At 39.0% G+C, this 144,179-nt stretch overlaps 5 protein-coding genes and 1 long non-coding RNA gene across 9 annotated transcripts in view; 4 read left to right on the top strand and 2 right to left on the bottom strand.

The window, feature by feature from the left end:
* The first annotated feature begins 47,437 nt into the window (after nucleotides 1-47,437).
* On the top strand, nucleotides 47,438-54,595 carry LOC104047981 (radial spoke head protein 6 homolog A). Of its 2 annotated transcripts, none has more exons than XM_064450844.1 (6): nucleotides 47,438-48,256; nucleotides 48,763-48,991; nucleotides 50,624-51,379; nucleotides 52,523-52,664; nucleotides 53,508-53,625; nucleotides 54,112-54,595. In XM_064450844.1, the coding sequence occupies exons 1-6, from the start codon at nucleotides 47,529-47,531 to the stop codon at nucleotides 54,353-54,355; spliced, it is 2,217 nt and encodes a 738-aa protein (XP_064306914.1). In that variant the 5' UTR covers nucleotides 47,438-47,528; the 3' UTR covers nucleotides 54,356-54,595. The 2 variants fall into 2 exon arrangements, with proteins under 2 accessions (XP_064306914.1, XP_009506668.2); XM_009508373.2 differs by having other exon boundaries at nucleotides 48,763-48,994.
* A 360-nt stretch (nucleotides 54,596-54,955) lies between these two features.
* Nucleotides 54,956-92,966, top strand: CENPE (centromere protein E). Its single transcript, XM_064450041.1, has 44 exons — nucleotides 54,956-55,119; nucleotides 55,424-55,515; nucleotides 56,378-56,467; nucleotides 56,546-56,664; nucleotides 57,604-57,723; nucleotides 58,746-58,827; nucleotides 59,019-59,086; nucleotides 59,165-59,236; nucleotides 60,897-60,948; nucleotides 61,759-61,846; nucleotides 62,043-62,169; nucleotides 62,845-62,964; nucleotides 64,270-64,428; nucleotides 64,802-64,946; nucleotides 66,242-66,336; nucleotides 66,635-66,691; nucleotides 66,772-66,939; nucleotides 69,119-69,193; nucleotides 69,444-69,566; nucleotides 69,865-69,999; nucleotides 70,594-70,771; nucleotides 71,241-71,395; nucleotides 72,379-72,693; nucleotides 73,530-73,841; nucleotides 74,048-74,206; nucleotides 75,091-75,297; nucleotides 76,206-76,478; nucleotides 76,591-76,749; nucleotides 77,486-77,707; nucleotides 79,006-79,173; nucleotides 79,371-79,583; nucleotides 80,605-80,742; nucleotides 81,591-81,791; nucleotides 81,874-82,020; nucleotides 83,491-83,703; nucleotides 84,922-85,131; nucleotides 85,654-85,863; nucleotides 87,376-87,597; nucleotides 88,199-88,402; nucleotides 88,990-89,102; nucleotides 89,670-89,767; nucleotides 90,312-90,474; nucleotides 90,922-91,184; nucleotides 92,049-92,966. Exons 1-44 carry the CDS (start codon nucleotides 55,064-55,066, stop codon nucleotides 92,144-92,146), a joined length of 6,684 nt encoding a protein of 2,227 aa, XP_064306111.1. The 5' UTR covers nucleotides 54,956-55,063; the 3' UTR covers nucleotides 92,147-92,966.
* A 1,845-nt stretch (nucleotides 92,967-94,811) lies between these two features.
* BDH2 (3-hydroxybutyrate dehydrogenase 2) lies at nucleotides 94,812-110,087 on the top strand. Of its 2 annotated transcripts, none has more exons than XM_009504792.2 (10): nucleotides 94,812-94,882; nucleotides 96,908-96,988; nucleotides 99,643-99,721; nucleotides 102,062-102,158; nucleotides 102,681-102,789; nucleotides 103,958-104,018; nucleotides 104,655-104,768; nucleotides 105,897-105,955; nucleotides 106,554-106,646; nucleotides 107,896-110,087. In XM_009504792.2, exons 2-10 carry the CDS (start codon nucleotides 96,917-96,919, stop codon nucleotides 107,947-107,949), a joined length of 738 nt encoding a protein of 245 aa, XP_009503087.1. In that variant the 5' UTR covers nucleotides 94,812-94,882; nucleotides 96,908-96,916; the 3' UTR covers nucleotides 107,950-110,087. The 2 variants fall into 2 exon arrangements, with proteins under 2 accessions (XP_009503087.1, XP_064306107.1); XM_064450037.1 differs by lacking the exon at nucleotides 94,812-94,882 and adding an exon at nucleotides 96,765-96,798.
* Nucleotides 107,909-134,040, top strand: LOC104052928 (sodium/hydrogen exchanger 9B2). 2 transcript variants are annotated; one of them, XM_064450032.1, is made up of 12 exons: nucleotides 107,909-107,994; nucleotides 114,224-114,326; nucleotides 115,914-116,097; nucleotides 117,606-117,776; nucleotides 120,477-120,619; nucleotides 122,520-122,647; nucleotides 123,544-123,719; nucleotides 124,219-124,325; nucleotides 125,430-125,579; nucleotides 127,882-127,990; nucleotides 128,191-128,327; nucleotides 129,915-134,040. In XM_064450032.1, the coding sequence occupies exons 1-12, from the start codon at nucleotides 107,966-107,968 to the stop codon at nucleotides 130,152-130,154; spliced, it is 1,677 nt and encodes a 558-aa protein (XP_064306102.1). In that variant the 5' UTR covers nucleotides 107,909-107,965; the 3' UTR covers nucleotides 130,155-134,040. The 2 variants fall into 2 exon arrangements, with proteins under 2 accessions (XP_064306102.1, XP_064306103.1); XM_064450033.1 differs by lacking the exon at nucleotides 128,191-128,327 and having other exon boundaries at nucleotides 129,915-130,113.
* On the bottom strand, nucleotides 111,759-114,230 carry LOC135313117 (uncharacterized). The gene is made up of 3 exons (XR_010372712.1): nucleotides 113,554-114,230; nucleotides 112,623-112,743; nucleotides 111,759-111,891 (listed from the first exon to the last, which is right to left on the bottom strand). It is a non-coding gene; the product is annotated as an uncharacterized LOC135313117 (long non-coding RNA).
* A 2,388-nt stretch (nucleotides 134,041-136,428) lies between the features above and the next one.
* Nucleotides 136,429-144,179, bottom strand: part of CISD2 (CDGSH iron sulfur domain 2) — an 8,548-nt gene continuing 797 nt past the window's right edge. The window contains exons 2-3 of the mRNA XM_064450040.1: nucleotides 137,825-138,036; nucleotides 136,429-136,786 (exon numbers count right to left, since the gene is read on the bottom strand). Of these exons, the coding sequence (XP_064306110.1) occupies nucleotides 136,697-136,786; nucleotides 137,825-138,036 (302 nt within the window). The 3' untranslated portion in view covers nucleotides 136,429-136,696. The remainder of the gene's footprint in view (nucleotides 136,787-137,824; nucleotides 138,037-144,179) is intronic.

The raw sequence follows: 144,179 nt of genomic DNA, 5'->3' as shown, positions 1-144,179 counted from the left end.
GTGCTTGCTGGTCTTACAGCATCTCCATAAGGAGAAAAGCATTCTCAACACTGACTGATTTCAGTAGAAACTGAAGATGGAACGGAAGTATTTTAAAAAGTGTTTATTTGGAATTTCATAGCTGTCACAGCTACAGACTTGTATGAGCTTTGATATTGCTTCAGTGTTCATTCGTCTACAGTGAAAGACTGAACTGGTGACAGGCAAATCTCAGACTTGCCATAGCACTTACAAGACACTGAAGATCAAGAGAACCACAAGCTTAACAAAGTAAGTAAGGCAGGTTTAGGATAGATATCTCCTACATCTGGGAAATGCATAACATTGTAGTAGTATTCTTACACAGGTATTGACAAAACAGGAAATTATGAAGATTTGGATTCAGCTTCTGCTCTTGTGCCCTCAAAACCTTTTAATAACTATGTGATAAAACAGAGCTGCAAGGCAAACATCTGATCTCTGTTAGGTCCTCACTCCATTTACACTTCTAAACCGTGAAAATATATCACTCCTATTCATCATTGTATATAATACCTGAAAAGTAGCATACTGCCTAAAGATACCGCGTTGCAAGGACTACTTGCTTCCCTCAAAAGCAGTCCCTGGCAGGAGGCTCATCTTTGTCTCTGTTCAGTTGGAAATACACCCTCCTCCACAGTCAGGTGATGTCCAAAAGCTTCCAACTAAATGCCCATTGTTACAAAACCGTACTTCAGCCTCATTAAAATAGGGACCATCTTCAATTAACACAATCACATCTTGTTACTATAAAAACATTGTTACATCACCCTCAGAAATACAGAAGATGCAGCTCTGTAGACACACCTTTTTTAGGATTCTGAGAGTGTGCAATCTGGCCACAAAGCAAATGTATCTGTCTAAAGTTTGCAAAACGTTTGGTACAATAACATAAGCATAGTGCAACCCCTTATTTGTGGTGCAGTAAATCTCCAGCAAATTTCCACTTAAGTATAACAAAACCAATATAATGATAATCCTCTTCCACACACAGTATCGATTTTTAATCAAAAAAACCCCATTGTTACACTGCATTATCAGTAATTATCTTATGGCCACAAAGTAGAAGTACTCATATGTCCTATGAAGTCCCTCTGTCCACATTAAGACTGCATCTCTCCAACAGTTTCCCCCACATTCCCAAACGTTATGGCTATGCTTAACAATATATATCTCTTGAATATTTGTGAGAACATCACTATCAGCCTCTCTACCAGCAGTAAACCGTTGCTTATGACAAGCAACCATATGGTAGTTAGCTTCCAGGAAATAATTGCTTTAAAATGTTTTCTCTTCATGCAATTTAGCCTTTTGGAAACACAGAAAGACAGTTTCATAACCAGGCAACCTTCAGATTAGAATAATATTTTCTGAAGATTACATCTATCATTTTCTCTTCTTTGTGATAATCTCATAAATTATGCTTATACTTTAAATATCTCACTAAGACTGTATATTCTTTGAAATTTGAAATTATTTAGTTTTGAGATTTCATGGAGCACACAATGCAAGAGTTATCCTAGCCTTTCTCATCAGCATCTTTACACAAATTCTTTCAGTGACTTTTAGTTTTGTCCATCTCAAGGCAATGGAAGACTGCACCCACACGTACAAAAGTGGAGTAAAGAATAGTGGCAAGTGCTGTATTTAAGCATAAAAGGTGATCAAATAACTTCAAATATTTAATCGTACAGGCAGATGTAAGAGATAGAGTCATCTTAATGCTGATACTGGGTTCACAAAGAAAATTCTTTAAGTAGTTGCAATTTGATTAATTAACCAAACATTTAGTCCTGGAAGGATTTAAGCTCATCTAATCTACTGATGTTTTAGTATGCACCATATTTGTGTTAATGAAACACAGAGGACTGAGAGTAGTTTGTTTGGAGGTTTTCCATCTAGTCAGACAGACTCTAATGACATGAGTTTGTGTTTTTGTTTTTATTAATACATCACACTACATTATTCCCATAATTTACATCCAATTTACATCCATCCATATTACTAGATTATGCAGGTTGTTACAACTTGTCATTGAAAATGCAGTATCTGTTTCAAATTAAATAAATTTCTCCCAAGAATTAAGTTTGATGCTGACAGTGTGTTGTGATTAAACCCTGGTAGGCAGCTAAGCACCAGACAGCTGCTTGCTCACTCCCCCCAGGGAGGGATGGGGGAGAGAATCAGAAGAGTAAAAAGAAGTAAAAAATCATGGAATGAGATAAAAACAGTTCAGAAGTAAAGCAAAAGCTGTGCACGCAAGCAACGGAAAACAAGGAATTCACTCACTACTTCCCATGGGCAGGCAGGTGCTCAGCCGTCTCCAGCAAAGCAGGGCTCCATCACATGTAACGGTTACTTGGGAAGACAAACACCATCACTCCAAATGTCTGCCCCCTTCCTTCTTCTTCCCCAGCTTTATATGCTGAGCATGACACCATATGGTGTGGGATGTCCCTTTGGTCAGTTGGGGTCAGCTGTCCTGGCTGTGTCCCTTCCCAACTTCTCAAGCAGCCCCCGCCTGCTCACTGGCGTAGTGGGGTGAGAGGCAGAAAAGGCCTTGCCTTTGTGTAAGCCCTGCTCAGCAATAACAAAAATATCCCTATATTATCAGCACAAATCCAAACTATAGCTCCATGCTAGCTACTATGAAGAAAATTAACTCTATCCCAGCCAAAAACAGCACAGAGCGCCAGTCTAACTGGCAGAGAGCTAAAAATTTTTGGGTTTCAAATCTAGAGTTGTTTTTTTCTTTTTTAACCATAAAAAGCTTTAGGCAGTCACTAAATGGCACTGGTTCTACAGTGACATGCTGGTCAGTATCTGGTCAATGAACTCCTGTGGGAATTCTGTCTTGTCTTAATATTATCTCATACTCAAGGTGCAAGGGCTAACTCCTTTTGTTTTCTGGTGTATCCCAATTTGATTGTATAAGACTTGTCCTTGTACCAGTCATCATCTGGACCATGAAGAGATTAAACTGAAATCAGACTATTGTTATTTCTATTCCCTTGATTCTAATTAAAAATATTAAAAGGATTTTATTTTACTATTCCCCACAGAATTATATAATATAGTCTACAATCAATAGGTGCTTTCAAAAGAGACTATCACCTCACTCTTCTCCCTGGAAGCCAGTTCTGTGTAGATGCAGTTTTATGTTAGCATGAAAAGGGCAAGGAAAACTTGACTTAAACGTGTCATTGCTAAATAAAAACAGAAAAGTATTCTGTCTTTTGGAATATGAGCTCCTGTCCTTCTCAGGGGAGTTTTTTAGACTCACACTATATTAGATCGGTAGGTAACTGAGTTACTTTAATTAAGATATTATCATTCTGCATTCTTTCTGATTAATTCTGATAAGATTTGAATTACTTTGTTTGAACATCCATAACTTTTCCTGCATAAATTGCCTTTGAAAAACATTCAGCACAGTTGTCTATGAACAATTTAGTTGTAACCTGTGGCCTATTATTTTAAATTTTATAATTTAAAAATCTTCACTTTAATCCTTATGATTCATCTATTGTCACGTTGAGTTTTATTATTAAAAATATATTCTAGCGTTGATGAATTAGTGTCTAAAAGGTACACTGAAACATTTGTGTTCAAAGGCTGTTCAGAAAAAATTCCTTATCCAACAACTATGAAACTGTTGCTATTACACTACCCAAAACCTGTAAGTTGCCTCTTAGCTTTATGAGGTTCTATATTCCCCCTTTCCTACTTGCTCAATCTTTTTCATAAACACCATATTTGAAAAGTCACACTTGTTAAATTCCCAGATTGGGAGTTCTTCCATTCACATTGAATTCAACTCTGCAAAATAAAACCACCTTGTCTATAGGGAGGGAAGGTGGGTATAAGCAAAGCAATAACTCAGGAGGGATCCTGGAGAGAATGCATCATGCTATTATGCACTAAAACCATTGCTTCCTCTACCTAAGCTTCTTTACATGTCTCATAGCTGTCAGAAGACCTAGTGCATTTCATCCTCCACTGTTATGGAAGATGGTCTCATCTTTATTTCCATCCTGAAGAAAAATACCAGGAGTCCAAATTTAGAGTTTCAAAAGTATTCTGAGAACAGATTACGTGCATGTAAGGACCAGGTATGAGCTGGACATTTATTTTGTTCATATTTTCAAAGGTCTCCACCCTCCTTTCTGCAGAGATTCAAATACTGATTAACTGACTATCTTGAAGAGAAGTCTACATGTACCTAGTAAGCAAAGCACTTTTCATATAATGTTTGACTTTCAGTGTCAGTCTAAAAATGCTAAGAGAGTAGAGCCATGGGAGCAGCAGTCAAAGCAAGGAATATTTCTACTGCATTTTTATATTAACAGATTCCTTTTTATGTGATATTTCTATCTGCAGCAGACAAGTTGTTTTTCCTGCTTTAATTTTAAAATTAAAATTTGCTGTATAATAAAATCATATCCAGAAAAGAGGTTAAAACAATTGAACAAAGCAGATCACATAAAAGGGCATAGCTTTAAAAAGTATGCTTCAATTATGGAAATTCAACCTGATACTCCAACTCGTGCTCCCTGAAGAAACTCTAAGGAAAGCAGCAGTTTAATTTTCCCTCTTGCCTATTATACCCTGCAACTTCTGCAGAGCTGCTCCTGGATGCAGGGTGAATAAGTATTGAGGTAGACTCTATTGGGAGAGCTTGCATGGGTTTTAATCGATTTGCAAGATTCTGGGAATATTTTTTACCTGTTTATTCCACTGTCCTCAGTGCCCATTTCTAGAACTTCTAAGGGGAGAGGATTCCCATGGAATTCTGAACCTGTTTATTGAACATCAAGTCCCATGGAATTTCATGCAGCATTTCCTGCAGTGAGTGAAGTATCCTTCCTAATAATATAAACAATCTTTTAAATTTATACTCTACTGTTTTTTGAAGAATGGAGTTTTAGTCTTAAAAAAACCTATGAATATTGAAAGTCAGGCCATGGATAAGTAATTTATTCGGTTAACAAAACAAATTTTCTCTTTTCTTACCTTTCAGCACTCTCATATGCAAAAGTCTCTGGAAGTCACCTGAAGGAGGAGACCTGGCCACCGTTGCAGCATTGGTCAGTTTTCAATACGCTTGACTCTGAGGGAATAAAATCAGTAGACTGTTTCTAGAAAAGATATCAGGGACCTAATTAGAAAAGAGACTTAAGCTATCTAATTACATAAAATTCAATATTTGGCAGTACATTGGTCTTTTACTAGCTTATGCATTGATTTGAAACTATTGCTGACACATACTGATGTAAATCCTCAGAGTTTCTTCAGTAGTATCAACTGAGACCATTCAAGTTATTAGTTTATATGACCACATGTATTTCTGATACAATCACTATCCCGTATGGCCATCCTTCAGGTTTATACAGTATACAGGTATAAAAGATGAGAAGTTCTTACGAGTTAGTCTGTGTTATGCCCTGAACTGTCTCCAAATAAGATTAGCTCATTCCTCCTGCTAAAGATTATTTCTGTTCACTCTGGCAATAAAGGTTTTAAATAATCATTCTTAGAATTATTTCTGTTGTGTGACTGGCATGTCATCAATATCGAGCGATGAATAGAAAATTATGTTCTATGTTGACTCATTTTTTTCATGACAAATTCACAACAACTTGTCATGAGTGCTAGCAATTACCTAAATATTGGTTTATAAACAATAGCCAATTAAATTCAAGTTTTCAAGTCAACTATAATTCATTAGTTTGGGGATTTTTTTTGTTTTGTTTGGGGGAGATGGGGAGTGTTGGTGTTGTTTGAGGGAGGGAGTTTACACTAATAAGTCAATACATTATCCATATTAATTTTAAGGTTTGAACCTTGTGGACAATTTTGTATATACACCTGTTTGCTTCTGGAGTAGCCAAACAGCCTGGCTAAAGTTATTTTACCCATGCTTCAGGCTTAAGTGGACAGAAATGACTACATATTTGAAAAAGGTAAATCCTCTTTCATTCCCAGGTTGATTTTGCGTCCTAAAAAATAGAATAAGCTTCTAGATACCCCAAATTAATATGAACTAGAACTAAGTTCTACTTTCAGATCCAAAATGGCAGAAAACATTGGTAACTCATTTCACAGGGTCAGTTACTATATTTGAATTTTTAATTTGCATTTTCTAACAGAACTTGTCAAGATATAGGCAAGACTGGTTCTAACCCTTGATCAATTGCTATTTACAGATGCAAAGATAATAGGAAAAAGGCTGAAAATAAAAACGGAACTCACAATTTCTTATGCAGAACTCCTTGCTGACTTTCATGGGAAAAGTCTGTGGAGAAGTTATTGTGTTACCAGTGTAGATCTCAATGGGTAAACCACATTCTCTTCCATGCTGGTGAAGCAACCTGAAAACAAAAATTAAAAGGTGATGGAGGGATTAAAGTCAGTACCACATACATCACATACATACTGCTCCAAGAAAAGGGCGGGGGGGGGGAGAAGAAAGGAATAGAGGCAAGTACTCAGTGAAGGACATATAACTACAAAAATGGTGGCCTTCTGGCATCCATTCAAAATCCTGTTAATGGCAACAAGATCATAGTTAGATCAATGTACTACTCCATAGTGCTGCAGATTTCCCCCTCTCCTCTATTTCTCAGGCATGTGAGATTGCTGAGTGCACTAGTCTATATTAAACTTGGTGTTACAATCAGAGGTAGGAATCTAAGCACTCCCTCCTTGGTCATCTAGGACTCTGGATAATAATTGTCTTGTGTTCCACCCCTCCACCCCCATTCTTTTACCCAAATATACACCTGTAAAAGGACTTCATTCCAGAGGCCCTGTAGAAGCAGCAAGAAACAGCTCAGAATCAGCTCTATTTGGTATGGAAACTATCATTAACAGAATTCATTTTTTGATGATTGCCAAGAGTGACAAGGAGGGGACATTTATCAGACATGGATTTGTTTTAAGCTTGAAAGGCCATATTTGGAGGGAACCGAGATGAGTGACTTTGAACTTATCTGTCTTTCTCTCCGCCTTCTCTTTGTAAATACTGTTTTCCTTCAGTCATAGCAGTAGTCTTTGAAAAATCAATACACTTTTTTTTTTAACCTAGCAACTTTAGACTGACTGTCAGGAGCTTTTAGGCTTTGTGTTGTCTTTCAGCATACTGGCTGAACTTTAATTTAGAAGGAGTTTTTCTGTTAAGCTACCTTTGAATAAAATCTTACTGAATGCCTTTGAGATGTGAGCAGGCTCTTATTAATTTTAAAAGTGTATAGACCACGTGCCTTCTGTTCACATCCACATACAAGCACTAATTCAAACCTCTAGTTATACAGACAGTTTATCTACTAACCTTTCCTTGTATTTACAGAAGCAGTTAGAGGAATTTTTTTACAGATTAAATTTATTGTAAGTGGGAAGCATTCCTGCTTATACTAAGAAAACTCCTGTTGCCCAGTTAGGCAGCAACAAGAAATCACCCTATTCATAATTATTAAGCTTTGTAGGGAAAGCTCATATGCAAGGTAAAAGTTGGGGCTGCTGTGGACTTCAGGTACCACACTGTAGTTTCACAGAATCACAGAATGGTAGGTGTTAGAAGGGGCCTCTGGAGAGCATCTCACGCAACCCCTCTGCTTGAGCAGGTACACAGGTCCAGGCAGGTTTTGAACATTTCCGGGGAAGGAGACTCCACAGCCTCTCTGGGCAGCCTGTGCCACTGCTCTGTCACCCTCACAGTAAAGAAGTTTCTTTTCATATTGAGGTAGAACTTCCGGTGTTCCAACTTGTGCCCATTGCCCCTTGTCCTGTTATTGGGCACCACTGAAAAGAGTCTGGCCTCATCCTCTTGACACACCCACTCTTTAGATATTTATAACATTGATGAGATCCCCCTGCAGTCTTCTCTTCTCCAGGCTAAACTAACCCAAGTCCCTCAGCCTTTCCTCATAAAAGAGACGCTCCAGTCCTCTGATCATCTTCATAGCTCTCCACTGGACTTGCTTGAGCAGTTCCCTGTCCTTCTTAAAGTGGGGGGCCCAGAACTGGACACAGGACTCCAGATTTGGCCTCACTAGGGCAGAGTACAGGGGGAGGATAACTTCCCTTGACCTGCTAGCCACACTGCTTTTAATGCAGCCCAGGATACAGTTGGCCTTCTTGGCCACAAGGGCACGTTGCTGGCTCATGATGAACCTGCTGTCCACCATCACTCCCAGGTCCTTCTCAACAGAGCCACTTTCCAGTAGGTCAGACCCCAGCCTGTACTGGAGCACGGGGTTGTTCCTTCCCAGGTGCAGGACCTTCCACTTGCTTTTGTTGAATTTCGTAAGATTCCCCTTGGCCCAGCTCTCCAGCCTGTCCAGGTCTTGTTGGATGGCAGCACAGCCTTCTGGCATATCAGCCACTCCTCCCAGCTTCATATCATCAGCAAACTTGCTGAAGTTATACTTCATATACTGAATATATTGAACAGGATTGGACCCAGCACAGACCCCTGGGGAACATCGCTAGTAACTGGCTTCCAACCAGACTCTGTCCCATTGATCATAACCCTCTGGGCTTCCATTAGCCTAAGATCTGTCCTTACCTGATGAAAATGCTAGAAGAATAAACAATAGCTCACAGTGAATTTTGTGGGGTGGGATTTGACAGATACCAATAAGTACTCCTTAAGACACAAAGCTCTGTTTTAAAAAAATGCATTCAAATTTCAGTACTAATCACATGTCTCTTGGATTCTTAGGATTTGACTAACAGGGCTGCAAACAATGGAACAATCATCAGCTTTTGTGTTCCAGCACCCGCTCTTTGTAGACCAGGTAACAAACAAAAGGTCTAGCCCTTCACAAGTATTTCAGGCAAGGGTCAATAAAAAGGAGATGAACCCAGATCTCATCACCTGACCTGACAAACTAAGAATTATTGACAATTGCGCATCTGTTATGAGCTCTCAAGAATAGTGGAGTATTCGTAAGCCTCTCTTATTTAAACACTTTAGCTTGAGCTCTTGCTTCATCATGAAAGGCAGAAATAAGAAACAGTATTCCCACCCCTTGACTTTATCTAGAGTGCTGCAAGAGAATGCTCCTTAGGTATTTTTTAAATCTGCAGTGCGATCAATCCTCTACTTCCCTATACATTAACTGCAATTTAATAGTCATACTGATACTAAAGTTTGACATGTCATTGAGGTTATAAGTCAGCATCTGTTATCCTGGAGCTATTATTTCATAGTTTACAGATTCAGACAGAGCACATTACATCAGTGACTCACATTTTTAACATTTATGCATAGTCACAAGGATTATACAGTTATTTAAATAAAGACTACTCACCACAAAATATCTACGTATGTCATAAGATTTAATACTTCATTTAGCAATAATCATTTTGTCTTTTTTTTCTCTCCCTAGAAAAATTGGTATTCAAGCAGTCTGTTACATCTTGAGTTGGAATAGACAGTTGTTCTTAATGCACAGTAGAACTATGCTATATTAAATAAATCGCCATGCTTTCAACCCTCCTTCAGCCTTCAAAAAAAGGCACCTCGATAGACATGCATGAAATTTCTCCTAGACACTATGTCGCACAAGCTGCCTAAAAGAAATAATAATTTATGCCCTCTGTCAACAAGCACAAGAAGGAAAAGAAATTTAACCTTTCTTGAGACAGCAGAAACAAAGAAAAATAATTATTTAGGTATTCTCAAAAATCTTTAAAAAAGAAAAGAATCACAGTCCAGGGTCTTCTAACCCCAACAACAACAAAAAATTAAAGTTAGGTGAAAACATCCACATTGCTTTCTTCAAAATAGTTCAATGGTAATAATCAGAAGTGCATTCTTTCAGGTTTTAATGCTGGGAGAATATATGTGCTAAAGCTTTTTCTTCATGTATAAAGAAGGGAGAATGGACAAATAGATACAGAAAGACAAACCAGCAGAGAAAGAGAGCTTGTTAGAATCAATGTGCTTGTACTTGGTGCCATGCTGGTGCATTTATTTAAAGACTTGGGTTGTTTCCACTTTAAAAAACACACTAACAGTAGTTTAGGATTAGATCAAAGCTAAGCTTTTTTTCAGAGCTCAGGCAAAATCCCTACCACAGAACACTCGGGTATGAGAAATTTTAGTGTTTCTCATTTTAATTTTATATTCTTCCAAGTCACCTATCTTTTATAAATGCTAGCATTACATTACAGCAATTAAAAAAGTGATTTATTGTTGACATGTTATCTCTGAAGTTCCAGATTGACACAGAAGGGCTGAAAAATGGATGTTACTAGATCCAGTCCTCCTCTGTGAGGAGTGTTCAGACTTCTGTGAATTACCAATTCTTCTCTTCCAGCAAACCAATCATCATCTAACTTATCTGTTCATAAATCAGTCATGACTATTTCACATTACCATGCACATATGAGGAAAATATATATTAAAAATTGTGAGCAAAATCATTTAAAATGTGTGTCACACAAGGTATAAAACTGTTTAGCTGAACAAGATAAGCAGAAACTGGGAAAGAACAGAATTTTTTTTTAAAAAAAAGGGAAATTAATCTATATATGCAAAAGGCAAAAAAACAAGTTTCAACTCCAAATCAAAATGGCAAATCTGTGTTAACTCTGTGTTGATATAAACTTTGACTACTGAATCTTAGGTATTCAAATAGGAGCTTAATACAATTCCAACCATACCTGTTGCTGTTAAGCTTGAGCAGTCCCCCCCATGTAGAAAACTCCAGTTTGCAAGTGTTTTATTTGGTGGCTAGTTACAGTTTGTCTGTCTTTTGGACATGTAATTTTTTAATAGGTTACATACAGTGCATTTGAGAAGTTAGGTGCCACAAGTTCACATGGCTTAAAAACCTAAAGTTATAGTAGGAACAGGTATGGACAATTTTAGGGGCTTTTTTAATTTTTTGTTGTTGTTTCAGTTTTTATACATGCATTCATCTGACAAATTTTCCAAATGTTTATTACATGCCCAAAGAAATTCCTCTTGCACTCACTCTCACAAAGGGCTGCAGGGCTTCACTTGTGAAAACCATTACTTTGCCAACTTTGCATATGACAGCAAAGCTCCCTGTATTTACTGGGATTTTAGTTGCCTCATTACCCAGCTGGATCTTTTGGATGGTAGAACATAATAGTTTGCTGAAAGTTTTAATTACTGTGGTACTGCTAATTGAATTACTGAATCCCCAGGCATCCCACAAAACCAGGCTCAGTTTTCACCACTGTATTCCGTTAATCTTCTGATAACCTTTTCTATCTGGATTAGTATTTCCATTTGCCATGGAAATGGCAAATGTTATCTTACTTCACCCTCCCATTCCAGTGATTTTTTCACCCTATCATCAGTACTGGTAGTACTACTATCATTTCTAAACACTACAGAAATAAAAATTACTCCTTGGTCTCCCACTGAGACTGCTGCTTATTCTCCAGCGTTAATTACCAATATGATATTTCAAAGACTTCTTTAGAGGATGACAGTCATAATTAGGTCTTACTATAAAAACAGGTTGTCTAGAAATTTATCACTGCTGAATTTTGTACTGTATGCAAGTATAACCAGTGAAATAGATGATTAGCTCATCATGCACAGAAACACAGCCAGAGTTTAAGAGGAGGAAAAGCCAAAAAAGCAAACCTCAGCTACTGCCATAAACCATGAAATCTAACATTCTACATCATGCTTTTGACTTTTCTAGTCAGCTAAGTGAAGATTCCTTTTCTATACTATTATCCTATTGTTGTATTAATGCATTTCTGTTCTGTCTTTCTTTTGAATGGGCATTGGTATCCTATTACACTAGTGCTTCAAGGCTACCTATTAAACTACTATTTTCAAGTAGCTTCTCCATTCCAAAACATTAATGATTCCAGTCCTTAAGCACCTGGTCAACATTGCAATATCATGTTGTTTGAGTCTCAAACTAAAACTCACACAGAATATAAGCTGCACTGGAGTCTTGTGTCCACTTTCTTCTCCAGAGCAATGTTCACACTGATTTTATGTATAAAACCTGTGTTCTGGCTTTTCTGTTAGAACAAAATTCACAAAAGCTAATACCCTCTCCACTAAGTAACTTGCTATTAGCCCAAATGAAATCAATGTCTCTGCTAAAAGGTTATCACAAAATAGACCAGATACTGCTTCATTGAATTTTATTAGAACATTACTTCCATTGAAATATTTACTTACACTCAACATGCAGAAACAAACATAGACCAAGCTGCTAGAACATATCATTGACAGAATGATTGCTTCAATCAGTTTAGTTTACAGACTTCATAGCTTCTGGCTAAAAGGTCATTTTCACGACATCACTGTGCCCATAATTTAATTCAGTCAACAATTATTGCTGCACTTCCACAGGGGAAATTAGTTTACACTACATCAACAAAATCTGTAGCAAGTAGGTTTATTAACATAGATTGGGACTGGAGTTAAGTAAATTGTCTTGCATCATTTCCCACAAAATAATATTCTGCAATGCAGAAGAGAAGCGTTCTTTACCTTTAAATACTTGTTCATGGGGTTGAATTGCTACCTGCTTTTTCTGTTGGCCTGTACATGAAGCATAAACTACGGACAGAAAAAAAATATACCTTCTTCACTCAAATGAAGTAACGCAACATGCCTGCCAGCATTTACACTGCTGTATAATTAGCATGCAGCAGCAGCCCACCATGCTTCAGAATAATCTCTCATAATTATTTGGGAAGTCTTTAAGGAACATGAACATGTTGGCACCCCAGAAACTGATGCTTTTGAACTTCTCCCTATACAAAGCTTTACATGCATTGACACCAAGCATCCATTCCCTGAAACGCAGGCTGAGATCACTGTAATGGAGATATCATCTGTCAGGTGTTCTTTCACTTTGTCAACCAACTGACAACACTTTGTATAAATTCAGGTTTATTACTTCCAGTGTGTTGGCCAGTGAAGAAGAAAACTGATTACCTGAACTTGGATTTAAAAGTTTCTCCTATACTTTCAGCTGGGCTCTGACTATTTGTCTTCAATTGCTGTTTCATAGCATGGCTGGCTTTCAACTGAGTGTTTTCATCCCAGTAATTTGTGAGGCACATATAAAGAGCTGACAACACTTCAAGTACTGAAGAAGCAGCAAGCCTTCCGCTCTAAAGCCAGAACCATGCTTCATCTGTGAGATGATACACGTGACCTTTAGCAACAGAATTTGTAAAGGGACACTCAGCCTACTCCACAAAGGCAGGGGACAGAAATCGTTTCATTCAAAGGAAGCAGGGCTTGTGGGAACCAGTCTATCCTTTTGTCTTCCCAACAAATAGTCAAGGGGTGAAAGTGAGGTGGAGGAGAAAGATTAATTCTTCTTTTGCTTACTTAATCTCCTGTGGCCTACTGGCCAGCCTCTGTGTACTCTTCATGAAGAACTTGCATCTACTAAAGGTTACAAGAGACTAAAGACATACGAATTGAATAAAAATCAGATTATTACATTCAGATCTGACCAAAGGAAAAGAAAAACCAGAAGCCTGAGAAGATTCTGATCATTATTTAACAAGCACTTACCTTCAGTTTTCAATAATTTAGTGGACTCTATATCAAGACAGGCTGCGATGTACCCAGAAGCTAACAGGACCTTGATTAAGAAAAGCAAATCTTTTGGCTAGGTGGGACCCAAGTCCCAGATTTAAACTTACTCTACTGCTTCAGACTTCCTGTGTTTGATCAAGTCACTTTAGATTTTAACCAGGACTCGCTGCAATATGTAAAAGCTAACATTCAAACATAAAAGTGAAAGTCTTCAGAGGACTAAAGCAAGCTGAGACAAATAGAAATAGTTCCATATGGAACCTGATCTTTGTCACATTGAAATTCATTCTCCCCATGCACACAAGGATGCAAGGTAAGCAGAAAAGCTTATCCTACGAAAGACAGCTTCATGGGATCAGCCTGAATTACATTAAAGAATCCCATCACCTTCCCCTCAGCCTTGTCATACACTTGGAGTCCTGAATGCCTGAATGACCCTTATCCAACAGAATATTTTCCCTCGTCTTTCAGAATCTAGTCCAAAACATGGTTCAAGGTATAGTTTATTAGTGCTGATATAGTTATCCATGGAGAACACACAATAATTTAAAAGCTACCCTCATATATACGCATTCTCAAAATAAGGCAGTAACATCAGCAATTCCTCCTTCTCTTGCAGCTTGCTCCGGTATCAAATTCTCTTGAGCAACTATGGGATTTGCAAACCTCTTAACTGTGCATATTTGTAAGCATCTCTCCTTTCTACCTCTTACAAAGTTTTAAACTAAGGTTAAACTTTTAGGGGCTGCAAAAGTTAATCTCCTTTGAAGAATATCAAGTACTTAGATGGAGCTGGGTTCCTGGCTAGGTTCAGGGAAATGATCAGACTTTAGAGTTCAGAGGAAGTGCAGCACCATAACTGGAGCGGGGCTCTCAAAGGACTGCAGAGGCGCTGCCATGTGCAAGTAAGGGCTGCTTGAAGAATGCTCCTGTAAGGAACACTGAGCCTGTGGCTCGGATCTCCTGGCCTACTGATGAGCCTCTCAGGGTTAGAGTTACACATAAAGAAAAAGAGAAAGCTCTGAGCTAGATTTCGAGGGTTGCTGATAAAGTGCTGTCAAAGGAAAGCAGGGCTGCAAAGTTTTCCTCTGTGGATTACTGGCTCTGTCAATGGAGTGGGGTCCCTAGGCTATGATTCTAGCTAGGGCTCAGTTTAGTGTTGAAAGACGAAGTACGGAATTACCAGCTGAAAGTAACTGAAAGAAGATTAAAAGACACTTCTTTGCCCTTAGTTGACTATTTCATTAGACACTGTTACAGTTTTTATTGCCTTCTGCACCCCTTGTTGGAGAACCAGGATGGTATGGGGACCACAATTCCAGTTTGCTAAAACTCGTGGGCTAGTACAGTTGATACAATATGTTGTGGCAGCATCAGAGACAGCAAGGAAGAAGTACTGGAAGAAGACCGTTATCTTTCACTTCTAAATACAATGGCTGTCAGAGAAAATATATAATTAAAAATATATTAAAAGGGGATTACCATATTACTCTTTGGACCTGTAAATTAACACTTGCCCAGACTCAGTAGCTAGCATCCTTGCTAACCATACTTCTCAGCCAGTGCTGAAACGGCCATGTTGTACCTACCATTTATTAACAGTGAAGCAGAGAATTTCCCTACTGTGTCACTCAAATGTCAGATCTTTTTCTAGCACTACATGGCTTGGTGCAATTTGTTTGGAGCACTCTTAGTTTTGAGTTAGGTATGAGGAATTAACAACTGAGAAGTAAGAGATTAAATTTTATTCTGTGTTCTCTAATTGTACTAAGATTGATCATCATACATCATCGTTATAGGAAGTATATAGCTAAACTCTCTGTACATTATTGTAAAAGAAATAATTTCAAGAAATAGAATAGACTATTTCAGTTGGAAGGGACCTATATTGATCATCTAGTCCAACTGCCAGACCACTTCAGGGCTGACCAAAAGTTAAAGCATGTTATTAAGGGCATTGTCCAAATGCCTCTTAAACACCTACAGGCTTGGGGCATTGACCACCCCCTCTAGGAAGGCTGTTCCAGTGTCTGATTACCCTCACAGTAAAGAAATACTTCCTAATGTCCAGTCTAAGCCTCTTTGCCTTCTGGCCAGTCCATAATCACTTCCAAGATTCCTGGGCGACTGGGGTTTCCTATCTGAGCCTGCTGGGTGATCAGTGCAACCCATTTACTCCATGTAGCATCAGTTGCATGATGTGTAGAGGGGACATTTCCTTTGAACACCCAGCCCAGCACCGGCAGTCAGGGTGCCAGGAGCAACTGTGCTTCAGTACCAACCACTTCTGAAGCAGCTTGAACCCCTTTATATGCTGCCAATATCTCTTTTTCAGTTGGAGTATAGCGGGCTTCGGACCTTCTGTATCCCCGACTCCAAAACCCTGGGGGTTGACCTCGAGACTCCTCTGGCGCTTTCTGCCAGAGGCTCCAGGTAGGGCCATTCTTCCCAACCGTGGTGTAGAGCACATTTGTTACATCTTGTTGTGCCCAGACTGGCCCAAGGGCTACTGCATGGACTATCTCCTGTTTAATTTGTTCAAAGGCCTGTTGTTGCTCAGGGCCCCATTTGAAATAATTCTTTTTCTGGGTCACTTGACAGAGAGGGCTTACAGTCAGACTGTAATGTGGAATATGCATTCTCCAAAAACCCACAGTGCCCAAAAACGCTTGTGTTTCCTTTTTGCTAGTTGGTGGAGACATGGCTGCTATTTTGTTGATCACATCCATTGGGATCTGATGATGTCCATCTTGCCATTTTATTCCTAAGAACTGGATCTCTTCTGCAGGTCCCTTAACTTTACTTTGCTTTATGACAAAACTGGCCTTCAGAAGGATTTGGACTGTTTTCTTCCCTTTCTCAAAAACCTGTTCTACTGTATCACCCCACACGATGATGTCATCACTGTATTGTAGGTGTTCAGGAGCTCCACCTTGTCCCAAAGCATTATGGATCAGTCCATGGCAAATGGTAGGGCTGGGTTTCCACCCCTGGGGCAGTTGATTCCAGGTGTACTGGACCCCCCTCCAAGTAAAAGCAAACTGTGGCCTGCACTCTGCTGCCAAAGGTATGGAGAAAAACACATTAGCGATATCAATTGTGGCATACCACTTGGCTGCCTTGGACTCCAGCTCGTACTGAAGTTCTAGCATGTCTGGCACAGCAGCACTCAGTAGCAGCATGACCTCATTCAGGCCACGATAGTCTACTCTTAGTCTCCACTCTCCATTAGATTTCTGCACCAGCCAGATGGGACTGTTAAAGGGTGAGTGGGTCTTACTGATGACTCCTTGGATCTCCAGTCGACGAAGTAGCTCATGGATGGGAATCAGGGAGTCTCTGTTGGTGCGATATTGCCACCGGTGCACTGTTGTGGTGGCGATCGGCACCTGTTGTTCTTTGACCTTCAGCAACCCCACAACAGAAGGGTCCTTCAAGAGGCCAGGCAAGGTAGACAGTTGTTTCATTCTCTCTGTCTTCAAGGCAGCTACTCCAAAAGCCCACTCGTACTCTTTTGGGTCCTTGAAATACCCTCTCCTGAGGTAGTCTATGCCAAGGATGCATGGAGTCTCTGGGCCAGGCACAATGGGGTGCTTTTGCCACTCATTCCTGGTTAGGCTCACTTCGGCCTCCAATACAGTTAGCTCTTGGGATCCCCCTGTCTCTCCAGCAATGCTGATTGATTCTGCCCCTATATAGTTTGATGGCATTAGGGTACACTGTGCACCAGTGTCCACTAAAGCTTGATACTCCTGTGGGTCGGACGTGCCAGGCCATCAGATTCACACAGTCCAATAAACCCAGTTATCTCTTTCCTCCACCTGGCCGGAGGCAGGGCCCCTCTATTCCTGATCATAGTATTCGTCACTCACTTCCTGTAAATATGAATCACAAGTGTCTCTATTAGGATCAGAAAGAAAATCAGCACTTCTGCTCCTCTGCCTGGGGAATTGCTCACTGGAAACTGGAGCAGCAGCTCGCCTGGAGAAACTCCCCTGAGTGATTGTTTTCCCTTGCAGCTCACGTACCCGTGCCTCTAGGTCGAGGTAGGTTTTCCATCCCACTTCTTCATGTCCTCTCCGTGGTCACTCAGGTAAAACCATAGGGTGCCCCGTCGTATGCATACTTTCTCATGAGCAAAGGGACGCTTACTCCTAATGGCTGAGATACTGGTCTGTACTGGTGAAGAGTAGGACATATCTTCTTTGAATTGCTGGAACTCCTGGCACAGTTTCTCAACAGCAGAGATGAGCGAGGAAGAGAGATTTGCTTCATACTACCAGAGTTTATCAATCAACTCTGCGACCATTGATGCCTCGTCATCTTTCCAGGACATTATTGCCAATGAGTTCCCATGTGTCAATGGTGCACTCCGTACAAACTTCCACCACATGGATCGTAAGCGCTCGGCTTCATCTGGATCTTTGGATGACTGTTGATTGTCCGGGTCACTATAAATCACCTCAAGCATGGCTAGTTCCCTCAGGTACTGGATACCTTTCTCCATGGTCTTCCATTTTCCAAGGTGAAATGCAATATCTTCTTTGAAGGGGTACCTTTCTCTCACACCTGACAGGAGTCGCCTCCAGAGGCTGAGAGCTTGTGTTCCTTCTCCAATTGCTTTATCAATGCCCCTTTCCCTAGAGAGGGATCCCAGTTGTTTGGCTTCCTTCCCCTATAATTCCAGACTACTAGCCCCATTATCCCAGGATCGGAGCAGCCAGGTGATAACATGCTCACCTGAATGATGGCCGAAATCTTTTCGCATATCCCGCAACTCACTCAAGGATAGGGATCGGGTAGTTTCCGTTTCTTGTACAAAGTTCTTCCTCTTCCTCCTCCTCTTCTTCTGATGGTCCTGATTCTTCATAATCTCTTTCTAAATGAGTTTACTTTCTCTTCCAAGATTTCTTCTTGAGTATAGGGGCGACTGATGCTGGCACAGGCTGGTCCTCTGATTTAGCTGCAACGCTTGTCACCAGGGTTTGAGTAGCTGCAGTGTCTGTCATGGGGGTTTGAGTGGCCACAGTCCTTGTCGCTTTCCTTGTCTTTGTCTTTTTAGATCCAGAGGCCTCCTCTTTCCCTTGGGGGTACTGAATAGTGTTAAATAGGGCTCAATAGGCATGGGACAGGCCCCAGCACATTGCAGTGATTTGTATCTCGCTGTGAGTGCCAGCGTGACAGCATACTTCCTCCAAATATTCTACTAATTTTTCAGGATTCTGCACTTGTTCAGGGGTGAAGTCCCATGACACTGGGGGTGCCCACCATCTTAGACACTTGCCCATACTATCCCACATACCCTGCCACGCATAGCTATCAAGCCTTGGGGCATATCTCTGGATGATATTCTTAAATTGCTTATTAACCTTAGACAGAACTTACACCGTCTGCCAAAGCAATACCACCAGATGTATCTTAACTACCCAAGGATGTTCAAGATACTGAAAAGTTGTTGTAATGAAAGAGAAGGCATTATAGAAGATGGTAGTTAAGGTGCCATTCTGTATTTCCTCCATAAAAAACCTCTCAGAGGAGGAGGTATCATTGCTAATTGTCTCCATGAGGTGGTAGCCGAAGTACAGTAACGGCTTCCATGCAAGACCTAAATAACAGATAATGGTCAAGGCCACTGTTTTAATAACAAATCTCCTAGGAAAAACATATCTAATCACTGCAGAGCACAGCAAACTACAAAAACCAACAGCAATTTTTAACGTGTACTTTACAATCAGCATGGTAGAGACTGGACAAACTAATATTGAGAACAGATGAATCAATGCTGTGACCAGCAATGGTTATTATCTCAAACCCTTTGGGCCCCATGTTGAGCGCTAAAATGGACTGTCATGGTTCAGCCTCAGTTGGCATCTAAACACCACGCAGCCACTCACTCACTCCCCCCACCCCTGTGGGACGGGGGAGAGAATAGAAAGAGCAAAAGAACTTGTGGGTTGAGATAAGCAGTGTTTAATAACTACAATAAAAATAGTAACTATAATAATAATGATAATATAATAAAATGGAAAAAGAAAAAAAAACCAGAAACACAAATTATACAACCGCTCACCACCCACTGACCGACACTGCCCATTCCTGAGCCACCATTGCTACCTCCCTCCCCCAGCCAGCCCCTCCCAGTTAACACACTGGGCATGACGTTACATGATATGGAATATCCCTTTGGTCAGTTTAAATCTGCTATTAGCTGTGCCCCCTCCCCTCACAGCCTCTTGTGCACCCAGCAGAGCATGGGAAGCTAGGAAAGCCCTTGACTAGTACAAGTACTTCCCAGCAACAACCAAAACATCTGTGTGTTATCAACATTGTTTTCATACTAAGTCCAAAGCACAGCACTATGCCAGCTGCAGTGAAGAAAATTAACTCTATCCCAGCTAAAGCCATGACACTGGTTCAGCTTTGAACCGTTCCCACATGGCCTGTCACTGGATACCAAGGAGAAGAGCTCAGCACCTCCCTCTCCACTTCCCCTCCTCAGGAAGCTGTAGAGAGCAATGAGGTCGCCCCTCAGCCTCCTTCTCTCCAAAACAGACAAGCCCAAAGTCCTTAGCCGCTCCTCATAGGACATGCCTTCCAGCCTTGTCACCAGCTTTGCTGTCTTCCTCTTGACACATTCAAGGACATTCACATCCTTTCTAAATTGTGGGGCCCAGAACTGCACACAGCTCTCAAGGTGAGGCCACACCGACGCTGAATACAGTGGGATAATCACCTCTTTTGACTGGCAGGTTCTGCTGTGTTTGATGTACCCCAGGATGCGGTTTGCCCCCCTGGCTGTCAGGGCACGCTGCTGGCTCATGTTGAGCCTGCTGTCAGCCAGCACCCCCAGGTCCCTTTCTGCAGGGCTGCCCTCCAGCTACTCATCTCCCAGTTTATACTTGTGCCTGGCATTACTCCATCCTAGGTGCAGAATCCAGCGTTTGGTCTTGTTAAATTTCATCCCGTTAATCATAGCCCAATGCTCCTGTCTAGATCCCTCTGCAAGGCCTCCTGTCCCTTAAAAGAGTCAACAGCACCTCCCAGTTTGGTATCATCAGTCAACTTGCTAATGGTGCATCAAACTCCTGCATCCAGATTGTTGATAAATATATTGAACAGAACTGGCCCTAGAATTGAACCCCGAGGAACACCACTGATGGCCAGTCACCAGCCAGATGTAGCTCCATTCACTACAACTCTTTGAGCTCTGCCCTTCATCCAGTTCTTCACCCAGTGCACTATAAATCTGTTCATCCCACAGTTGGACAACTTGTCCAGAAGGATGCTGTGAGGGACAGTATCAAAAACCTTACTAAAATTCAGGAAAACTACATCCACTGCCTTCCCTTCATCCACTAAGTGGGTGACCATGTCTTAGAAAAAGGCCATAAAGCAAACATTTTAGGGAGGAAGAGAAGCAATGGGTGCTATATATATAATCATGAAGCAGTTTTCCTTTAATATTTCTAAAATTCTGTATTCATATATGTGCAAGTTTGGAAATTATAGCATTCAACACAACAGGTTATTTTATTTAGGAAATGAACTCTTCAAATAAGTGTTACAGAAATAAGATTGTTGCAGCCATTTTGAAGAAAAACCATCCAAACACTAAAGTGTGCCCTTTGGACTCAGGAGATCTTGGTATGGCTCCCTTTTCAGTCAGAGGCTTTCTGTACCCAGATGCATAAAATTATTCAGGTAATCGAAATTAATGGAAAATAGATATTTAAACAGCAATGAGAACCTGAGCTTCAGTGTAATTTTCTGAACTCCTTGTCTGTCATATAAGCATTCCCCCACATCACCAGTGCTGGGAGAGAATAAGTATCAGGGAGTGAAAGTGTTCCTATCATTGTTAATGTATAAATGGAGAAGATTATTTTATTATTTCATATATAACAATATGCATAATATATAAATATATAGAATTCTGAGTCTTATCCACACCAATGCAAACACAGGAAATAGCAATTAGAGCCTTACTGTGAAAAACTGTGGAGACACAAATAACAATATGGTTCTGTATTAAAGAATTCGGTGCTAGGTGTGGATCCTGCAATTATTTATGCACAGCCATAACTCTAAGAACATAAGTGGCCCACTGGCTGAATTCCAATTCCAACAAGTGTTTCTACAGTCAAAACCAAATTATGTGATGACAGACAACAAGTGGATGTACCACCCAGACAGTGTAGAATAATTTCTGAATCATGTCTGAACTGAAGCACGTTAATAAAATCCCCTTTAAAACACTTTCATGATTATTTCCCAAGGGACTATAAAGTATTTATGCACCCAGAGTTTGATTTAAGAGGATTCTACTAGCTAGCACTCTTCCAAATGTAATCACAGAATTCTCTAGCATGGTAGAAACTAATTATCCAAAATAATGCTAATTGCGACTCTTATTTATGCTACTGCTAGTCAAAAGGAGTTCTGCTTAATTCATATTTCACTGGAACCTGTCTGCACACAAGCAATGAAGGAGCAAAAAATATTTGTTACATCAACAAGTATGAAAGGAGAACCCGAACACCCCCAGTTTTCATCCAAAGACAACAGAAACACACCAGGTCTTCCCCTTGTTATGTTTTCCAGCTCCCCATTTAGTGACTCTAATATACAGACTGCTACAGAACCATATCAATGTGCCAAAGATTGTATACAATCTTTTGTATTGCATTTTTTAAATTATTCTTTGAGCTGCCGACTTCTTTGACCAGGTGTGTATAACAACACTAATTAACTCACTAGCATAAGTTCCTGTCAGGCAACAGAGAACTATTCGCTGTGTGATCTCCCTTGTTTAAACAAACCACCAAAACAGAAAAAGTCTCCTTTTCTGTAGTGATTTCCATTAAGAAATTCCAGCCTCAGCAATGACATAAGATTTGTGTCATAATGTAAAGAGTTTCTGCAGCTGTTGGACTTCAGTGACTTCAGCAAGGAGCTTCATTAATAAGACTATTTACTGATTTTTGATAGTCAATCAAAAAATTATGTAATCACTGACTTACAGAGCAGGCTTTTTTCAGTAAGACCGCTTTAACGCTAACGTATGTTCACATCATATAAAATATGGTCAGTCAATCTTCATCACTTTTTAAATGCATACGTGCTTTAGCACTTGTCATGGGAAATTGTATTAGTGGATTAGTTCTGTGCCTGATGCTTCAGAGAACTCAAGAAATTCTATGCTACGCAGTTATCTGGTAACCTCAACATACAGGAAGCGCATGCGTACTTCTGTCCTGCAGGCTGGTTTACATCATCAGGTACAATGTTTTGAATCTTTTAAGCTAATTCATCTATTCTTCTTCTGGCCTTTTTTCATCACCAACTCCATGGTCCTCACCTTCTCCACCCTTTCAAAATAAAGTTTACACAATGCCCTAACTCAATATAGTACTTCCTTGCTCTCCCTCCTCTCTCTCTTCCAATTCAGCACCCTCAGCTGTGCAAGTCACTTTGCTATGATTTTATCCTAACTCGTTCAAAATTTCTGTCCCAAATAACATGCATCAACAGAACTACCTGAAAAACAAGTCTTCCAGACTTCCATCTTCCAATGTAATACTTCTGAAATAAGCTAATTCAGTTTCTGTTGGAAGATGAAGCTGGTTTGTGTATATGAGTTACCATTTTCTGTTCTATTCTTGATCTGTTAGTAAGGGTCTATTGAAGATTTTTTCCTTTATCACTTTTTATACTGTTGCTGCTTTTCATATACGTAATAGATCATTGGTCTGGTACTTATCAGTATATACTTTCCAAATTACCTCTTTCAATTAAAAAAAAATTTAAAGAAAGTTGAGGAATCGGGAATGGATCATTATCATCCATCTGAAAATACTATTTTAAGTGTATATTTTGGTACAAAAGAAGAGAACAATTAAGTGCAAATAGCTTACTTCAGAGTTCTTAAGTGCCTTGACTATACAAACACACCATGTCTTCCCCTTGCTATGTTTTCCAGCTCCCTCTTTAGCAACTCTAATCTACAGACTGCCACAGAACCACATCGATGTGCAGTGCAGCCACGGTAGTGGCTGTTTAGGTCAGTAAAGAAGACCCCAGAGCCATGACTTGACTCCATGACTCTGAGATGCTTCTGAACTCCAGGGAGCTTCATCCCTTCTCATGGCTTCTCCTGCACCATGATCTACAGCTGAGTGAATCCAGTTCCAGCATTATTAGGAAGCCAATTAAGCACAGTTGTGTTTTTACCCAAACCTTGCTGGGACTGACAGGCTCATTTTCTTATATACCTCAGACCCAGGGCTGACATCTCTGAGTGCCTGTGTCTAACAGCCCCAGGTCTATCAGCAGCATGCCAGCTGCAGTTACACTGAGGAAAATGTTGTCATGTACAGAGCAGGGAATTTTAGGGCACTCAGCCGAGCAGACGAAGTGTAGTTCAGAAGGGACTCTACAGATCTGAATGAAATTTAGAGTGTGGAAAACTCTGCAGCTGACTGTGGATCTGTTGATAGAAGACTAGAAAGTTTTGAAGAGACCATTCTCATACACTTTCCAACCTCAAGTTAAAAAAAAAATTGTGCATTTAAGTAGCAACAATGTCTTCATCTCAAGGTATAAAAACATGCCAAAATACACTGAGGAGAAAGGAAAAAACAGAACATGCACTATGTTAAAATAATTACACCCAAACACATCAAAAGTATAGTCTCTTGATAATACAGCAAGTTTATCACATCAAAAATATTCACAGTAGTTTTTCCAAAGAATATTCTTGAAAGCTTTATGAATTAAATATGTTTACAGATAAGAGGTGTCAGAAAGCAAAACAGAGCAGAAGGGTTATAAAAGACTAGCAAAGTAAAGCTATGTATGTATGCCACCAAGTAGTTTTACCAAGTACAGCTAAAGCAACCTCATTAATTTCCCTTATAATTTTTATCAGATTTCTGAGCGTTTTACAAGGGAAACAGAAACTACCACCAGGTCTGGTTGTATCTACTCCTAGTAATTACTCCATTCAAAAATCTCAGAAAGATGTACATTTTCTGGAAATGTTAAATTCTGAAGATACCTCCCCCTTTTCCAGGCAGACAGAAAAGCAAGAGCTGCAGTAATTAGTTATATTTTATGATCTTACTGCACTTAAAATTAACTCCTTAATACTTACCTTAAAATACCTTACCTGCCAGTAAAAAAAAAAGTCAAGTCCAATTTTTACCTGACTTCTCCTAGTGTAAGCATACAGCAAAATTTAGAATTCTATGAGTTCTCACTTAACCTACTAACATTGTACTAACATTGCTAATTAATCACTGACAAAGACCTACATAAAGCATTCACATTGTTTTGTCCATGGGCAGATCAAATAAATACACCAAGTATATAGCCACATAGCTGCCTGCTTGTACACCAGTCACTAATATACCACTGTGCACAACATTCAACATGTACTCTGGAACAATCAGCACAAATTTCCAACCAAGTATCTGGCATAATCTGATTGCTATGTTGATCAAGTTGAATTGGGGCTTGATAATGTGAAGGAAAAGCCTACCTGCTAGTTTTCAAACACTTCAGTTTCTTTGCATATTTGTTAAATCAAGATGTGTTAGGTAGTCACTCAAACATGGAAATGAAATATTTTAAAAAAACCTAAGCAGCAGAGTAGGTGCACTCTGCTTTGATGTGCCAAGAGTAAAACAGCTGGCTCTGGCTTAGGAGGCATCTTGCCAAGGAACATATTTTGCTTTCATTTAGTTCAAAGCCTGGTAAGTCTGATAAATAGATGGTGCAATTTCCATGTCTAACAAAATAAAACTAGATTGGAAAAATCAGAAGCCAAATTTGTGTATTAACTTTACATTCATGCTTCAAAGCATAATACAATCTGAAGTTGGGAGTATTTATCTGACATACTTTTAATGTGTCGAGGTGAGCACAGAAAGATAAATCAGTATATCTTTCAAAATGTGTCAGATACCTGCCTGCTCCTAATAACTTCGTTTCACATGGCATTTCAGCTGCTGGGAAACAGTATTCTGCTTTCCTATCCCTGTGTATCCCAGAGAACTCCAGAAAGACAGCATGCAGTAAAAGATGACTAACTTTTCATGATCTGAATCAAAGCTGACAAAACTTTCACAATATCTTGGTACAGACTCCACAGAGGCATCTCTAGAAGGCCAATAAACAGCAGTAAACTGTTTTCCTAAGTCCCTGATAGCCAAGCACAGCAATGCTGTAGGAACAGAGAAAGCAGTACATCAGGCCCAGTGGGTGAGGAGAAACACCTCAGCCAGTTTAACACAGCTACTGACATCCCCTACTCTTTGCTTTCAGTGGCATACAACATTTTTAAGAACCAGAGCTGGAGGCGATGGCAAAATGTTGTCATACCAATTGGATTTTAGCATAAGGTGTTCATAACTTTTTTTCCTTACAGACTTAGCCCAAGGTTCTTGAGACCCTTCTCACAGGCTCTTTTATATTGTGCCGTCCAGCTTAGTTACCATTATTTTAAAGACTCATCATAGCTACAAGTTCCACTTGAAGGTCTCATTGAGAGCCATATGGTTAACATTATCACTGGACAAGAATTCATTAACTGGAGGGATGAGAAAGCAGCTAGCATGTAATCACCAGCACTGACTGTATCTCGCAACACTATCATGTTTCTAGGTGACCTGACACCACTTATACGACTTTGTAACACTTTTTACCTTGTGGAGTCCAAAAGTAAAGTAGCAAGCAATGGAATACCGTTTTTCACTCAGCTATAAGTACGAAGTACTAACAAATTAAAAATACTCTAATCTACAGACAAAAAAAAGGCCTGTTGGGTTTGTATGCGCTCTTTTGATAAATTGCATATCTGATTTTGCAGATTTGATCAAACATCCTGCCAGCCTTACACACGGTGACTTGGCAAGTACAGACAACCTGAAAGCTGACAGCAGATAAAAGCACAATAGCATTATTTGGCATTTTACTGCTCTACCGAGAAAACACATGTTGTATCTTCCTTGCCTCTCAGTAACACCCCATTTTATTCTGTGCCTGCAAACTACCAAAACCCATTAGGTCTCTTCAGGAAACTCATCCTGGAAAACAAACATTTCTTCTCAAAGTACTTTTAAGGTGAGGGGAGGAATTGGATGATAGACATGTTACTTACACTCCTGCCTAAGGTCCAGCCAAAACCACATCCCCATTTGCTAGTCATTAGGAAATTGAGGATAACTTTTTCTTCCCTTCTTCCTCCCCAGGACACTATGGGGCTAGTTTTCTTCATGATTCCAATCTCTAACTAAGTAGCTCTTCTACGCTAAGTAGGCTGCACACACACATTGTATGTAACTCAGCAGCAAGGTGATACAGGTTCCCTGCTCTGTAGGAAAACATGAAGTATAATGTATAGTGTATAATGGATAACAAGTACAATTTCCCTACAGCATTTCTATCTCAAACATAAGAAACAACAAAAACAATGATCAATGGCTGAGCGGGATTCCTGGTAACACAGGAATTTACAGGGCTTTATCCGGATTACCTATCCACTTTGGACTAGCAGCCAAATATTGATAAGATTTTTACCTTGCCTGTCCTTTTGACAAATAACCACTTTCTGCAAAAAGGCTGACTGTTTTATTTACAAAAGGGAAGGAAGGAGAGTGTTAAACCCATGCAAACAAAATGAGGTAGTCATTGGAGAATGACCCTGTTGGGTCTGGTGTTCTCTATGACGACTTCAGTGTAACACTCAAAATCTGTATTCGTGGTGGTACATTGTGCATTCACGGCAGTATGCTGCTTCAGTGGAATTATTGTTATGCTTAAATTTAAGTGAGTGAGGGGGTGTCTAACTGACCTCTCACAGGGTGACATTCTACCTGCTCTCTGGGCAGTTCTGCTTGTATGCAGCCAATTGTAATATATGTAGCTGTGTGGGTACAGCTTTTAACCACAGGCAGTATATCCTGAATGAGAGTTATTGGCTCAGGCTCGGAGCCACACTCACTGAAGTATATTGTTTTGGACAGCTTGAAGTGTATGTGGGGTGAGATTATATCTCAAGGCAAATGATGCGATGGACAGAGTATCATGTTAGATTAAGACCAGAGCATTTAGCATCTTGCAGATCTGAACTGTAGCACAGCCATAACTGTACATACATCTAGGCCTTAGAAATGCAAAGCCTTCCTTAAAAGTCTTGGAGAGTTATACATCTGTCACTCCTGAGAGTTCATAATGCTCTTAGCTTTCTTGCTAGAAGCACTAATCATTCATTTGGGTGAAAACTACATTTTAAAAATTACTACCTATCAAGAAATGTTCAATGCTCTTCTGTGCTATTAGAAATTACATGCCGCACTACCCTGTGAGGAGCATTAAAACAGTGTATCTCTCATATTCAAAGAAAACGGCCAGAAGGATGGGAATCTCATTATTAGCTGTTTGACAAAAGAATCACTATGATATACCACCACTAAAAACCTGCTTGTGAGGTTTATGGTAAATTTGAGCTGTAGAAAACGCATTACTACAACAATCTCCCTAAACTAAGGGGACATCACAATGGATACAAAAAAAGATTTTAGCATTAAAAAAATTAAGAGGTTTAAATTTCCAAAACCTTTGAAATCATACAACAAGTAAGCAAAAGAATTAGGAAACTGAAGGATTACATTAGTGAATCTAGGGAAAATTTAAAAATTTGTTTCAGTCAGCATTCTAACAAATCCGTTGTGTTCATGAAGGACGTCAGGATCCACAACACCATAAAAACAGGTCTAAAAGAAAGGGCTCAGAACTCAAGTGTGCATATAAAGAGTTTAAACTATAGGTGAAAAATATCACAGCAAACACCTAACACTGCTAGTGCCATTCCTTGGTTTGACTTTCAGGTTACTGTCCTGTACATGCAGGAAAATCAGCAAAGCAGTTCAGAATGTATCTTATACCAAGCCCAACCAGTAATTGCACTTTTCTCCTCCACTGAAGTCCTCCATGAGGTCTCACGGGGAAAAGTGTGAAAGAAAAAAGAACCTATACAAAATGGATTTTTTTATTACTATTATTATAGGAAGAGGGTGCTTTCTTCTATATTGCTCTTCTGTCAGTGTTCTTGTCTTCTACATCAATTTAGAATCAGAATCTGTTCTTAGCTATGCCAGAGTTCACTATAATGGAGTTATGTTAAACTCATTGTCAAAATTCATAGGCACAGATGGGGCCTGACATTTTAAAAGCAAAACAAAAAGTAAGTCTCTTCAAGTACAAAGGCTCCAGGACAGGCTTAGACTTCAGCCCACACCCCAAACACACATAAAAGATACATAAAAGCTCTGGAGTACTTTTAATCTTAACTTCATGTGACCTGCCGGTTAGAATATGGATATAACTTTGTCATGAATTAACTTGAAGTGTGGCCAGAATCGCCTTTTCTGAATGAAATAAGCCCAGTGTCCTGGTTTCGGCTGGGATAATTTTCTTCCTAGTAGCTGGTATAGTGCTGTGTCTTGGATTTAGTACGAGAATAGTGTTGATAACACACTGATGTTTTAGTTGTTGCAATTAAACAGCTATTTAATTGTGGCACTAAACAGTTGTTTAGTGCTTACACTAGTCAAGGACTTTTTCAGATCCCCATGCTCTGCCAGGTACTCAAGGAGCTAGGAGGGGACACAGCTGGGACATCTGGCCCCAACTGACCAAAGGGACATCCCACACCATATGACATCATGCTCAGCATATAAACCTGGGGAAGAAGAAGGAAGGGGGGATGTTTCGAGTGGTGGCGTTTGTCTTCCCAAGTAACGGTTACACATGATGGAGCCCTGCTTTCCTTGAGATGGCTGAACACCTGCCTGCCTGTGGGAAGTAGGGAATAAATTGCTTGTTTTGCTTCACCTGTTAAACTGTCTTTATCTCATCCCATGAGTTTCCTCACTTTTACTTTTGTGATTCTCTCCCCCATCCCACCAGAGGAGAGTGAACAAGCAGCTGTATGGGGCTTAGTTGCCAGCTGGGGTTAAACAACTTGGTTTAAACAACTTGGGGTTAAACACTTGGAGACTCCTAAGTAAACTTCAAATCCTGTGGCATGAGGAAGAAGAAGAAAAAGAAAAGAAAGGAAAACATGGACAAATCTTCTCTAGAATTTGACAGACGAGGAAAGTTCCTTCAAAGTACCTGGAAAAAGAATTACAGGTTACGTCCCCAGAGAAAGAATCACAGGGTACATCCCCAGCCACGTACACAGGTTAACTTTCCAATGGAAACATACCTTGCATTCCTAGACCACTGTCAGGGTAAGAATCTGCCCTCCTCTGTAAGTACGCTGATGCAAGAGGAAAGATTGTAGGATCTCTAGCATATAGCCAGTTCTCTTCTTTCTTGCACTATTGTCATACTCGCACCACTCCAGTAACTAGACTTTATTCAGCAGAATTACTCCAGATTAATGTCTGGGCAGATGAGTGTAGAATTGGACTTTAATATTTTAGGATCATCATTTGGCTGACAAAAGCTGCTTCCAGCTCATCCTCAGGTACATAAATGTTGAGTTATGAAATTAGGTGGGGGTCTTAGTAATTTCAGAATTACTTTGTTGGCTTACTGGATCCTTTTAGGGGTTTTGTTTTGTGAAATTTCATTATTTTGCCTAACAAACCTTAAAATTTTCTCTATTTCTTCTAACATAAGCAGAGCAGAGAAGCTGAGTTTGCATTAGGATCAAAATGTGAAATATCTGCCTACAGGTTGATCTTTCAACCTCAACAAAATTTCTCTCCTTGTCCCTCTTCTCCCCTCTCTCAGCCTCAGCTCCTATGCAGAGTCAGGGCTCTAAATTATACTGAGAGGGGAAGAACAGGAAATAATCAGATCATTCAAATTCAAAACTCAAATCAATTGCAAATGTTAGAAGGCAGGTATTATCTGGCCTGAGGACAGTAGTTGTGGGCCAAAGAAAGGAAGACTAGGATGGAATCACCAAGGTTTTTGTATGATCATGGTACAAATAAATACCACCTGGCCACCAACACCACTAATTTTTATGAAAGAAAAATATTTTCTTTCCCAATACTCAGAAAGAATAGTGCTCATCTCTTTTAATGCTGAACTGCTTCTTTTATGTTCTTGGACAGTACTCAAGATTTGTACAGACAAACCCAGGATCTTTAATATTGGATTAAGGGATTATGTGCAGTGGGTTTTACAGCCTTTTTCATTTTCTCACTCCTATCACACCAGTATTTACTGAGTTGAAGTGTGCTGGAGGCAAGTTCAATTTCCATCTATGCTCAGGGGAGCGATTAAATTTAGCTGATGCTGAGGAAAAGAAATTCAGTGTGATGAATATAGCAAGACTTGACTGCCAAACCTATGAGAAAGGATTAGTACCACAAGCAAAGCAAAGCTACTGAAACACATGAAAAAAAATCTTACATACAGAAAAAGTAGGAAGGAAATGGAAATTTAATATTTTTCTAAAAGAGCAAAACCAAAACACTATAGGCCCAGGACTGAAGTACATTAAATTCAATTGTATATTTCAATTCCAAAGAGCATTCTAATAGTACAATATTACCTTCACCAGAATAATCCTTAATTTTGAGAAAGTTTGGAACATAATTTGATATTTTGATTTTGTGGTTAACATGCACCTTGACAAAACTGAAATTAAATCCTAAATCTGAGTTTCACTGAAGTTTGGAGTTGATTCAATTTTTGCAGCATTTACTTATTCCTGACAATAAGACATTGAATGGCTGCCTCCATTAGGAAGAGCTATTCGAACATTTGCATCTGGCAGACTGGAGTAACCCTAACTATGACCTGAAGCTTCCCCACAAACTGAAACAGCAGTCAGCTCTTCACTCAAGGAGATCAATGAACACTTCAGAATTCACCGTTGTATGTAAAGGACGACAACTACTCATACAGCAGACTGAACACCTTATTTTGGAGTTCACTTTAGGCCAATTCTTTTTTCTGTAACATAATTAGGTTTAACTGACAGCATAATTAGGTTTAACTGCCTTTCCATGACAGGGAAAGAAATGTGTTGACCTAGCACAACCACATTCCAGAAATTTCTACAGTTTTACCATTTAGAAAGAGCATGGTACCATCCCTCTGCTCAGAGCAGAGGATTAGAATGTGTTCTCCACGACTGAGGCAAACATATGATAAGAAGGGATTTTTTAATTAAAAAAAAAAAAAAATCAAAACACACCACTTTTCCTCATGGAGAAAGAGATACGGGTGTTTTGCGGGGTTGTTTTTGTTTGGCTTTTGATTTTTCTTTTTTTTTTTTTAAGAAAGCAAGCAGATCCTCTAGAAGTGAGGTCTGATAACTTGAGTAAAAACTAAGGAATAAAATTGGCCCAAAATTATCTAATTCCATTTTCATTACATATTGATTTTGGAAACACTTCCTTTTTTTTTTTTTTTGGGGGGGGGGGGGGGGATAATATTCTACTTAAGCTGAATCAACAACAAAAATATGTTCATCACAAATTGCACAGAATAATTTTTATTTAAAAGCAACTCAGTTTGTTAAATTACCAGGCACAATATGTGTGTGCCTTAACGTCTGCTTTAAAGAATGATTGCATACACAATTAATTTACCATTAGCTCCGAGCTCCTAGAAACCTTGGAGCTGATATATAGGTACCTGGGCTTTAGCAAGGCCTTTTGGATACTCCATAATCCCAAGTGTGCCATTCATACCAGCTCCCTTCAGAAGTGGTAAATGGTGAAAGCTACTACCTATCACTGCCATCCCATATGCCTTGAACACTTAACGACAGGGAATCTACCTGTATTCTGTGCCAAGTGGCTCACATCAAGTTTGGGATTGTTTTGTCTAAAGATCATAGCCAAAATTGTAATAATGATGACCAACCATTTACATACCTAACAGCCACAATAATTCATGGCTTGTAGCAGAAAACAAAATATCTCACCATTCCAAGGAAATTGGCAAGCTTCAGGCAACAGCTGTTCCTCACAGGGAAGAGTGCACTGCTACAGGAAACCAGTGCAGCTCTTGCCTGATATTTATGCAAGCTTTTCTATACATATGAAATAATTCTCAGAAATAGTTTTCACTAGTAAAATTGTACTATTGCTTGGCCCATCTGCCTACAGCAGTATCATGGTTTGTCTTTCTATTTGTTCATTTAAGCAAATTCATACATTACGGGAAAGAACAGTTAGCATAGAGGGACCAGTCCAGTTGCCCCTTCCAGATAGTCAATGCTAATATCAGCATACGAATACAAAGATCTACAAGGCCTCCAAATATTATAGCAATTTGTTTTTCCCCATTAATGCCCCACCGCCCCCTTAAGTTAAACTGCGTATACTATAATGGCCCTAAATAGCATTGCCACGTCACTGGTTAAATACATCTAAGCAGCTTTGCATTAGTATAATTGTGCAGGTAATTATTTAATTGCTTACCAAAATAGTTCCCAGTGTTGGAAGTCAATGATTCGGTTTTATGATCTCTTGGATGATTGCCATGAGTAAGATTTCATGTTTACTTCCAGTTTTAAAAAGCAAAAAAGTTTTAAAGCTGGAAAGCAAAGTCTTGATTCTTTACCTTAAAAGAACAAGACTCAGGGGAGATGCTCAGACACTACTGGGGACTGTTGCTATTACCTCCTCAGCAGGAAGACAAAATCCAGGACTTGACAACCAAAAGACACTTCCTTCACCTGTGAAAGCCCAATATGAGATCTATACCCTTTTTACCACGTAAGGAGGGAGGAGCGGCAGTTGTACTCCTCTCCCCTCCTGGGCTGAACCCCTCCTAAAAGGCAATCACTGGAGCAAGTGGAACCGCATTCAGTGCAATACTAGCTTTTGTAATCTTTGGTCCAATTCAGTAGGAATTACAATGAAGTTTGCTTTCATAAAATAAAAAAGAACTTAAATGTTTCTAATGTCAGAAGTTCAGCATGTCCATGAAAGGAAATTTGTGCCTAACACATGGATAACAACCTATTCTTCACATTAGGCCACAGTACCTCTCAGCAGTTAGACTTGAAGACATTTGAAACATTGACCGTCTAACCTATGAGTCAATTCTTGCTACCATGGTGATAATGTTCCACTCCCAAGATTAAAGTCTTTAATTTGAAATACTCAGAAAAGTGACAGAAATTATATATTTCAAATATAAAATCTCTTCTATGACAGCATTTAAGTTTATTGGAATATTTATGCCCCAAGCTATACTAAAACTGTTCCTGCCATAACTACACAACTGTGGTGCAAGAAAACCCCACACACTAACACAGATGCCAGTCACCACAGCAGCTGTTGCAAGGGCGAATTCCTGCCCTCTACCAGTAAGACATGGGCTGGTGTTCCCATTTGCTTACACATTAGCATAAAAAAATAAATATACCTGTAATCACAAGACACAATTACCTAATGACAGAAGGAAAACAGCTCCTTGATTTTGCACACAGAACTATCTGAGATACACTTTGTTCTTGTAGCTCTCGGGGAGCTACAGAGTTTTCCTAACTGCTCTCTCTATAAAGTTCAGAAGTGCATCTTTAAAGAAATGTTACTAACTTCTGCAATTTGGCTTGCTGGAAAACAAAAAATATAGTAATTAAAGACTTCATTATTTAAAACAACCCCACCGCCTTCCCCCAGGTCTTTCTTTGCTCATTTTGTTTCTCACCTGTGTCTTATCAGATGGCATATGGATTATATGCCATAAACATGTAACTGTCAAGTCATTTGAGAAAGTCTTATCTACTCTTTCTAGAAAGACTGAACTGTCCACTTGTGAGGCTTTTATAGCATCACCATTTGTGACATCCCATCAACTAGTGAGCAAATGCTGCCACTGGTGTACATTATTTACAAGTTAGTGAAGGATAGAGCTTACAATATTCAGTTAGGTTTAGATTTGTTTTCAGGTTACAAAACTCATTCAGCCATAGTAAAATCAGCCCATGTTTTTAAATCTAGAACCTGAGTTAATCTTCTACAGTGCTCCACTGTGTTTAGGGATTCAAATCTTCCATGTAAATAAAGCATGAAATTTGCTGCCCTAGATACAATTCTTTCACATAAAGCAAGTGGGCAGTGCCCAGTGTTACAGAAACACAAAATAGTGAATACAATGAAGTCATGGGTGGACAGTAAGGGAAAACATTCTAACTGGCTAAAAATTCAGACTTAATTAAAACAAGACATAAAAGCTAAAATAAAGATGGCTATACAATCCATAACAAGCCGAACATTCTGTCATGTAACTAATACCTGGTGTATCTATTGTTGAGTACATTAACTAAAAATTGAATACTTCAGCGAAGCTGGTTTGTGGCATTTGAATTTTGGGAGTCATATGATTTATTTACGATGCTTTTTTTTTAAAGTATTTTTCATTCTATCCCCCAAAGGTATTGTCAGGAAAATCTTTCAGAAAAGAATTTAAAAGGCCCTTCTAATAGATGAAATGAAAAAGCTCCATCAACAAAAGTATTTAATAAATATAAACTAATGAACCCTTATTTAACTTCATCACAGTTGTCAGAGGTCTAAAACGACAATGCTTAATTAAGATGATGTGTGCCCCAAGTCTTCTCCCAGGAAACTAGTGAATCACAGCAGATTTCCTTCATTGCCAAATACATTCACAGAATTATATGAACGCATCTGTTAAAAATATATGAATGGCATGAAGTCTCCTGCTGTTAATTCAGATTGATTACTTGTTAAAGATAATTAAATGAGGCAGGAGGGAGGTTGTTAGCTGTTGTTTACATTAGGATATGTAAAATAATGGAGAAAACACAGTTGTGACAGTCAAAGAGAAATTGAGGTACTGTTTGAACAGCAAAGTTTATAAATTTCAGATGAAACACATTAAATAACCGTAAGAAAACTAATGTTTCCCTTTTATTCTTCACTCTTGGGTGCAGACTGATTTAACAGATTTCCGTGCCTGAATAATATAAGCCAGGCATGGTGAACCCTTTATTATTTCTGACAACAGATAAATTATATTGTCATCTATAAACAATGACTGCTTCTAAATTCTATTACTTGTTTACTGCCTGTTTACAGAAACAAATGCATTACAAGATGAAACTCACACTCCTGAAAGTATATTGCATGTAATTAGATAAGTGGTTTCTACAAATTTTGCCTCCCATATACATTGCCCTTCCTTTGCATCTCAGAGCCAGGAGGAATCTATCCAACTGAAATTGAAAGAGTGTAAACCTGAAATGACAGGTCAGATCAGGTCTTTGCTTTCAAATTTTTAAACTTACCATGATTTTGCCTGTTAAATGACTGCACACCTTTCTGGGCTACACCTCAGAAGCCTTCCAGGGAAATCTCAGCTTCCTTTCTTGTAATTGTTGTTTATCCAGAAAACTTTGATTCAGGAAATCCATTTTAGGAACACAACTATTGTTACTGCAACTCTACCCTCTTTCAAGAGTGGTCCCTCCACAAGGGAAATGAATACCACCTTTAACTGTTGAACTTCAGGCATGGTGTTTTCCCTCTTCTGTCATATTCTTACCCATATCTGTTTGCCTTTCCTGAGAGTTAATCAACTTGTTGAGGAGTAAAAGGTCCATAAGCTTGACACTTTAGTTGTATCTGCTCATCTCAAAACACTCTTGTTCCTTCAATTTGGAATTAAAATAGGTAGAGGAAGTTGGAAGAGAAGAAGATAGCATCAAGAAGTATCAGAAGACACCACGAGATATTTTCAGCTAGCAAAAGCATGCAGTTTCATGGATTGCAGTAGAACTGTTCTGATTAAACCCAGTTGAGACTAGCCTTACAATTACAATGGTATACATTTAGAAAGCCAGTATTGTGACTATTTCTCTCCCTCTCACCATCTTTGTCCACAATAACAAATAAAAGTTCTTTACAGTTACAAGTAGGGTTCACTTAACCATAATACCTTCAAACAATGACACATTTAAAAGTTTTTTTTGCTAAAAAATGCTCCTCTTTGTCCCATAATTCAGGCAGTAGCTTCTGCAAAATAAACTAGAATGAAAACTGGCAAGCTATTAGAATGACTTTTCTGTTAACACTGGACCAAAACATTAAAAGTCTCAAACCAGGGCAGAAGCTAATTTGTGACCTTATTGCACTTGTTGCAGGAGGGGAAGAGAGCAGATAGACTCAATAACTCAGTAACTGACTTCTCCCTAGCAGGAAATTAATCATCTTTCATTCCTCTCCCAACCCACACCAAGTGAATCTGTTAACTTGGGGTCTATGAGCTCTGAATAAGTTATGAACTCTCAAAGTCACTGAAGGGTAATTTCCACATTCAGGAGGAAGAGCTGGAATGGAAGATAGATGGTAGGTAAATTAATTTATAGCACATATTGTTCATTTCCTCTAAGCATATCAGCTGCATATGCAAGATACACCTATGTCTACAGTGACAGCTTTCAATGAAAACCTACCACCACAAGTGAAAAAGGAACAGATAAGGCTTAGGAAAGAAACACAACTTCTGGAAGAGACACAGAATTTCAGAAACGACACAATTTCCCAAAAGTAACTCAAACATCTACATTTTTGGGGTACATGGCAAGCTTTACCATTACTGTTTTGATGCCTATTATATTTGGATTTCTGCATTTTCATAATACATACTGAAACCCTGTAAGAATTTTAGGATTAAGATATTTAAAACTCAAAGAATTAATACTTCTATTTAGAAACCTTTTTTTTTTTCATTTTTGTTGTATTTTAGTATTAAGCAAATGAAGAGCAAAACAACAAACTACACAATTTAAAACTGGACCTGATTTTTTTTCTTTTGAGACCAATCTCACAATAATCCAGTAGTTTTATTACTGGCTTTAATATTCAAAGTTAACCTTCTGATCACAAAAATTATTGAATAAATATGCAGAGTGAAAGGTTGATTAAGAATATATGGCAAGAACTGTTGAACTAATCATCATACAAAGACCAATACAAGGTCTCTACATCATTTAAATGAAGTTCAAACTCTAGGTTATGTATTAAAAGAAGTTTTGAGTCAGAGCTACTCCAAGATCTCAGGCTGAGGAAGTGTCTCTTTTCTAACAGGTACAGCATTCACAGACCTCGTAATGAAACCAACTGGATGCTGTTTTAATCTCCATAGAAAGAAGAATGTTAACAAGATGTGTCTTCAGGCTCAGGGGAAGCAAATCCAAAGTCAAATGGTACATAATTAAACCTGTTAGTTCAGAATTCCACAACCATGATATTCTTTCGAATACCAATAACAAACTAACTAAACCTATTCACCCAAGATTTTGATGTTTGTTTCAAAGCAGTAGTTAAAGCAGTACAAACAACACTGAGTAGTGTTTATTAAATCTCAGCCTACAGTACCAATTACCATGACCATTACCATTGTCGAGGAGAGTGGAAATGCAACACAGGTAGGCATATTAAGCCTGCTGAATGTTTTCTTGTTATGATTTATTTTCAATCTGTAAATACACCACCTTGTAAATAAAAGGCTTAGGCACTTTTTTTGTTGTTCCTTAAAACTTGAAGCATTATTCTTATTGCTTCACACTTATTTATAGAAGTGTGCATACATATGCACAAAAGTGTGTGTCTATATATATATGCATATATATATATGTTCAAGAAGTAAAAAAAATTTTAATGCATAAACTTAGTATGTCCTTCTGTGGAATATCATTAATGAAAACCCCATACAGCATATTACTGACATACAGGAGTTTGAGCCGTAACTGTCTCACTGAGGTACAGGGAGTTTCACTAGTGAACTCCACAACGGAATTTGGCCTTCTGAATAAAATCATGGTCATTTCAGGAAACAAACCACTACATGGTGTTTGGACCTAGACTCTTTAAAGAAGAGTCTCAAGCTTTATTTTGAATTATATTAGTAACTTGATTTTTTGCTCCCCATGTTTTCTTCTTACAGGTATTACTGTATCCTGGAAAAATACTGTTGGCTATCAAGTATTAGCTCTAATTGTTTTCATCTTTTCATTGACTGTACTGGAATCTCTTTAAAAAAAAAAAAAAAATCACTCACAACTCTGCTCCAAGATAATGGTTTTGCTTGATAAAAGATGAAAACAACTTTGAATATTCAGCTAGGAAAAATATAGAATTTTGTGGCGTACCCAAGTCCCCCCAGACAGACCCACTTCCCTTAGTCAATCTGTAGAAAACATGATTTAACTCCTAGCCTGAAAGGAGTTGAATTCATGTCTCCCTCCCTCCTGAGCTCTACCTAGGCTGGTATTAAGGGTGTATGCTCCTAGCAGCTGTTCTTTAGAAAACAAATCCAACTTTTTTCTTTGGACAGTGAAGGAAAAGGGAGGAAGTTGCTTTCTCCCTCAGTGGAAGATCTATAAATTAGAAGTCCAAAATAGATAATTGTGACCCCCTTCAGTTCTGAGAAGGGTGGCTAAAGCCTGAAGAGATGCATAATTTATAGCATATCCTGAAAGATTTTCCACATCACTCAGTTAATCAATCCTTGTTCAATGCATGGATTGTCATGGTTTTTAAACTCCCAAACATTTTGCCCTATGTATGTTAACTCCAAGCATTAAAGAGTTCTCAATCTCACACCAGACAGCTAAAAGTAAAATATTATAGCCCCTCAGTTTTCATACTTAAAGGCACCTTTTAAGATGCTTATATGGTTTCTTACATGGGCACCGTATTTTTTCATATTTTGTCAAAGGAATAAAAATAAATTTATGGCTTAATATGGATGCTTTGAAGACTTATTAGCATTGACAGCTAAAAAAGCAGTTTTCATCAACAAAAATACAGAAGGAAGAAATTTTCAAATGCAGGTGAGCAAGACATTGTTTAAAATGGTTATACAAATATTTTGCAAGAAAAATACAGACTAATAGAATCTATTCTACTATCTAAATTCATAGTATATTTTCTATTTATATGTAAAATAGGATGGAAACTGTTGCACAAAAAATCTAGTGATATTGCAAAATTCCTAATATAAAATACAAGGAAACATGTCTCAGACACTTCATAGGTACTCCTGTTTCCTTCAGCTAAATATAGTCTTTTGATTACTGATGCAAATTTTTACCTTGTTTTTGTCATGCTTGTCATAAAAAAAAAAAAGAGACATGGAGACTGACTAAGTGAAAATAGAAGCCCTGTCCAAAATAAAAGAGAGGAAAATAAAGAAGAAAAAAAATTAGTTTTCAAATGAACACTTTTGTTTCTAGAATAAGGTTGTTTACAGGAAGTTCTACATCTCTGGAAAAATAAAATAGGACAAGGTTATCTGCAACAATGGAGACTGAACCTAGATATCCAGTTTACAATAGAAGATCATTTGAACTTCTAGAAATTATTTCCAGAGAAAATGGTTGTTATTTCATGAAATACCATTAGGTCAATGATAGAGATAGATTTCTCTTCACTGGAAATCACAAAGTAAACTTCATGGGCTTGCTTCCCCATTATGCTTTGAGTATTATTTCAAATGAAGGATACAATTGCATTATAAACTCAGTAGATACAAATTAAACATACTGTTTCTGAGTGTACTGCCACCCTCAAACAAGGCAATTATTACATATCACACAATCAAAATAGTATAATACAGGACAACTTGCTTGGACATTGTTGAAAAAACATGGCCTGAAAAGTTCTATTTTTGAAAAGTGATATTCAGTAACATGGATTTTCTGACAGGACTGCAATATAAAGATGGATTTTTGAGCATAATTTCATATTTATTGAGACTAACATGTCAAGCTTCTCCTGTAAAGAATTTAAGTGTGAACTTACATGTATGATTAACCCTAGTGAAATCCCAAAACTTCTTCTGTACATCCCTAAGTTCCACAAAACCTCCTAGATATTTCTGAGTCCCTAATGAAAACAATGACATCTACATTTCTGAAAGATTTTTACTTTAGAATATTTCTTTTCTAAGTATTTGACAAATAGCAAAGAATATGTTCAGATAGTCCTTCTAATAATTTGAAAGGGCAAAATGTCAGGCCTGGTTCTCTATTTCCTCATATTTTGTATAGTTTTGTAAAATACTGATGAATCATTATACCCTGCTGCTGCAGACTAGAGGATTTACCACAGCAGGGGAGAAGAAAAAAAAATATTGAATCCTTTCTCTCTACAATGAGAAGTGCTATAACACACACAGCTAGGGAAAAGCAAAATAGGAATTGACTGAAATTTATAATCCTCTTGAAGTGATTGCACTTGCTCAGCTTCACCTAAGAATAAAAGCATTACGTATAATCATTGTAAATTGAATGCAGCATCTAATAAATACAGAAGTTTGTTTTATCACTCAGAAATACAGTGAAGGTTAGATCTGCAAAGCGAAAAAGTGAACCTCCCTTTTATTAACGACAAAAACCATCATTGCTCCATTTTAACTCTCACTTAATCAAATATTAACAAAATCCCCAAGAACTACATTGAACAAAACATCCCCCCCTTTCACCCCCCTATCCCCCAAGAAAGGGGAACTTTAGATGCACAGCAAGGAGAAACAAGCCTGCAACAAGCCAGAGCTGAGAAGGTTGGTTGAAGCTCGTTCCACACACTGCTGCCACCTGGTAACACTGTTGCAGCAAAGATCCTAAACTCCAACAGCCCATTTTTCCTCTGTTGCAACGCCACAATCACCACAGTTTATACTGCGTTGAGGAACAAATATGGGTAACTTCAACCACTGAAACAGGTTCAGTCAATAAGAATAGTACAGAAACACAAAATTATATGTAGTTAGACCTTTTAGAGATGACACTATCCCACACAGATGTTCAGATTTCTCTGCATAAGTCAACAAGAACACATCATAGGGCCAGCTCTGCTTCTATTAAGATCCAAAACAGGCCCACTCGAACTCTGTATCACAGCTGTAACATGCTAACAAGGATCACCACTGCTTGTCCTCTCACCCTAGCAAATATCACACCACACAGCCTCCAAAATCTGCAGCTGTGATCTAAGAGACTTGTAGGAAATGCACAGTTCCGAGCAACAGCCCAAAGTACCTAGGCTGACACTGGTTAAACCCAGCATGTATTTGAAAGATGCACAACTGCCACACCCTCTTGGCCAGAAAACTGAGCTGTGCCCTCATAAATAGAGCCAAAATCCACCATGGTCTGATGGTACTGGCAAGTAAGGAATGGTATACCAACATCGATGAAAATTATGGTAACTCAGAGATACAGCACCCAGAAAGCACTAATCATGCTGTCCACTGCAGTTTTCAGTCAGTCACACAGCACCCAAAACCAGACAAATACCATCACCTTCAGTAACAGAAATCATAATCACAAAGACATTACATACCAGTATCTGAAAAACTATCAACTTCAATTTCCTGCACTTCTCCTAGCAAAAATCCTGTGTTGCTGTAATAACAAAGGTTGTGATCAAACTATGTTTACAACATAGGTTTAGCACTCAGATTATCAGGTGATACAAAGTTCTTTACCGCCTTGAAATTTTGCTGGTTCACAACAACATTGCTGGCACTGCACAGTAATGATTAAATATCTACTGATCCTGTAGACAGCAGACTGATGTACTGTGTACACTGATCCTGTAACTTAGTGATTTTCTGAATTCAGAGGATGTAAAATACAGAATTCACACCTCAGGATGCAAACTCATGCTCAGCCTTAACCACAGCAACTCTCCACTATAAGTTAGGACTAATACCAGTTTGTCTCCCAGCATATAACCTGGTCTATGTCCAAAAATGATAATGAAATGACAAAGGACCTAATCTTGCTTTCACTGAAGTCAGTAGCAAAACTCCCACTGACTTCAGTAAGGGCAAAAGCCAGCACTAGATCTCAAAAAAATTATTTTTGTCTTCAGAGCATCATATGCATTTCCTATCAGACCCCTGCAGAAGGATGATGGTCTCTCAGTTTTCCAGTAATATTGCCTCATAGAAAAGCATCTGAGACTGCCAGTGCCAATCTAATATCTATGATCACCTGAGGAATACAGTTTGACTTCAGCATATAAGCCAAAGAAAAGAATCAAGAATCAAGGCTTATCAGCAGTAACAACTCAACAATAACCTTGTAACTAACAAAAAATGTCACTGCCATATTTTAAGGAGATCTTGTATGAGTATCTATTCCTCTCTCCACAATAAACATCTCAGATTCACAGAATATTCTTTTATATATACAAGCACTTACTTAGATACTTAGCAGGAAATTGTTATTAGAAGTGACATAAAAAGGAGGATTTCAATCAAATGGAAAACTACATTCTGAAAGTGATGCAGAAATACATTTTGAACATCTGGGTTAAAAAAAAGGAGTAAAAGAGAACTCCGATACACAATTAAAACCACTTGCTGTAAATTTAACTAAGCATAAAAATTACATGTGGTTTTTTTGGAACTGCAGGAGAAACAAATGTCCCTGGCTTCTGAACAGAAAAAAAGATTAAAAAGTAGTTATGTAGTTAATAGTCTTCTCATGAGAACTAACAGAGGTAACAAGACAGAGTCTACACTTTTCAAGTACCTTTCCTCTTGAAGCCATCCAGAAGCACTCAGAGCAAGCGTAAGTATTTAATTCAGAAATATAATATAAAGAAGAAGCTAAAGGTCATTTTCATATGCTCAGGTACTTTAGTCTTGACCATGGTATGCAGTTTGAAACCTATGCCATACCATACCAAATCTAATAAGAATCTACTAATTATGCCTTCCTCTTAAGTGAGCTGACAGCACACCTGGCAGTCTCTTGCCAGAACAAGCTTCACACAGAAAGCAATAGCACCTGACTCTTAGTGTACAGGCTGGAATTCAGTTAAAGTTGCCTTGCCTGCTTCACAGTAAAGAGCAGCTTCACCACAGCAGTTACAGGTGCTACTTATTGGTCTGGTGATTAAGGCATTCTTGTACAAAGACACACATGGGACCTGAATGTGGGCTTTCCAATTCAATAGCTGTTTGCGCAGAACTCAACAGAGCACAGAAGGATTACCACTTGAAATGGTAAGCTCTATTCAGATTGCCTGTCATTCCCTTCCCAGTGTAAACATGTTCAAAACTCACCAATGAAACTGTACAGAAATACAACAGATGTACAGTTCTACATGCAATATTTTATACCATCTTTGGATCCCCACTTGGGAATCAACAACAACCAAGAATTCAGCTTAAAGGAAAAAAAAAAATGGGCTACAGAGAAACAGGCTTGAGTCCATAGGACAAGAAACCATTACTACCTGCCCACAGCAGGGACAATACAAACCATTAACTTATCTCTTTTGGAAAGAGAAAACATTAATACTTTAGTTACTGTACAGCTAATTAACTCATGCTACTGACAGCGTTCATCAGAGTAAGATTCTGGAGCTATATTGCATATATCAACAGGAGATTATCACAGCAACTTGCTGGAACCTCCTTCTGCACTGAAGTACTCTTTGCCCTGAGCTATTGTATATTTTACATGTGTCCTACCTTATATAATTGCAAAGGCAGAGAGGAACATTATTACAAATTATAGCTGCCCCTAGTTTTCTCTTTGCTGAACAAGATTGAAAAGATAAAGCAGTTGCTCTTTCTTCAGCAGCTGCTTCACAGAACATCACAGGTAGAAAGGTAATTTCATTCTATACAAGTTTTATAGAAGGAAATTACTAAACAAATCAAGTTTTTCCTCCAAATATGAAATGTGGATATCAAATAAAAAAGAATTCACAAGTAATTTGCAAGTACTGTACCGCCCTCTGCAGTCAATGCAGAAGATCTGCAAATACAACTGCAAAATGAACTTGTGCACATTTCTTGCAAAGGCCAGTAGGTTAATAATAAAACCTCTATAAGTTGAAACCCAGCAGAAGTAACATTTTTATATTGTCTTACTTGCTGGAAACATAAGAATACAGAAGCTTTTTAATTGTTTATATAAATGCTTTGCCTATTAAAGGATGTGGAAACATCTGTTTTGCTGCAGTTTCAGAATGGGTCAGATTCCTCAATGATACTTCCAGCATTTACTGTCTCAGAACTTGACAGAAATTTGCAGTGCCCCATCTGAGAATTTTTTCTGGTTACTGGTAACAAATACCCAAAATAAACTGCATTTTTTAAAAGTTACATTAATTGATCCATCAATGACAGAGAAGTATATTTTACCATTCAGGTATTGCACTACTTTATTTAACACAACTTCTAACTTCAGTAGGGCATTTTGCTGAGATTTGTACAGCACCAACTTCTTCGCATGGATACCTTATGAGAGTATAATTTTCCCCTGTTGAATTGTTAGAGACCATTTGACAGTTACCTTTGGGCCAGCTGTAGATATTTCCTAAAATGCAACTCCTTAAAGGGCTTTTTTGTTTTTTGAAGGCTGACCTGCTCTATATATTTGTTTCATAACCTCCTTGTTGAGTACTAGGTATGTGTTTAACATTACTCATACAATAAAAATTCTTCACTGAATTAATTATGAGCAATTAAGGAGACAATTTATGCGAGCAAATTTTACACACATAACGAAGGCTCTGGATATTAACATAACTTCAAATACCTGTTCAAGTAGATAGCACTGCAGCACATGATACCTGATGAGACTACAAAAGCACATAGCACTGCTCTACTATATTTTTGTAGAACAAACCTTGAGTAACTAAACTAATAGAAGTCGGCAGGTTATTCCTCTGTAACGCGATATTTGTCCTTTGCATTTTAGTGTTTGGATACTGTTACAAACAGAAGTTACATTACAGCCAGCTGCCTCCTTAACATTGAAAGCATCACATGACAAAACTGTTTTCTATCAGAACATCTTCATTCCAACTTAATTTACATCTGCTTTTTTCCTTGGACCTGTGAATACAATTTTTTTGAAGTAATTCTCAGATTTCACACTATGTTTGTCCTCCTAAAAGAAAAAACTTTGTACCTTATGGCAACAGCATGATATATCACCACTAAAATGCATAAGATTAACATGTATTTTCATAAAATCATAGAATCATTAAGGTTGGAAAAAACCTGTAGGATCATCAAGTCCAGCCATCAACCCAACACTCTCATGTCTCCTAAATCATGCCCTGAAGTGCCACATGTACACGTCTTTTAAATACCTCCATGGATGGTGACTCCATCACTTCCCCAGGCAGCCTGTTCCAGTGCCTGACCACTCTCTCAGGAAAGAAATTTTTCCTCATATCAAATCTAAACCTCCCCTGGTGCATCTTGAAGCCATTTCCTCTCATTCTATCACTAGCGACCTGGGACAAGAGACCAACACCCACCTCGCTACAACCTCCTTTCAGGTAGTTGTAGAGAACAATAAGGTCCCCCCTCAGCCTCCTCTTCTCCAGGCTAAACAACCCCAGTTCCCTCAATCTCTCCTCATAAGACTTGTTCTCCAGTCCCTTCACCAGCTTTGTTGCCCTTCTCTGGACGCACTCCAGCAACTTGATGTCTTTCTTGTACTGAGCGTCCCAAAACTGAACACAGTATTTGAGGTGCGGCCTCACCAGTGCTGAGTACAGGGGTACAATCACTGCCCTACTCCTGCTGGCCACACTATTCCTCATACAAAGCCAGGATACTGTTGGCCTTCTTGGCCACCTGGGCACACTGCTGGCTCATATTCTGCTGGCTGTCAAACACCCTGGGTCCTTCTCCACTGGGCAGCTTTCCAGCCGCTCTTCCCCAAGCCTGTAGCATTGCATGGGGTTGTTGTGACCGAAGTGCAGGACCCGGCACTTGGCCTTGTTAAACTTCATATAATTGGCCTCAGCCCATCAATCTGGCCTGTCCAGGTCCTCTGTAGGGCCATCCTACCCTCAAGCAGATCAACACTCCTGCCCAACTTGGTGTCATCTGCAAACTTACTGAGGGTGCACTCAACCCCCTCATCCAGATCATTGAGAAAGATATTAAACAAGACTGGCCCCAACACCGAGCCTTGGGGAACCCTGCTTGTGACTGGCCGCCAACTGGATTTGGCCCCGTTCATAACAACTCTCTGGCCTCAGCCATCCAGCCAGTTTTTTACCCAGCAAAGAGTCCACCTGTCCAAGCCACAAGCAGCCAGCTTCTCTAGGAGGATACTGTGGGAGACAGTGTCAAAGGCTTTGCTAAAGTCCAGGAAGACAACATCCACAGCCTTTCCCTCATCCACTAGGGAGGTCAGCTGGTCATAGAAGGAGATCAGGTTGGTCAGGCAGGACCTGCCTTTCCTGAAGCCATGCTGGCTGGGCCTGATCCCCTGGTTGTCCTGCACTTGCCTGGTGAGCTCACTCAAGATTAACCACTCCATAACCTTCCCCATCACCGAGGTCAGGCTGACAGGCCTGTAGTTCCCCAGATCCTCCTTCCAGCCCTTCTTGTAGATGGGTGTCACATCAGCAAGCCTCCAGTCATCTGGGACCTCCCCTGCTAACCAGGACCACTGCACGAAATGAAAGCGGATGAATGCCACTTTCTTTTTAAAGTTATCTTTTAAAGTTCTTTTTAAAATCAAAATTAAGCTTTTGAAGATCCATTCTTGTGCTCTCAGCAGACACCTGAAAGATTACTGAACCGCTGACGTTCAAAGCAGCAGCGTACCGACAGCACCTCACGGTTTGCACACCATGACGAAAGGAGGCTAGCAGGGTTTGAAAACACCTCTAGAAAAAGAGGCAACAGCTCGGGCAACTCGCTGGGATTTCCCACGCAGGAAACGCACCAAACCTCTCGGGCTGGGGGGAAGCGAGCCCGGCCGGGGCGCCCCCGCCCCCTGAAGGCCTCCCCGGCACCGGCGGCCGGTTACCCCGGCGACGCCCCGCCCCGCGGGCGGCAGCCGTTGCCGCGCGACGAGCGGAGCCCAGGGCGGCTGAGGAGGGGCTGGGGGGCGGCTGCGCGTCCCCGGTCCGGCCGGCACCCCTCGGGCCAGGCCATGGCCGAGCCTCACCGGGACCCCCCGCCCCGGGCTGTTCCGCGGGAAGAGCAGGAGTGGGGCCGCAGGGACCGGCCCGGGCCCGAGCAGGACTCCGGGCAGCCGCCCTTGGCGGACTCTGGGCCTGGACGAGAGCCTTATCAGCCTCGGCAGTCGGAACCGGGACCAGCTTCCTATGTAAGGCAAGGGGCTGATGAGTCGCAAGGGCTGGGAAAGCACATTTATCAGCCACCTGCTCCCGGCCGAGACCCCCACCAAGCACAAGACCAGAGAGGAAGTGCCGGCCAGACCCACGCACCAGGACACGAACTCTATCAGTCGCAGTCACCGAGTCCACACCTCTACCGTCCACCCGGAGCAGAACAAGCCTCTTACAAGCTACAGATACCAGAATTAAACAGCAGCCAGCGATATTTGCTGGGACAAGGCTCTCACCACGCACAGGAGTCAAGGCAAAGCATGTATCAGTCCTACGCGCTAGGATTAGACCCGTACCAAACACAAGAACCGAAAAGTGCCTATCGGACATATGCAGTAGGACAAGATCCCTATCAAGCCTATGACGGTGGGCATGGCCCCTATCAGCCACATGAACCAGGTTATGGTCTCTATCAGCCAGGATACAGCCCATATGATGATCAGATACTCGATCCCAAATCCCGAACACTGGCAATTCAGAACGCAAAAGCCTTTTTACTGAAGAGCAGCACAGCATCTGGCATGAACTTGTAAGTCTGAAAAAGGGACACAACTGAAAGGGGTAGGGAGTATGAGTGGACAGAAAAGTAGTGTTGGTAAACGGGCAAAGGGTTATGTTAAGAAAGGGAGGGATACCAGGCAGGTACATACAGAATGGGAGAGTATATTATAAATGCAATAGTTCATCGCCACGTGATACTTGTGTGTGTCCAAAATCTTTCAGAATCAAAATTCCTAAGTGAATTTATAGAGGTCAAAGGGAAATTGATTTGATTAAGGGCAACTGTAAATTCAGTTTCAGCCCCTGAGGCAGGTGCGTTACATACTAAAAATGGAAGATGGGACTACTCCTAAGTATATTATTATCAGGCTAGTTTCAAGTCTAATTTCCCGTAACGCACCATGATCCCCTTTCACCTAACTATTCCAGCAATTTCTCCAAACTCCAGGTGATGAGCTTCTACTTTTTATATCAAAAACATAGTATTCTAAGACTTTTGAATAGAGGCCAATAATATTTACATTTATATTACAGATATGATCATCTTGCTAATATGCTAACAAAGATCCTGGATGAACAGCCCACAAATGCAGTAGACATAATTGAGAATATCAGCAAGGATGTGAAGTGGGCTCAGTTTCAGAAAAAAATGGACACTCTTCGAGATGAACATGAGATTCTTCCAACATTTGAAGCTGCAGAAAAGCGTAAAGCTTTGTTCCTCAAGGCAAATGGAGAAGGAGATGAAGAACTAGAAGAAGAGGTAGTGAGTTATTACCAGAGAAAAAATATTATGTATACCAGGGGATGGATGGGAGGATGGCAGGAATGGGAAGGAAGAAGGAAGGAATTTGTGGTCTTCCTTGTAGTATTGTCTCTCATGCTAGTATAAATAATTGCAGCCCCTGTACCATGTACCCTTTTCATAGTAGAGCTGGTCCCATGTCTAGTTGTGAAGAAGAAAACCCACCTGGTTACTTAGTTGGGATTTTTTCCTGTAGTAAATTTAGTATCCTGAGCCTTTAAAGTCATAGATGTTCTAGAGATGATGAACAGAAAATAAAGTTTACAGTATCTCCCATATGCCAGTTCAACACGGAATATTACATCCAAAATTTTTTCTTGATCGAAAAGTGACATTTCTTTACCTAAAGTGACCATAATCCTGGTCACCAGTTTGAGAATATTGTGCACAGCTGCTTCTTTAAAGTAGAGAATGGAGAATTTTGTGATCTTCCAGGTCCACCTTTGGTTCCAGTCTGTCCTTCTCCAACTCAAAAAAAAAAATTATAATTAAGAACTACTAGAATTGAAAACCCATTTCTTAAAACAGGATTTTTCAGTATTCAGTTGCTTACATGCAGAAACATTTGTATCCAACGAAAAATTAAGACAATTCTTATAATTACCAAGGGAAACTAATCAACAAGATGTTGATTTTCATGTGAAGTTATCTGTATATATTCAAATGAGTTGCCATTGCAGAATACAAATACGAACAACAGAAGAGACACTCTTTCATCTTTTCCATAGACTATTCTACAGTAGGAGTATACAGTGGTAAAAATGGAAAAAAGTAAGGTATTTCTGAAATGAATTTTGAATTTTTCATACTCCTGTCTGTCTTCCTTTGATATAAGAAAGCTGGAAGGGCCAAAGAAGTTCCATATGAAACTAGCACTGCTTCTTCCAAATTCCCTACCCTGCCATGTACAACTTCTAATATGTCTGTGTATGGTACACCCCTACCCCCATGAAATAAGAGAGGGGTGATAAAGCAAATGGAAATATTTAATGAAATCTTCATTATTGGCCTATTTCTGCTTCCACTGAAGCCAGCTGGAGTCTTATTATGGACTTCAGTAAGAGCAGGGGCCAGAATTTTTAAAAATGCAGGAACCTTTATGCCAACGTGTTCAAAAGAGCAGCATTCACTCCAGAGAAATATTGCTGGTCTGCTGTCTAAACATATAAAATATGTATTATATTTTCCCCAAATGCATCTGCCACAAACACAAGGAAACACAGTTGACAGGATTTGCAGGCATCAAGGCCTCCTACATAGCTGACATGCCCTAGCAGTGAAGTCCTTTTTAGATCCTGTGTAAGAATTCTGACTTTCCTTGTTTTTCAGTCATTAAAAGTGAGTTTGAATTTTGAAATCCCATATTCTAAATGCATCAGTTCATCTGTGTTCTCTTCTTTCCCTTAAAATGGCATTTTTAATTTTTCTAAATGATAGTGGCAGATGTAGTGAATGAATGACTGCAAAGGACTTTGAGACAATGAGTGGCACTGTAGGAAAATGAAGTATAACATTCAGTGGATAACGTTTAATTTTTCAAATAGATAATTATACCATTCTTCAGCTCTAACTCTGGATCCTCTTTCCTAGGGAGAGACCCCTCTACCTAATGTGATGGAAACAGCTTTTTATTTTGAACAGGCTGGAATTGGCTTGAGCAAAGATGAATCCTATCACATATTCCTTGCACTTAAAAAACTAATTAGCGTTCAGCCAGTCCGGACCTGTCGCTTCTGGGGCAAAATTTTGGGCCTGGAGATGAACTACATTATAGCTGAAGTACAGTACCATGAGGGGGAAGAGGAGGAGGAAACAGAAGATGAAGAAGGTATTGAGGAAGGAGGGAAAGGGATGGGTGAGGTTGAAGATGAATATGAGAAGAATGAAAAAGAAGATGAACCACCAAAGTCTACCTATAAGCCCCCACCTGTCATCCCAAAAGAGGAAAATGGGACTGGAGCTAATAAATATGTCTACTTTGTCTGTAATGAGCCAGGAAAACCCTGGGTGAAGTTGCCTCCAGTGACACCAGCCCAGATTGTCTGTGCCAGGAAAATCAAGAAGTTCTTCACCGGTAGGCTGGATGCACCTGTTGTGAGCTTTCCTCCTTTCCCTGGAAATGAGGCCAATTACCTGCGTGCACAGATAGCTCGGATCTCAGCGGGAACCCACATCTCTCCCATTGGATTTTACCAGTTTGCAGAGGAAGAAGGAGATGAAGAGGAGGAGGGAGGAGGAGGAAGAGACACATATGAAGAAAACCCCGATTTTCAACCCCCTTCAGTGGCTGAAATGGTGGATTCTCTCTCCATGTGGGTACACCATGGACAGAGTATTCTAAAGCAGGTATGTTCTGGCATAGCTCACATGGACCTCAGATACCATTCACACTGTGGCACTAATAGGGTTTCAGAATGTAAATGAAACTCCTCACCTGCACATTTGAACTATTCACCAGAAATAGTATTCAACTGAAACATTTTTCTACAGAAAATATATTTGATGTAGTTTATAATATCTAAATATGTTGCATATATTTACATATGGCATATATTTTTATATATTTTATAGAGATATGTTTAGGAACCTTCTAGGTTTAGTACTTTTTTCAATGGTGTGTGCTTGAGATCGAAACCTATCTTTAGATAACAGTAGGGAGTTGGGCCTTGAAAGATAACAATAATTTCTGGTAGTCTTCTATATTAGGTTTTCGTTTGTGAAGTCCTTACTTGACCAAAATATTTTAAATTCTCTTTTCTTGGGTAGAAGGCTAAAATGCAGACAGCTTATGATTGTATGCTAAATGGAACTTACTTGATGTTTTCTTCTTATTTTTCATTTTTTACTTTCTGCTGTGAAACATTCACATGAAAAACCTTGAAAGCTGTGGTATCAGGCTAGTGCTGGAAAGAGGTATTGCTAATTTGATGATGATTGCTGGATGACTTGCTGGCCAGTCACCAGTTCAAGAATGCTAGTGTAAAACAACAGCAAATAGTAGGAAATAAGGTTTAAAAATATTACCAGCAAAGCAAAAGTTATAAGAATAAAATCTATATGCATTAGAATCTTATGAACATTTGTTACATTCCTCTGACTAGTAGGTAAATAACAAGGCAGACTTTAAAAGAAAGGGGCAAAGTCTGTAAGTTAAACCTCTTAGTTTGCAGTAACTGGTAATCTAGCAAGGATATAAAACAAACTGGCAAGGAACTGAAGGCCACAAAACAACAAAAAGCCGATGACAGTGGTATAAGGATATTCTGAAATATTAAGCAGGGATGAGGGAGGAATGAGGGATATAGGGAACACTCTGCCAAGAGAATACAGTGTTCTGCCAACAATATACCAATTACTGAATATATTTTTTTCTTTTCTTCCCCCCCTCCCTTAACTGTGTGTGCATGTGCCTGCGCCAATTATTTTAACTGGATTGCATTCTTTCAGTGATTGTTACATGTATTTATTATTTTTCCATATCAATTATAGGGTCGCTGTGTTTGGTTTAATCCTTTTCAAAAATCAGAGGAAGAAGAAGAAGAAGAGGAAGAGGAGGAGAAAGCAGAGGAGCCAGATGAACTACAGCAAGAAATAGGACCTCCTCTTCTTACTCCACTCTCTGAAGATGAAGGTATTCTTCATGGAATATTAATCTTTTGATAGACAGCCACTAGTAATGTTGGCATTTAGGTAGTAAATACTTGAATTTATAGGTCTCTGATGCTTCATGGAGCAATATAGGTTGCCCCTGTAGGGTAAGCTCATTCTTTTACAGAATTGATCAAAGGCAAAACGGTTAACAGTATTGACAATAAAACTGAAATAATTGGGTTTACTAGTTAACAATCTTGTTGAGAACAAAGGGAAAAAATACTTCAGACTTGTCAGGCTACTGCAAGTTCAAGACAGCTCACTACATGAAATATATTCAGCTATTTTTCCATCACATTTTAGACAAAAAAAACTGTGCGTGCATGTGTAAATAAATAGATATACGTACACCCATGCATAGATATACGGATTTAGATCGTGTAGCATATTACTGCAGCAAATCATGGGAATATGGGAACCTGCATATTAGATTACATCAATAGTAAATTATTTTCCTACTCTCCATTCATTGATCAAGGTAATATGTAACTATATGGTTTATCCATAAGTAATAAACAGTCCTTGACAAAACAAAAAGCAGTGAGTACTATTGAATTTCAGGAGCATGATCTTTTCTGTACATTGCTCTGTTAGCAATCCTGTGCTACCTACCCATACATCCAAACCACCTGTTTTAATACAGCACCTACATTTATTGTTTCTGACTTCTGGATCTTCTAACATGCAACTTATTATAACTATTGCTTGAATTCTGGGAAAGTCTTGTAGCTCAGCCTTAAATACTTTTTTAATATTTTAAAACCTCTTAAATAGAGGCTCTTAAGTCAATTTATTAATGGACTGTGTGTTTCACTGCCTCTAGGAATTCAAAACATCCCTGCTTGGACAGCTCAGTCTTCTACAAACCTGATCCCACAATATGCTGTTGCAGTCCTCCAGTCTAACCGATGGCCCGGAGCGTATGCCTTTGCAGCTGGCAAGTGAGTAGCTAGTTGACATGGTTACAACAACCAACTGTATAGGCTAAACACAGATACCCATCTAATGAAGTCAAAGTTGCTTTATTATTAATTCGTTGGCTGAATTCTAACTATTCCAGAGACTGATGGAGAAGGACACTTAAATGCCCATAGCAACAGTAAATATGTATTTAATACTGAAAATGAATAATCATTGGAAAGGCTAGTATAAAGTTAATGGATATAAATGTCCCATTAGTATTTGGGCACAGTCCTTGACTTATAACCTATGTTCTTGAGTCTGTAGTACTTTTTACATAAATTACTGCATTTTGTAGTTCTAACGTTCATTCATTTCCTCCACACATGGTACTGTCTTTTAAATACTTCTCTTATAATATATCTGTGCCACAGTGGCATTTTACACAGCAGAGTAAGGATGCCTGACATCATCTCCACCATTGTTGTTGGGGGGAGAATACGTGATCTTTCAGTTTTCTTTCTCAGGAAATTTGATAACATCTACATTGGCTGGGGTCACAAATACAGCCCAGAGAACCATGCTCCCGCACTGCCTCCACCAGTGCAAGCAGAATACCCTAGCGGGCCAGAAATCACGGAGACAAGAGACCCCACTCTGGAAGAGGAACTGGCTTTCAGGGCTGCGAAGGAAGAAGCCTTAGCTGCAGCTGAGGAAGAGGAAGATGAGGAAGATGATGTTGAGGACGATGAAGAGGAGGAAGATGATTAAGATGTGGGGGGAAACATTTCTATTTTGAAAGTTTAAACATTAATAATATTTTCATAAATTAGTTGACCTTAAAAGAAATGTAATTGGAGGATGCCTTCCTTTTTGATTTCTGTAGGTTTTTCTTTGCATCCATCTTCCCCTCCTTCCCCTCCTCCCAGGCCCCCCGCGCTAGCCTGAAGACTGCATTGCTTTCACTGCAAGACAACGCAATAAAGTAGCCTTTTCGTAGAAGAGTAGGCAAACGTGGTCCGTTTGTTTCCAATAATAATACTGCTTTGAACTAACTTAACCGCCATCTGCCAAACGTTTGTCTTGTTTTTCTAACCCGCACTTCAACACCTATACAAATTTTACTTAAACCAAAATTTAAAAACAAACATAGTTAGAGAACAACGTCACTTCTGTGTGTGAAAAGATGCCATTTAAAGTCAGTAGATAGCTTATGCAGTCACCGACCGGCCGGCACCACCGCAGGGCCTTCGGCGGGAGGGTGGCGCTCGCCCACCCGGCCCTCACCGCACCGCCCCCTGCCCCCCCCGTCAGCCTTTGGCCAGTGGTACGCTCCGCCGCGGCGTCCGCCCCGCGCGGGCCAATAGGAAGCGGCCTGGGGAGAAGTTCAAACCCCGGTGGCGGTTGGGTGGCTTCGTTGCTGGGCCGGTGGTGGCGGGCGAGGAGGGAGTGAGCTGTGCGCGCCCAGCGGCCGCGGGGATGGCGGAGGAGGGCGCCGTGACGGTCTGCGTGCGCCTGCGGCCCCTCATCGCCAGGTGAGGCGCGGGCCGGGCACGGGGCGGGGAGGCTGCGGTCCTGCCCTGCCCGCGGCCTCGGCCTCTCCCCCCGGTGTCGCCGTGCCCATCCCTCGCCTTCCGCTGGGCCCCCGGGAGTTCCCTCCGAGTAGGGGGAGGCTGGGGCGTAAGGGCGGCGTCCCTGCCTGCTGAGGAAGGAGTGGGGCGGGGCGGAGAGGGCTGGCGGGCCCTTGGGGAAGAGGGGCGCTCGCGGTGGGGGGGCAGGCCCGCGTTGCAGCAGCAGGGTCCTAACCTAATAAAGCTAACAGGATATCTCTTCTTTTAGAGAAAATGCTTTGGAGGATAAAGTGTCATTCCACTGGAAAAGTGAAAATAATACTATTTCCGAAATTAATGGGACAAAAGTCTTCAGTTACGGTAAGAATATGAAAGCGATTGTTTTCTTTTGATGCTTATATGGACCTTCATTACTCCACTGCTTGAATGCATGCTAACATCAAGGGCCTTAGCCTTCTGCGATGTCCCTGAACTTTTTTTCCAGCTTCATAAAGTTGAAGGACTGCCATTGAGGCACACACAATTTCGGTTTTAGGAATGTGCTTTTGAAGTCATCTTCCTGTTGGACCCTGCTTTCTCTGTTCTGGTTCGTGCTGTAGAGTGGTTTTGGAACACTGAGCTGGATTCTTTTCATGTGAATTCCAGTTACAAGTGGACTAGACTAGGGCTAGTCCAGAGCATTTAGGGAGAAGGGGCGGGGGGGGGGAACCAAAACTGAAAAGTGCCTGGTGTGGATGTTAGATCCTCATAACTAACTGCCTCACTCTGAGTCTCTTCCTACTGATCCATTTTATTTGATAACATGAATGTAGCCACTACAAAGATTTTTCTCAAACTATGGTTTTAATAAAACCATGTTCCCAAGCTAGTAGTTTAACAAGTAGCCTGCCTTGTCAGGCTTATGCTCATCATAGATAAACTAGTCATAACGGGTTTTAGGATTAAATGGGATGGCTATTTAACTGTGTCCATCATTCTTAGGTTTTTTTTATTTGGCTTCTCTGTTGTCTGTTGTATCTTTCTTGGTTCTAGGTTTAATATTTCTTTTTAAAACAGAAGACAGCCTGCGTTAGCAGTGTCACAATTAAATTTTATGTTTGAATTATCCTACAAACAATCTGATGTGCATTTATTGGATGTGAAGTCAGTGATACTGAGTAAGGTGACAGCATGGGTTTGACTTGCAATACAGTGGATTTACATCCTTTAATTTTTTTTTAAGATCGTGTCTTCCACTCAAGTGACAACACGCAGCAGTTATATGAAGGAGTAGCTGTTCCAATTATACAGTCAGCTGTGCAAGGTTATAATGGTAAGTTTTAAAACTGTGTTTAAATCCTGTTTGTAATGTAGATCACAAGTAATTAGTAAAATTTAACCATCTTCCTAGGCACAATTTTTGCTTATGGACAGACTGCTTCAGGGAAGACATACACAATGATGGGAAATGAAGATTCTGTGGGCATTATCCCTAAGGCAATTCAACATGTTTTCAAAATTATCTGTGAGGTGAGCAATTCCATTAAATTGAAGTGGCTGAAAGGACTAGTAATATTTGTGATTGTACAGAAATATTAATTTTCATATGAAGGAGCTTGTGAAGTAAATGAATTTATATTGGACAATATGTTACAGTTGCTTTGCTAGCCTTGCAAAGATGTCACTTATTAAAAAAAATGGACTCTATTAGTTGGAATCCAGTCAGAACAAAACTGGGGGGGTGTTGTTAAACTTGCAAATATCCTAAACCTTGATTACAAGTATAAACAGATGCTTACTCATTAATGTGGTAGATAAGGTAATGTGAAGCTTTGTGTTTAAAAAAACCCGTATTAAAGACTTTTCTTAGTGGGAAGAGTATGACACAACTTACTTATTTCAGGCTTTCAAAAGAATCATAGGCTAATTGCTTAACGCTAATAGGAAGTAAGGAGAAGGTGTAGGTTAAAACAGTGATTTCCAAAACATCATCTGCAGAGCACTTGACTCTGCCTTGAGGATATCAGGTACTTATTGTCAGTTATATGAAATGGTCACTGCTCCTTTGGGGAGGGTGAGGGTGTATTAGGGGGTCTGAAAAAGTAACTAAAGCCAAGACAACTTTCCATGGTGCTGTCATCCTTGAGTCCATTGTGCAGCCTCTCCTCATCCCAGTATTCTCTACCAGGCAGGCAGGAGAAGCAGCAGCAGCAGTGGGGTGGCTGTTGTCACGCTTTTGTAGGAAAGTTATCTTATTTTTGTAACCTACGAAAAGTGAAATACCATTAATGCAGCTGCGAAGAGGTGGGATAGAAGAAAAATGATTATTAGTAGATGCTAATGGGGAAAGAAATATGTGGAATGATATCCAAACATATACCTTTTTGTTCAGAGTACTTGTGTTAAAAGGTGTCTATTGATTAGTCTGGTGGTTTGTTTGGATTTTTTTTTTCTTCCTTTGAACATTAGATTCCAGATAGAGAATTCTTGCTAAGGGTTTCTTACATGGAAATCTACAATGAAACCATTACAGACTTGCTTTGTGACATCAGGAAAAAGAAGCCTCTGGGAATTCGTGAGGATGTTAATGTAAGTGGATGTTGTGTAGGCTAAGTATTGTACTTGCCTGGAGTGAAAGAAGTTTAATTTAAAAAAAAAAAAAACCAAAGCAAAAACCAAACCAGCCTTCAGAGGCATCTAGTTCCAAACTTTTCTGTGTCAAATTGTATGATTGTTATCTTCAGAATTACCAGAAGGACACTTGATGTAGTAGAATAACAACGGTGAAGTTGGCCTTGCTGTTGCTGGTTTATCTTTATAAATGTTTGTAATTGTAGGCTTAATCCCTGAAGTTTTCCAGAATAGTATGTGTTATTTAACTTTGGCAGTGAATACTTGCAAGTTGTCTAGCTAATAAGACTTCTACAAGCATCATATTAAGCCTCTAGCTCAATGTGTTAAGTCTTCAGCAGATATGCAGAGTTACTTTAATACTGTCTTCATATCATCTATAACATAGATACTTTTATTCTACTGGTAATCATAGAATAACCATCAGACTAGAACTATTCAGTAAGATGATCAGCAGGGAAAAATAAATCTATATAATGCCATCATCAGTTTCTTTAGGTTTTGTAGCAAATAATAAAAATCAGTGTTTTGGTTTGGGGTGGTTTTTGTTGTTGTTTTGGGGGTGAGGTGGGTTGGTTGGTCTGTTTTCTTTCAATGCCCTAAATGATCAGTGCTTTTGGAACTTGGGAGGAAGGGAAACTTACCAGTTGTACGATTATGGCCTTTTAACGTTTACTGAGAAATACACTTCCGGATTCCCTCAGAAAATGTCCAGAAGGATATTTCCCTTACCAGATTTATTTTTAGGAACTTTCTAGATCTTTGTTTGTTTGATGCCCATGTCTTTAGGCTGCAGTTATGATAAAGGTCTAAACTTTCCCTGTTCCCTGTGTTCAGAGTGAAGACATTCAACTGATGGTACTTCCTTTTAAGAAGGAAGCAAATTAATAAATACCATAATAATTGCTAGTAATGTTAACTTAATGTATTGAACTGAGTTTTAGAGGTCAGTGAAATTAATTTCTGGTTTTGTTCTTAAGAGGAATACATATGTAGAAGATCTGATTGAAGAGGTGGTGGTTGCCCCAGAACAAGTTATGGAATGGATCAGAAAAGGAGAAAGTGAGTTGTTTAGCCAATGCCATCTTAGAAAAGCATTGATGAATCGGATACAGCTAGAATCATGGGGTACCTCTTTGAGATTATATTCAGAAATCAGTATTTTTCATATAGTTTTAAAATGGTACTTTTTGTCTGTTATTTCCAGTTTATCATAATATAAGCAGAAGTATTCTAATATTGCTTTTTGACAGAAAATCGCCATTATGGAGAAACAAAAATGAATGAACACAGCAGCCGTTCTCACACTATCTTCAGAATGGTAAAAAATGTTTCGCTATTAGGAGGGGTTTTACTGTTTTCTAAGTGACAAACACTTTATTGCACCCTCTTCTTCTAGATCATTGAAAGCAGAGAACGAAGTGACCCTGCAAATGCAAACTGTGATGGAGCAGTGATGGTATCCCACTTGGTAAGCTGTATTCCAAGAAGTTATTAAATAGGCATTTAAGTAGAAAATTTACTGTTACCACTTGTTTAAGAGAAGATATAATGACATTACGAGCATGCTTTGCTGTTAACTTCTGCCAGACACTTCTCAAGCAGAAATAATGTTCTGGATCATCTATACAGAGGGAGACTCCTGGGATGTTATCTAGCGGATATCTTCCCACCAAAGGGATTCTGACATGGGAATAGTTCCTAGACAATTCATGCTGTATTGGGGAGTGTTATGGCCTTCCCATGAGCTCAAGGGACTATTGTCGAGTGCTCTGGCATTTTGTTAAACACAGCTTCCCCTGCTGACAAGTTCCTGACCCCTACACGCAGCTCCTGACCACTGACAAACCCACTGAATTGACTTCTAAAGTGGGTAACCTTGAGACTTCTTTTATCCTCACATTTAGTAGTTGTTAAAAGAACATGTGGCCTACAGTTGCAATTGCCAGAGGATTAATTTTTTCAAAAGTAACCCTAGTTAGCATCTCTTCAGATTACTAGTGTATGAAATATTCTAAGCTGGGGGCAAAAAGCTGCTGATCTCCAGGGGAGTGTTTTGGTTTCTGAAGCCTTCTTTATGCTGCCTTTTCTTGATTCTCAGAAAAGAATCCATATCAACTGGAGGAATGAAATCAATATGAAAGCATCTGAGCTTGTTAAAATCCACATCCACACTCTCATTCAGAATTGGGAATAGCATTAAGTCAGTCATGTTCTGGAAAGAGATTTGTGTTCTGGCTTCATATGAAAAAGCTCTGGGATATGAATGTAAACACTGCTTGTGCAGTATCTGAGCAAACTACTGCCTGCTTTATTTTCTCACTGTAGCTTATGGGATCTACTCTTCTTACACCACCTTCCACCCTGTCTCTCTGTTCCAACTGACTTCATAGTAACCTCTAGTATAGGTAGCATGTGTACCAGTGTATATGTATGTACCTATGTATATAGTATAACTAGGTTTTACTGTAATGGGGGAGATAGGGGATTTTTTGGCCTGTTTGGTCTGTTGCGGCTTGGAGTTAGTCCAGGATTTTACCCTTCTGGAATGGAAACTCATTAAAGTGAGGGCTACTTGCTCAGGCAAATCATTATGGGATGCTGTGAAGTTCTAGCTGACTTGGAACCATACTGAGGGAGGCTTTTCCTCTGGTACTTAATTTCTTCCTTTCCTTATCCCCACAATGACAGGCAAGGAGAGACATACAGCTGAATCAGGGCAGGGTGCTAGATAATCTCATCTAGGCTCTCTTCCCCATGAAAGATTTGACCAGATGATCTATGATTCTATGAAGCTTCCTACAGCTTGAATCTGTAGTTAACACTTCCTTACTGAGAAACTATATTTATCTTCTTGTTACTGAGTGTAGGGGAATTGCACTGCAAGACTGAAACACTGTTCAGGGTGGTATTAGGAGTTTGTACAAGCTTATTCTATGTCCTTATGTACCTTGAAATTATTGGTTGGTATGTGTGTAGTAGGTATGGATTACTTCCAATAATGACAGAGCTGTTGCTTTTTTCTAAGTGTAACTTTAGCTTATGAAATTCCTAGCAGAAATTTAGAATTAAGAGGATCTAAAACTAAATGGCCTCAGAACTAACCTGTGAAATATTTAATGAATTTGCAGAACTTGGTAGATCTGGCAGGCAGTGAAAGAGCGAGTCAAACAGGTTCTGAAGGTGAGTGTTAAATGAGGCTCTCCTGATGACCACTTCTGTTAATTAACCCTTGTGAGAGACTGTGATTGAAGGGAAATTATTTATGTGCTATTGTGCTACTTATTGTTTATAAATCTCTCTTCCCATTGGTGGGGCAGGATCTACTCAGGAAAATACTGAAAATGCTGTAAAGTGCAAACAGGTAGTAATACGGCTTTTCTAGAACGGCTGGTCCAGCAACAGTCATGCACTGAACTAATACAATGGAGATAAATCAGTAAAGATTCACCTGTAGTAAAGAAATCATTAGAAACTTGTAGGGACTTTACATGTAAAGGTGAAGAGTGACTAGATGGCTCACTCTTTAGATAAGAGGAAGCTTGATCATTAGCAATGACAGCATGAAGCTGCACACAAAAAAGCCTTTATAATTTAAAAAAAAGTGATCCGAGAGAAACACAAGTTAATATTCTCTTCTTCAAGGAATAACTTACCCCGAAGTTGTATCTAGGGCTGGTTTGGTTTACTTACACATGTAAATATGGGCATATGCACAATTTAGACAGGAAACCAAGTTAAAGTTCTTATAGCCCCTGCTACTTACTATGTAAAGATTATTCATGTTTAGGATAGCTTTTGATACATTTCAGCTATTACAAAGGACTTGATACTGGCTGCTGATGGGTCATAATGCATTGTGGCACTTGAGATTTAACTCTTGGATAATCCCTCTGAGTATAACTTAGCACAAAAGCTTGACAGATTGAAAATGTATCTTAATGTTGTTTTAAATTTAAAAAAAATAACTAAAAATTACTGTGTGATACCCAGGTGTCCGACTGAAAGAAGGCTGCAATATAAACAGGAGCTTGTTCATTCTGGGTCAAGTTATCAAAAAACTTTGTGATGACCCTTCTGGGTAAGCACTTGTGCTTGTATATCAGTTTTAAGAGAAGTCACTAATAAACTAAGAAATTAAACTCTATATATAATCCTATTTTATGTAGGTAACTATTTCAAATAACATTACCTTTAAAAAGATTTACTGTGGTTTTTCTATACAAAAATATTAAATTTTTGTTGTTGTTGTTTTTTCCCTTTCCCTCTTTCATCAGCTTCATAAATTACAGAGACAGCAAGCTGACTCGAATTCTGCAGAACTCCCTTGGAGGAAATGCTAAGACTGTTATTATTTGTACAATTACTCCCGTTTCTTATGATGAAACACTCAGTACTCTTCAGGTAAAACTTTTCATCTGTTTTCAAGCATTATTCTGACTCAAGGCTTCATTGTAGACGAGTTGGAGGAGTGGAAAATGCAATCCACTGGATCTGTAGGCACTTGAATCTTCTAAGGGTCCTTTGTGGACTTGGAACTTGAAATACTTGTTTTGTACACAGCATCTTTTCCCAGTTGTCATCTTGTACTAGGTTGTCTAACTAGAGTTTTCTGGTATTTAGAACAAAGCTCCTTCTCTCACCTTGCTGGCAGTAGATAACCTCTATTTTCTCATTTGCCTTTTCCAAAGACAGTTAGAACAACAAGTTTTTGCTAACACAAGATGTTAGATAGGAAGGGCGGATAACAACTATTTGTGAACTGTATTCTTTAGGTAGGACTGTCTTCCTTTTTTGGTGGTCTCCTGGCTTTTTTGATTAAATAGAAAAATAACTTGGTAAAGTTTAGCTTAAATGTTAGGCTTACTTTTTAGGTATTGATATCGAGCAAAGAAAAGTTAACTTTTCAAAGCTTAGAATGCATGAAAAATAAGCAAATGTAAATATTTGTGTCCTTTATTATATGTTGCTCTTTATCTAATAATCTGTCCCTTTAATTCTGTTGGGAAATGAGAGATGGAATAAATCTTTTGATGTATTTGTTCTCAAACTATTGCCCATGAGAAAATATTCTTCCAGTTTGCTAATACAGCCAAAAGAATGAAGAATACTCCGAAAGTCAATGAGGTACTTGATGATGATGCCCTCCTGAAGAGATACCGCAAAGAAATTCTGGATTTGAAAAAGCAGCTGGAGGAAGTATGTAATAACTTATTAAAATTAGCCTACCCTTAGTACTGATAGCCATTTGCAAATGTTCTGTTTTAAACCAAAACCAGTTAAATTTGGAAGGGTAGGTAAACTGTTTAAAGTGATATCTGTTGTTTCTGTCAATAAGATAGAAATCGAAAAGGTGATGTGAAGTTTAGAACAACTGATGATAGTCAGCATATCTGTGTGAAAGCTAACACTGGATGAGATTGACTAACTGAACTGTTTTCTTCCTGCAGGTTAATTCATTTAAGAAGTAGAAATTTGTCATGCCTTATAGCATGCTCTTATATTGCCACAGATCAAAAGGAATAAGTAACTGACATTCAATAACTTCTTATGAATTAAGCTGGAATCTCTAATCGCAATTTTTTTTTTTTTTCCCCTTCCCCATGTTTAACATCAACTTCAGTTGCAAGAAGCTGCAACTGTCTAAGATCACTGGCAAAAGTTATGTCATGTATGGGCAGAAGATACATTTAGAAAATGAACAATAGTAACTTCCCATCAAACAGTGTAGTCTCTCGTGTTCATCTTTCTCCAAAAGTCTATGGAGTTGAGGAGCAATCTTGCAAGTCTTGTTAGAGCTTAGATCGTAAAAGATAAAACATAGTATGTTCAAAATTGTGATTTTCCTATTCTGGTGGATTAGATGATCAAAAGATGTGTATATTTTTTTTGCAAATAAAAAATAGTCATAGGAAAAGTTTAAGGCAAAATAATGGACCTCTTATTTTTAAAGATAATTTGCAGTATAAACTTGCACCTAGAAATGTGTTTACTAACTTCTGATGTAGTAGGTCATGAAGACAGTACTTATTTAAAAACAGAAGAGTTTGGAAAATGCCGTGTGAACTTTGAATTACTCTATGATAAAGTTGCCCCGAAAACTAGCTACTGTAATGTAATTGCTTTACAATAGCATAATTTTTCAGTACTTCAAATTTGAAGAGACCATGTGCACTAGAGTAGCTTTCTGTAATGCTCTCCTCGAAGAGCTTCTGGCACCATGGGAAGGTCATCTTAAACTATGTTACACTGAAAAGAATGCTTCTTTTTTTTCCTAGAAAAATCTGAGGCTGTATTGGGGAATTTTGACCCCTTTAAATATGAAGTCTACAGGTAAATTGTAGACTGAATTGTTAGTCTTATCTTTAGACAATTGTAGACAGCTCTTCCAGACTTAAAAGAATATATGTGTAGTTGTTTTTAAAAATTAGTAATTGTCTATCTTCTACAGGAGTAGTTTGTGCTCTTAAAATGTCAGTCTGATTAATATTCTTTTTATGGAAGGTGTCTTCGAAGACTCAAATTCATGCAATGGAAAAAGACCAGCTGGCCCAGCTGTTGGAAGAAAAAAATTCTCTTCAAAAAGTACAGGAAGATAGGATACGAAACTTGACTGAGATGCTGGTGACTTCTGCCTCCTTTGCCTCAAAACAGAATTCTAAAGTAAGCATCTTATTTGTTCTAGATCATGTTTGTTAACTCTGAAATACTTTGCACATGGTGATATTAAATATGTAGGGTTATATTGACAATGAAGAATTAGTTTGATTAGGCAGTTTTCACATAATCTTTCTTATTTTTAACAGGGTAACTCTTAAAATAATTTCTCAGGGAGTGTCAACTCAGTGTTGCGTTGCAGTGAAAGTAACTGCAGAGACTTTTGCTTTAACTGTTATGCTGTAGTTCAATTTTGAAGAAACTGAAAACCTTGTTTAATTAGCTGCTGCTACTGTTATAGGAACTAGCCTAATGCAACATCTACTCTCTCCTTAGTGCTTTGGTTGTGTCACTTTTTTATGTAAATACTTTTTTAAAGGCCAAGAGAAGAAGAAGAGTTACTTGGGCTCCTGGTAAAATAAACCAGGCGAATGTGAGCTATTTTGAAGACTTTGAAAAACCAAGGCTGGCTGAAACAAAAAAAATGAAAATGTCTTTGTCTGTACTACCAGACTTGGAGGATTGTAAGTATATTCAGGAAAAAATAAGGAAACTCTGCAAAGCAGCTTTGAAATGATAAATAATCCCTTCTTAATAAATCTAAGTTAAAAAGCAAATTAATTTCTTAATAATACAAAAGCTGCATTTAGTTGACTCTATGCTAAAATTATGTTGCTTGAACCCAGTGTTGAAAGTTACCTGTAGCCCATAAGAAAATTACATTTCTCTGCCAGCAAAGAATGCTGCCTGGAAGGGAAGTGGTTTTAGCACAATGGTGCTTCTTGTGCTGGAAATAAGGTTCATCTTTTTTAAAAAGTGGGAGCATGAATCTTACTATCGCAGGTGAAATGATATGTAGCAAGTTTATGTTGGATGGCTTTGCAAGCATTACTTAATTTTCCAAAGGGAATGAGTTGACTCTTTGATAGCACAAATTTAAAAAAAGACAAAACAAGCAAAAAAAACCCCAACAATACCAAATATCCCTGTACACGCTTTCTGAGGAAATCACATTTTTGGGTTCCCTGTCTCCTCTTCTGGATATTGAGCTTTTGTTAAAACCAAAGGTAAGAGCTGTGAGATAACAGGCAGGGTCTATAAATACTTCTGCCATGCGGTTTACCCCAACCCTCCGTTTTTTGTAAAAGTAGCCAAAGTTATTTAACAGAGACTATTTGTGCAAACTGTGCTCTTCCCCTCAAAAAGGAGTTGGGGGTAAAGGGGGTATGAGTGAATTTCCAAAATCTTCAAAAAGAACAGAGACGTTATTACTCAAAGATCAGGTTGAGATATAGAGAAACTCAAGGACTTCTTGGAAGAGCAAGGGACAAAGAAAGTTGAACTGAAGACAAGAGAATAACTGAACAGTATTGTAACAAGGCTGTAAGATAATACAGTTCAGCAACCTATCCTTCTGACAAGCTTTTTTGCTTGTGTGTGGATTGCTGGGGGTTTTTCTCTATTGGGTTGTGTGTGTGCACGCTTTTTTCTTTAAGTCTTTGGAGGATACTGTTGAGTGGTTCTTTCCTTAACACTTAAGACTTTTCCCAGTATGTAATTAAGTATATACTCTGGATTTGGTTTAGTATTCACTAACTTGTTATAAGGTGCTCAGCGTAAGTGTAGGGACTTGAACTTCGGTGTTGTTCCCTTTCATGAGAGAAATTAATGATGTTCGGAAGTCCTACTCAGTGTGCTACATCTTTGCCATTGAATGATTGTTTCCAGTGTGATAAGATAATTTGATTAAAAAATAATTCTTGATGTCCAGTTTAAAATCTACTGCTACTCTGTTTTCTTAATAAATCTTTCTTGTCAGCTGTGTTAGAGAATTCTGAACATGACAACCAATGTCTGATGCTTCCTGATCAAATTTCAGAAGTGGAATGGACTGCTGGACCTAACATGAATTGGGTAACATCACAGTTTATTTTGGTTGCCAAATACAGTGCATATACATTACATGCTTCTTAGTAAGGTCACTCTTACCCTTCTGTAGAACACCAATATTCTTTTATATGTCCAAGAAACCTACTTTCTAGCCAGTTATAACTACTCTTCAGACATCTCTTTGAAATTGTGGGATGGTTCTATGGAGAATGATCCAGTAAGCTTTGGTGTTTAAATAGGACTAGCTGTGAGAAGACAAGCAACAAGAATATAATATAAACATGCTTGTAGATCAGTTAACAGAGAGCGAATCTTTTTCTAGACTCAAAGAGACTTTGAAGAATCTGTGCAACTCTGTGAAGCATTAGCACTAGAAAAGGTAAGTCTGTTCTGTATTTTCTAGAAGTAATACTGACATTCCAGCAACAACTTCTAAAGCTTCTTGTGCTGTTTCTTCAGGATATTGCTGTAAATGAGGTCAATGTCCTGCAAGCTAATTTTAATAACCTAGTATTGGAAAATGAGCAGTTGAAACTAGAAATAAATGAAATAAAGGAGAAACTGAAGGAAAAAATAGAAATGGATGAATTTGAAGCACTGGAAAAACAAACACAAAAAGATCATGAGGTAAGATGCACTGAAATAAACACTGAGAGATAAGAATTCTCTATGCTTAAATTTTTTTTTCTAGAGTTTACTCAGTGTACATACACTTGGATGTTGATTCACAAACAGATAGTGTTATAAGCTGTGTTCTGCAACAGAATGAATGAACCCAGGATTTAAACTGGATTTACTCAGAGTGTAAAATTCAGACTTAATTTTTTTGAGAGTTTGCATACTGAAGTCTGTGTGTATCTATGTTTCTGTATATTATTTTTATATATGCGTGATCCGAGTTTCACTCTAGATTTTTGCAAGAGGCAGTTTCTTTGCTGTGTAAATACAATTTAGAACTGTTTTGAAGTTAAATTATGGTTGCTAAACCATATTTCACATTTCTTGTACAAAACATCTTGGTTTAAAATCCAAGATAGCTTTGATTTTTGGTAATCCATTGAACTATGTGAGCATTAACTATTAACATATTATTTAACTTAGTAATAAAATATTTAAAAATAATAGTGTGAATAGTAATATCTGTGGAAAATTGAAACATTGCATTTTGTGCCAGGAAATCAGAAAAAGTAAACCTACCTACTAGGTAACTTATGATATAGGAAATGCTGATTTTCAGTTCTCTTCACCTCCTTATGATGTTAGTAGAGATGTGCCTTGTTAGAATCAGAGCATAAAACATCTGGACAATCACCTAAAATATGTGTTACTAGGACTAGACTGAAATAAATCGCAGCGCAAAAAACCAATCAACCAAAAAAACCCCACAAACAAAAATAAAGCCAAACAAACGAAACCCCAAAACCAACAACTTGAGGTCTTGAGACATATATGTATTATTCCATTTATTTTCTGATACCTTTTCTGCGGATTACTTGTCCATGCTACTCTGTTTTAATATCCTCTGACTCTGAAACTAATGTTGAAGCTGAAGTTGCATTGTGGTTTCAGGTTACAATTTAATAAGATCACCTCTCTATAGGGAACCATTGTGTTCCCTACAAAGATTTATGGATCTTAAACAAAATGGATCCATGATAGATTACAATTTTAGCTTGTTTTTAATATTCTTTAGAAGACTCTTTGTAGGCTAGACTAATTGTGGTGTCTTCCTTATCAGCCAACACTTAATAAATCCTCAGTTACAGTTTTCCCTGCAGTGCTTTTGTGTATCTAGTAATAGATGTAATGTTCTTAAGTAGCTTCTATTGCAAGAATTGCTTTTTGAATGATTCATGTTTTCAGATATGCATCTGAAGACAGTCCATAAAATGTAAGCATTTGTTGATACCCATGTAGCAGTTTAGTTACAGTAATACTGAAAGGTCACGTACTTCACTTAAATACATTAGTTGAAATTCATCAATTTAAATCACCATAGACTTATACAGGTAAACTCTATTATTCCAATAATAACATTAAATTACTTCTGACGGTAATATTGTACCGTAATTGCTACAGCCATCCTCTGGCTTTAAGATTACAGATTGGGTTTTCTTCTTGCACTATACTCCTAACTATATAGAAATACTCACAGGAGAGTCCTTGTTTTAAAGGTTTTCACTGATCTTAAAATTACTGGATTTTCCCTTACCTATGCTTGTGACTATACAGAAGTACTTGTAGATGAGTGCTTATTGTAAAGCTTTTCTAACAAAGATGAAAAGTGTTCTTCAATTTTAGAAGTGCTTTTCTATCTAGTCGTCTGCTTGTGCTTCTTTTCAGAGGATGCCATTGAATGTGTTCATGGCTTGCTTTACCTCAATTTTGGCACCTTCTCTTTCTTGTTAATGAATAGATTAAATCATAAATATCTGCACGGTGTCATAAAAAGCTGCTTAACATGACTAGAATTTGAAGTGTCATACCTGTACAATTTCTGCATTAATTGCTTTGATCACGTTGCTCTTGCTTCTCAAGCTGTTGCAGGTTAAGTCGTACTTGAACACGTTTTAATTGCTGGGAAGCTAAAACAGAGCTTTGTCTCATCTATCCATTTGAAAGAATATGTAGCAACTTGCTTTGTAGCTGTTTAAATAGATATGCCTCTGTGTGTGTATGGTTTGCCCACTAATCAAAAAGAAAACACAAGATAGACCTTGCTTATTTTCATGGTGTTGGCAACTAAAACTACTGGTGTGGGTGCTTTCTAACATCCTCTGCAATTTTGCTTCAATTTGCTCCACAGATACAACTAATGCATGAAATTACCAACTTAAAGAATCTAGTTTCAAATGCTGAAGTGTACAATGAGGAACTTGAGGTGAGCCTGTCCATGAGTTTACCTGTATGAAATGTGCTTGGTTTGTTTATTTTGAAATACTGTATGTGCTGAGGACAACCTTAGAGGTCAGTGGGCTTTGGTTGGCCTTACCTAATGTAAGGACGATATGCCTAAAAACCATGAATGCTTACTATGTAGAAAGAAGGATTTTGTTAAATTCTTACCTGAGAACCTAAACTAGTTTTCAGGCACTTGAATCTTCCTTCTTCCTCTTTTCTCCAACTTCTAGGCAGAAATAAACTCCAAATTGGAACAGCTGAAGGAGAAAGAGAACAAAATAAAAATATTACAGAATCGTGTGGAAGAATTACAGAAAGCAGCAACAGAGAAAAAGGACACATCTTTTTTGGGGGTAAATTTGAGTTTCCTGCTGGGTTGAGAGATGATTTTGGTTTTGTTGGAGGCAGGTTAAATTTAGGTAAAACCTTGGTATAATTAAAATCTGCTCCCCAATAGATGTTAGGGATTTTTTTTACAAAGCTTAAAATGCTAATTACAACATTATCATACAGCAGTACTCTGAAGTGAAGCTTAGAGTAAACTTAGCAAGTTTTCTGAGCCTATATTTACATTTTAACCACATGATAAGGAACACATTTGCTTTATTTTGGCTGTATTTTTTTATTTCTTTGTTTATCTGTCTTTATCAGGGAGATTCTGATAAGCTAATGGAGGAAATTCAGCAGCTGAATAAATCCCTCTTAGATAGTGAAACCATAGCCTTGGATGCCAAAAAAGAATCTGCTTTTCTGAGAAGTGAAAATTTGGAGCTGAAGGAAAAGATGGCAAGTACTTGTTAAACTGCATTTCTAGCTGTACAAAATGCTGTTAAGGGCCTATCTGCTCCCAGACTAGTGAAGTGATGTGGTAGAGTATTTGGAGAAGGCTAATTACTCATGCTCCAAGTAATGTTTTTTGTTATGGAATTCATGGAAAATGGGTCTTCTGGAGAAAGATAAAAAGAAAATAGAGGCTTCTTCCATGGGAGTGGGTGGTTTAGTTTTAAGTTTACCTGTAGAGAGAGTGAGCAAATGAACAGTCTTTAGGGAGTTACTAGGACACCAGACTCCAAACCTAATTTTACCAGAGACAAAACAGAATGAGACATGAACTCAGAAGTAGGATGGAGCTTACTTTGAGCTTTGAATTAGTAAAGACAAAATAGTAGAAGCAGTTATGCCCTGACTTCTAAGGTAAGGTATGTTTTGTTGTAGGACTCTGACAGGAAGGTGGCTGTTAAATTGTGGGTTTTCCTGCCATATTTATCAAGGCCAAAGTTTTTCAGAGTCACAACAGGAAATGTGGCAGATGCAATATTTAAATGTTAAGCAAGTAGACTGTTATTTTGTGTGTGAATTGCATCTTTTGTTTTCCTGAAGAATGAACTTTTAAGTAATTACAAGCAAATGGAAAAGGATGTTCAGTTCTATCAAAGCCAAATAGAAGCTGGAAGAGCCAGTTACAAAAAAATGCAAGCTGACTTGCAGAAAGAGTTGCAGTCTGTATTTCAAGAAAACACGAGGCTAACCTCACTGATGGAGGGTAAAGTTCCAAAAGGTACTGTTTCAGGTGGTGCTTTTTTCCCTTCCCCTTCTCAGTTTTCCTCATAATGGTGGGGGGGATAGGGAAGACTTTGGCTCTTGTTTTCTCAAATACTTGGAGCTTCTGTCAATATAATATGTTAGTGTCTGGTACTGCTGGCACATAGTAACTGCTTTAGCGCTTTCTTGAACTATTTGGAAAACTGCAACTTAGGGAATGTTTTGTGTTTTGCGCAAAGGCAGTCAAGTTAAAGAAGGCTGTCGGGGAGAATCTAAAATAAACTGGATGTCAACCTAAAAAGCGATGACTGAATTCAGACCAGTAGTTTTGTCATCTTAATTGTTGGCCATTGTAACATATACTTTTCTAGAAGCACTGATATGACATCCAGGTGCATTATAAATCATCTGCTTCTTTTAAAACATGCTTTGCTTCTCTTACACCCTCTTAACTTGTTATGAGATTAAACTTGTTGATTCTCTAGATCTGCTTTCGCTTGCGGAGCTGGAAAAAAAGGCAGCTGACTTAAAAGGAGAACTAGAAAAAGTGTTGAAAGAGAATGCACTTCTACAAAAACAAATAAATGAGCTATCAGAATTTCAGTCTTTACCACATACTGTTGAGATACAGCAGAAAGAGGTAAACAGAAAAAAATTTTCTTCCTTGGTTCTATATTGTACTTGACTGGTAACGTATTAATGGAGGCCTATTGGATAGGGAGTTTTAAACTCAAAAGTTGTGTTGAATCAAATAACCTGAGATTTTTACAACTAACTTAAATACCTGAGGAGCAATAATTTAATTAATATTTATACCTAAGAATAAATTTAAGATCACATGTTTAGTCAAAGGCTACTATAATTAGGAATTTCTAGTCCAACATTTGCCTGCCTATCTGCCATGGTCACCATTGATAACTCTGTATGTATAATCTTTTGTCTAATTGGAAAAAGAGAAAATGTCAAGACCTCTTGGCAGAAATGCTGCTTGAAGTGAGAGATTTTTAACTTGCAAATTCTGGAAAACTTATAAGGCAACCTCTGTTTCCTGGCAAATCAGGGCTTAGTAGACTAAGTTTGTTATGTGCCTTAAAGAGTGTGTTTGCAAATACTTTTTAGGATTCTTTATCCTTAAATACCTCCTATTAAGTATGTGCAGTGACAATTATCCAGGGCAAGTCATCTCACAAACTCATGAATGCTTTGCAAAAAGTTCCAACCCTTCCAGTGGTCTACTTCCACTAATAAACAAAACTTAATTAGATGTTAATGATTTCATAAACTCTGTATCATGAGGAAAGTATTGATACTTCTAAATACTCAGGTGTTATAGCTAGGAGTATCAGTCCAGTCCTAGCTCAAATATAGGAGACATGAAATATTTAAAGAACATCGAGAGTTAGAGGAGAGGTTTCAAGGTTTTGGAAGGGGCTTGCCTGTCTTGCTTCTCTTTGAAGGATAGTTTGCTAGGCAGCTCCCTCCTGTCAAAGCAAAACCCAATGTACTGTGGTGTGTTTGCCTGCACTTTATTTCCTATATCTGCATATGAACATGCTTTTTATTATGCAGCTATGACAAATACTGGTTTAGAAAACGCTATTAATGTTGCTTTTCTCTTGGCAGATTCTTGAGAAATGTGAAGAGCTACGCTTATTAAAATTGGAAAGAGAAAAGTTGCTTTCTGAAGTAGCTGATAATGAAATTAGACTTAAACATATGACTGAAGAAATTGGAAAATCGAAAGATAATCTAGAAGATGCACAACTTAAATACAGAAAGTCTGATCAGGAATATGTAGCACTTAAACAGCTCCATGAGGATCTAGAGCAGAAGTATGTAGCTGCATCGGAAAACAATGAACAAATGAAGCTCCGAATAGATATTCTAGCTAAAGAAGCGCAAGAGTTTAAAACAGCTTTGGATGAAGTTAAATTAGAGGTCAGTGTCAACTTGCTCCTTTTTACAGATAGGACATGAGGAATTAACTCATGGTATGAAAAAAAAAAAAAACCAAAACTTTTGGAGAAGTAGTCTTAAAGGTATAAATAGCACTATCATGGAAATCACTCTAGCAAGAATGGATATTATTTATTCTGTGCCAGGTGTATGAAGTCTCAGAATTATGCAGCTCAATGGTCTCTTTCTTCATAGGCAAAGAAATCTACATGTTGCTCCAGGTTATGTTGTCCTCCTGTACTTGACCTTTTAATTATTCTTTTCCCATACTTAAGTTATATCTTCATTACAGAAAATTTTCTTAAAATATCCTGCTATGACCTACTCTCTCTAAAGCCATAGAAACAAAGTTTCCTCATCAGGAACTGTAGCCTGTTTAGATCAAATGATCTTTCAAACCAAAGAGAATCACCACATAAATTGGCAATTAGAAAGGAAAAAACCATTTAAGAGAAAAGAGGACTGAAGATGCATATTTTGACAAGACTTAGGGCTGTCATAATCCAGCTATGCATTTGATAACTCCTAATATGATAATTCCTAAGCACTGCTACAGTTTCATGTGTAGTGTTATGTCCTAGTAAGACTTCTGCTGCTAAGGAGAAACCACAGGAAGGTTCTATAAAGAAATGCTTATTTAACGTGGGCAAGAATATAAGCAGTAACCTGAAGTGAAATTATGAACTTCCAGTGCTCTTGTTGAAAGTTAGCATCTCTCACCCTTTCTAAACTAATACAAGATTCTGTGAGAACATGTTCACATTTTGCAGTTTTGCATTACAATGAAAGTGTCTGGCCTTTTCCTTTACAAACTAAAGCTGTCTAGCAAAATGAAAGAACTGGAAGAAAAGACAGCAGAGCACAAACAACTTCTTGAGGTAAGAGAAGATTTTATTCAGACTCAGCAGAAGCTAAAAGAAATGCAGGAATTAAAAGAGCAAGAAAAGATTATGGAGTTGAGACTGGAGGCCAAGGATTCAGAGATGCAGGCAGTTCTTCAGCAGCTTTCTGAGTGTCAGGAAGAAGTGAAAACTCTAACCCAGGAAAGAGATTACCTGAAGCAAAAAGAGGAGTCTCTCCAAGCTGAGACAGACCAACTCAAAGAGGATATAAAGGACACTGTTTCAATGGTAGGAATTCTGTCTTTATAAAATGGACCATACTTGTTAAAGGGAAGAGTGTAAGAATGCTTATAAACTATATTGAAATATACAGGGGAGTGGGGTTTTGTGGTTTTGGTGGGATTTTCTTGGTTTGGGGGTTTTTTAATCAAGGAATACTTACTAATGGTGCAAAACACTTGACTTCTGTGGATTTTTTCTCTTTTATTCTAAAGAACATTTTGGCACATGAAGAATTGAGAAATACACAGAGTTCTCTCAAGGAATCCCAGGACATTGTCAAGAAATTGGAAAAAAATATTTCTGAAAAAGAATCTCAGATTCTGAGTGTTGAAGAGGCACTAGGGAAAACTATTAAAGAACTTGAAACACAGGTAAAACATTATGTAATAATTCAAAATAAAAATGCTTTTAATGTGTTTTCCAACACTATAAAAACAAGCCTAGTCTGCCTATAGTCTCTTCCGCTTATCCTCAGAAAATTTCTAGGCCTTTGGTAGAAAGTAGGCAAGAAAGGAGTACTGCCTGATCCAAGTCTTTACCAGTTGCTGATCAATTTCTGTAGAGCTTCAAGCTGTAATATACAGTGTAACAAACCTTTAACTAATGCGCCCCATGGTTGTCAATTTGAGTGGTGGCATTAGATGGCAAATGGAAGAAGGGAGAAGGGTTACTTAGGGGTAGGAATGAGGCTATTGGTTTATAACGCTCAGTCTCAATGAGAAGGGTAATACCTGGTTGTGAATGGCAGCTCAGCTCCCAACATACAGCAGAAGGCTGATCCACCGGTTTTGGTGCCTCTTTGTTCAAGAACTGACAAAGAAGGGTGTGGAGAATATTGTATGTTACACAGTTGCTTCAGTTACACAGGTTCTCTGGAGGGATAGAATATGTGAGATTTGATTTTTCTTGAAGTATATCGGCTGCCAGACCCAGTAAGTCAATGGCTGTCAATTCAGCATTAGCATGGTATTGAAACAGATGCATAAAAATAATCCAGTAGATATTTCTTTTTTAGCTTCTTCCTCTCAGTCTTTTTCCAGATAAAGTCTGGGCAATATTGCAGAAGAGACTGCTGAAAGGTTAGCATTTAAAACAAAACATGTGACAAAGGCCAAAGACTCAGTTCTGGAGTTTTTCTAATTTCGTTATAGTGGTTTGATGTTAAAAATACCATAGCAGAGTGAATCAAACAAAACTTGATTTTTATTTTGGTTTTGAATTGATGGAAATACTGTCTTTGCACATTCTTTTATAGATATCACAAATGACGGAAGAAATAAAAATCATCACACTGGAGAGAGACCGGCTTGCTGAGGAAAAATCAGAAAATAACTGTAGAGAGTGTGATCAGCTTCAGGTGCTAAAGGAACAAATCATTTTCCTTACGCAAGAGAACAATTCATTGCAAGATAAGCTGGACAGTTTACATTTGAAAAAAGAAGAGTATGGGGAAGGAACCTTGGTAATTATGCTAAGGCTGTAATGGAAAGCATGCTTATTAAAACTTTCACTTGAGTAAAAATAATTTGCAAAACAAATGAGAAAAGGGTCCTGTTTGACTGCAGACCATTAAACACCAGGATAATTTTTTACTTGAAATAGATTACACCCATATGGCTGTATATGGACAACTAAGTAGTAGAATATGATGAACGTTTTCCTGTAAGTAGAATTTTAACGTGATACAGGATAGTGATGTTCTGAGTTGATCTGCACAGAGATGTGGTTCTATAAGTAGTTGAAGCTAAAAATTGCTCATCTGGAAGGGTAGTTATGCTTTTTCAAGCATGGATAGAACTGACCTTTTCCTGGTGGTGAAAGGGATGTTGCAGCCAACATTTTCTGTAACTGGACATGCTGATTGCATGTGTGCTTTGTGTGTATAATATATATACAAAGTGAGTATGTGTATGTATATATACACATGTCAACAACTAAAGTATGTACATGTATTAATATTTGGGGGGGTGGACAACTTTCAAGGAAATTATTTTGACACCATTTACTGTTGAGATGAGAAATATGGATAACTACAGAGGTAGTTGTTGTGTTGGGTTTTGGGTTTTTTTGTGGTGTTATAACTTGGGTTTGGGTTTTTTTCTCCTCAGGCTTAAATATAGCCATGAAATTCTACTTCTGGTATCTTGTTTAAGTAGTACTCCAAATTTTACTTTTACGTGTGTCTTATTTCAAGAAACTTGACTTGCATATTGAGTTTAGTCAAATCTTATTCTGGGAAAAATACAAATAATTCTAAAACATTGCTTCTGTTCGTCTTACATAATTAACCTGTCAAAGATCAGATACGTTTCTCTTAAAGCTACTTCCCCAAATGTGTTGACTTCTGTCTCTATAAAATAAATACCACAGATTCGAGAAGAATCTATTGAGCAAGAATTATCTCACCTGAGAGAAGAGCTGAGCCAGGCACAAAGGAAACTGCATGAAATGCAGGAACTGAAAGCCAATGAATGTCAGAGAGAATCTGAAGAAGTGGGGAGGATGGATTTTATTCCAAAACTGTGTGACTGTCAGGACGTGAGCACTCTGACAGAAACAGATTATAATCTTAAAATGCAACTGGAGAATCTCCAAAATGAGAGAGACCAGCTAAAAGAAACTATGCAGGAGTCAGTTAGCATGGTAAGAAATGTAGTCATATTTCTTTAGGATAATAGCTTTAGTAAATTTCTGTCTCAAATTTTGGAAGTGTTATTCAGGCTTTAATATACTTTTACCTGTGGTGTGTCCAAAGAATTCAGAGATGCAGGAAGAGTTGAGACATGCTCATAATTCGCTCAGACAACATCAGGAGACTATTGTGGAGCTGAAAGGAAGTATTTCGGAGAAAGAAAATCAACTGTTGAAAGCACAGGAGGCATTGACGGAGGCAACTGATGAACTGCAGCAGAAGGTGAGATGCAGCTTTGTCAAGTAAACTAAAAATGCTATGAGGATCGGCAACCCATGACCTCTGCAGACTTCAGTTTGTAAGGGTTCTGTAAATATAGTTATAAAACTTAATTAAAAGTTTTCCCTCTCCTCTGCCCCCCCATCCCGGTACTGCTTCTCAAAAGAATTCCATAGAACAGAGGTAGGGAAAAGATAGTCAAATGCAACCTGACCTGCAAGCTACAACCCTTATAACTAAACATGTCTTAGTGCTGAATGATGGAATATTATTTGGAATCAATACTGCTCAATGCATTTTCCAAGTCTAAAAACTTTTCAAATTCTAATAGGCTCAACTCTAAAGACATATATCTGCTGTGTATACAGTAATGGAGTAATTTTTGTGGAATTATATAATGACCTGTACATTTTTACACATTCACTTTTGTCTGCCGATGAGACAGAAGCACTGAAATTTTACTCTTAAGCAGAATTGTTACATCTCTTTGCTTACTATAGCAATAAACTTAATAGAGGTGTCTTCTGTAAAATAACCAATTATAACAACCATATGTACAAGTAGTGCTTGTGAAATATGATCAATAACACTCTTAAAACAGAATTTGATTACTGAGGCAACAAAATTTGATAAATTAGAATGTTATGGTGTTTTGGTTTGTTTTTTTCGAACTATCAAATTACTTCTACCTATGCTAGAGATTAGAAATATTAATACTGGTTCTTATTTGTTCTTTCAGCTTACTGAAGTAACTGAAAACCTGACTCGTGTCTCTTCTGAATATGACAAGCTACTGGCAGAAAAAGAACAAATTGAAAGAACAATGAATGAGCATATCTGTCAGCAGCTGGAGAAAATAACTTCACTTAATCAGGAGAAAGATGAGCTACAGCAAATAGTAGACACTTGTAAAGCAGAGAAGGATCAGTTAGAGGCTGATTTTCAGGAAAGCAAGGAGAGAGTATGTATTAAATCTCCTAAATGTTTTAAAGGCAGGTTGTACCACTCTGAATTATTTTGGTCATGAAGCCTTCTGCTATTCAGTATCTCTTCTCCCTTCACTTGTTCATCCATGGCGTGAACATACCTACAGCAGTAAACTAAGAATTTACTTCACTAACCCAATCTGGATTTTGGAATCTCTCTTACCTGTTTGTTTTCTTCCCCCTATCCCTTTCCTGCCCTTTTGGTCACTGTGCCGCTCTGGGTTTAGGTGCATTTGTCTGCCACCTGCTGGGCAAACACTCAGCAAGTTTCTCTACAGTGTCTTGTATTTAGCACTGAACAGCAGAGGTAACCCACGCTTACTGATATCTAAGGGCTTAATTCTCCTACCACTTCTGCTCGTTCTGGGTTGATGAAGAGAAAGCTAAACCCAGAAAAGAAAGTAATTAGCTATCCTATTTCTCCTTCTTGATGTCTTATTTCCTGGCAGATTAGTGACTTCAATATTTCAAGTATTTGCATGAAAAGAATACTTATGTTGACACACTTTCAGACAAATTCATCCTGATACATAACAAAAAATCAAGCTGATAATTTCTAAAGTCAAAAGGAAGTCTGGTAAACATATTTTTTTCCCCCGATAGAAGTTCTGCAAGTTATTTAAGAGAACAAGTCTTATGAGGAGTAGCTGAGGGAGCTGGGGTTGTTTAGCCTGGAGAAGAGGAGGCTGAGGGGAGACCCTATTGCTCTCTACAACTACCTGAAAGGAGGCTGTAGCGAGGCAGGGGTCGGTCTCTTCTCCCTAGTAACAAGCGATAGGATGAGAGGAAATGGCTTCAGGCTGCGCCAGGGGAAGTTTAGGTTGGATATTAGGAAAAACTTCTTCACTGAAAGGGTTGTCAGGCATTGGAACAGGCTGCCCAGAGAGGTGGTGGAGTCTCCATCCCTGGAGGTATTTAAAAGAAGGGTAGATGTGGTGCTTGAGGATATGGTTTAGTGGTGGACTTGGCAGTGATAGGTGAGCGGTTGGACTCAATGATCTTAAGGGTCTTTTCCAACCTTAACAATTCTATGATTCTGCCTACTTTTTTTTTTTAAACTGATAAAGACTATTCCTAAATACTGTCTTCCTTTGGAGTTCTTAAGCTAGGTATGGAAGAATGACAACTGAGGGTTTTTTCCTCAAGTAAATGGCTGATTACTCTGATTAGTTCTCTCCTAGAAATTCAAATGCTTTGACTTATTGTTCTTAACTCCTGATAAGTAAGACTTAGTCATACTGAGTGAACATTCATGTAATACCTTGTTCTGCAGTCCTTAAAAGTTCTGACAGAAATGGAAAATCTAAAGGAAGAACTAAGGTATGAGAAAGAGCAAGCTGATATCCAGAAGAACATGCTAGCAAATGGAGAAAAGAAATTGCAAAGCATTGAAGAAAAACTAAATGAAGAAATAAACAAACTAAAAGAAAAGGCAAGTACAGTAATAAGTAACTCTTACAAATAATTTAGAGGAGGTCCCCTCAAGGACTCATTAGAATAACAGATTTACCCATGATAACTTGTGCTGTTTTATTGGTCCCATAGATGATGTCATGGTAATAAAATTTAGCAACAGAAGAGGAGTTTTTGTTAATAACAATGTATTGATTTTATACTCGTTTAAAATAGGTTGTCCAGTTGAATGAGGACTTAAATTTTGTAACTAAGGAAAGGCAGCAGCTGCTGAGAGAACTGAAAGAAAAGACTGAGAGTGAAAACAGTAAACTTCAACAGCTGGAGGAACAGTGTGATTTGTTAGCACAGGAGAGATATCAGCTCCAGGAAATGCTGAAAGGTATTCAAGCAGAGAAGAACGAAGTGGAGATTAACCTACAGCAGAGTGTTGATAAGGTGCTTTATCTTTGATTAAAGTATAGTAACTATAAATGATTGGTAGAGGAAGATGGTTAATTCTTGAAGCTGTCTTGAAAAATATCTTACAAATATTAATGTTATAGCCAGACTGAAGAATATTGGCATGCTTTAACCTCTGTCTTGTGGAATGGTACTTAAAGATGTATGTAAATTCTTTCAAAAATGTTATGTGAGACTGCTTTATTTATGATTAAATGAGGAACTGGAAAATACATGGGTTTCATTACCGAAACACTTAACAGGCACTTTTTAATGGATTTGACGAAATGGTACGTTTTGTAGTTGAGCTCCAAAGTTTTGAAACTAAAGCTTACAAATTCTGACCCTTTTATTTTTCTTCTGGATGAGGCATGTCTTCACAACAGTGAAGACAAGTGAATTGGGTGGTATCCATTGAGTCACAGTCCTTGTTCAGATATTAAGTAATCATTTCAAATATCTATAGTTAATTCAAATCGTGGTGGGAGGAAAATGTTCTTAGTCTTGCTACCAATATCTTCCAATTCACCTGGTTTTGAGTATTGTGAACTTCACTGGAAATCCAGAGGTTTAGTGAAAGGAATGCAAGTTCTAGAATAAATTATCACAAATAATTTAACAGCACTCTAACAGTCCAACTCATAAAATTGTGCTAAGTAATAATTTCTAGATAGTTCTTGATGTGAACCCTACTCAAATAACATCTCTGCTTTGTGTTACTTACCTGTGTAAACAGGGATTGCTGAAAATATGTCCGAACATGTTTGTAGCATACTTTGTCTAATTCTTTACATTTACTAAGGATTTATCAGTATGCTAGTTGGCAGACTTTAGTTAATGAAAGGAGAAACTTTCAAAAACAAAACTTGAACTTTCTTGTACTCAAACCAAAGCAGGTATTTTTTGGTGCTAAGTACTTTGACTCCTCACACACCAGTCCATTCAATATTTCATAGAAGTAGATTCATGTGCTGTTTCAGAGCTTAATTTTATATCTGTTGCTTTATTGTTACTCCAGATTCTTGAAACTGAAAAGGAATTGAAGTGGCAACAAGAACTCCTCAGCAATGAGAAGATCAAAGCCAAAGAAAGGGAAGAACATTTGTTAAAGGTTCAGAGGCGGTCAGAGATTTTGGAGGACAGCCTAACAAACAAGGTGAGGAGTTTTGTTTTTAGTAGCTGTTCTGTCTTCTGATGTTTTATCACTGATGTGCTAAACTTTTGCTTGAGACAAATCCTATTTAATTTTTTTGGGTGCTAAACCATGAACGTTGGCAAAGGACTCTACAAGTTTCTCTTAGTGATGTTTAGAAGTAGCATCCTCAACTTGTTTCGGCCTCATATCCAGTTGGGTTGGGTACTCCATTAGGATGGACACCGATTTATCCAATGTGTGCAGGCTTAACGGTCAGTAATTGTACATGTATTTATTCAGACTTTAAAAGGCGCTGTGTGAACAGTATGAAACTAAGTGGGTTTGGAATCCTTGGTGCTTTGCACACTTTCAACCTATATTTGTTATTCAGAAAGTCTTGCGCTTAGCTCTTGCCAACTCAGTCTTTTTGCAGTTTTCACTTCTTCCCTTGTCAAACACTTCCTTTGTCTGTAGATCAAAGAGTATAATTAAGGATTACTTCATATTAGAAAATGTGTTACTGCTCAATTCATTAGAGCAGATATAAAGACAGTTCCATTGCCCATTTCTTATGCTAATCTTCTTCTGTGGTGTGAACATGTCTTGTCTGTCTTTTTCTTTATTTGCTCTTGCTTTACTGAAGACTGAGGTTGACTAGAGTTCTCTGGCTGTCACGCTATTCCTCTTCCTTTTAATTTCTTTTTCTGAGTGATTAGAAATTATTTTAAAACTTCTGATGTTAGTGTGAATTTGAGAGTTCTTGGAAATTGTTCTTTGTATTTGATACAGCTAACTTGAGTACTTCATAAGGGAATATACAGACCACGACTAAATTGTAATTCTTGCTTTTACTCCACTGTTTATTATAGATTCAACAGTTAACTGAGACACTAAATACCATATCACATGAAAAAGACCAGTTATTGGCTGAAACAACTAGTCACTCTTTGCAACTTAAAGAACAAATCTCATCAATTAATCAAGAAAAAGATGAGCTACAAAAACTTCTCCAGGATGCCAGGTCTGAGCGGGACCAACTCAAGACAGAATTGCAAAAAAATTCTGAGATGGTTGGTGTTGCAAGTTGCGTACCTAAGCTATTCGTAACTCCTCTTCTTGAATGGTACTTAAATATGTATGTTTTTATTTTAGTGTGTTGAAACAAATGCAAAACTGGAATGTGCTCTAGACCAACTGAAGCAGAAAAACCTGAATGATATGGCCATTCAGGTGAACCCACTGGATAACGCAAAACAGATGTTTGATGACAGCCTGAAGCAAAAAACCTTGAAAATTAAGGTAAACTTATTTCTCTATTTTAAGTACACATGTAAAACCTTAATATCACTTGTTCTGGAGCATTATCCTTGCTACTGTGTATAATGTATAAAATTGTTTGCCTGTCTTGCTAAGACGCTGCAAGGCATGGGATCAGCTGATGTGCTGTTGCTGTTCAGTGACCATGCGTCTTGTTCTAAGAATGCTAAATTGAACTTTTCAGTTGAGACCTTTCACTTTATTTCATTACTGTTAAGCCCCGCCAATGAAAATAACGAGTCATGTAGAAGTGCTTCACTGTTTCGTTTTTGCAAAATCCTCCCATATGCTCCCTTCTCTTGTTCCTCATCAAAAATAAATTGGTTTCCAAACAAATGAATTTCATTAAATAGCTTCTCCCTTCAAAATAGGAAGCCCCTGTAATTCTTCAGCGCTGTTGTTAAATAGCTGTTCTGAGTATACTTTCTCACAGATGTGAGAAGTACTACTAACCTACTGAAAGCCAAAATAACCCAGGATTTATGGATATGTAAGAAACACTTTAAAGAGTACCATTGTACTGCAGTCTGTATGTCTGTGCAGCAGATTCAGGCATCATTCTATATGTGCTAGAAAAGCCTTGAGTGCTTCTTCAGTTAACACCAAAAGCAATAAAGGACTGAATTGCAAAAATCAGTTATGGGTAGCTTTCTCCATTCACACTGTCTTTCTGTCCTATATCAGTGGTAGGGAGCTAATAATGAGGGAAGCTAAGATTAGTTGATCCCTTTTAATGGCACTCTCCGCTTCTGAGTTTTGTAATAAGTAAGATCTTGACTGCCTTTCTTGTGCAGTTTTTGCAAGTGTCTTGTACTTGCTCCTGTTGGATGTAGGGCATATATTAGTTTCAGTGGCTTTTAATGTGGGGTGAAGAGTTAAACTGGTAAATCTTGCTTCTTTCAACTAAGAACCAAAGATGGAGGCAGCATGCCTAGGAAGTTCTACACTTACTTTAAAACATATAACCTAGCTTCAGATGTGATACTTAAGCTGCAGTAAAGGAGCTACTACTACAGGGAGTGCCTTGAAGCCTGTTGCATTTCTCAGCCTGCTCGTTGCTTGATCACATCTCCCTTTTTATAGCAGACTACTAGGGACAATTTCATGATCCCATTCAACAAAGGACTAAGTAGATCAACTTGGGAGCCCATCCTGAGAGCAGCCCAGCCAGCAAACTTGTGAACAGGCAACAATTTCATTTCAGGCCTGATCTATAGGTCTCGATGTGGCCCGCAATCTAAATCAAGAAAATACTTTGAGATTTTGAAATAGCCAGGCTTAGCTTTCCAGAAAACTATGTGTTGTAGTCATATTCCTGTGGCAAATTCTCTGTTGTAAAACCAATATATACTGTAGGGGTTAGTCCTGGAGTCTGCTTTATTTTAAGCTTCTGTTTACAGCTAATCATTCTTTCCCTTATTGTCACTGAATGAATTTTTCACTTGTATTTAGGAGCTTCTTGAGAAATTCCCAAATATGGGGAAGAGGTATGAATGTCTCTCTACCATGTCTCTTAATCTAAAGAATGAACTGAATAGTCAGAAAGCACTGATAGCTGTGATACTGACTCAGCTTTCATCGGAACAGAATAAACAAGTCAAAAGACTTCAAACTGAAAACGAGAAAATAAACAGTCATCTCCAGAGTTTGTTGAACAAACTGAAGGTACTACCTTAAACTGAATATCTGGATGCTTCATATTGCTTTGGTTTGGGTTTTTTAATGAGCTCTCAGTATTTACAGCTAGGATTTTATACTAGCTTTGATTTTTGTGAATCCATATCCTGTGGAAAATAAGTTGATACCTGATACCTTTGCAATCCTGGAAAACTGGAACTATTTAAGTTAATCAACCTTAGGTTTTGACTGTAGTTCAGCTGCTTTGCACAGTATTATTGCATGAATATTAATTCATTTTAACTGGGAAAAGAAATTTTCTTTCTATAATCCATAAATCAAATTATAGGCACCTAAGTATGTATCTTAGTGTGGGGGAAAGAGATATGCAAGATACCTTGGAGATGCATGTTCACTCTGCAAAACTACCCCCAAGTGGTTTGATAACTTCTATAGCCTTGCAGACCTTTCCCAATTTGTAGTTCAGTGGAGAAACTGATTCCAATTATCAGGAAAAAGTTAAGGGCAACTGGGATAGAATACTTGTTATCATATGCAGAAGTACAGTAAATGATGAAGGTTTTTTTCCTGTTTATTTACCATGAAATGTTACAGGTTTTTTTGTTTGTGGGGGGTGGAGGGAGCAGGCCTGGTGAGAGGGTGAGGTTGTCCAGTATACAAAATTACTGGGCATGGCCTTGAGAGTCAGTTGTTTAAGTTTTTTAGCTGATGGATATTTACAGAAACAACTACTTCAAAGAGCCTTTTTTTCATAACTTCATATAGGTTTTTTAGGTCTTGATTTTGGTTTTTTTCATAAATCTTAAGCATCCCTAACCATACAAGTTAAAAGGTGTTAAAGTAGTGATCTTAACTAGAATAAAGTTTAAATCAGCACAGTGATATTATTCTTGTAGATAATCTGTACCTTTCACAACTCTAAGATAAATACAACAAAGAATATTTTACTTTGCTTTTCAAAGTCTAGATTCATGGAAGGCTGTCTAGAACCTCTTAGACTTTTTGGTCTTTTTAGGAGTCTACAAAAAAAATAGCATACTTCAGAAGTGCTGACCCAGCGAACAGTCTTATACGCCATTGCTATGTGGCACATGTGAACTTGATTTTCTTAGTCACGTTTTAGTTGTCCTGGACACCTATGGATTAGGAGAGTAACTAGATTGAATTACAAACTATGGAATTTTGGTTGGATGCAGGGTACCATTTTAAAGCATCTCACTGATATATCTTGTGTTTCTACAATAGTTTCTGTTCAGTCGAGTTTGCTCGAAGAAAAGAGAGTATCATACTACTGTTAACAAGTATGAAATGGAATTGCTTGAGGAAAAGAGAAAACAAGATCAGCTACGAGCTCAGATTCAGTGTCTCAAGAAGACTTATTTGAACCAGAATGAAATATCTTCTGAAGAGTTAAACATCAGTGAAGTGATGCAGACTTTGCACTTGAATGCAGAGGTAGTATTTGAAACAATTTTCAGACAGAAAGACTTGCATATTACATGTCATGGGGTAATGTGGTGGTGCTAATCCAATGGCATTGCTTTTATCTGTTAAGACTTCATTTGGCAGGGGGATATAATTCTCTTTTTTTTTTATGCTACTAATTCTACAAAATGAAAATTCTGTTTTATAAAGTGGCTTAAAGTTAAATTATTAGGTTATACAGTAGTAGGAATGTTATTTACTCATTTGCCCTGTAAAATATATACTACCTGATACCAAGATTACCTCTAGAACAATAAGATAAACTTTTACGAACATGCATATATATTTTCCCCTTTCCACCTGCCCTACGAACGTAGATTGTTATCTTATTTTCCCAGTAGGGTATAACTTAAATATAGTGAATTTCCTGTTATACAATAATTGTATGCTAAACCAGATTGCCTGCAAATATTGATAGCTAAGAGGGCAAAATCTATATTTAGACATGTAGTTATCAAAGCACTATTTAAACTTGGATTCCCTTTTTTAAAGAGTATTCTCAAAGATGTATCAGAAATGGAGAGTGAACTTTTCCGCATAGAGGCAGAGTTACAGCAGGAAGAAAGTGCTAGAAAAGAAACAACACAGTTCTGGGAAGCTTGTTCAGGAACTCACTGTGGTGCAGAGGAACTTAAAGAAGAGTTAAAAAAAGATAATGAAAGGCTTTTGCAAGTCATTAACTTCTGGACTCCTAAAGTAAAGGTAAAGTTAGATCTTTAATCAGAGATGTATTTTGTATAAGTGCTCTGTAAATGCCTCTAATCTGATTGAAAGCAAAACACAAAAAGGGCTTACTATATTCATACTTAACTGTAAGATGTAAGAATCCTTACTTTCCTCATGCATCCAAACTTGGAAACTTGCTTTGTAAAAGACCTTCTAGATGATAAAGGGCGGGGGGGGGGGGGTAGGGGGGGTGGAGGGCGGGGGGGGGGGTAGGGGGGGTGGAGGGCGGGGGGTTGCTTGTATTTTTAATAGACTGAATTCTGGAAACTGTAGGTTCAAAACTGTTATATAGCCTTGCTTGCAGAACTTGGCAGCCTGATACAATCGCTTCCTTCAGGCTTTATGCCTGCAAGATTGTCTGTTCTCTTCAACTTTATCAAAACTACTTTAGCCATTTTTAAAACTCAGTTGTCATTTATCTTACACCTTTTCGTATCTTTGTCCTTACCTTTTCTGTGTCTTACACCTTTTCTTATTTCAGAAAGTCAAGTTATTTTAGAGATTGTTCAGCCTTCCTCTTTTTCTTCCTTCGTCCCTACCTCTTGCCCCCTTTGGAAAAAATCCCTGTAAAACACTTGTCTTTAAATCCTGTTCATGATGTACTTAATGAGATATCATCTTTCTGATTAAATGTCTTGAATGTTTATCAAAAAAACAGGTTATAGGAGAGAATCCACTACCTTCTGATTAGCTGTTAGGAACAGTCTTCATAACAAGTGTATACTGGAAGCTCCTGCTCTGCTCATACTATTATTCCTTCTACTAGTACTGATCTGAAATATGAAGAGCTCATCACCCTCCTTCCCCTGATGTGACTCAGTTCTGTCCTCAGTTCTGTTTAGCCTGTTTTAAAAAGTTTATCTTCTGTAGAGTCAACAGTCAGTCTTGACTTCTTCAGGGTTTCCCAATGTTGCTAGACTTGTTGGAATAATTCCAACAGACATATGTGGCTCAAAGCTTTTACCAACCAACCAAACAAACATCTAGTGTAGTGTTGTCATTTCCTGACAAGTGTGAAATTTTTCTTTATCTGGCATGTTAAGTATATGGGTTTCTAGAATAGTCCAATGTGTATGCTTTTTCTCTCAAATGGTTTCACTTACTTTAGTCAATGAATACATTCTAGCAAAAACTTCTGCAAATAATTGTGTTTATTTCTGTTACTGACATTCAAGAAGTCATTCCAACATAGATCCTTGTTTCTCTAATGTTAGTGTGTGTTTGAGTTAGTGCAGGAATACTGGTAAATTGGCAATGTATTATTTCATTCTCTTATGCCCCTTCCTGCCTCCTCCTCTTTTGGAAATGAAACCAGTCTTTTGAGTGTTAGTGATTCCATTTCTGATAGCAAGTATCTTCAAATGGCACACTGAAACAACAATGTGAAATTAATACAGGCCAAGATACTTCCTGTTTCTTCACTTACCTTTACCTCTAGCGCATTCAAAAATTATTTAAATTTATCTGTATGACACGACTTATTTTCAGATAATCCTTCAACTTTCTTCGGAGCTGGATGCCAGAACTGCTAATTATAGTAAAAATGCTGATGTTGAATTGAAACAGACAAAAGAGAAAAGTGAAGAGCTGCTTCAGGAACTAAACACTCTTAAAGAACAGCTGGCCCCTGGTGGCTCTGCCAGTCTTGCATTAGAAGAAGAGAACTATGGGCTTCGTAACAAATTAAAGGCTGCAGAACAAGATATAAAGGTACTGATGTTTGTTTCGAAGAAAACAAAGTTTTCCTAAGTGAGTGCTTCAAACTGAAAAGAAAATAAAGATTGGCAGCTGTAAATCTATGCCACGCCATATATCAGCCCAGAGTGCACTTCATTTTTGTAGCTTTTTTTAATTTCCAAAGTGAAGTTGAGCTCTTGCCTGTAATGTGATTATTTTAATAGCCCATGTCAGTTTAGAAATTGATATTATATGTTCCCATTGTCTTTAAAGTATTGATTTTAGTAGTGTGGTACTTTTGATGCTGCTTTTAAGTGTGTGGTATTCACAATGTCTAACTGGAAGCTGGAGAAGAATTCTGTCTTTAATCCTAGGAATTGAGGACTCATTTTCTCTGTCCTATTTTTTTGTCACAGTTACCCTTGTTCAAAGCACTTTTTTTATTAGACTTGAGTATTCTAGAATACTAAAAGATGACACAAAACAATGAGGTAGATACCAAGAGTTGCCATAGAGCCTCTAGTGTTGGATTTTTTTGTGTGTTGTTTGGGTTTTGTTTAAGAATATGACTGTGTGCTGTTACTGTTATATCTCTTGGCATAACTGCTCATAACTGATTGATATATCCCAATAGGCTATGGAAGTAGAAATTCAGAAGTTGGAAAATGTAGTAAATGAAGTAGGAAAAAATGTCAAAGAGAAAGATGACAGGATAAATAAGTTACAAGAACAGATAAAAATAAAAGCAGCGACAAGTGAGCTCACCCAGCTGCAAGCCATACTGAATGAGACAGAGAAATCTCTCAGAACTGCCTTAACGGAGAATCAGACTCTTCAGGTATGAGCAAAATGCATTACTCTTCTCGTTCTCCTCTGACGTCAGAGAGAGAGAACATGCTTGAGAAAAGCTGTAGATGAAACGTAGCGCGCTCAAATCAATTTTTTGTTCTGTATGGCATTCTTAGAGTAAAACATTCTACTCGCCTGTTCAGCATGCAGTTTCACATTTTACCCATGAAGCCTTCAGAGACAAAATTTAGAACCCGTGTTAAGATATTAGAAGCTAAATTTATCACTTGTACATAATTTATTTCTGAAACACTCTAAAAAATTTACATTTTGAAACTGAAGCGTGTGCTCTTTTTGTGAATATAATTGCATAGTAGTTCAAAATGCTAGACTTGTATCTGCAAACACGTTGGCAAAACTTGCTAAAATATGATTGCGTGTAATACACCAGAGTAAGATACCAACTAATGCTATAGTGCTAGTTGGTAATGTGGGTGTTCTTACTCCAGAATAACTTCCTGCTCCCCATCTTGTCCTGCAAAGTCTAGCAGATCGTAGTGAAGATACAAAGTAAGCAAACCCTAAACTTGTTGCTAAGTAACAAGCCTTTCTTCATACTAAATCTTTTATTTTCAGGCAAAATTAGATAAAGGTGCTGAGTTGTACAAAGAAGAAATTGATCATCTCAAAACACAATTGGTAAAATATGATATGGAAAGAATGAAACAATCCAACTCTTTTGATATGAAGTAAGTTCAAATTTTACCTTGTTAAAATTCTCAACTACTGAATTCTACTTTTCTGTTAATTTGTGCTCTCCAACACCACCTCTAGAATAAGAAGTGAGCATTCAGCTTCAGGTGTCCTAGGATTTTATTGTAGCTAGATTCCAGAGAACGTAAAAACCATACGCATCGCAGACTGATTAGAAAACTCCTTCCCATACACCCACCAAAATTTCTCAACCAACCCATGTTCAGCCATAAATGTTATTTCATTCAGAAATAACATTTCAGAAATTCATTCATTTCATTTCTGTTCAGAGAAAAGAAGGTGCAGGGAAAGCAGTAATTGAAATCCATTCTCTCCAGTGAAGCAGAGAATGCTACACAGAGGATTATTCTAGTCCAACTTTTGGTTTTTTGCACTTCACCTAAAATCTAACTGACAAACAGTTTATGTAGTTTTACCTGTATAACTTGGATACGTTTTGTATTTGATAGCTCATTTAGATATTACACTAGCTCTCCTGCAACTCTAATAATTATTAAACTGAGGATTTCTGTTTTTACTTCCTCCCTTCCTGCCCCATATAGACTTGCTAATTATAGAGCTCTTGTGGAACACCAAGAAGAACAGTTAAGGAAGCTAAAAGAACAACTTAGAAGAGCACAGCAAGAGCAAGATGCTACTGGTAAATTTAAGATAAACTTACAGGATTCCTTCACATTAAACATTCAGGTTTAAGGTTGTATGGTTAAAGTCCAGACTGAGATGCAGGCCTTTTATCTCAGAGGGTATGGGGAGGATTGGGCGCATTGGAAGATAAGGCGGACATACTGCATTAGAATCACAGCAGTTCTCGTATTTATTTCTCAGCCACGTTTGCACTTGTGGTGGGATAACCTGGCACTTGCAGTAGTTCATGTTGCCATTTTTTCTTTGACTGACTTCATATATGAATAGCTAGTTCTAATCATAGTTATACCTGAAACTATAACTGTTTTAACTCTAAATGGCCCAATGAAGAATCTTTTAACTCTCTTAATATCTCCCTGGCAGTGTGAATACCGGGAGGTGTGTTTGTGTCTAAAAAAGGGTAGCTGTTGTAATGGCAGTTGTAACCTAGTGAGGTTTTGCATATAAGGCCGTAGGAAGGAACAGGCTAAAAATATACTGACTTGGTTTTAAGCACTGTCCAAATAACACGCTCACACCTGTATAAAACTGTTTTCTAGTGGTGCTGGAAAAAGAAGCTCCTAAACAATCCCAAATACCCCTTACTTGTGGTGGTGGCAGTGGTATTGTGCAGAGCACACAAATACTTGTTCTAAAATCTGAACAAGCTAAGCTACAGAAAGAGAACTTGCACCTGAAGAAACAAAATGACCTTCTATTAAGGTAAGTAAAAAGCTGATCAGCAACATGTCAAACCATTTGTTGCTATTTAACCCTGCATGTCATTAGTGTTTCCTTCTGGAAGACCTGTAGAAGTGAGTGATTATTATTAATTTTAGATTTCCTAGATTCTTTCACATCATAAACTTTTATTTAAAGCTAGCAATTTATTGCTTATATGTATCTTTATTTTTTGAACTTTAAATAGCTTTCTTTCATAAGAATCTCTTAAATGCTAGAAGATATACTTGTATGTTGGAAGGAATTTTACCTTAAAAATTTTTTTTAAACTGCCTCTCAAAGCAAGATACATAAATGTGGTCTTGCATTGCCATGTCTGTGGTGTGTTGTCTGAAAATATAGGAATGGCCTTTTGTCAGGAATTTTTCTTTCCTTAAAGGAATTACTTTAATTTTTTCTTAATTAAATGCTGGGGTTTTTTCTTTTCAGTAATGAGCTTCAGCTGAAAGAGGAACTTAGAAAATGGAAAGAGCGAGCACTAAAATGGAAAGAAAGATCCTCAAGAGAAACAACTCGAGAGACAGTACCAAGGTCTCCAAGGAAGACAGTGTCAAGTTCCCTTAAAGAACAAATGCCTTCACCCTCCAAGGAACCTGTTTCTCAGGAAATTGTGACTCAGGAAATATCAAAGCCTCTGCCACTGACTTGTCCAACAAATTTCTTTGATAATTCCAACTTGGGTACACTAACAGGTACGTTACATGGTGGTGTTGTCTTATAAAGACTTGAAGAGGCCAAATGCAAGGGGTGGTCTGTGAGTTGAGGTAAATGCTCTGTACTTTCTATATTCAGACCTGAAACTTGCATGGTAACACAATTTTCCTGAATGGTTAGTCAGCTGACTGTCGAAGGGCTGACCAGCAAGAGCCATGAAGCTTACATATACACAATGAAGGATTCATTTTACAACCTTCTGCTGCTGCAGTGGAAGTGTTGATGACTGGCTTTAAAAAGTGAATTAGCAGAATACCATTACTGGATAGCTGATGCTCTAAAATGTTTTACTTTTTAACTTTATATTGGTTAAGCACAGACTTCTGGCAAAGCTATTCAAAGTTAACTGCTGGATAATTTTTTTCTAAGCTTTGTCAAGATGGTGGACTTCCGTATTTGATGTTGGATGTGCTAGTCTGTGTGGCTCCAGCTGCAGTAATAGCTGCTTTGATAACTTCTGTTCCTCAGCCCTACTCAAGTTTTCTTATATCTGGCCTGGTGACTTCTGGGGAAGTCTCCTAGTGATCTAAGCTAGCATATTAATGCTACAGTCCACATTACACTTGCTTCTAAAAAACTTTCAGAAGGCCCCAGTAGGTGTGTTGAAGAGTTAACCAGTTTTCAAGGTATTAATGGCAGACTTCAAGAAAGAATAACTCATTGCTGTTTCTTGTGATGGCCAACTTAGTAATAGTACAGACTTCCTCACGACACAAAGCTCCTCAGAGGCCAGCTTTGAGTTGACATTTAAAACACTAGTCAAGATTAAATTGCCATATTCCTACTGCTTGTCCAACTGGGGAAGTTTAGATATTACTTTAATGTTCTTGTCTCCCATATAGATACACGACCTGCAGGAATAGAGCCCACAGAAGAACATCTTAAGCACTGGTTTGGAACTTCAGAGAAAGATAAAGCTCCTGATTGTACCACCCAATAAAGGTGCTTTGTCATAAGCTGCCTTTGCAGTGGCTGCAGCCAGAGTCTGCATATATGAAAGATAATTGCTTCAGGTCAAAAGCCATCAGCCTCTTCCAGAAACTGAAAAAGCTGGAATACAAGAACAAAATGAGAAAAGCAGTCATGTTGCCCACAACCTGCTGATCTGATGATGTTCTACTTTGGTGGGATTTTTTTGGATGGCAAAAACCAATGTATTGAAGAAAAACAAACAGGAATGGATCACAAACTACTCTACTGTGAAACTTCTCAATCTTAAACTCTTAATTATCTTATTCCTAAAACAGCCCTTTTCTGGATGGTCGATATTTGCATCTTCAGAGCGCTGTTGAGTTGGAAAGAAATATACTTGCTTCCCAGCACATGGTTTTTACACTATGCTTTCTCTTAAGTCCACAGAAACTGCATTTCCACCACAATTTTAAATTTTCTCTGTGGACATTGCAACTGAAGTTACTAATTTTCTGTTTATAGGGCACATGATCAAGGCTTCCTCTTAAACTCCTTAAAATATTTCTGCAGCTCAGCCAACTAGGGTACCAAGAGTAACTTTGTATTTTGCATCATCTTTCAATATACTTCCAGTTCCTGTCTGAAGTTGGGTGTTGGAACTTCTGTAATAGTAAGCAATGGACCTGACTCTTTTTTTTCTGCTACTCTAGTGAATGGAAAATAAACTGGACAATCAGGGCTGCAAGACACTGTCTTACTAGCCTGCTTATCTGCGTTGAGACCTACTTTTTGTATGTTTTGTATAAGAAGGTTTGACAATAAACTTTAATACATTAAGTATTTTAAAATATTGTTGCTAGTCACTTGTGCTATATCTAAGGATGTTGATGACAATGTTCAGTGTCTGAAGAGTATCTCTGATAGTAATCTCACCACTTCCACCATTATGCTGCTTGTATGTGTCCCCTATAACTTTCTGCAATAATTACTTTGTGCAGAAGTTTACTGTTGCACCAGTCTATGTCACTGGTGTTTTGTTTAATTCTTCTTTCTAACTGAATCTTCCTCGATCAGGAAATGTTTGAAGTCTAAAAGATAGATCCTCCTCCTTTTCCTCCCCACATGGCCTCCACTGCCAACTAAATAGGAATTTAGCACTCAGCCTGAGATCAACTCTGTTAAGAATGAAATCATGAGATGATAAAGTCATACTTAAGAAATACACCTCCATCAAAAGCATCATCCTTATTTTATAGGAATAAAGCTTTCAGTGTTGCTAGGTCTCTTAGGTACTCCATTTCGGGTTACTCAACCTGATCAGCAAGTTGGTTACATAGACATGTTCCTGGGCACTCAGTAGTTACGGGAATTGGATAAGTCACGCAAGGATTATTTACTTTGGACGTACTTTGAAATCTTTAATAAAGAATCAGCTCTCTATTTACCTCGAATAGCTGAAAAACTCGGCCAACTACTGTAGCTACTAAGAAACTGCAAGCATTTATCTCTAAATCTCTGTGGAATGTGTTTTGGGCAGCTTTTAAAGATACTGCCAGCCAAAAATACACAGGTTCTAAATACCCTTAGTGAGTTCAGCACTGCAGTCTCCTTTCCTACTACAGCCGTAGGTAAGTAGGAGCAACTTCTTTCCTGCCAGTGATAAGTGCAAAGTGCTGGTGGTCGTGTGGGTGGGTTGTTTTGCTTTCTTTTGGGGTTGGCTGGTTGTGGTTTTTCCAGTTTCCCACTATGACTGACAGATATTTCCTTTAGCTACCAGATTTTTTAATTCCATCTATTTTCGTGTTCTAATAAATTCATTGAACTGAATTTTTCCTTCCAGGAGGAGGAAACTAGGTGTATATATATAGATCTACCTCGTATATACAATTTCAAGGGGGGTTTTGTTAATTATTGCTTGCTTAGAATGTTTCTAGATTTGGAGACTTTTCTGGTGGCTGAGCTGAGAAACAAGAACCTATTGCAATAGGTCTGTGTCTGAACTCAGTAGGCAAAAGGTATTAGGGACAGAAGAATAAATGCTTTTAGAAAACCTAGTCATCAATATTTTGTTTACTGGGGAGCTGATTTACAAAGCCTTAGAAAGCTATCATAGTTCAGCAGAAAGACAAGATAAACTTGTGAACTTTGTGTATGTGTGTATAGCTTTTCTGAGGAAAATGTGCCCAACTGAAGTTCAGGCAGGATTCCAAATTCTTTAAGAATGCTATCGGGGTAGGTTTAGGTCTGGTGTGAGCTTACAACTAAATTAGTTTGTCCTAGAATTTTTCCAGTCTGATAACATTTGTTAAGGCAGAGTTAATGTAAAGTTAATCCATTACATGCAAAAAGAAACATTGGTAAATCACCGGTTTAACAAAAAAAAAAAAAACCCAAAGAACAAAATTTATCGTGCAAGTATTGTCCTAGTTTGGAATTTGATAGCTTACATCGCTAAAGAGGGGTTGCTTGGGAAAAACATGTTTATGGCCTTTTTTGGTGGGAATTCTGATTCCTTAGGGAAAATGGACAGCTAATGCTGGTGATCCTTTTTTGTCCTTTCCTGTGCAGGAGAAAATCACTTTTAAAACCTTGAGTTTCACTAGATGGCAGTATCTCAATGTTTCAACGGGAAATTATGTTCATATGGTGAAACTTAGCAGTTAGACTACAAATCCCAACAAGCACAGCAAAAAAAAAAAAAACAGTATAGAACTTCCTTCTGTACAAAGGTCAGTAAATATAACAAGCTGCCTGAGATCTCTTGGTGAGTGACTATATTAATAATTATTTTCAAGTGCTTCATAGAATTGGTGTAGCAAATGATCATAAAAAGCAATAGTTGGGTTGAAAAATATATTTATAGTGCACTTTGCTTCCCAAGTGTTACAGTGATTTGGGGAAGTACTTTGACTGTTTTTTTTTTTCCACTGAAAAGATGTATGTGACAACAACAAATAAGAAAGAGCTTCCTCTGCCTTCAGCAAGCACTTTGAGCTCACTGTTGAGATACTCAGGACTTGCTACGATTAATAGAACCCTTCCCAGAATTTTGTGTTTGAGGAGTTGTATTTGGGAAGGCTTGATACAGTAGAGAGAAAGCACAACATAGTTGTGTGTGTAATCTCATTCTGCTCAGTATTTTTCACCTGTCAATGCAAAAAGGTTATGCTAAGACAGGGCCAATCTCATATAGCCTACCATCTGAGGCATCTGAAGACGTGTCGTATTTACTAGCCAACCTAAGAAGTGATTTCTAAGGTGTTGTACTTCCCCTAATTAGAAAGGTGCATCTCGGTTACTGTTTGCTTAGGCTGTTATGTGCTTTGTTTCTCTCTTTGTGTGTGTGCGCGTGCATGTGTGTCCCTTTTATGGAGGGAAACCTACAGTGAAACCATTCAATGTCTTGAAATGTGGTCTGTAATTCAGTCTGACTTTAAATCAAAAGAGATAATGTTTTTCATATTAGAATGGAAAGAATTTTTCAGTTAAACTGCTTCAGAAGTCGTCTGATTTATTGAATCTGTAACCTTCAGGGAAATACTCGTTTTGCTGCAACTTTTGTTGGGAAAAGCTGCCAAGAAAACAGAATTTCTGGTTAAAATAGGAGAAATTTATAATCTGCTTTAAGATGTAGGACACTAAATTCAACCTGGTAATCTGAGCATGGATTTGAGCATCTCTACACATAGCTTTGGCTGCTAACCTAGGGGAGATTATGGCATCTTTATCTTCTTGGTGAAGTTCTCAGTAGGTTGAATTCATGTGCATATTTAAAGACTTCGGGTTCTTGGGACACCTTTCTACACTCATAGCTACATATACATATACATAGCTCTGTGGTTTATAAAAGTGCAGAAAGTTTTGCTTGTTGGGATCCCAGTTAACAAACACCAGATATCATGCTCTGACTGGAACACAGTGACCTTACTCTGTAGGCAGTTCTTTGAAACTGCTATGAAGTAGTTCATTCCCTAAATAACCAAAAGTCCTGCTGGAAACTTTTGAATCCATAAGAGTGAGAGGATGGCATTTGCTTTTGTTTGTCTGCAACTTTACATGCTGTATTTCTTTAAACAGAATGCAGTGTTTGAAAGTGTGTGCTTGGGCAGAAGGGGGCTACAAGTTGCCTTTGGCTGCCTTTGAGGTGGAACCTCCTAGAGGTTCCCTACCACTGGCCCCAGGTGTGCCCAGTAGTTCCCTGAGAGCAAGCAACATGAGAGAGGCGAGACAGGGCAGAGCTTCATTCCCCCCACACTCCTGCCGCCTTAGCTGGGAATCTGCTCTGCTGGAAGATTCCCAAGACAATTCAGAGCAGACATCACCACCAGGGTATTGTGTGGAATTTATTGCTGTCTAGGAAGTTGATGAGTTTATAGTCTGAGAGGAATAGAAGACAGACCTGCTTTCTAAGAATACAACGGGCAATGGAAACACTAGATTACAAACTATTATACTTTTATTCTGCTTCATCTTTATTTTTTTCTGTTTAAGGAGAAATAAAGTCTAGTTTCTGTTATAATAAAGCTTGGCTTTTGAGCTCAAATGCCTTTTGATCTTTGTGAGGCCCATGTTTGGGGGTGTGGGGGGGAGTCTGAGGCAATCCCCCCCCCTCAGAACCCTGGATGAGTCAGGGTCACACCGCAGCCAGACAGGACAATCTGTGATATGATTTGATGGCAGGTACTCTGAATCATGTCTAGATTTTGGAATGCATTTGCATCTGATTCCCAGGGAGTGTGGTTGGCTCATCTTTTTGTTAAAGGTTCTGTGGTATTTTCTGTCTGCACAGGTCAGCAGCATGGGTCGGCTTGATGGGAAGATCATACTGCTGTCGGCAGCAGCACAGGGGATTGGACGAGCAGCTGCTATAGTAAGTTGGAAAATGTTTGTTCTCCTGTACCTAAGCTAGGTCTCTAATACTAGCTTGTGCAATGACACTTGCACCAAACAAGTTCTTGAATTAATAAACCATAGATGAAGCCAGAACTACTGACTATACTGTATCATGCATGCTTTGTGCTGTTTGAATTTCTGAAACTCTTCAGCTCTCAGGGGTCATGTTAGGCAAGGGTAAGGGCGAGATCTGAGAACAGCTGCACTGCTTTTCTAATAATACATAGTTATATTGTCTGTACCTTTAATTCGGTATCTCTTTCCCTTTGTTCTGGGAGAAGATGAGGATAGAGGAAATATTTCCTGTTATAAGGATGGATACTGTGAAGATCGCCTCCAGTAAAGTCAAGATGTTTTATCTACGCTAATAGCTGATGAAACCAAGTCTATGTGATACTAACAGCACAGCTACAATGTTCATAATAAGTGACTTTGAGAAATCCTTTACAAATTTTATTTAATTACTGTGAAACAGAACTTTCTGGTTAATTTACTATTTTTTTTGACCTGTTCTCCTGCTACTTCTTTCTTCTATAGGAGATAAAGAAACTAGTAGATTTACCTCAGTATCTCTGTAATGTAATCAGTGAGCCAGGAAAAGCTCCTGTAAGTAGGATTTTTGCCAGACTAGTTATTTTCTCATGCGTGCAGTTAAGAACGTAGAAAACTGCTGATCCTGTCACTTGCATTAAAACACTCAAAGGAGCAGGTGATTCTCCTGAGGACTTCACTTTGTAAATACCAGCCTTTCATGGCTTGCTGGGTATGTTTAATGTTGCTATCTTCATAAGTTGCATGTGAGACAATTATTTTGAAGAGTGGAACCTGCAGTCTGAGGCGTCAGAATACTTTTGACACAGAGGTTACTCTGTTAGCATAGCTGTTGATTTATCAGTAATCTGACTGATTTGAGGGGTGCATCAAGAATGAATAAACATCTCTGGCAAGGTATCAAAAAAAAAAAGTGCTTTTTAAATATTGCTCTATTGCAGTGACTTGGATGCAACTGATTTTCATAAAATTTATATACCTACCACTGTGGTGGGCTGACCATGGCTGGACACCGTGTGCCCACAAAAGCTGCTCTATCACTCCCCTCTTCAGCTGGGCAGGGGAGAGAAATATAACAAAAGGCTCATGGGTTAAGATTAGGGAGATCACTCAGCAATTGCTATCACAGGCAAAACAGACTCGACTTTGGGAAATTAGTTTGTTACCAATCAAATCAGAGTAGGATAATGAGAAATAAAACCAACTCTTAAAATACCTTCCTCCTGCCCCTCCCTTCTTCCTGGACTTAACTTCACTTGCCATTTTTCTCTATCTCCTCCCTGACAAGCAGCACAGGGGGACAGGGAATAGGGTTGTGGTCAGTTCACCACATGCTGTCTCTGCCACTCCTTCTCAAGGGGAGAACTCACACTCTTCCCCTGCCTCCAGCCATGAGGCCCTTCCCATGGGAGACCTTCCTCCACAAACTTCTCCAATGTGGGTCCTTCCCACAGGTTGCAGTTCTTCATGAGCTGCTCTGGCCGTGGGTCCCTTCCCCAGGGCTCAGTCCTTCAGGAACAGGCTGCTCCAGTGTGGGTCCCCTGCACGGTCACAACTCCTGCCAGCAAACCTGCTCCAGTGTGGGTCCTCTCTCCACGGGTCCACAGGTCCTGCCAGGAGCCTGCACCAGTGCGGGTTCTCTGCAGGGTCACACATCCTTCAGGCATCCACCCATGCCAATGTGGGGTCATCCTCAGGCTGCAGGTGGATACCTGCTCCATGGATATCTGCTCCACTGTTAACCTCCATGGAGGTTGCAGGGGAATCTCTGCATGGCCTGCCTCACCACTGTCTTAACCACAGGCTGCAGGGGAATCTCTGCTCAGTGCCTGGAGCACTTCCTCCCCCTCCTTCTTCACTAGCCTTGGTGTCTGCAGAGTCGTTTCTCTCACGTATTCTCACTCTTCTCTCTGGCTGCAGTTGTCATTGCACAGGTTTTTTGCGTTTTTTTTTCCCCTCTTCTTAAATACATTATCCCAGAGGCACTACCACTGTTACTGAGAGGTTTGGCCTTAGACAGCAGTGGGTCCATCTTAGAGCCAGCTGGCACTGGCTCTGGACACAGAGGAAGCTTCTAGCAGCTTCTCACAGAAGCCACCCCTGTAGCCCACCCCCCCACCCTGCTACCCACGCCTTGCCATGCAAACCTAATACAACCACAATTCCTGTTTTATGACTTATGCCTTTACCTGTCAAATCTCATAACTTCATTTAAATCCAACAGTACAGGCAGTTCTAGCCGTGTGTGCCTGTAACGCACTTGCTAAGTGCACATGCAGCTAAAAAGTGGAACAATACCAGTTGTCGTAGTGTGGTTGCTGTTCTCATACTTTACTTACGGATTCCGTACTTTAAAGAAAAGACTGTAAATCTATCTTATATATAATTACTTAGTTGTCCCCAGGATGTGTGGTAATTGATGTCCATTACTTCCTGACATGCCCAGAATGAAAAGTGAAGAGATCAGCTGCCTTCAGCCAACTTTTATTTCAAGCCAAAAGGAGATGAGAAGAAAACAAATTTCATTTCTGGTAAGATCTAGAATATGTAAATATAAACTGCTTCTCTTGTATTCTTCAGGCTTTTGCTAAAGAAGGAGCTGAAGTTATTGCTACAGACATCAATGAGTCTAAGCTGCAAGAACTGGAGAAATATCCAGGTAAGTGACCTAAGTAGACATCAGTTCAGCTCTCGCAACTTTTGTTGTAGACTGGATGAAATAGAATTTGAGGATAGGGCAAACTTCAAAAAGCCAGAAAAAATAGAAAATATCCAGACTAATTCTTTAGATGTTGGCATTGCTTCGTTCCGTGGTGTGGAATGGCAGAGAGATAGCATGTAAAATACTGCAACATCAGCATATCAGGCAGAGTATTGTCCCACACATGTGAAATAACTGTTTCATGTGTCACAAAAGCGGTTGATTTCTGCTTCCCAGAATGGCACCCATTTCAATTACCTTTTGCGATCATTAGGCTAATTGTCAAACATATCACTCTAAAAGGCATGGAATGCTTTTCTCTGATCACAAGAACCAACATCCAGCTATATAAAAAGTAGATTTAGTGTCTTGCATTTCCATGGTCCAAACTTACTAAGGAATGCATTAAAAAGATAGCTGTCTAGGGGAATTCATGTCTTCAGAAACTAGTTCCACCAACACTAGATCAGCCTATTCTGTTTGTACAAAAGCTCAGGCCTAAAAGTTGCTTTCCTGCGCATATCGCAGCAGGTTTTGCATAGTTGTTGTTCTTAATCACAAGTGACACTAGTGTGAGACATTATATTAAAAATGTATTTTTTGATCTTGAAATAAAAAATAAGACTTGGATATATTTCACAAATGAAAATGCTTTCAACTTAATTTGATGGAAGTGGATTTAATTAATTGCTACTATAGGGTGACAGTCAAATATGCAAAAACACTTTTCTCTTGCACAGCTTTTAGAGTGAACATCGGTCTCTACTGACTGGAGTTCACCACAAGCAATCCCTTTGTAATCCTTTAGGAACTTTAGGGCTTTCCAGGTTCATTCTGAGGGTGTTTAAGAAAGTGTTATGTTTTGAACTGCGTGTTGTGTTTTTTTACCCCTCTGCTAGTGTGCTCATGAGGAAAGAGGTGATTTTTCCCTGTACTCAGAGTGGTTTCCATCCTTTTGATATATGATTAGTTAAGCTATAATTCATCAAGGCTTGGCACATAAGGTTTTCGAATTTTATCCAGGAGAGGTAGTTCCCATGCTGAAGTTAATCACCTGTAGTCTAATTGCATTGTTATACACAAATCTCTTCAAAAGTGTCTATATCGTTTAAGGCATATAAAGCCTGTTCATGGACTTGTCAGTTTGGCTTCAGAAAAAACAGGTTTTTATCTATTTCAAATCAAATTCTCCCATAATTTAGACATAACTCAGATGTTTTACAGTATTTCATAAATCATGTATGTTGGATTAGGTCTCTGGAGGCCATTTAGTCCTGCCTACTGTGCAAAGTGGCTCCAGTTAGAGCAGGCTGCTCAGGGCCGTTGTTGAGTCAAGTTCTGAACGTCTCCAAGGATGGAATTTCCTCAGCAACCTCTGTGGATCTCTGTTCCAGTGTGACTGCCCTCATGGTTTTAAAATAATAATGATACTTAAAACAAACAAAAAACCCAAAGCAAAAAAAAACCAGCAAAACCTAATCACACCTTATATTTAGTCAGACTTTCCCATGTTCTGGCTTCTTTCTGTTGCCTTTCAGTCATCCACTGTGGACCTCTGAGAAGTCTGGCTCCATCTTCTCTGCAGTCTCTCAATAGGTAGTTGTAGGCACTTACTAGACTGTGTGTCACTAGTTGCATATGAATGAATTGTAAAACACTGTTCCGGGGCATCAGTGTGTTCTGCACTAGATGTCCCTTCATCCTCGATACAGGATACGCCATGACCAGACTGTGGCAAAGGGTGATCAGCAGCAAGTCTTAGTGCCTTAGTGCAAAGTCACTTTTTCCTTATTAAATGGTATAAATATGATTAATTGTGTCCTCAATTACACATGGATAGATGGGATGTAAAGTGATTGTGAGTATATGTGACACATGTAACTAGTTTCAAGTAATCATTACTCTATCATAGTGGGCATGAAAGCCTGTTATGATTGTACAGGCCCCGTAATTTTTCAGTTTGAGAGGAATTTAAATTTATTGAAAATACTTTTATGGTAGATTACATTAGCTCATCTGCTTGTGTGATGTTGTATGACAATCAAACCAGTTGATCTTTTTTTAGTTCCCTTCTGAAATGTTAAATAGCATGCCATGCTGTCCATTGCTGTCCTGATTTAACTAATTTAACCATTAAGTGTAGCTCTCACTCCATGAGTCTTCATGTGGTGAACCTCTGAGAGGGGACTGTTCCTGGCAAGCCCCTGTCTTGAATCTTGGTTACAGTCCTCAGCACTTCAGAAAAAGAAACTGCTGCTCTTAGCCAAATACACTGAAGTGAATGCTGTGTTTTTCTAGGCATTCAAATACGGGTTCTGGATGTCACCAAAAAGGAGCAGATAGAAAATCTGGCCAAGGAGATTGAAAAGATCGATGTCCTCTGTAACGTTGCAGGGTAACCAGCTTCTATTTGATCCTATTTCTTTTTCCAGTTTTCCCTGTCTTCTAGAAGTAGTTTATTTTACTTAAATACATTTTATTTCTTTTGTTTTAATGCATTTTATATCTTTAATGCAGATTTTCATGTGTTTTTGTTAACACTGAACTTGTTGTGCGTAGCTGTGTTCACCCAGGCCAAGACAGAATGCTTTGGAATTTGTTTTCCCCACTCTATGGTTGCTCTGTACTGATGGCTTTGGCCCTCCTGGCACAACAGTGAGTGAAGCTGATGGTCTGCCAGTGCACTATCTTTAATTTCCCTATTGCCAAACATTTCTTTGCACATATCAGATCTGTCTTGTGTCCCTGATACTCATCAGGAGAAAATACGGTGGCTTACTTTCTTCAAAAGCGCTCTTGTCCCTCCTTTTCAAGGTTAGAAGATTTAGCTATTATGAAATAGCAATGGAAAAATATGCATAAAAAATCATAGAAATGTAAACCACAGTCAGTCATCCACTTCATGCACTTATTCTAGGTTTGTTCATCATGGAACCATTCTGGAGTGCGAGGAGGAAGACTGGAACTTCACTATGAACCTCAATGTTCGCAGCATGTATCTAATGATCAAGACATTCCTTCCTAAGGTAAGGCTTGGTTGCCCATGATTTTTCATCTCTGCTGCATTCTATTTAAGGTGTGAGAGATCTAAATTGTTGCCACTGTGACAGCATGGGGTTTGAGATAAAAAGCAAGTAAATCGCTTGGTATAGGGGAGGCCCCTGGATTATATTGATCCTACTCTAAAACAGTCTCTGCATTGTGTAATCCTTCAAGTACGTGATCTGTCTAAAGGATGTGGCAGAGAAGATTAATTCAGGGGTTTTGCTCTGTGTAGTTTGTAACTAAAATCCTTCAAATGCAGAGCAGTGAGGGAGCCATTGCAATACAGTGCTACCCTATTATACTATGGTACACAGCTGCACAATGCCACTGCTACAAAATATTTATAAAATACATATATTAACATGGATATTATGCAAATCTGGAAACTATCTTGTGAAACAATCCAGTGCCACTGATGCTGACATGCTGGTTATATCAGAACAACAATCCAGTTACACAGTCTAGGAGCTTGGGGATACTTGCATTTGAAGTAGTAACTAGGTTTGGGACTACAAAAATTTGTGGACTGAATAAGGCGTTCATATTCCTGTAAATGCAAAGGCCAAAAGTTTAAGCTGTGACCATCACTGGATGATGACTACTCTTTTCAGTGTTGTTCCAGTCCTTTTAGTTTGGTTGGTTTTGTTTGTTTGCTTTCTTAGCTGATCTTAATTTTCAAAGGTTCTTTGTAACAACTTCAGGCATCTAGGGTTTTGAGATGCCTAGAAAGGTTATAAGAAAGAATTTTAGCTATAACTGAAGATGCTAGAGAGTTGTGTTGTAGTCTTCTTCAAAGCAATGGAGAAGTGAATTAGTGCATTGGTAGGTGGCATGGCCAGATGTAGGGTAACTTACTGTGGTGCCCAGAGGACAGTGATTCAGAGGTGGCTATCTAGGAAGAAAATCCTTTCCTGTCATAGTTTTCACCCATGAGATGACTTAGGAGAACCTAGTGAGAATTTCAGATTCTGCTTTACTACTTCAATCAATAGATCAAAAAGAGATAAGCACCTATTCATGCCAATTAAGCTTTGTTACCCTGCATATCAGCTGCATGTATGGCTGTTTTGTGGGTTGTTATGGGCTATTTGCTGGACCTGCAGATGACAAAACCATTTGCATTTGAATGACATAAGTATTCTTTTGCAGATGCTTAAACAGAAATCTGGAAATATTATAAATATGTCTTCCGTGGCATCCAGCATTAAAGGTCTGTAGCTTGCTAGAGTGTTCCTTATATAAGTCTTTTAAAATTATAGGAATGCAAAATAAATATTGCACAACTTTGAATTTAGAGACCAGTGCCAGTCCTGTGGAGAGATGGAATTTAAAAAAGGTGAACTCGTCAACTCATACATACATGCAAGGACACAGATGGGAAACTACAGAAACACTAAGATCCTTGCCTTTGAGCTTTTGAATCTGTCCTGAATGTTTTGTAGCATCCGTTTACCAGTTTGTATTGACTATAAAGGAGTTACTTCCAGTGGTATCTTACTATGTATGTTCTTCAGAGAAACAAGAAATGACAGTTAAGTAAGAGCTATAGCTATGCTTCCCAAGGAAACCTGATGGTGACTAACAGATAGGGCTCTGCTGTTCCTAAATCATTACCTTTTCTAGTCTACTCCCCAAACTTACACGACTGTAAGAATGTGCGCTTTGCTCTGGTGTATGCCTGAGCAGAATTCTGGCAGTCAGCATTCTAGTTAGCCTGCCCTTATGGAGAGACTACAGATGCGGTGGGGAATGCTGGAGTCCAGAAGCAGAAGCATACTGAACAAACCTGGGTCTTTTTTTTTTTTTAATATGTTTCTACGCTGCCTTCACACTGACCTGCTGTTAGGAGTTGTGAACAGATGTGTATATAGTACTTCAAAGGCAGCAGTTATTGGTCTAACAAAGTCTGTGGCTGCTGATTTCATTGAACAAGGCATCCGATGCAACTGCATATGTCCTGGTAAGTTTTCTTACCTTATTTTGTAAGCTAGGAGCAGGTGCTAGAAGGCCTGATTTAGTTTGATATTATTAACAAAGAATAGACTTGCAAGTGGCAACTGAAGTTATCAGCAATCAAAAAGAACACGATGTGCTTGAAACACTACTGAGATTTAAAATAGAAAAGCTGTTACTTTTATAGTAAAAGCTGTGTATTTAGTCTGTTAACCCAGCACATGCATGTTATATATGCATTGCACAGTATTTGGATGTTTATTTTCAAAGATGCAGTCTGGTAGTTAGAAGCAGATAGGGGCTAGGTAACAGGCTAGCCATTGTTTAACCATCTGAAGAGTATTGAATCTGATTCTCAAGTCTTGCCTTTTGTTGAAATTTAGAGTCCTATGTTATGTTGATAGTTTGCAGTCTTTCTCCTTGCCCTGGTTTAACCCCCAGCTGGCAGCTAAGCCCCACACAGCTTGTCGCTTGCTTCCCCTCACAGTGGGATGGGGGCGAGAAGCGAAAGGGTAAAAGTGAGAAAACGTGTGGGTTGAGATAAAATCAGTTTAATAGGTAAAGCAAAAGCTGTGTACGCACAAGCAAAGCAAACTAGGGAATTCATTCACCAATTCCCACTAGCAGGCAGCCATCTCCAGGAAAGCAAGACTCCATCACGTCTAATGATGACTTGGGAAGACAAATGCCATCACTCCAAATGTCCCTCCCTTCCTTCTTCTTCCCCCACCTTTATGTACTGAGCATGATGCTGTATGGTCAGGGACATCTCTTGGGTTAGTTGGGGTCAGCTGCCCCAGCTCTGTCCCCTCCCAGCTCCTTGTGCACCCCCAGCCTGCTCGCTGGTGGGGTGGGGTGAGGGGCAGAAAGGGCCTTGACTCTGTGTAAGCCCTGCTCAGCAGTAACTAAAACATCCCTGTGTTATCAGCACTGTTTTCAGCACAAATCCAAACTATGCCCCATACTAGCGGTTGTGAAGAAAATTAACTCTATCCCAGCCCAAACAGTACACTCTGAACCATATTGCAGTTACGTGTAAGTGGTAAGACATATGAATAGAACCAATGAACTCCAGGTTTTTGTCATGATTGTTGATAAAGTTGATTTTTAACACTGAATTTAAAATTCTGCTTAGGAACTGTTGACACACCATCTTTACAGGAAAGAATCCAAGCTCGGCCTAACCCAGAACAGGTGAGAAAGCAAATTACTAGTTGGATCATGTGCATATGTATATTTAACCCCCTTAAAAAAAAAAACCAAAAACCAACCAAACAAAAACATTTCTGCCCAGATTCAGGAATGTCCCCTATTTCCGAGTACCAATGATAACATAACAGTAGTGTCTCCTTTGATACTTTGGTCCATTTCAACTCAAGACAGAAGTCTTAAAATGCTTCAGAAGGATACTATTGCTTAGTGAATACAGAGGGCCTGTCATCTGTGGAAGTACTTACTATTACTGGTTACTGTATCTAGTGCAAAAGTAGATGATGTTTTCTACTGTGGCATGTGGCAGCCACAGACTAGTGGAAAACCATGACAGAAAAGGCATCCTGGCCTATGTATTTCAAAATTATCTGGGATCCTTAACCATACTGACCAGATAACTGTGAGCCCTCGTTTGAAGGGCCTGGGAATACCCGCCACCAAAGGAAGGAGGACTTGTTGGCTTTATTAAGGAAATTGTGACTTTGGCCTGTTTTCAGTATTACTTTGTGCATGTCAGACTAATCAGATTAAAAGGATTGTTTTATTTTTGTTTTTACATATACCAAATGCCCTTATCTAGGCTTTGAAAGACTTTCTAGCCAGGCAGAAGACTGGTAGGATGGCCACTGCTGAAGAAGTGGCCCATCTCTTTGTGTACTTGGCCTCTGATGAAGTAAGTATGGAATGATAACATTTCCTGTCACAGAATCCCATGCTACTTTGCTGCATCATAATAGAGAGAATTTGTTTTAGGAGGATTTATATTGTCTGTTGGTCTGGATTATTAAAAAAATAAAAAGATGACAATCTTTTACTGAGTTCAACCTACAATACAAAAATTATTCTGAATGTTGACGGTGATTGTTAAGTCATTGTGTATTTGGTACTATAGCCTGGTCGTTTCATGTCATCTGAGCAAATCGACTGACCCCAGTTCATCCTGAATTGGAGTAGAAATGGGTTTGTCTGCTTTTCCAAGTTAGCACCACAGCTATATTATGTTTTAAGGAGGTAAAATTAGAAGTCATCACCTACCTTCATTATCTGAGAGCAAGTATTTGTGTAGAACTGCTGGAGGTTTTAGCTAAAAGGGCTAATGTTCAGAGCAAATCTACCCTTTTGCACAAGGGAAACAACAGACCCACTGAGGCTGCTGTAGACCATACTCTTAATGACCACTGCAAGTACCACCAACGCTAATGAGCACACATCAAGGTTATTTCAAATGCCATAAATTTACTATGAATCTAAAATTGGACTGGATTCCTCTGGACTTGTCCAGCAGTCCTACTGAGCATGACAGAATGGAATCGATTCAGTCGCAATGTTGCTATCTGCCAGTAATCTGTTTTTCATTTTCCTCTTAGTTTTGGTGTTTCTGTAAAGCTCCTGGGGTTTTTTGGTTTTGTTTTCCGTCTGGTCATAGGGTTTTCAGCCATGTGTAGACAGGATTCCAGTTTTCCAATACATTCCAGTATGTTTCAGCACTGGCATACTGAACTGTTGACAGTCTTCTCTGTGCTTATCTCACTTTTCTGCACCATCTAAATTTTCAGTTAGGTCCCCTTAACATTATTAGGTGACCTGGTCAGATTCTGCTCAGCTGAACAAAGGGAATAACATCATAGTGTGAGGTATTATTCCTGCAGGTGAAATATCTGAAGTCTAGCTTATGTGAATTTGTACACTTGGGACGCATTCTCATCTTAATTCCTCTAATAATACTTTTGCTACGCTCCCCTGAGTTAGCTGAATGGCTTCGATTTCTAAGTTTGTTTATATTCTACTTATTCAGATGTTTCTGTAAAACAAAAGTGTTTGTATAAAAAGAAAGCAGGTTTTTTGTTAATTTAAAGAAAGTGTTTCCTTGTACTTAATAGCCATAAAAAATTAAATTATTGTTACTTCTTATGTAATTTCAGTCTGCCTATGTGACTGGTAATGAACTAATCATCGATGGAGGATGGAGCTTGTGATTGACCCTACCTGCAAATGGAAACTCATACTATGAAAGGCAAAAAGTGAGGCTTATATTTCGTGGTTAAGATAGGTTGCAAAGATTTAGACTGCTCACACGATGTCTTTCAAAACAAACTTGGTGCATTTCTGCTGCTCTATGATCTCTTTATAGGTTGATCTTACTGATTCACTTTCCCCTAAATAGTGAAATGCTGGAGTAAAACATACTTCATGTGGCTTCCTTTTGTGATAACTCAAAAAAACATGAGAAAATAGCAATTTAACATTTAAGATTTCCAAGAACATTGTTTAAGGTACAAAATCTGAGTTGTGTTTTAAGCAAACCTGAGTGAAAGGAATTAAATACTACCTTTTATTCTCATCCTACAAAGTATTTGGAAGCTGAAGATTAGGTTTCGTACTAGCATTGACCGACTAGAGAAAATGTTGCAACTACTATTCAATCAGCCAAACGGATCCTGAACTAAGTGTGGTTTAAAAAGAAGAAAGCAGAAATAATAGCAAATTTGAAGATTTGAACGTTCTGTACTGTCATTAGCAGAATGTTTTTCTACAGCTCTGCAGTTCTAAAATAATCTGAATTGTTGAAAAAATACTTCCCAAGCCTAACAACACTTGCAGACCCAAAATGGTTTGTGCAAAACAGTCAAGCACACTGAAGATACATGGTGTATGGGCACATGAAACTTCCTGTGCATATAGCAAAGAGTCAGTGTACGTGCGCAGCTGGCTTGTGCAACTGCAGTGTTCAGTTTCCAGATCCTGGGCAAGTTAGGCTGTTAGAATCTGGGGAAAGCAATAATCATAGCACGAAAGGCAGGGCAACAGATTACCATTAAAAGCAGCAGGACTGGCCACTTTGTGGAGTTTGGGAGTTTTGTTTAAGCATATAATGATAATAAACACTGCCTTCATGAAGAAGAAATGATGGAGAGGAACCTGCTCTAGTGGTCATTTAGACTAAAGCTTACAGCTTGTAGAAAGTATAGAGAATCACATGCCCTTTTACAACCAGTTAGAAAATTAGTACTTCAGTACAAAAGAGGGGAGAAGGAGGCCAGAACTGTTTCATTAATTGTATAGATCACTCCTAAAATGGTCTTGGAATTATCATTACTATATTTTTTTCCCCTTCCACATACAAAAAGTATTATGCAAGGACATCACTCTGGTAGGCATGGATGGCAGTATTTGTGCAAGAAGTATTCTTAAATACGCAGGCGGATCTTCATTAATACACTTGACTTCTGGCACACAAGCAAAAGGAGCGATTTTACCACTCTAGATAGAGCAAATATATTCTTCTCCAAGAGGATGTACTAATACCAGACAAATATTGTCAAATCTGTATGCTAGGTGATAGGCTTTAGTATTCTATTGCTTGATTCTCAAATACCAATACAGTTCATGCTAAAACAAAAGGTTACATTTCTCTGAAAGGGACAGTTTCTACAAGAGTTTGTGTGGCTCTTTTTATAGTGATAGCACATGGTAGCTGTGTTTTATGAATCAGAAGCCCATTATCGTGAAGTCTCATACTCTGGAAGAAAACATACATCCTAACCCAGAGATTTAAGGCAATGAATTTAGACTATTTGTTTTGCTAACATACTGTTAAATTTGACATGAATGACACGGGCTGACTGCTTATAAATATGGTTACCTTAAAAAATTGCATGGAGCTCCACTTACCTAGTTTGTGAATGAAGCTGTATGTAACTTCATATATATTAAATGCATATATATGCAGGGGGAGGAATCAAAGAATAAATGCTACTAAATATGTTTGGTCAGTAATCAGAAAGCACAGGAAAAAATGTACAATATTTTGTCCATGTTTCTGTAACACCTGCATGTTTTTAAAATTACTGCTTGAGCTTTTCAATATTAGCTGAATCATTAATAGAAATTATTTGATCTCAAAGATAATGGAACATGTGTAGTTAAAATCAGGCTTCTTATTTGTAAAAGTTACACTTATTTATAACTTTAGAATGAGGAAGTGTTTCTCAGCCTCACTATGGGTTTAACTTTTTACCTTTAATTGTGGTCGCAGCATTCTGATCTTGTGTAGTTTGTTTATGGGGTTTTGAGTATCTAGTATTTCAATAAAGTGACCCTGGCAGCCAAGCAGGATCAAGTTGAGGCAGAAATCCAAAGTTATCCAAAACGGCTCCACCAATGTTCACTGACGTAAATTCAAATGTCAGAAGTTCAGGCTGGCAGGGTACTGTTTCAATGCTCTCAAAGTTTAATATGAAGGCCAAAGTCCTTCCTCTGCAGTAGCTGTAGAAGGCTTACCTTAGAAAGAGAATTCCCCACTGCAGTGACACGGGAAACTCACACTGTGTATTCTGAAAACATAATTAAGAATCTGAGAGAAAATTCATTATACGTATTGCATACTGAACTTTATTACTTAGCATTTCTAAGCTCACTGGTGATCTAACATACAGATACTAGTCAAATGGGTTTTTTTGTCAAAGCACTCCTGCAAGAAAAGGAGGTACCGTCTGCTTTTTAAAGTGCAATACAGAGATATGGATTTTTCAGTGGTAGTCCAAGAAGCTGGTGGATAAAAAAACCCAAACCAAAACAACAAAAAAACCCAGCAGAGATTCCTGTCTCTTGCTTCATTGGCAATGCTATTCATGGTTGTGTTAACGGCTACAATGCTGAAACACGTTGTAACGTCTAGGGCTTTTCCAGCAGAAGTAGACTTGCTGGAATTATTAAAGGAGAATGCTTCTTAATGCTCATGTGACCTCTTAATTCCCTGGTCTATTTTTATGCAGCGGGGTAGTTCTGTTTCTTTTCCTTTCACTCCAGTGATAATACAAAGGGGAGTGTTTTGACTTTTCAGATTCTAGGTCAAACTTTTCTCTTGTGGGGGAGGGGGGAAGAGGCTTCTGTGATGCACAGTCCTTCTGGCAAATTTAATCTGATCAAAAACCAGTGCTTTTTTCCCCTCATATTTGTAGTCAGCTTGATTCTGTGTGATGCTACTAGAAGCAAAGTTGCAATCTGTGGCATTTGAATCTGCTTTCACATGCACCCACTGTAGCTGGCAGAATGAGGTTGCGAGAGAAGGTCTGTCTCATTTCCTTGAGGTGGACACACTTGATTTCTTCCTTAAGAAGTAGAAACGTCTACTTCCTTCTCATCTCTTGTCCTCCTGGATGCTGTGGGCTCAGGGCTGGTCCATTGCTCAAACCAACCTGACGCCTGTTTGACAGCTCAGACCCAGCCATCCCTCACCGCCGGGCATCACCTGTTCGCAGCACCAAGAGCTGGGAAGGCACCCGAGGAGCCCCTTCGGTCTTCCCAGGCTCCAGACTGAGGTTTCTGCCGCTGGTCTAGCGAAGCTGTGGCTTTGGAGGAGGGACCGTGGCACTAGCAGCAACAGCCGGGAGGAGGAGCCAGAGCTGGCACAGGGCTGCTGCTCTTCGCAGGGAGCGGGTTATCACCCCTGCATCTCCGTGCCGAGGGACCAGCCCTGCGAGGGAGGCTGCCCGGGGCGCCGCTCCTTCTCTCCCATCCCTGCCGTTCCCCGGGTGAGCCTTCCGCCGCTCTGCCTCCTTGCATCTCCATCCCTGCGGCGGGAGAGGTAACACGGGGGGCTGGCGGCTGGCTCGGCCGGCAGAAAGCTGCCGGGGGAGGCGGGGAAGGAGGTTGCGTCAGGGTTTGCTTACGCCTTTTTGTAGGTGATGGTGCGCGGTTTGGGCTGTCTTTTCAAAAATTATTTACTTATTCTGAGCGTTAGTTTCTCTGGTGGTGGCTGTGGTATTTTATTTGTGTTCCTTTCTGTACCGTGTAAGGGCAAAGCAGAATGTTGACAGTCGCCAGGGCAATAGAGCTAATGCTACAGGCATGCACGCGCTGCCCCTGTCAGTCATCTCTTCCGTTCAGCTCTCCCTCTCTTTCCTTCTCCCTGCCAACTAAAATACACAGTAAAATGAGAAGATCTAACAAAAACCTGTAAAAAAAATCCTTTCTTCAAAACCATTCCTCTCTTCTTTCAAAATAGGGAAGTGTATTTTGTGGGGAGGTACTGAAATAAGTCTGTTACTGGCTGGTTTCCATGGTACAGGCCTTAACCCCGTGGTATAAATTCTGCTCTGTGATTTCTCAATTGCTGATTTTGTTTGTAGAGGGGGTGAAATTTAAAACAAGACAAACCCACCAAAAACAAACAAACAAAACCCCAAAACAAAACAACCCAATGAAGACCATGAACCCCCCAAAACCCCACCCTCCTATGAGTAAACTAACTACTGGCTTTGGTCTCTTTAATACTACTGGCTGTTGCTTGAAAGTAGCAGTATCAAGAACATGACAGCATGAAGACCTGTCACAAAACAGCTAATGACAGCACATCTACTGTCAGGCTCCTTCACGCCTTGAAACTGTTTCTGCTAAGCAGAACATTCCACGCTCCTTCCTTAGTCAACCTGTTTCTTTCCTATATGCTACTGTGAACAATGCAGTCAGGAGCTGAAGCTGTTGTGAGGTGGACTTGGGCTTCCCAGAAGTATTAACGTGCTTCATGTCAACAGCTACCCGACCTCAAGAACTGGGCTGCTGCCCATGCAAAGCTGGACAGAGAGCAATATCTTTCTGTCCCTTACCGGCACGCACCCCTTTCAGAATTACAAAGTCAAGTACATACACCCCAGGGAAGCAGTTGGCGAAGGGAAAGAGGGAGGCACTGGTAGGTTGCTGATACTTTCTGTCCCAGTTAGTAGACTGACATTTGTGGATTCCCAGCCCCAATCAAAGGATGAACAATCCTGTGAGAAAAAAACCATAAGTGCCCCTTCTTTCATTACAAAAACTTTGAGACCACAACTATTTGGTTCCACAACTAGTAATTAAAGATACAGAAAAGTACTGGAATTTAAGTAAATTAACACTTTTCGTTTAAAAAGGAAAAAAGCAAAACTATTACCTTAGAACACATTGGAAGTGTTTGCCTATGGCTCTGTATTCTTCCTCTATGCCTTGGCCACATCACAAGCCAGTTTGGTATCAGAACACATCAAACAAAACCACCCAGGTGTTACAATAGTCTCTGTCTTTGTTCATGGCATCAGTTGTTCCCAAATATCAAATATATCATTGGAAACTGAAGGCTTGATAATTGTGAGAATCAGCTCTCTGACTTGCTTCCAGCAATTTAGCAAGGAATTTCTTGGCTCAAAAGTTCTGGCTTAGCTTGAGTGGTGTTTTATATGGCCACAGCAATGTAAAAGACTTCAAGAAACTGCTGTTAGCACTGAAGTGTAGTTGGTGGAGAGCATACGGCCACCCTTGCTGTAACAAAACATTAGCAAGCCTTGTCTTCAGATATGTGCGTGCAACTCTTGCTGGCTCAGGCTTGAGAAACTACAGTAAATATTTGCACAAAAGCAATTCTGATGTACAGAACAGTCCACTGCCATATCTCTTGTTAGCATCTCTGGGACAAGAAGTGGACCAGTTAGACTGAGTAAATACAATGACAATTACTCACAAGTGACTTGGAACTTATTTTTCCTACTCTGAGAAGTATCTCCATGGGATATAAGCAGTAAAAAAGAGCCAAGTTTTATCAGCCTCACCTGAATATAGAGTGCAAGTTGTGCATAGTCCTGATCTTTATTCAAGCAGGCATCTTCTGTGTCTTAGATGTTCAGTCGATGTGCTTGTGAATAGTGATGTCTATCAGAACCACATTCTTGAAAATTGCCCTGAAAATCAGTCTGGATCTCGTCAGGCTTATGTTAGGGAAAAAGCGTCCCCTCGTGTGTGTGCTTCAGAAACTATAGCTGTTCTTAGCTTTATGAAATGGTTGCTTGCACGGCCATGCACACAGGCCCTGTGATGCCTTCAGAAGTAATGGTCTTGGTAAGTGGTGTTGACAGCAAATAACCTTTATCTTGTGCTGATAAGGAGGCACATACACACACACGTATTACAGCTGTACTTTTAAGGAGGCAATAACAACAGGTTAGCACAGGTCCCCGTGATTCTAAAACTTGGGGGGGTTTGTTTTGGTTTGGTTTCTTTTTTTTGTGATTGATTTTGTAAGTTTTATACTGTTCTTCTGTTAGTTTCTGTCTTTTGTACAGAGCACACAGGTAGGCAAAACCAATTTACTTCCAAACTGGGTTGTGAGAGTTTTTTTACCTGATCTATGGGGAAGAAAACAATATCCCAGAAAAGTCTTGCATTAGGAAAATAATATTATTTGCTTCTCTCTAACTTTTCTACCTTTATTGTTTTGTTTAGGTTTGCAACAATGGTAAAGGAGGGTATTGTGAATGACAACGATGATTCTGAGCCATCAGTACATGAGAGAAATGGCATGATTCCCATGCATGAGAAAAACGAGGTAAGTGATTAGGGTCTCAAAGTACAGTTTTAGTCAGAGGAGCCCTCCTTTTCCTTTTCTTTTTCTTCCTTCATCTGTTAAAATCTCTACATCTAAAGGGAATACAAAGAGTTATGTCAGTTAGAATTTCTTAGAATTCACAAACGTTCAGGTTTTAAAAGCCTGTGGTATGTTGGATTGCTGGAAATCAGTGGTTGCAATTTCAGCTTGAAGTGGAAAATGCATCAGTGTAAGTTTTACGATCAGCTATGGAAGAGAATTTAATGGACTTAAGATTCCTTCTTTGCTTTCAAATTATGTCAAGCCATCTACTTGCTCAAAGTTGTTCATGCATCTCTTCTTTTTTTTTATTTAACAAAAATAAACCCCACGGTTTTAAACTTCCATGTGCATATTTCTAGTGTTGGCTACCATGACTTTAAAAAAGACTTGCAGTAAATGGAAGTAAGAATAAAATTCTTAATATAAAAAGCACTTTAGAATAAACATATAACATTGACTGTAAAGAGAAGTACCGTATGGTGTATCTTTATACACATGGGTACCTGGTGATCACAGAATCACAGGGTAAATAACCAAGTAACTTCATGCTGAAAGCTCACAAGATTTGTGTTCCAACTGTGACTCTGAGTAAAGGAGATATATATATCCAGAGAGACAGAGAGAGAGAGATGAGGCAGAAAAATAATGGGAAATGTGAACTGGAAGAGGGCCAAACCACAGTATAGGCAAGAATTCCATGTCCATGCTATGATAATGAGGTGACATGAAGGTGAATAATCATAAGGGAAGATAGATGATTAGCTTGTCAAAACATAAGGACCCTAAAATGAAGTGAGACATACATCCAAAAATGGTCAAAAAGTGCTTTGGCTATGAATATGGATAAGTAGATGAATCAGTATAAGAGAACAGCTTCAAGGAACCATCCTGCAAGGAAATAACTCTTAGGGTAGCATTTCTCCATCTCTACCTTGACTTACCAGCTTGAGCCTTTCAGCAATGGATCATGTGAGTAATGCTTGCTCTGGCCAGCTGTTCTCTTTCTTTCATCTTTGTCTAATCACAAGTAGGTTTTGTTATTTTGGTTCAAAGCTTTGCAACAGAAGTTATTTAGGAGATATATTAAAGATACTGTCTCACTGGAATGATGCTAATTGTTAATTGTATTGTGGAATCCAGTCTGGAAGCAGAACACTATCAAACTGTAGAAAATATTGACAAACATTTAGCTGTATGCAAGACAAGCTGAAGCTGGCCTGTTAATATTGTTTCCTCATCAAATATGCTGATATTGTTGCTGAACAGGGGCTATTTATACTGGGACAGGAGTCCTGTCAGTTACAGATAAAAGGCAAATGTCCTGCAGTCTCTCATATGCAGCTCTTTGTGCCATGCAAAAACAAACACATAACCAAAAATTGCAAATATACTACCTAGCTGGACCATTCCTACCATGACTGTGTAGTTAATGGAGTCATCTGCAGACAGCGTGGTTCTAGTGTATCAAAGCTGATTTCAGGTCTTGTACGCTACCCCAAATGCATGCAGTGCCACTTCTGGGAGAATCTCATTGTTTTCATTCAGGAGGGACCAACAGTAGATGCCAAAGGTGCTGATGGGAATACACAGACAGAAGAAACTGCTCTCTTGAAACACTGTGCTCAGCAACCTCCAGCACCAACAGCAGGGTCTTCAATACCTGCAAGAACATGGAGACAAATATTTACTTGTCCTCCTCAGGGTTTACTGGCCCGAACAGTGACAAATGGTATGTTTAGTTTATTTTTAATTTAGCTTCAGTTTAAAAAAAATGAAAAACGGTAAGTGAAGTACTTGTTTCTCAGGATATGATGATATCTGGCCATTGTCCTTGAAAATAAAGCAGGGAAATAGCTATGTTTTACGCATCATGCTTTTGCTTCAGCATTTTAGCAGGAAAAAAAAAAACCAAGAGGTGAAACAAAGATTTGTATAGTTTTTTTCCTCCATCCTCTCTTCTGTGTTTAACATGTAGGTATGTTTTTGCATTGCAAATTGTTTTCATCAGAAGAAAGACCTCCTAACTCTCAGCTGGATAGTTTGCTTTGGTGTGAGGGCATTGAGGTTGTTATAAACAGAGTGGCATTTTTGGCACACTGGATGGTTTTTTGTTGAATTAAGGCAACAGGCATGAGACTTTACAGTGATACATTCTTTTGTTTCTTAATACCTCAGGCTTGGCAAAGCCAAGAATCCTAACTACAATGTGAACTGACTCATTCTGCTTAAGATTTGCCCTGCACTGAAGGCTCACAGAAGAGAATGCCTGGCTAACCAGTTTTTTCAGACTTTTCCTAACAAAAGACGCTTTCTGTGGCTTTGAGTGCTTCCATAGCTTCTCTCTCACTTGGGATTCTTAGGCTTTTATGTTTGGAAATCTACTGGTCTTCCCTTTGCCACCCATCACCCTCAAATAAGATTAAGAAAAATCCAATCTGAAAATGCAATACATTTTCCTATGGTTATGAGAAGGGGGATTTATTAACACATTTTTTTCTTCTCCTTCGGTCTTCTGCTTTTATATTTATGCATGCCTGTTCTTGTTGGATAACTGTAGGGACAGATTTGGGAACCTGGAAAGAGCACAATATTTTCACATATTTTACAATTTTTTCTCATAATATTTTTCAGGATTTTTTTTTCTTCCTGTGTCTTATCTCTCTGTAATTGCTCTATCTGTACTATATCTGTATCTGTACTGCTTCAGGCTGGCCAGAGACACGACATTTTTCAGATTTTTTTTTTTTTTTTCCCCAGGGATAGCAATGTATTGCACAAGCACATCCAGCCAAGAAATGATACTTAAATTCATTTAAAAATTAGACTGGAGCTGCAGGCATTAGCTCAAAGATAAGCCAGGCTGTACAGCAGTAGGTTCTTACTGCAGCTCCGAAGTATCTGAAGGAAGATAAGCAAATGCAAGATAAGGTAGTGAAAGTCTTTGCTTTAAGTTTGGGGTCTGTTAAGTGCTTTCCAAGGCTCACTCAGTACTTTTTTGTCCTTAATGATGTTCCCGTTTTTTAAAGTATCTTAGCATCTATAAAATCAGAACATCAGTTTAGGGGGCATCAAAGATTAAACACATTGTTATGATTAAGATAATTGTTAAGGTAAGTCATTTTTATTTCTTAAAGCCATGGTACCTTTTTCCATAGTAGAAAGCCAACTGTGACCTAACAGCAAACAAAGTTGTCCCTGAGAGATAATTAAATATGAATATTTCTTGTTTTGTTCCAGTTGCAATCATGGTCCTGGTTTGGGCTGTGGTTTGGTCCATCACTGGGACTGAATGTCTCCCAGGTGGAAACCTGTTTGGAATTCTGTTTCTTTATTTTTTTGCTGTCATGGGAGGTAAAATTTTTGGATTCATTAAAATACGAACACTACCTCCTCTCCCCGCTCTTCTGGGTAAGATATCCGTTTTCTTCCGGCATATTTGTGTTGTCTAAACTGTCAAGTAATACCTGTGTCTTAGATATGTTTGGATTGGGAACAAACAAACTGCATCACACTCAAAATCTGTAGCTTTTCTGAGTGACTTTTTTCTGATCCTCTCCAAGAAGGTGCAAAATTCCCCAAACTGGTTCAAGTGAAGTAGCCTAGATGTTACTGAGGCTCTCCCCTTAATTCTTTGGAGGCCAGAGAACTGTATATATACCTACAGATTCAAAGCCTTCAGCCCCTCTGTCACAGTTACTTAAAATTTTATTTTAATGTTGCTAATCAGGAGTCTTAATCTAGACCTCCTGTTACAGTAGAATAATTAATTCATAAGGAATTATTGCTGAGCTGTTTCACATGTATCTCAGAAAATGAAAATGTTTTCCAAATAAAACATTCCAGGAATTCCCTACTACTGGTAATCCAAAGCAATTTCTTTCTTCTCCTTCCTTTTTCTCAAGATAACTGAAACCTGAGAAAATAAATTCACCACAAGGAATAATTCTTCTGAAAAGTTATTTTGATTCAATCATAATGTTGTTTTTCATATCAATATCTTATTTTATTTTACATAAAAATGCAAAATGGAAATGGGAGATTAAAATGACGTTCATTTTGACAGAAAGTTTTTAGACTTCTTTCCTAGAAGAAGTTTTGGTTAGATTAGTATGATATTGTGATGTCAACAAAGCTGAAAAGTGAAGCACCAGGTTCTTCTCACCAGCTGTGTACTGCCCCCCTTACTATGCTTAGTGCATAAACTAGCAAAGCTGTTGGCAGACAGTAAAACTTCCCAGCAGAGTGGGCTACTGATACCTGCCTGCAGTGCACGGATGTGATTTTGTAACCTGCATAGCTGGTGGTGTGCCTGACACAGTAGCACTGCTTACAGGAGGGTGAGATAGCTTCATGTAGATTTCTGTCCAGGCAGCATGCGTGTTCTTGCACTGCTTAGTTTCACAAGCAAGAATAAATTCAAATGAGAGGGAGGGAAGTTTTGCATACAACATGCATGCCTGCAATAATATGGACACAGTAAGTAACACACAGGGAGTCTGCCCTTCCTAAGCAAACACCCCCCCTTAAGAAAAAAAATATAAGTTTCTGACTGTTTGGATTCTGCTTTTTTTTAATTACATCTGTACCTAGAAGTTATGAGTTAGGCATGAAACTGCTTGTCAGGTAAAACCGAGCAACAGAAACTTAAGCATGATAGCACATGTCTGTAGAGTTGCTTAGGACAGAGTTCATTGTTCAGATCCCCAGTCTTTGAGGAAAACTGGAGAAATCTGTGAGTCGGAAGAGATAGGCAATGTCTTTGAACACTCTTTTTTACACTAAAAGTACAAAGTTATACTCTTACATGCCTTTAATCCACTTGTGCTAGGTGCAGTTGAGCATAATGTGGCTGGCTGAGCACTTAAGCACCTTGTAGTGAGCCTCTGTCTGAGGAAAAAAGGAGTGAAATTGCAACTGAAACAGTCACGTACTGTATCTTGGGTATACATTGCAGAGAGGTTTCTGCAGCAGGCAACATGGAGCAGAGCACTGAAGATATCTGCTGAGGTGGAGTTTTTTGCTTTAAGTAGATTTCTAGATCGGGGTAGCTCTAGTGACTTGGACCTCAAGCAAACATTGCAAAGAGCATGTGATTATTATGCTAGCCTGATATAACTGTCATGAGGTACCACAGATTAATTATGCCACTGTTTTTTTCTGGGAGGTGGTGGGAAGAACAACACCCAAAAGTTTAGCGTGTTCCAGGACAAATCAAATCCACAGCCAAGGCAGGCTGGGACCAACCCAAGCAGAGTGTTTACTTTTCGTCTTTTTTGGTTTCCTCTTTCTTAACGTGGCTAATATAAAATTATGCCACCAAAAAATGTATCTTTGAATCATCAGGACCTACAATGAATCTCTGCAGATCTATAGTTAAAGTCACCCTTTCCTGTACTTTTCCGTATCCTTCGAGAACTACAGTTCCAATAGCTTTGCAAGAAGTCTCTGATTAGACAGTTTTGTTAATATTTGCAAAAGGTTGGATCTTGTAAGTAGCTCAAATAGAGGATAAGAGCAAGTTCCTGGTTTTTACCCCCCCTTTTTTCCCCTCTCTGCATGAGTCATATTGCCACAGCATTTTAAAATGTCTAAGTTAGTCTATGATTAGCTATTTTAGATTGTATTTCCCAGTGAACTCAGCGTCATGGTTCCTGTGATACCTGTATTTCTTACACCTAAGAGGATTTTTAACGTTTTCCAACTTCTGAGACAAATATGCAATATTAGACGATCTTCCTGTTTTCATATTAAAACAAGCTAACAAGGAAAATATCTTTAAGGATGCAGAGGTGTCTTTGCTTATGCTAAGTATGACCTGGTGTACAAAGCTGAATTCTGTTGACTCGCACCAATGTTATGTGTCAGCATCCTGCGGATTTGTTCCCTGGTGACTTGGTGTGTTCTTAGGCCACATTCACTGCTTTAAACATCTCTTTCTTTCCATGCCTCAGTCCCATCATTAAAACATGGCTAATAATTCAGAACATGAATTGGGTTTTTTTGTCTCTTGTAAATACATAATATGGTGTCTATTTTTAAGAATTCTATGCAGCTTTTAGTGCAATAAAAGCAAATAATTTGACAGGAGCTTATTTGCTTTCATTTAAGGGATGCTACTTGCTGGTTTCCTAATCCGAAATATCCCGTTCGTTAGTGACATCGTCCAGATAAACCTACGCTGGTCGGCAGCACTGAGGAATATTGCTCTTTCAATTATCTTGACCCGAGCAGGACTTGGCCTGGATCCAAAGGTATGGCACTAGCCATTTGTGTGAGGCAAAGTATAAAACAGCCCTCAAAAAAAATTGAATAACTGGTTCTGTTAAAACGATCACACTGTTTCGTGTTAGAGGGTCTGCAAGTTAGAGCATTGCAGAAAGTAGAGTTTTTGTTGTATAGTCATATGTTAATGTTGGCACTTGAATTTGTAGAGTAGGCAAGCAATCCAAAAAATTCCTAAAGAAAAATGATTTTATGACTATTTTCCCCCTTGCCTTAAAGAAATTTCCTGAATTTGTGAGCAGAACATCTTGAGGACATGTGCTCCACCAGGCTCTGTCAGGAAGAGTTTATGCTCCCTGGCAAACTCTCCATCAGTTTACACTGACAAATTAAAACAAGTAATGGACAGGATCCCCTATCCTTGAAAGAGAATGTTGCTTGTGTTGATACCAATCAAAAAAAACCCCATCCAACCAGAAAAATCCAAACCTGTCTGTCTGCTTTACCTTTTTTTATTTTATTTTTGAATCTTTGCCATTTTAATGCAAATATGTTAACTGCAAAGATGAGTCCTGCTGTACTACAGAAACAATGCTTCACATCACAATAAAGCCCATAATGCTCCTGTGAACAAAAAAAAGTCTTCCTCCACACACTATGAAATGTGATGTTCCATAAATCAATGAAGGCAAGGTTTTGCCTGGTCAAAATCAGCTGGCTGAAATGAAGCTGTATCATATTGGCCCCTATCTATTTCTGTTTAAGAGGCTGCTTAAAGTTTATGTAAAACTTAGGTCAAGTGTAGCTAGTTCAGAACAACTAAACTGATTTTTCTTAGCCAAGATGAAAACTAGGGAGTTGCCAATGCTTCAGATATTCAGCAAAACAGGGTTTTGTCATTCTTCAAAAATGCCTGGTTTCCTGGCATGCATTCTGCCAAGACGTTGAAGCTTCTATGAACATGGACTTTGTGGTATTATACATGGCCTGGATGCCCAGTTCTGTGGGATTACTTTTCTTCCTATTCCAAGACACCTTTTTTTGCCAAAGGAACTTCATTTTTGACTGACTTTTCTCCCATGCAGCAATCAAAACTCTCATATGGACTCCGTATGGAGCAATGCTTTGATGCAGTTACAACTGTTCCTCATGTAATTGAGGCTGTGAAGGCAAAGATGTCAGTTGCTCTGGTGATTCTCAGCCGTAATTATGCTGGGGTACACTGCACTGGTAAAAAGTGCGACTCGTTGATTATTTTTTTTCCCCATGTCAAAACTAGGGACGTGTCTTAGCAGAGTCATGTTTGTGACTAACTGTTAAAGGCAGCTGTTACAAGTAAATGCTCTGTTTTAGAGAAATTTTGTAATAGAAGTTGCTGAGCCAAATGGAACTTAATCTGCTCTGGATATCAAGTGAGAGACAGCTGAAAGAGACACTTGGCTCCTCGTGCCAAGTTTATGTAGTTCTACAACTTTTTCATGGATTTGGGGATAATTTTGGGGCATGCTCATGCAATTTGTGGGATTATAGCAAAATCTTTTGTGGATGGAGCAAAAGACCTCAAGTAACTGTGGGTAAGTCACCTGTGTTGTAGGTGCACTTTTCAAATGGATCCCAGCTAGTCCTACCTCTCACATTTAGTTTCCTCTCCACGAGCACTCAAACAGAATTCTCTGCCGCTCCTTCCCGTGACATGCAGGAACCTTGTCAAAGCTAGATTCAGTGGGTTTCACTGCCACACTTGGAATTTTATTTCCAAATCCAGTTGTGCCTGAGTCTATCTCTGGCTTAGGCTGTGTAAAGCTGTCATATCCTGTACTGCAGCTCAGAGGGGATTCTTTAATAAACCATATCAGATCATAAACGTATTTCCTCTTTATAAATCCAATGGTACTGATACTAATGTCTGAATATGCTTTTATATTGCAGGCTCTTAAGAAACTCAAAGCAGTCTGTTTACGGCTTTCTTTCGGACCATGCATTTCAGAAACATGCACAGCTGCTGTTCTTGCTTACTTGTTCATGCATTTGCCATGGCAATGGGGATTTATACTAGGGTAACGTACTCTCTTTTTTCATGTATGACAAAGGTGCCTGTTTCCATGCTACAGTTAAATGATCCAAGTGCAGTTAGCTCTCTGCGCTAAGCAGAGACCTCAGTTTAATGCCAGTTAGGAAGCTGTGCTTAGCCCCTGTGGTGGTTTGCTTACCATTCATGTCTGGCTCTGTGGCTAATTTAAAGATCACATTTCCAGGCTGAGGAGAAGTACTTGCATCATTGCTCTTCTGTGTTTGTGATCTGGGTGCTTGAAGAAGAAACAAGGATGGTGCAAACCCTCAGGCTTTAACCACAAGATGGGGCTTTTAGGGACAGAAAATGATACCACAATTTGGAGAATCTTCATGCTGGAATTCAGAATTTACCCATAGAGACATGCACATACAACAGTCTTCCTGTCACAAGTCAAGAATAAGGATATGGCATGTTATATTCTGGCATAATATCCTTGAAAAAGAAACCTTTTTCATCTAGTTCTGTCTATGCCGGGGAACTTGGTCCACACCCGTATACTGGAACAAGATGGATGAACTCCTCCTCCTCTGCCACACACTGATTTTTATGAGAAGGAACTGGGCTACCGAGTCATAAGCATGTCTGGACTGGGTTCCTAAGTTGGACAATCAAGGCATATATCAGGGAGCATAACTGGCTGCAGCGTAGACTCAAGTCAGTCTGTAGAACCCTTTACTTGTAACACTACTGAGCTGGGCAGGAAGCAAAAGCTGATGGCAAATCCGCATAGAAATATCCCTGCTTGTACTTAGCAAGGAAAGGTAAGGAAAATACCTTATGTACAGGTCTGCTGGTTTAAAAGAATTGGGGTCAGAACATTTTGAAGTTTTTTAATTCAGTGCTTTCTTTTTAAGAGAGACTGAGGCTGTGTGTTTTCAGTTTTGTTCTAGGTGCAGTCTCCCCTGCGGTAGTGGTTCCCTCAATGCTGATTTTACAAGCTGGTGGATATGGGGTAGAGAAAGGTGTCCCAACTTTGCTAATGGCAGCTGGCAGCATTGATGACATTCTGGCTATTACAGGCTTCAACACTTGCCTTGGGATGGCTTTCTCTTCCGGTATGCTGGTTAATCTGTACATGGTGAAATCCAGAACAAATAGTGATATTTTGGGGAATGTGTGCTCTGTTATGACTGACTGGTTTGTAACTTAATGACATAAGTTAACGTATGGACTTGAATGTTGAGAGGGAAGTTACCCATGATCAAAAGTTTTGGTGTAGCATTGTCTGCTCTGACTTGTGGGTCACGTCAGCTTTCAGAGAGCATTTTTCCCTGTCTGCTTCTTCAGCTGCCAAGTCTGGTCCCTGCATGCCCAATACAAATGCTTTCAAATTTCCATGGGTTTGGCAATGTTCTCACAGTGGCTCTTTCTCTGGCTTCTCCGGCACACTTTCTTGGCATGAGCTTGCACTAACCAGTTGTTTCAGGGTCATAGGTTCCCCCAAGTTATTTAACGCAGACACTGCCCTGGAATCACCCTTATAGGCCTACAGTGCGGTTTGTGCATGAAGGGTCTGTGTATGGCTTACTGAACCTTTTTTCTTTTGCCAAATAGGTTCTACTCTGTACAACGTGCTCCGTGGAGTGCTGGAGGTTGCTGTTGGCATAGCAGCTGGGGGGATTCTGGGAATGTTTGTTCGATATTTCCCAAGCCGTGATCAGGTAAAAACCCAGTAAAACCATCTTTTTATAAAATAGAGATTCTTTGCTATGGGATATTCTTAAGTTATTCATTTCCAAGCTTCATGTGAAGCTGCTTTTGGGGAAATCTGTGTACAGTGCGAACAGCTTCCAGGTTACAAAGTCTATGTGTGTTCTATACATGATTACTTGTTTACTGTAACAATAACAATGTATGATCTCATAGTCCTTCCTGCTGCAGAGTTTAGAATGCTGCTCTCATTGAAAGCGGTAGAAATGTCCACATATAAAGGAGAAAGGGCCCGATACCTATTTCAGGCAGTAAAATAATAATCAATTAGATTGCTGTGCGACACATAAGATGTTTCCAGTAGGCCTAAGATTAAAAATGAGTAAAGGGGACAGATCATGGGCTTTAAGTGACTGGGCGTTCATTAATGCTAATTAGAATGTGTTACTTTCAAAAAAAAATTAAACTTATATAAAGTGATAGATTAATTTACTATCAAGGGGCAATTAAGTGAGCAGAAAATTGTGGAAGAAAGTAGATATGTTCTGGACTACTGAAGTCAATTTGCAAAGCATCTGTTGCCCTCAGTGGGATGAGATTTTCCTCTTAGTAAATAACATAAGAAATGTACAGGAGCCAAAGAGATAAATAGAAATGGGGAACAATGGCAGAGATATAACTGTCTGCTGTGAGATCAAATGAAACTAGGCTGTCCCTGTGAATTGTTTGTATGACTTTTCCTTAAAAACATCTAGTGGCAAGGAATTCACCTCTCCTTGGATAATCTGCTCCAGTACTTGACTGTACGGGTAGAAAATCCTGTTAGCACAGAGTTGAAGGAGAGCTGTTAGAACAGAGCATCATCTTCCTTGTGGTACAATAAGATTTTGGATGGGCAGAGGAAATAAAACATTAAATTTCAAAAACCTTAATTTCTTAGAAATTAAAGTCCAAAAAAACCCCTAAATTCAACTGAATAGTTCAAGCCTCACTTGAAAGCTTTGATTCTTTCACAATGGTTAATAGTAATTGCTATTTTCAAAATTAACAGAGTAAGCTTTTTCCTCCATTTCTAAAAGAAATTTATTTTTATTTGTCTCTTTCCTTGGTTGCAGGCACCTCTGGCATGGAAGAGGTCATTTTTTGTACTTGGGCTGTCCATGTTTGCTGTTTTTGGCAGCATCTACTTTGGTTTCCCTGGATCAGGAGGGCTCTGCACATTAGTCTTAGCTTTTGTTGCAGGTGTGGGATGGTCTGATGAAAAGGTGAACGTTTACATAAAGAAGCATACCATACCAAAATTCCTTTGAATGTACAGCTTGACAGGAGTTTGAATTTCTGTCAAGAGTGGTAATAGTGCATTTATGAAGCTGTAGGGGGGTGTACAGATTTAAAAAAAAAAAGAATCTGTGTTTGTTTTGGAAGTCTAACATTTAGCATGACAGAAAGTTACCATGAATGTGAATATATATCAATAGGGAGCCTAACATACTGACAGAGAAGTGCTTACAAGATTTTCTTAGGCGTCTTAAGCCAGGTAAAGGAGATTTAGTTGTCAAGGCACTCGACTAGGAATGCAAAGCTTTATGTCCCAGCTCTGTGAGTGCCTGTAACCTTACACAGTCACTTTATGGTAAGATTTACAAACAGGTGTCCAAAATGCAGTTGTGCACATGGCCTGGATGCCCTGAGGTTTTGTTCCCTGGCGTTTTGGGGGGTGAAATGGAAAACAGTGATTAATCATTCTTGCTCATATTTCCTAAATCCCAGCCAGCATATTCTGGATAAACTAGAGAGCAAGTGGCCACAATAAATTGTGACATAAGGCCATACAAAAAACATACAAAAGACTGCTTTTTAGTCACTTTCTCATAACGGCTAAGCCTGCTTCCTCTTACTGTTGCTGCCCCACTGCATTTCTGTACCTTGGCATGTCTCACTGCCTCTTTTGCCTTATGCCATCTACGCTTAATGTTTTGAGGGCATCTTTCTTTCCACAGCTACATGCAGTAGAAGGGGAGAAGAAGAGAAAGGAAAGGGGATCAGATATAGCAGAGTCCACATTATTATGCCCATCTAGACCCTGACTTCAGTAAGATCTCAAGGTTTGTTAAAACTATGAAAAAGAGACCATGGTTTCTGTTTGAAGTATTACATTGTTGTCCAATTTTAAAAGAAGAAAAACTCATCTTGAGACTTAACTCCTTAAGGATGTTACAACTGATAAAGCTCTCTACTGAAAAGCTTTTAAACCATTTCAGAAGGAAGGACCTTAAAAGAGTATATGCAGTCTATAAATGCTTAGTTTAAATTCCTTTGATCAGTGAATGAAGCTTCTTGGCCTTAAGGATGTTGATTTCAAATGCCTTAGCGCTCTTATCAGATACAGTCGATGTCGGCATATTGTATACTCAATGTATTACCAAGGTTTTCCTGCTGACCTTCTCAATGGCCACTACCTCCTACTGTCCCTGTGGAAGTCACTTGGCAAACACTGACCACAGAGAACAAGGAACATTGTACCTATTGCTGAAACAGTTAAGCAGGGAGTAAACATACTGAAATAATGCTGACATCTGTAGAGAGGATTTTTTTAATTCAAAAAAAAAAAAAGGGTGAGGTAACAGGGAGAAATGAGGCAAATAAAAATATTTAGAGGTCTATATATTTTCACCTTGTTCTCTATAAGATTATAGAAGTTTTTGTATTGCAGTCATCTACCATTCCATTGACTGAAGAGCAAGAAATGTTGCAGGATCAGTTCCAGAGGACAGGACATGTCTAGGCCCTGAATTGATTATTAAGTGACAGAGCACTGCACTTATATTTTCCATACACAGCAGCCTGAAAGGTTCGTTTGCTGTTGCAGAACTAAATTAGAAAGAAGTGCCTTTAGCTATGCTACGTGTACCTCTGCACATAAGTGGAAGATTCCTGTTTATCCTGGCAGCAGTTGTTTTAGGAAAATTGTTAGGTGTAAACACAAGGACAAAACATGGCTTTGCCCTTATGCAGTGCATCGCACTGGAAAGTTCAACACTTTTTGCTAGTGTGGGATTTCAGGCTTGCTTAGTCCAGCTTTGCTCCTGCTCACATGGAGACAGGCCTCTGACTGAGTGCAATGCGAGTGGAGTTAGGCCATGACTGAAACTTTTGAGGGCCTGACTCTGCTCAGATGCAAATGGCAGAACATGGTTAACCATGCGGTTCCCAAAGGCTCAGAAACTTCATGGCAAAACTGTTCAAATTACATCTTCCTAAATACTGAAAATCAACCATGCTTTATTTTCCTCCTCTTGTCTGCAAACTGCTCTGTTACTGTTCAGACATCAGTGATTTTTATTTCTCTTCTTGAGCTAGAAAGCCTTTATTTACAAGCAGAAGCAGACACACACTGACCTTCGAAAGGTGCACAACTGATTTTGAATCTTTTAGTATTAGGTCAAAGAAGGAGGAGCAATTCTGGACAATCTTTATGATACATTTTCAGTTTGTCTTTTGATTAATTAAATGTTGCATCAACTTTGCCATATTTTTATGAATTTACAGATTACTTTTGTTTTGCAGAGGGAAGTAGAAAAAATTGTTGCAGTTGCATGGAATATCTTTCAACCTTTTCTTTTTGGTTTAATTGGAGCAGAAGTATCTGTTACATCTCTTAGGCCTGAAACTGTTGGTAAGATCATTCACTAATTATCCAGCTTTCATTACTAGCTTCCAAAGCATATGAAGAAATCTAAAGCAAAGCAGACTATGGCTAAGCACAAAAAGCCCCTACAATGGGCTTGGCATTTTGGAAAGCTACAGTTTTAGGAGGCTTATTCCCCTCAGGCACCTGTGCACAAAAGTCCTGAGAAGTGTTTGTCTTTGTTGCAGGGCTCTGTGTTGCCACATTAGGCATTGCTCTAGTTGTGAGAATCATAGCAACGTTCCTGATGGTGTGTTTTGCTGGGTTTAATTTCAAGGAGAAAGTATTTGTCTCATTGGCATGGATTCCCAAAGCTACCGTCCAGGTAAACATCACTTTCACTCCAGGCTAAATCTGTTCTCCTTAGCAAAGCTCCTTGTAACTAGCACAGCAGTAACAGCGAGAGGATCAGGCTCAGTAACAGCAGAGTGCAGTATATGGACAGTTTGTATTCTAAACTGCCCTAAGTCTGCTTGAAAAGTGCATGGAGAGCTTTCTGTGTGAAGGTGCATTGCTTGCATCCTGGGTTGTACTCTTAATAATGCCAGAGAATTGTACATACATCATAGGAAGTTTAACTATTTCTCAGCTGTTGCATGTTATTGTGCCTTTACATACAGATGTTAAGAACTCTCAAAACAAAGGTAAAAGTGTTTCCCTCTTACACCACATGAAGTGTCTGCAGGGATGGTCACACCAGAGGCTCAGAATGGGTTTTCAGTTTGTACTCATTTTAGTAAGGGGTAGTCTGACACCCATACTGCTAGAGAAGCCTCAAGCTGCCTGCATTCATAGAATCATGGAATCATTAAGGTTGGAAAAGACCTCTAGGATCATCAAGTCCAACCGTCAACCCAACACCACCATGTCTCCTAAACCATGCCCTGAAGTGCCACATGTACATGTCTTTTAAATACCTCCAGGGATGGTGACTTCACCACCTCTCTGGGCAGCCTGTTCCAGTGCCTGACCACTCTTCATTAAAGAATTTTTCCTAACATCCAGTCTAAACCTCCCCTGATGCAGCTTGAAGCTATTTCCTCTTGTTCTATCGCTAGTGACCTGAGAGAATTCCTGCTCCTCCATTTCAGTGATCATTAAGTCATTTAGACTTTGCCTCAATAGCATGATTACTTTCAAACAAAAGTTAATAATCAGAAGAGGCAAGGATTACTGCAAGAGTTGTGAACTAAATTTTCAGAAGCTGCTTTCAGAATGCATTCTCAAGGTGTGGCACTTTAACAGCTACAATATGCAATATACTGGCCCATTTAATTAATCACACATTCTCCAAAAATGTAGATAAAATGGCAGCTAAGCAATGCTCTTCACAGGAGGGAACCACCCAGATAAACTCATGAGCTTAGGAAATTCAAAGTGTAGCCAAGTGAAAATTGTTCTCGTAGGCGTAATATAACATTTACTTTTCCCTGTACTGCCTAGAAAAAAATGGGTTGAACCACAGAATGGTAGGGGTTGGAAGGGACCTCTGGAGATCATCTTGTCCAACCCCCTGCTTGAGCAGGTACCCCTAGAGCAGGGGGGACAGGAACGTGTCCAGGCAGGTTTTGAATATCTCCAGGGAAGGAGACTCCACAACCTCCCTGGGCAGCCTGTGCCACTGCTCTGGCACCCTCACAGGAAAGAAGTTTTTTCTCATATTGAGGTGGAACTTCCAGTGTTCCAACTTGTGCCCATTGCCCCTTGGCCTGTCGTTGGGCACTATTGAAGAGCCTAGTCCCATCATCCTGACACCCACCCTTTAGGTATTTATAGGTATTGAGGAGATCCCCCCTAATGTACTAAAAATGTCAAACTTATGTTAAGTGTTGACTGATGATTAGTCCTTTTTGCTCCTCTGCCAGTGCTAAAGGTTACTTGATCCATCTCAGCAATGTTTTCTTTCCTGCAGGCTGCAATAGGTTCCCTTGCCCTGGACACAGCAAGAAGTCATCAGGATGAGCAACTGGAAAAGTACGGAATGGATGTACTGACAGTAGCTTTCTTGGCTATCTTGATCACTGCTCCAATTGGAGCCCTGGTTATTGGCTTGGCAGGGCCCAGACTTTTGCAGAAGGCTCAGACAAATAGTAAGGAGGATGAGGAAGGTGCTGAGGTTGGAGAAGAAGCAGAGGCCTGTGAACCTTCGTAAGAGAGACAACTACAGGAATATGGTCCTTCAGCTCTTACACTTCTGTTGAGTAAACACAGCGTGTCTGTAATGTTTCTGGAGGAAACCAAAACAAGTGTCAGTTATGTCTGCTATTTTAAAAGCAGCCCTGGTTGAGTTTTATAAAATATTTTTATTGTTGATGGTGCCTTAACAGATTAAATAGCTGAACATTGGGTGAATAGGCTGGCCAGGCAGTGAGTCACTGAGCATTCAGCAGTCAACAGTTACTTGAAATGTGTGGGTGTGAGGCCAGGGAATTGTTCGGGCATGGAATGGAGTCATGAGGTGGATTATAAACAGAAGAAAATGGAGTCTAATGTGAATAACTTCTTGATGGTTGAAACTGGCCTTTGAGATGACAAGTTCAACAGCTCAAAGAATGCAACTTCTGAATTAGAGACTGCTGACACACAGCAAACGAGTCCTGCCACGGGTTGGCGATTCCTTCTCCTTCCTCATTTGGGTTCCAAAACTTGACTTCCCCTGTTGCTATTCTTCCTCACGGCTCGTGCACTCCTTGTACCTTCAAGGGACTGTCAGCTTTGGTTTTAGCAAGAAACAGCAAGTGGTACTTCTGTGCTGAAAGAGACAGTTGAGACTATCAGGGACGCTGGTAATAAAGGTGTTGCCCATGCTGGTAGAAAAAAAAAACTGAGCTTGAAAATGGGATGAGGGCTGTGGGGAGGACTGGGAAAGGGATGTATGGGATTGGGATGGCTGCTTTTTCACCTGTGTACCTCAGCCTTCACACAACACGGTGTCAAGGGAGGGAAATCCAGCTTTTCAGCCACGAAGGGTGGCTACGTCCTGGTGCTGACCACTGTAAGACAGAGGGGAGAGCTCCTCTCAGGTGGGGTTTGCTGGCAGGGCAAGGCCAAGATGGCAATGAATTGTCCCTTTCTTCCTCAGCTCCTTTTGGGGAACTCGGCAATAGCAGCAGACCTCTTGAATGAAGATTCGTGGGTCAGCCGGGGTCTCCTTAGCTTTGTCCTAGGTTAATGCTCATCTGGTGGAGAAAATGCCATGATCAGTTTCTTTTCACATCTGCATTTGGATGACTGCAGCAAAGAAAACCTAGTATTTGCTAAAAATATAGCCAGTTAGTGCTCATCTTCCAAGAGATGGCTGGCTGGATTGACTGTGAAGAGTGGAGGCCTCTCAGATTTGGCAGGGCACTTTTTACCTCTGATTGACACAGAAAACTAATAGAACAGCCTTGAAAAATGTAGCGCTGAGAGGGATGGTACAAAGCAAAAGGAGCCTCACTTTGCCTACCTTCAGAAGGGGGGCTGTGTGAAGGCAGGTGTCGTGAGGAAGCAGTGTTCAGGACACAGCGCTAGCACCCTCAGCACGTACCCACAGGTCCTGTGGGTCTTCCCAGAAACACAAGCTGTGTGCAGTTGTGGGACGTGGTAATGACTGGCAACGCTCGTGTCAAATATCTTGCCAAAACATTTCACCGGGGGAGCAAAAAAGCTCAGATGTGGTTTTCTTCATTTTATTTAATAGAGATGCCTCCTGCACAGTCAGTTGCAATATAGGTCACATGTGATCTTCCCATTCCCAGAAGACTTTCCTTTTTCTCCTTGACTGTCCTAAAGCCAGGAGTAAACCTCTGCTGTTGATCAAAATCCTGCTCTTGCCTTTAGCTTTGGTAACAGTTGGGGTTTAGTATTGACCTGTTACAGCCAACAGCAACTCTTTCTTACTCTGCTCCATTTTGTACAACTGGCTCTTGAGGGCCTTCCCAGCTCCAGTCTGAGGCACGGAGTCACTACAGCATCCCTCAGGAACTGGAAATTTTATTTTGGTACTTTTTAGTAAGGATGGTAGATCGTTCCTGTTATCAAGGTGGACAACGCCTCCTTGCAGATTTCTACACTACAGGTCACTGAACTTGTTTTACAGGATGCTCAGTAGAATATATTTGATGTGTCTAAATATTTTCGGCATTAGTAAGATTTAATCAATTCTGCTATAGCTTTTACACTTCTAATATGCAACACAAAAATATTTTTTAAACTATCTGAAACTGTATTATTTGCAGAGTGTCTATGTACGCCTCCATATACAGACTAATTACAGCTCTCAGTATGTGCACCTTTGTATATGCCTTCTTCTCCAAGCCAAAAAGAAAGCTTCCTGAGGAATATTTAAGGTTCATAGTCTGCAATTCCAGTACAGTGATAAAAATACCAGGAAACTCTTTGTTAAATTTTCCCCTAACAGCTCTCAAGTACATTGACATTTTTCTTACTATACGCACTGCTGTCCTCTCTGCCTCCCTGGGAAACGTACGATCTTCAGTTCAGTTCGTGTTTGTCCCCCGACCAGAAAGAGAGATGCTTTCAGACTGTGCGGATGAATGGTCAGGGTGCTGTGCCTGGCGGTTATTGTGTCAGCCATTGACTTCTGTGCCTGCTCTGCCTTCTTTGCATGGCTAACGGAGGCACTCTGGTACTTAAATGGGGTAGTTTTGATAAGAGCTTATTGCGTTTGGAAACTGTAATGTCTGTAAACCTAATTGATGAGGGAATATGGTGTCCAGTTCATCAGTGACTGTCTATAAAATAATTCTACTTGAGTAAAACTTACAGGAGTAGAAGCTTTATGTAGTTCTTTTTTTTTTTTCATGAAGTTTTATAGAAAGTACAATCTTCCTGCAGGGAGGGATCACTACACCAAATTTGGAGTCTGCTCGGTAACAGAAATATGACATGTAAGGATTATAGCCCTGTAAATTTGAACACAACCTTAAGTATGCAAGCAAACCTCTGACAAACAGCCCTTGTTCATGATAGCCTCTAATACTTGCTCACCATAACAGCATCTCATAAATTGGATTTATCATGTTCCCTTAACCTCGGTGCGCTCTCAATTTATTCATTAGATCACTCCCACCATTCTGAGTGCTTGACTAGCTACACCAATGAAGAGTCTCATCTTGTTCTCTAATCTAAATGAAATTGAATCAATTTTCCTTTCCTTGCAACCATATGCAGATGTTTCTCACAAGACTCCTTTCTCCCAGCTTTTATTCAATCTTCAGAAAGAATCAGGGTGAAGCTATTATATAGACCTGCAGGTCTAAAACAAAAAGTGTTAATGCTTTATAGTGCTCCTCTCCTTACCTTCCAGAAAGGTACAAAACATGTGCATCTTGTCATGAAAAGAATTGTTATATTAGGGCTAACAACCTACGAGACTGTTGGGTTGGAGGTTTTTTGAGTATTTTGACAATTTCAGCTGATTTTAAATAGCAGTTAATTTTGAGAGAGATTATTTCACTTGTTATCAGTTTGTGCAGGTGAAGTCATGACATTTAAGACCACCTCCCTTTTAACAAAAATGCCGTGAAATAATTAATGAATAATGCATAAATTCAAGCCAATAAAATCTTTATGCCATGCCAGTCTCTTATCTGCAGGAAATAAAATTAGAGCACAACGTGCAGTAAACTATAATGAGAGGCACCCCGCTGTCATGCAGACATAACCACAGGCGTAACGCAGGGGATTACTGAGCACAGTATGCGTGCGCAGTTCCAGAAGGTTCACAGGAACCTCTGCAGCAGAAGGGTCTGACAGCAGAGCGTGTTTCTGGAGGCAAGCGGTGGGCAGAGTTACAGCAGGCAGCATATGGGAAAAGAGAGAAACTGGCCATCTGGAAGCAGGGAGTCGCACAGGCCAGGGGATGCAGCGGTAATGTAATTATAATCACTGCTTTCTCTCTTTTTCAGCCAAACCGAGGGTTTTAGACTGAAATCTAAAATCAGCTGGAACACTCATGGTGTAACAAAACAGTGAATAACAGAGGTTTTGCATTTTGCTTTTTAAATAAATGGACTGCAAGAGATTAAATTTTATGCCAGCTGCACTTCACTTATATTTACTTTGTCTAGTAGTTACCATCAAGTCAGACACCTTTCTCTAAATGTATTTATTTGTTTTACAAGTTTATTTCTAGTCTATATAACTATTCTTTAAATTAATAATCAAAAGAAAGATAAGCTTTACTCTTCTCAAAGAGTGAAAAGGCACGTCATGACATGCCAAGTACAGCTTCCCCCAAATTTTCCATCAAGACTGACAAGACCTGGTCTGCTGCCTCAGTCCTGGTCTTTATTGGCATCAGGGGCAAATTAGCTTCCAAATGAGGTTACAAAAGTCATCCAGGGGCAAGACATGCCCAGGCACAGCCTAGCAGGTAACTGGTTCAACCCTTTCCATCGCTGGTGGGATACAGGGCTTTGCAGACACTCCAGTTCTTAGCTGTCCATCCCCATAGACTTTAGGAAGATAATTTGAACCTATTAGTAAATTCTTTGAGATTTTCTATAGAAAATTCTGTGGCCATGAGAGACAGTATTACCTTGACAGACTTTGGAATGCAAGGAAATGGTCATTTATCTTGCTTGTGATCTTCATATTATTACCATCTTGTGGAAATTACTAAACTGTCCTTTCTACAAGGGAACTGTGACTGTCTGCTGCTATTGCAGGCCCATACCACAAATGTGTTCCATTCCCCTACAGACATAAACAAAAACAAAAAACACCCTTTGTTCCATAGCCACATTTGTAGATAGTTTAGCAATGATCTCATGTAACAGCAAGCAGGGAGAAAAAATTAATTACATGATCAAGCTGTGCTAGAGATGGAGTCAACCTTACACTGTTGTTCTCCTTTTAGAGGAGCTTTGCGGGAGAAACAAAACCAATTTTGCTGTACTACTTACTCTAACAGGGTTTGTCTGAGTAGAGCAATGGAAGTGAAAACAGGGTTGTTGTACATAGTTTACTTCTCAGACTCAGGAGGAAATTGAATGATTTGAATGTGCAAGTATGCTGCTAAAAGCTGGAAGCGCATAGACTTGTATATAACAGCCTGCTACAATAGGCTGTGGATTATGAAGCCTGAAAAAACAAATAAATCTGAAGACAGGCTTTTGCATTTCACATAGTAATTTCTTCACCAAACCCAAGAGTTGGGGCTTGGTGTTCAATATACTGCATCTATAAGTGAAGACTGAGTATAAGACACTTAGTAACATTATGGATTTTCCTGTTACAAATGTTGTAGCCTAACACAATGTTTACGGTTTGCTCACCCATCAAGGTAAGACCACCATGAAGCATTAAAACATTAAAGACTACCATAGTTCTATTACATGCTTTATAAAAGTAGGCATTTAGCATACAATCGCATCCTAATATGCCATCTTTTGCTGTAAGGCAAGAAGTTTCGGTACCTAGAACTACAACTGTTACAAATGCAGGAGGAACGATCTACCTTAGCTCTGCTGCTACTGTGAGAGCCATTATGTGAGAACTGCTTTCTGACTTGCTGTTTCAGCACAGTGGTGATGAGCTTTGGCAATGCCACACTGCTCTGGGGCTTCCCACCTGCCTAACGATGGGTCAAATGAAATGCCGTTAAGTAACAGTTAAAATCCAGCTTAGTACAATTGTCTAAAATTGTAGCATGGGTGAAATTTTTCTTTTTAAACTTGATGGATACAGTCTGTCTTTGAAGAATAAAGTGCTTCAGGAGAATTAATTAGAAGTCTAACAGTTAGATAAGTAGCAGTTATTTACCTGCATCTGAAATTAAGCCGTACCACAGCAAAGTCCTGACTTGCCCAAATAACCATTCTGAATGGGTAACAAGCCAAGAATACAGCTCAGCTCTGCTTTCTTGGTTCTGTCATTTAACCAATTCCTCCCATGAAAAGTCCCTGCTACAGAAAGCAGCAGCTACAAGGCAAGTGAACTTGCAAGGAGCAAATTTGTGTTTCTTTCCAAGACCTCATGAACGATCAACACAGGGGCATGAAATAAAGGGATAATGTTGATGGCTGACCTGCTCAGTAGTTTAAGTTTTATATGGTCTGGAACTGCAGCACTCCACCTGGGACACAACATGAGACGGCCCAGCTGTGTGGGGTTTGTCTGAGCCGGGCTGCTTTGCATGGGACTAACAGACTGCCCAGTTAGGCACTGCACAGACCAGATCTTCACCCAGCATAACTTAACATCGCTACGCTGCCTGCCCTCAGTGATAGGCTTAGGTATATTCACAAAGGATGGATTTTTTTAACTCTCCTTCCCTGCTTAAGCACACTGAAATTTGTTCCTGAAAAGCAAAACAAAACATGGCTTCTCAGCAGAACAAGATCAACAGAAAGGTGCACTTCTGTCACTTTGAAATAGTGACAGTTTTATAATTGCATATTCATAGAAAAAAGGCTTAATTGTAGGAATTCATTTTATTGTTCAAATAAATGACTTATTTATAGATATTATTACTTTACAGTTTTACAAAGCAGACACAATTCCTCTCAGAATGAAGTATCAAAACAATGACAGATTTAGCACTGTCTAAGTGCAGCTTACTCCAAAAAGAAATCTATAGCAATCATTAGACTAAATCATACCCATCACATAATAAAATGCTGTCCATTGCAACTAAAATAGTATAAAAAGACTTTATCAGTCATCATCTAGTGGATTAAGCATCTGCTATACTTCTTTCTTCTTGAGTATTAGTGGACCTACATTATCTCCTGTTAATTCATTGTGCTTGTTGTGGGAGCCATCACAGACAGGGAACTGGAAGAAAACATACATGAGGAATTAGTGTAACTCTATACAGCAATTGCATGGTGATTCTACACTTCTTCCTATGCCAGGAGTATTTTCATAATGTTGTAAGTTCCTCCTACTTTGTCCTGTTTCAGCATCAAACTCCCCATCTTCTATCAGATGCAGCACACGTCACTACAGAAACTAAGCACTGCTAAGAGGTAACTACGTTTGTGAGGTCCTAAAATTGCTTTTCTTAGACAAAGTTACAGAAAAAGCCTCTTCCACGAAAGAGCAGCAAGCAAAGCATCCATCGCAGCCACAAATGGTTTAAGGTTTATTGTGGAACTAGTAAAAGTGCTCTTAACAGATTTATTAATTTGCAAATGGAAAGTACTGTTTTAAGGAAAACCGAAATACTTTGCTGAAGTGATTATTCTGAAGGGAGAACAGTTGAGAGGGTTTCTTAGGTCCAGGACAGATATTTTTTTTTGTTAAAACAGGAAAGCATTCAGTCCAGAGAGGACAAAACCAGAGTGCAGCCAGGACATTCAAAAGAAACTGCAGGTAGATGAAAGATACCCACGTACATCTAGTTGATTTGGGGGATAAAGACTATCCAAACCAGTCATCTACTGGCTGCTCTGGACCAGATGGGGATACACTCTCCCTCACCAACACAGGTCCAGCCTTGCTTTCATTCCAACATGAACAACTTTTGAAGCATTGTTTTTGCAAATTAGAGTAGTTATCTTCTAATTAGTTGCAATGTATTTCCAAATACTAAACAAGGCTTGCTTGGTTTTAATCTATTCACAGGTGGTCAGTCTGCATGTGTTTCTAGAAAAACCCTACTGTGTTTCTTATAAGTTTCGACAGTTTCTCTCTGCCTGTAGGTGGATTTACAGTGGAAGAAAGTAAGAAGTGTGCCATTCTCAAAAATCAGGAACATGTTCCACCTCCACAGAAAAGCAACAGGTTAATATGTAGCAATTCACCACCGAAGCACTGATAAAAATAGGCAAATTTCAATCTCTAACCCTACAGTAGCACAAAGTCTCTTACCGTCTTAGAACGCCAACACCTGCAGTAAGCTTTAGTGAGGCACAGATCTTCAATGTTTATTTCATTCACTACTTTTGGATTTTCCTTCTGGATCTTGAGGTTAATCAAGCTATCCTTTTGCTGTTTCTTCTTGGGGAGGAACGGACGAACAGCGAGGTAACCGAGCAAGGCCAGCACGCCCAGGAAAGGCAATAACCGCAGCCATTCTGAAACTAAAGACAGGTGGAATTTAGACTGGCTCTTGACACCACTTCAGCATGGCGCAGCATCAGCTCCTCTCAAATGACTTAAGCTTAGGGTAGGGAATGCGGTTGCTCAGTCAGCAAGGCTCTGAGGGCAAACAAGACTCTGTGGGTAAGTCTTCAATAGGAAAGAAGACTCAGATTAAAACCTGGGGTTTACTTTAGCCAAGGTAAAAATTTGACTCCCAGAATTTAGTCTGAAGTTTAACGTTCTAGAAGATGACTCAATGGAAAAGAAGAAATCCAAAACAAATAAAAGACATACTAAAATGAGGAACCCAAAAATTACATGAGTTCTACTCACCTGAGGTAAACCAGCACTATGTACAAGCAAACTGGGCTCGATTATATGTGGTAAAGGTATTCAGTGCCTGTATCTTAACATTCTGTATATGAAGAACTATTCAGTATGTTTTATATTTGAATTTTTTTAATTGCTTATTTCAGATTTTTAGCTTCTTGAAGTTTTCCTCATTTTATTTGTTCCAAGTTTTTTTAGAAACTGTTGGTAGAAATGATACAGATTATTAGATAAGCACTAGCAAAACCTTCACCAGTCCCTTTGGTTTCATTTCAGAGCTCTGTTTGCTCAGGGGTCTGCAACTAGTTTCTACATACACAGAAAAATAAGGAGTCCTGATATCAGGTAAGTCAAGCCACAGAAAACCGCTTTTTACCAAGGTGAGGAACTTATTTTAAGTACAGGTAAGATTCAAGTATCCTCTGCAAACTTAGCTGCCTTGCTATATCATTATAAATCATCTAGACGTACTGGTGAGAGAAAGACTTACTGGGCTTTTTAAGAAATTCATCAGCACCTGGCATGAGATCTATACATATTAAAAGTGGATCCACTTTTCCAGCAAAACATGCTGTAACAATGCTCCAGTGTAATTTAAGTACTATGGTGCAATAAAGAGCATTTTTCTAAATTTCTGGAGAATACATTAGATCTAAACACTCATAGAGAAATGAAAGAGTTGAAAAATATTTTAAAATGAGAAACAAAGAAGTGTAATAAGCTGGAGCACAAATGGCTGCACAAGCACTTTGTAAGACAAGACACCATAATCAACTTCCTCTCTTAAACGATTTAGGATCAGAACATAGCAAAATTTTGTTCTACAATTTATTTTTCAATATTAATATGTACAAGAAAAGTGCAACAGAGCAGACTAAGGATGCTAGGTAGGTTGTAGCTCTCAGACATTACATTATTCTGTACAGCTTGATTTTATTTGTAATAATAGAGCACATGTTCATGCTTACACTTTTCCAGTTTGAACACAGTGGCTTTTTCTTAGTAATTTGAATTTTCTGGAAGTACACCATGTAATGAAAATACTTTATGGGACTAGTTTTCTGTTCTTTGAGCTTTCTATAGTCTTTGAATTGAAAGCCAGTTATTGCATTCATTTGGAAATGCACCACAACTGTACAAATGCTAAAGGTACTGCAAGAACTTCCAGTAGTCTTTCCACACCCGTACTTGCAGCAGCCCCTATGCACAACAATTGACAAAATTTGCTAAGAGACACTGCAATAGACTAATCTCTGTTGCTTTTTTCTCAGTTCCCCCAACAAGCTCTAAGCCCTAAACAATAACAATTAACACTGAGATACTTAAATGTTTTCAGTTACAGCAAAAACTGAGTTTCCTGGACAACAGTGCCTGTTTGTCTTTTCTATCATTACTATTCCAGAACACCTCATCAACAGGAACTCAAATGCACTTTCTGACCTTATGTGAAGGACTGACTTGGAACATACTTTAGAAGAGAGGAAAAATATTTGGTCCCTGAAAAAAAAATCCACATTGCATATCTAACCTGACTGCTGGCAAAAAGGCGGATCTCTACAAAGCTACTCTGAACTCCAAGACAGAACAGACGTTCCAGAGGGGCACCATAACCAGAAGCAGGGCGCCTACCAAGTGTTCAATGAATACAACTAGGTTAAGATTGACACACCAAAAAAATAAATGTCTTACATCAGAATTAAACATTGTTAAAAGAGATCAGTAACTAAACAGTCAGCGGCATCTCAATACAACTTGAAACTCCCTGACCCAACAGGAAAGAAAAAAAAATCAGAACAGTAGTCATGTCTACGGGAGACTCATAACCAGTTGAGTTCATCCAAATGAAATGGGAACATGATAGCTGTAACCCCTGAGAAAGGAATTTAGAAACAAACATGAATAGGAAGTACAAGGATATTATTTATCATGGTTATTATTTAGTATTTGTATCATGATAACTGCTGATAAGGAGTTTTGTCCTCACTAGCCCATTATTTCTCTACATATTTCTAACCTGGGAGTCTCAGTAAGGCCCCCAATTACAACAACGTGTATGCTAATCATAAACTGACTTGTTATTGCCAAAAGACTACCAGCTCATACTTTTAGATTGAAAAATCAACCTGACCATGCTTCTAGGACATGAGACACAAAATACTGTCACAAAGTAAATAAGTCACAGATCTTTGGACTGAATAGGCAGGAATAGGAGAAAAGCTTCACCCAAATTGGTGCAATGATATCTTCCTACAGCTGTAAGCTGCTCTGCATTTTGAAGCCATTCATACCTTTCTGAAGCAGATGTAAGGCAATTCACAAGACTCTCATTTTCACAGCTGATAACTCAGAATTCAGCCATTACATTGACTCTGGAGAATCTTTATCAGTTCTGCTTCACAGGAAGAGGAAGTCTTTGGAGCCCACAAAAAGAGAATAGAGTATCGAAGAGGTTAGTCTTCAAACTTGACTTGTGTAAGACAGGGACCAATCCCAAAGAGACGTCCTAGAAAGTATCAGGAACATCAGTGAAACAGGAATGCCCAGAAAATTCCAAGAAGCTGAGGCCACGGACCATAGGTTGTCTTAACTTTTAGTCCAACAGTAACAAGTCCAAAAAAATAAGGAACACATGCACTGTGAACAGAAAGGGACTGGCCAGCCACTGACACTCAAAACAAAGCAAGTGGTCTCTGCTTGTCTTTCACCAACTACTCCTTTGATGCCTTTCACTTTGATTTGTTTCAGCTAATTTATGTGGAAATGCCCTATGCAGACCCAAAAGCAGCTTCTTAAGGTAACAGCTCAACTGGAAGCCAGAATTTTAACAAGTATTAGCTACCAGTCAAAATGAAGATTGTATATTCTCTAAACTGATTACATTTTTCATGCAAACTCAAATTACTTAATTACATTCTCTTCAGAACTAATAAGCAGTTCTGTCCTAACCGTTTTCTGTTGCTTGCTTGTGTCTCTTAAGGGTGTTCTCATTGCTACACAAACTAAACACAAAGGACTCCAGGCACCACTTTAGTATGCCTAATAGCTTATTCAGCAGGTATGAAGGTAGAGAGGTGACAGTCCTTTCAGCGACATAGCACACTTGAAATAAATTGAAAGCCAAAGCTAAGGGTAAGTTAGCAAGCCACTCTGCAAATGACAAATTCATTGTTGAAATGGGTTCTGAAGACTGTTATCATGATATCACCCTTCTTTCCCTCAGTACTGTAAAAGATGATCCACAAAACTGTCCGCTTCCTGACTGGCAGCTTGTTACATTAAAGTCCCTTTTAACATGGAGGCCAAGAGTAAGACAGCCCACACAGGGCTCTGCCATGTTTATGGAAATAAGACTAGCACCTACATTCTTAGATAAACGTTGAAATTCTGACCACACGCTATTCTAAGGTGAACATCTACGCCATTTTAATGACATGTACCAGGATAAAAAGCAACGTCGGCATGAGACAACACCACTCATTTCAGCGAACTTGAGAAGGGAAGGGTAAAGCAGCTGTGACAAGAAACTGACAGAGGCTTCCGAGCAGCAGCAGCAGGGTGACAATTTAGATATCCACTTTCAAATCCAAGGTCAAACATTTTCCTTCCTCCCTCATTGTTTTTACCTTCAGGAGTTTTGAACTGAATGTTAACAGTCTTCCTCTCTCCCGGCAAACAGTTTTCCCATTGTGATTTGGTGAGGTCACAACAGACAACGGGTGTCTCAAGATTTTTAATTGGCACACTATACAATATCTTACACAAAAGCATCATTCCTACACTTTTTTGGTGTGTTGTTTCTACAATTGATGCACTACAGGAACTGAAGCTGCATCTGCCTGGAAGCTAATCAAGGTTTACAGAAGCAATAAAAGAGCTAACAAGCAAAGCACCACTCTTCTCCAGATTTGGGTTCTGTCCTGCCTTCGCAAAAAAGGTCTATGCGAGCGTTTATAGTGCTGGTCCCTGACTACATTCAGTAGATGCCACCAGAGGACAAATACTAATGTTTTAAGATCACTATGATTTCTCACCTTCCAAAAAGAAGCAGAGAAAAATTCTTTACATGTTTGGTATGTCATTTGCCAAAGAATATGGTCCTCTGTAACTTGTGGTAGTAGTAAACAAAAAATATTAATCTAATCTTCTCTACTGCCTAGTAGTCTTTCACAAATAGTAATTCAATAGATGTGATCCTGTAAGTTGCTGCTGCAAAGTAAATCCCAGAATTGGGGATCCCTGCTCTTGGAGGTTTACTACTTTAGGACAGGCCAGACTAAGTCCACAACAACACAGAAGAGGCAGCATTTGCTGAAGCAATCCGGTTTTCTCAGATGAAACTTCAGACTGACAGCAGCTCTGAGTGCAGGTAAGTACAAAAGCTTTTAATAAGCCATGAGGTTTCTGTGACTTTCAATAACTTTTAAGCACTGAGAGAGGATAATTTTTTAATTTAGGTGCCTAGGATGTGGCATCCTATGATTTCCTTTTGAAAAGCCTCACCATGTTGCATTTACCCTATGCCATAGCTTTAAGCACCTTGTACAGTTTTGCTAGTTTTTCCTTCATTTTCATTCATATCTACCTTATGAGAAGATATACAAGTACGACAGCAGGTCTAGTCTAGCTGACTGTTGAAAAAATGAAGTGTCAAAATGTTGTCTCTATAGCTGTGTATTTTAAATTGTACCTCTGTTTCCCTTTTTTAGAGTGTTTAGCACGAGACCAGTCAAAGAAATCACTAAGAACTGGAGACAATGGATTTTTCTCAGGTACACACATTAAGTCCTAGCAGGTCTCAAAGCAATTTCTGAGTCGGTTCTTTCTTTTACCTTTTTAAAATATTTTTGGGACTGATGTTTCATGTTTGGTTTCCACTTAAGGTTTCAGTTGTTTGCTTCTCGCCCTCCCTCCAAATTGAAGGAACTAACTGTCAGTGGGGTAAATACCACAACAGCAAACCAGTTCTCCCCCATTGATCACTCCATTAAAATAAAAAAAAGTTCTGAGATTTTCATAATAAGCTATATTACTACTATGTAGTGTGAACAAATACAGAGACTGCACAAATAATCCTGTCACAGAAATGTATGTTTGGACAAGTGAGGCAAGAAGAGATTGAACTCAAGCATTACTAAGCTTAACATATTTTAAGTACAACTTGTGGTTAAAGGAGCAATGACTTAAGTAGGACAGTGCCAAATGCTAGGAATACAAGAAGCTGCACTGTTCTGTAGCTTAGTGTATTCCCTTCCTCCCAGCTTTGCAGCAGCTGAATTTCTCCATTCGGTAAATATAATTAACCGCATTTTTAGATGTGAGAGTAGTTGTAGGGAAAGAAGAACGGTTCATTTACAACATGTTTCCTTGTGGTGGGAAAGGTAATGGGACTTTAAGAAGCATAAACATGCTGGGAAAAAAAGTACTCAAACCTGGTTTTGTACAAATTGTGCCTGTTCTAAATTAAATAATTTTCCATAACTATTAAAGCCATATAGCTTAGTGCTGCAAGATAAACATTCATGGCTGATTCTACCCTTTGAAGGCTTCTTCTGTTTCCAGAGAGTTTCTGTTAGAGCATTCCTCTTATTTATTATCACCAACCTAATCTTGTCATTTGACACCACTTGAGGTTCTGTCTGTATTACCACAGCTGAGCCTGGGCTCAGGTAGTTCCAGTTTGCAAAGCCCTGGAAATGCACTCAGCACCTGAAGAATTTGCTAGTATTTAGTTTTCTTTCCTGTTCTCTCTGTGATAGGACTATGATTAACGAATAAGTATTTTCACTCCCTCACCCTGAAAAGTTACAAAAAT

The sequence above is a fragment of the Phalacrocorax carbo genome, chromosome 4, assembly GCF_963921805.1.
Source record: "Phalacrocorax carbo chromosome 4, bPhaCar2.1, whole genome shotgun sequence".
NCBI lineage: Eukaryota > Metazoa > Chordata > Aves > Suliformes > Phalacrocoracidae > Phalacrocorax > Phalacrocorax carbo.
This window is presented reverse-complemented; position numbering and strand designations above follow the sequence as displayed.

Coding starts and splice junctions, on each gene's coding strand:
- LOC104052928 (XM_064450032.1), top strand. CDS start 107,966: ATGGAAACTCATACTATGAAAGGCAAAAA. Junction 120,620..122,519: donor GACTTGGCCTGGATCCAAAG/GTATGGCACTAG, acceptor TTTATATTGCAG/GCTCTTAAGAAACTCAAAGC. Junction 124,326..125,429: donor ATTTCCCAAGCCGTGATCAG/GTAAAAACCCAG, acceptor CCTTGGTTGCAG/GCACCTCTGGCATGGAAGAG.
- BDH2 (XM_009504792.2), top strand. CDS start 96,917: ATGGGTCGGCTTGATGGGAAGATCATACTGCTGTCGGCAGCAGCACAG. Junction 99,722..102,061: donor AGAACTGGAGAAATATCCAG/GTAAGTGACCTA, acceptor GTGTTTTTCTAG/GCATTCAAATACGGGTTCTG. Junction 102,159..102,680: donor GTCCTCTGTAACGTTGCAGG/GTAACCAGCTTC, acceptor CACTTATTCTAG/GTTTGTTCATCATGGAACCA.
- CENPE (XM_064450041.1), top strand. CDS start 55,064: ATGGCGGAGGAGGGCGCCGTGACGGTCTGCGTGCGCCTGCGGCCCCTC. Junction 55,516..56,377: donor GACAAAAGTCTTCAGTTACG/GTAAGAATATGA, acceptor TTTTTTTTTAAG/ATCGTGTCTTCCACTCAAGT. Junction 66,940..69,118: donor AAACACAAAAAGATCATGAG/GTAAGATGCACT, acceptor TTTGCTCCACAG/ATACAACTAATGCATGAAAT.
- LOC104047981 (XM_009508373.2), top strand. CDS start 47,529: ATGGCCGAGCCTCACCGGGACCCCCCGCCCCGGGCTGTTCCGCGGGAA. Junction 48,995..50,623: donor AAGAACTAGAAGAAGAGGTA/GTGAGTTATTAC, acceptor CCTCTTTCCTAG/GGAGAGACCCCTCTACCTAA. Junction 53,626..54,111: donor TATGCCTTTGCAGCTGGCAA/GTGAGTAGCTAG, acceptor TTTCTTTCTCAG/GAAATTTGATAACATCTACA.